General features: G+C 40.1%; 3 protein-coding genes across 3 annotated transcripts; 2 read left to right on the forward strand and 1 right to left on the reverse strand.

Annotated features, from left to right (window-relative positions):
- Positions 1–5,177: 5,177 nt before the first annotated feature.
- On the forward strand, positions 5,178–48,653 carry NUP205 (nucleoporin 205). The gene is given in 45 exon segments (XM_056508116.1): positions 5,178–5,301; positions 8,246–8,388; positions 9,404–9,575; positions 10,076–10,220; positions 11,047–11,206; positions 12,341–12,476; positions 12,479–12,568; positions 12,713–12,877; positions 13,557–13,732; positions 15,665–15,781; positions 16,954–17,091; positions 18,143–18,293; positions 19,050–19,080; positions 19,082–19,253; positions 20,488–20,670; positions 21,275–21,325; positions 21,916–22,125; positions 22,891–22,990; positions 24,440–24,577; positions 24,827–25,016; positions 25,686–25,806; positions 26,311–26,392; positions 26,829–26,993; positions 29,034–29,158; positions 30,070–30,184; positions 30,547–30,696; positions 31,672–31,746; positions 32,444–32,601; positions 33,530–33,610; positions 34,410–34,601; positions 36,201–36,471; positions 36,916–37,014; positions 38,150–38,298; positions 38,930–39,121; positions 39,878–39,999; positions 41,109–41,247; positions 41,469–41,595; positions 42,541–42,617; positions 43,427–43,555; positions 44,097–44,223; positions 44,907–45,073; positions 45,478–45,601; positions 46,387–46,515; positions 47,192–47,265; positions 48,304–48,653. Coding segments are annotated over 45 exon segments (6,039 nt in total). The 5' UTR covers positions 5,178–5,273; the 3' UTR covers positions 48,457–48,653.
- Positions 48,654–49,565: 912 nt separating this feature from the next.
- On the forward strand, positions 49,566–55,693 carry ARL1 (ADP ribosylation factor like GTPase 1). The gene is made up of 6 exons (XM_056508127.1): positions 49,566–49,970; positions 51,708–51,845; positions 53,118–53,199; positions 54,157–54,268; positions 54,946–55,124; positions 55,317–55,693. The coding sequence occupies exons 1-6, from the start codon at positions 49,967–49,969 to the stop codon at positions 55,345–55,347; spliced, it is 546 nt and encodes a 181-aa protein (XP_056364102.1). The 5' UTR covers positions 49,566–49,966; the 3' UTR covers positions 55,348–55,693.
- Positions 55,694–56,229: 536 nt separating this feature from the next.
- On the reverse strand, positions 56,230–119,237 carry UTP20 (UTP20 small subunit processome component). The gene is made up of 62 exons (XM_056508104.1): positions 119,099–119,237; positions 118,505–118,585; positions 117,343–117,409; positions 117,018–117,150; positions 116,374–116,562; positions 115,301–115,382; positions 114,073–114,210; positions 113,521–113,676; positions 111,783–111,929; positions 111,152–111,286; positions 109,636–109,713; positions 108,825–109,003; positions 106,638–106,793; positions 106,030–106,118; positions 100,386–100,491; positions 99,069–99,219; positions 98,619–98,681; positions 98,148–98,306; positions 97,242–97,318; positions 96,316–96,395; positions 95,412–95,655; positions 94,627–94,845; positions 92,813–92,903; positions 91,131–91,216; positions 90,423–90,548; positions 89,721–89,887; positions 88,994–89,202; positions 86,291–86,434; positions 83,900–83,979; positions 82,797–83,023; positions 81,711–81,855; positions 81,212–81,299; positions 79,875–80,018; positions 79,229–79,279; positions 78,988–79,140; positions 78,325–78,480; positions 77,808–77,948; positions 76,833–76,970; positions 75,467–75,606; positions 74,889–74,968; positions 73,813–74,102; positions 73,199–73,338; positions 72,595–72,751; positions 71,725–71,823; positions 70,963–71,130; positions 70,107–70,273; positions 69,085–69,226; positions 68,684–68,800; positions 67,735–67,905; positions 67,130–67,258; positions 66,534–66,644; positions 65,210–65,289; positions 64,404–64,473; positions 63,203–63,385; positions 62,263–62,394; positions 60,997–61,129; positions 59,746–59,945; positions 59,318–59,389; positions 58,673–58,939; positions 57,850–57,976; positions 56,888–57,033; positions 56,230–56,549 (listed from the first exon to the last, which is right to left on the reverse strand). The coding sequence occupies exons 1-62, from the start codon at positions 119,141–119,143 to the stop codon at positions 56,394–56,396; spliced, it is 8,397 nt and encodes a 2,798-aa protein (XP_056364079.1). The 5' UTR covers positions 119,144–119,237; the 3' UTR covers positions 56,230–56,393.
- Positions 119,238–119,532: the final 295 nt, after the last annotated feature.

Consider the following 119,532-nt stretch of genomic DNA (forward strand, 5'->3'; position numbering starts at 1 on the left):
ACCATAACTACTTGTTTCTGCACACAGACTGCTCATTAAAGAGGACTCAGAGTGATGCATACAAAAAACAAAATTATATTGTTAACAGGAAGATGCCTAGGAATGCTGAGTGATGCAAACACAGCAGGAGGGGACTTTAAGACATGTGACTTCCAGTGAAATATTTTGATATCAAAACAATTAATACAATTTCATGTTCCAGAAATTGAATTTGTTCAGTTCATGTCCTTTAGATTCTTGCTCCTGAACATAATTCTTCCCTGATTCTCAGCAAACTTAAATGAAACAAAAAATGGACTGGAGCAGAAAGCAAATCCTTTCTTATGCTACCTATTTAAACAGGGTTTTTTTCAAATAAGTTTTCTCAGAGAAGGGAAAATATTTCAGTAACAAATTGTCAGAAGTGCAGAAGATATATTTTGCATACATCTTTTGTGTACAGGATGCTTCTTGTCTTCTGCCCAGAGAACTCCAAAGAAGTGGACAGTGCTAGGAAGATAATTAACAAAATGGCAGCTTAATTTGTGAAGGAATTTTACATTGCAGTAGAGATGGCATTGCAAGATACCCTTTTCCTAAGGCTCATTGGTTCCTATATCAATTTCACTCCGTTTGTAAGTATAATGATTTATTTCAATTTAGCTTAAACAGACTCCCTCTCCCATTTCTTGCATTATATCTAGTTACAGAAACCCTCTGCTCTACACAGAGCATAGCATAGAGATTTCTGTGCAACTTTACACATCTTCAGTGTTGCCCAAGTGAACTCATTACACTCTCATAGCTTTGCACCTATTCCAACGCACCCATTCTCAGATGGGAACCCAAAAAAAGGAAAGAAGTATATAAGTGAGCTGCAGAATATATAGAGCACACTTTAGAAAGTGCTCAGAGCGAATTACAGGATAAAACCTGAATTTGCAAAACTGGCAACTTGCAAAAAAATCAACTGTCCCTAAATCTGATATATAAATCCCTGAACAGAATGAATATTAACAAGGCATTGATGGGCCAAGACTTCTATTTACTATATCAAATATCTCCACTTTGCTTATGCTTTGTTTTTCCAGCATTTCCTTGGTTGTAGGTTTCTGCCTCTCTTGCTGTCAATTACTAGCAGCTGCATGTTACACTAATCAGATCACCTTCTGGGCGAATAACTGTCTCTTTCCCCTCAGTAGCTGAATGGAGAAATTATTACAAAAAAAAGAAAGGCTATTCTTCATTCCAGAATAGAGAAGAAAGAGAAACAAGACAGACAGCTTTAAGGGTTTTAAAGCTGGAATTAGGGAAAAAATATCTCACAATACATCACAGAGCCAAGAAGAGTTTTCATTTTATCTCTGAAGCCTGAATAAGGATCATAAAGACCCAGCTGACAAGCAGGACATTGCTTATCAAGGCATTCATTTCTGATCAGATGCCTATAGTCATTAATTGTCCTCATCTACACATAAAGGACAGTGCTTGCTGTTGTTCATCTCCCCCTGCTCCCTGACCCCAAGGAAGGTGTTCATACAACTTAAAACATTTAGCTCATTGTTGCTTTTGACTGAAGAAACCACTTACACAGCTAGTGACAACCTCACACAGTTTCTTTGATAAGCTTAGATACCATGGTGACACTAGAAATATCTAGGATGGAAGACAGAGAAATTACAAAGTTATTTCCTTGAGAAATGCTGCAGGGAAAGGTCTCAGACTTTTTTCTAAGATTTGATGCCAGGATAACTATCTCCATGTATAAAGCATGCTTTTTGCAGCAAAGACAGAATTATAGCCAGCTAAGAAGTTTCTAGGAAATTTAGCCAGTGCAGTGAGACAATTCAGGATTTTTTTACTCTGCCACCTAACATAACACAAAAATACATTATTTTTCCCCTCTTCAGATATGGGGCAAGGCTGAGGATCCATTCAGTCAGCATTCCAGGCCTGCTGTGAGATGCTATACCCATTTTTACAGAACAGTAAGCTGAGATGCACAGAGTTAGCGTCAGTCAAAACAAGAGCTCCAGGAAGTTTTATGGTCTAAGCAGTAGACAGAAATGTTTTTGGCTCTTTGGGAAAGAGGCATATTTCACAATGCAAGGACTGGTCTATTTATGTAGATGCACATCTATCCGGCAACTTTTTCAGTTTCAGCTGCAATGCAAAAAAGCCTTTTTTTTTCTCCATCATGTGATGGAGATGTGAAGGATGTGATCTTAATGACACTGAAGATTTAAGGTAGGAAATTAAGCAGGGCCTCTTAGGCATTCGAACAATACTCTTTTTTTGGCTAATAACTATTCTTCCTGGTAATAATAACATGTGAAGAGAGTAAATTATATCATCATCATCTTTATCTTTGTATCTTGATATATGATTTGACTATGAACTACTAAATATAGTACTAATAAAATTAAGCATGTTACACCTGTAGTACATCACAAATCACCTACAAGTTACAAAGAGTAGGTTCCCACTGTGCAGCTCATTTCAATTATTACTAGAGTTATTTCCACCTGTAGAAATTAACCACACAAGCAGAATTCGCTACCCTACAGGCAATTCGGAACCTTCTTTCCCTGGAATCCAGGGGAATTAATATACATCCCAGGTATTTAGTGTCAACCTCCCTTTGATACTTCACAGATTTCTCTCTAGTAATTAAGGATGAAAGACATCAGTGTCCCTTCTTGAACCCACCTGTGTTGCAGAACTTGCTGAGAGCTATTGTTAGGGAGAGGAATGAGATATTCTTTTCCTATAGTGACTTGTCAAAAATAGACTACCAAACCAGCCGGTGATCCTGGGTAAACAATGGAAACCTAAATTAAAGAACAGCAAATAAAGCAAGAATAAGCAAGAATTACTATTCATGGACTTCCCTACTCATTAAAGCATGGATGGATGGAGTTATGCCAATAAAAATATGTTCAGAATGTATGGTATGATGTATCTAGTTGCCTCTCTTACTTCATCCCTACTAGGAGCTGAACTGTCACAACTATTTTGCATTAAAATATCACATTGCTGACAGAGAAAGAATATAATGAATCCTGTGCAGCTGGAGCTAAATGTGGTATTTTTTCTTCTGAAGTTCAGCTGCCCAGTGACCTATCCCTTGCTATCCACTATTTCAGGCTATCTTTTTTTTCTTGTTGCTATGTGGCCCCAGGTCAATTGGCAAGGAGAGGAAAGAATTATCTGGAAATTTAGAATACTAAATCTGCAGTGGTTAGGAAGGATTTTTTTTCTTCAACAGAGTTAAAAAAAAATTGGGTGCAATCTGGCTGTATCTGAATGCCAACAGAAACATGACAGCTCTTAATGCCTGGGAAAGGCTTTTTTTTTTTTTTAAATTCAATTATTTATTTCTCTCTCTTTATTAGAACTTCATGTTTCTTAAAGAAACACAGCTTAGGAAATCACACTGTAAGCCAAACTTTTTCAGAACTTTTGAACCTGTTGCAATTTCTGAATCAATTCCAACTTAATCTGATCAAAGTCTAGAGGGCTCATAAACTTTGTGAAAATCAAGAAATATATAAAAGAAAAAGATCAAAATTAGAATCACTGTGGAAGGAAAGACTGAAACAAAACCTCAAGCTATTCATTACATTTGCTGTGGCCAGGTGATCAGCACATGAATCTTCAAGTTTATGATACCTGCCTTTCATAGTCATGGGTCTTGAGGGGCACATGGGCAGCATGGGAGCAGAACTATGGCTTCACAGGGAAGGATGCACAGGAGAGGATACAGGAATGCCCCACCCAGGTACCAAAACAGAAGGCACAGGAAGGATGCACAGGAGAGGATACAGGAATGCCCCACCCAGGTACCAAGGCTGCTTTAGTCCAGCTGCTTGGGGAATAACTTCACTTATTTTCTGATTTTACCTCTTGCCTGGCATTCTTAATTTCCTAGAATAAAATTAACAAATCACAATCATTCTTATCATTATAGGTCTAGTCTGTTCATGGCTAAGACCAGGAAAAAGTAAATCTCAAAGAAATATTGGGCCTTTGATTAAACCAACAAATTAGGCCAAATTATTGAGAATCGATTCATCTGTTGAACTCTGAGAATTCTCCCCATGTCCATTTCTCTCTCCTCCTGACTAAGTGAACCGTTTTTCTCTTTTCTGTAACGTTTTTCTTACAGCTGCCTTGCCAATTCACTCTCACCCCAGGAACACCCCTCTCTCCCTATTACCTTCGGCCATCCCTTTATAGGGGAGATCTACAGAAGCAAAGATAGTTATTTTGCCAATTTCCCATGGGCCTAGTTCATTGGACTTGGTTTTGCAACCATGAAATACTGGTTTAATAAAGCTCAAGAGGGAAAACTATTGGAACTAAAAATGAGTACTTTTGGTGGAATCTTTTATCCTAAAGGTAATACAGGAGGGAATTTCTTTAAGAATGTTGATTACTACTGGGAGAGAATGGTAAATTGACTTCTAAAATACTGATATTTGTTCCTCAGCTCCAGATATATTAGTGTATAAACATGCTTTTTGTTTTTCTTCAGACTGGTATGGTTTTTTTTTTCCTTTCTTGTACATACTTTGAGTTTAAATGCAGCTTTCTTCACAGGATAACTTCTATCAGAGCAGGCATTTGGGTTTCTCCCCTATACAAGATTGTAAACCCTAGTTCACATTAAAAAATAATTTATTGTCTCTATTTTTTTAAGACTTCAATCAGAAACCAGAGAAGCTGGAGTCATACTGGTGATTCTTTTTTAAGCTAAAAAAAAAAATTAAGATATTATAATAAATGTATCTCCTAGCGCAGTGCTGAATTCAAGTATATAGCCGTATTCAGTGAAAAAGATTCAGTGAAAAAGACTTAGAGGGCAGGGCTTGGAAGGAAAGACTTACTTGAGCGTAGCACGGAAGAGAAAAGGGAAAGAAAAACAGAACGGCGTGGAATGGCTGTGTTGTTTAATTTACATCGGAGGAGCGAAGGCGGGAACGCAGAAACCCAGCGCGAAGCCGACTGCAGGAGGAACCATTAGCTGCAACTACAGCTCCCATCAGCCCGGGCGCGGGGCTGCCCCGCTGCCGCCGGAGCCGCTGGCCCGGCCGGAGCGGAGGCAGCACCGCCGTGCTTATCCCCAGCTGCGCTGTGCCTCAGCAGCGAGGGCGGGGCCCGAGGGACACCCCCTCAGCCCGGCCCGGCCCGGCCCGGCCCGGCCGGCCGGCGCTGCCCCGCGGCCCGGCGGGCGGGCGTTGGCCGGGCCTTCCTCCGGCGCGGGCGCCGCGACGCGCCTCCCTCTCCCCAAGATGGCGGCTCCGTTGGCGGTAAATTCGGGTAAGAACAATCTGAGCGTGGGGCTGCGGCTTCTCCTCCGCCTCTCCCCGCCCGCTGCCGCCCCTGCGCCTCTCCTCCGAGCCCTGGGAAGGCCGGGCGTGGTGAGGCGGCGGGGCGAGGCCCGGGCGGGCGCCCGGTGCGGGCAGGCGCTGGGAGAGCGGCCTCCGTGCGGCGGTGCCGGGCTCGGGCCGCGCGGAGCTGCCGGCGATGGAGCTCCGCGGGCAGAGCTGCCGCCGTGCCTGGCTGGTGCGGGCCGGGAGTCACGTCGGGCAGCCGGGCCTCCTTGTTCAGAGAGCACTGAACAAGGTGACTCGGTGTGCACGTGGTTACGCATCGCTTCGGTGTTTCATTCATCTAATGCTGGGCGGTGTAAGAGGCAAAAGAGAGATACAGCCAGAATTTTGCCGTGCTTTCTATGTGTAGTGCCATTCAGTAGTTAGAGAAAACAAAGCTCCTATCCCTCCGTAGCCTTGTTTTTCTAAGACTGAATCAGGGCAGTTTTTTAAGCCTCTCATTCATCCTGTTCTCTGGCTCGCTGTTTCAGTGTCTAGCACTGAGAAGCCGTAGACACAGTATGGGAGTGAAGGACTCTGAGCTGCCTAAATAATCACTTTTGCATCTAGTGGCTACAGCTGTTAATACAGCCGGCAGCCTGTAGGCAGCCTTTCCTATGGCCGTGTGCTGCTGATTGCTGTTCAGCTTCCTGTCTGCCAGGACTTTTGGGTATTTGTCTGTAAAGCTGCTCTCCAGCAGCTCCCTTGGTCCCCAGCCCGTGCAGTGATTCTGTGCTGGGTGCAGGATGTTGCATTTACTCTTGTTGAGCTTCATTAAGTTAATAGAAGGAGAATGGAGACCCTGTGAAAAACAGTAATTACTGGAATATAGTCTAAAGGTTGGTAAATAAGGTTTTGTATGCTAATAGTGACAGTTAATAGTAATTATTAACTCTAGCTAATAGAATTAAAACCTCCAGTCCTGTGGCAAGCAAGAAACAAATTTTACAGAGAATATTTTTGACCTCACTAGATGGATTGCATCCCTGTAGCCAGAAAAGCAGTAATAAAGAAAAGACTCTTCATAAAAACTGTGGTGTTGTTGAAGTGAAAATTGGAGTAGTTCAAATGAGAGTTACATGGCAAGACAGTCTACAGCCTTATAATTAAAAAAAAAATAGGGAAAGAATGAGTTTTTTACGGGATGTGTGAGAAAAATTTAAAAAAGATGTGGCACTAGAACTGGTGTAGATTTTGCTTTAGGTTATAGTATGTGGTTTGTGGGAACAGACATATCATGATGGAGTCTATCACTTGGCAAAATGTTCAGGCATACAAGCATCAACTGCTGCTGTTGCCAAGGGAAGCAATTCAGCCTGTCCTTCCTTGCTGTCCCTGATGGGATGGTCAACCTTTCTGAAAATAATAATAATAATAATAAAAAAAAAGGTTAACTAGAAAAAAGTCAGCATGGTTGCTGAAGTCCAATCTCTTCCTATCCCAGATGCCTATTATTTTCTCTGCGATAATCCATCTTTGTGCCATTTCAGAGCAAACTGGCTTGTAGATGTGATCCTGCTGAAAATAAATTCCTTTTTGGATTAGATTTTGGTTAGAGAATTTAGATCCTTAATTTGTTCAAATTCCCTACAGTAGATGTGTTTGTGATGGTGCAAAGCAATTACGTGGTAGGAACAACAGCAAACAAAGAGCAACAAGAGAAGTAGTTGAATAGCTTTTGGCAGGCACTGTGGTTTGCTGCTGGTGTTTATTGGACTTGGTAATGTAGTAAGAGTGAAAAGAAAATTTCAAGTGGAAATAAATCTCTGAACTCTGAAGTTATGTGGAGTGGCCAGTTACAGCTGAGTGTGAAATTATGCATCCAGTAGTAGCTATTTCTAGGCAGGGGTAACATTGTATAAGTTAAAACACTGTTACTCAGAAAAGGCAAATTTGTCCCTTTGCGGACACAGCCCTACTGGCACTGCTAAATTTGTTGTCTCAGTTATTTGTAAATCCACATGTAGCTACTCAGCATGAATGGCTTCACCATTTAAGTGTGTAGACTTCACCATTTAAGTATGGCAGTCTTTGATCTGGTGTTCTAGAGATGCTTTGAAGCTTAGGAGAATTGCATTTTGATTGTTGGGAGGGATATCAATTTTACTTTGAGTAATCAAGGGAATTTGTGCTATCTCAACAGAGAATGTTTTTCTCTAATTATTGAGGCAGGATTTTACGCCCCTTGCAGATAACTAGCTCAGAGTACACAGTGGTTCAACTCTTACATTGTAGGAATAGGAAGGGTGATTTAAATAACTTCCTTTTGCTTAAACTGCTTTTTGGGTTTCCCAGCTTACTAACTCAAGTAGTAATCTTTGGAAATGGTTGAAACCATTTTTCTTTAGGCATCTTCTATAAATCAAGAGTATTGTGTACTCTTGATTGATTTGATGCGTTGTTTAGCTAATAGTGAAGGTAGTCCTTTTCTGGAGTGTTCTGTAGAAGTGGTAGAGTGACAGTCCTGGAGGGATTTAAAAGACATGTAGATGTGGCACTTGTGGACATGGTTTAATGGTGAATTTGGCAGTGCCAGATTAATGCTTAAACTCTATCACCTTAAAGGTCTTTTCCAACCTAATACCTGAATTGTAAGTATTCTTGTAAAGTGACTTTCAGCACCAGAATTTATGTGTGTACATCACCTTTTATGGTTCTTTGCTTCCCTAAATGCAGTTAAGTTTTATGTCAGACCATTGCTGGGCATTTTTGGGGGTTTATTTCTGTGCCTTAGGAAAGGAAAATATACTTTTCTTGATGGGTGTAAGAGTATACTGACATGCCAAGAGTAACAGTAAACTAAAAAAAGAGTACTTACTGAAACAAATATATAAACAATTGTTTTTCTTTCTTTCTCTATTTTAAATACACTGTTTTATCTCTTCTTTTAGCTGCAAGCTTGTGGGGTCCATACAAGGACATATGGCAGACTGTAATGAATGCCATTTGGAAAAGGCAACCTGAAGCTGTTCATCGTCTCGATCAAGTTTTAAAGAAGCACAAATCTGACTTCATTTCTCTCTTCAGAAATCCGGTACTGGACTAATGCTCTCTTCTGGAATGAGCTGGAGAGTTGATGATTTACTCTTATATTGTTTCTTACATGCCATTTTAGACCCTGACCATTCTTTACATGTGACATTTTTACAGTACATAACACAGATGTGTTATACCAGTCTTGTTCTGCTGTAAGAATGCAAATAGTATTAAGTGGGAAAAGGTAATACATGTGTATTATTTTTTATCTTCTACAGGATAATTTCATCTATGATGTATTTTTTCTCTCATTATTTGAGTGCTATTTTGAAAGGAATAGTAAAAGTATCTGATGATCCATCAGTCATGTATTAACTTTTTTTTGTTACTTCTGTCAAAAATAAAGCACAAAGCTATTTTGTCCGGTTTTGCTTATGTTTCAGCCAGATTATCAGACACAAAACAGGTGAACACATGAACTTAAAAAATATAATATGTATCTTGTTCGGAATGCCAGATAATATGAAAAAACCACTCGGTTCTTGGCTGGTGGATCATAAGGTAGTAACTAGATATATATCTTCTTTCAGTGATGATATTTCTCCAATAGTAGATGGCTTTTTAAAATTGATAGGTCAGAAGATTTAACAGTCAGCTATAGAGTTTCATCAGTATATTTTAGCATCTTAATGGAAAAAGAATGATGTAGAGAATAGTTGGGAGTAACACAACAGTTCTCAGCAGCAGCCAAGTGTCTTTCTGAGCTGATACCAATTCCTGTTGACGATTGTATCAAAGTTTACTTTCAACCACTAGTATTTTGAGTAAACTAAATATCAGCACTGATTGTATAAGATTATTTTTTACGTTCCCACAAAAAGACCACTGCTGTCCAAGCATGAAGCATTTTTAGGATGCCTTTACTATCTCTATTTAAATATGCTGCCTTTGTTTTTAGGATGGCAACTTAACCTGACAGAACTGTATTTGTGAGGAAGGATTAATGTGTAAATCTTTATTCAGTGCTTGATCTTGCCATTTTGACTAACTTCCAATGCTTGTGTCTCTTGCAGCCAAAAAATGTTCAGCAGCATGAGAAAATTCAGAAAGCAAGCACAGAAGGAGTTGCAATCCAGGGTCAGCAGGGAACTAGGCTTTTGCCAGAGCAGCTCATCAGAGAAGCCTTTATCCTCAGTGACCTCTTTGATATTGGAGAGCTGGCAGCCGTTGAGCTCCTTCTAGCTGGTGAGAAGGGAAAAGATTTAAGATCTTCTGGAGAAATAGGGCCTTCTTATTTAAGTGTATATTTAAGGTGGATGCATGATACAGTGAAGGCCTTAGCTTCCAAACACAGAATGTTCTTAAAAAGAAATTCTCACTGTAATGTCACATAATAGCAGTGTTCTGAACCCTGATGTTTGTACACTCAGGGGTAATATTGCAAAGAGGGTAATATTCTGAGGAGATTTTATGATTTACTTTCTGTATCATTGAATTTAAACATAATTAAAACATGATTGAGAAGTTTTCCATAAAGCAGTGTAATAGATACTGAGTCTTCAAATTAGGTATTATACATTGCTGTATGACTCTGTAATCTCTGTAATCTGATTACTAAGAGAAGTATTCTGGAGAGTGACACATTCTTTGTGTAGAAGATCAGACAGACAAAGATATAGAGCTGTTATCAAGGTGTGGATGTTCAGCTTTCTTTGGCTATATTTCTGTGCATTTTCATTCACTAGGAGAACACCAGCAGCCCCATTTTCCTGGCCTTACAAGAGGTCTAGTGGCAGTTCTGTTGTACTGGGATGGAAAAAGATGCATTGCCAATTCACTGCGAACCCTCATCCAGTCACGCCAAGGCAAGACATGGACATTGGAACTCAGGTCTGTGTCAGGGCGATGAGCTGATCAAAGCTTTGTTTTGAGTGCTTTTAGAACTAATTAATCTAAAGGGAGTATGTATAGTCTTGAATTTGCTTTTTTCTTATAACCTGATGCAGCTGCTTTCAGGTTTAAGCATGATCATATTTTGCACATATTTTTCTTGGATTATAGGGATATCTGTTTTACTTTCATGCTTTTGGCAGTATTTTGCTTCAGACACTCTTCCAGTCATTGTTGCTCTAATTAGTGGTGATTGCTCAGTATTTGAGAACTCTACTGTATTCTGACTTCTGTGTACTGTAAAAGGGAATTGTGCTCCTGCCTTTACTTTTAAAGTAATTTGTCTACTGGTGAACATTATATGCGAGTGTTTTTTGACTTGAAAAAGAAAGGAGTACACTCCGCTTGCTTCCAAGTTGGCTAGAGAAAGATAAAAAAATATATTCTAGTGTAAATATAAATTCTGAGTGCAGTATCTGGACAATTGCATTTACTATTAAGAAAGAGCCTGTGAGCTTGTGAGTTATGTGCATCTTGAATATAATACCTTTTCTTTTTAATAGAAATCTTAGGTAGCTGATCTCTGTTGAATTCTCATATTCTATGTACTTGAACCTAGAGCTACCTAAAGATTATATCCATTCAGCATAATGTTTGAGAGGACACTACTTACTGATTAGTGATGCACATTTAGTTGCTCTTTGCCTATAATTTATTTGTATGTTTTTTTGGTCGTCAAATACATTTTATGAGATTGATTATTTTAGACATGTTTATGACTGGAAAACTATGATTAATTGTTAAATTTATATTCTTTCCGTTATAGTCAAGAGTTAATTTCCATGACAACACGCTTTACAGATGACCTAATGGAGCAGGGTTTGACTCAGAAGATCCTTACACTTGTGTCTCACATTGATTTGAACAATGAATTTGATAAACTCCAGAGAGAGCGAGGATTGGGCAGTGAGAAACATCGCAAAGAGGTAAAATTCACCAAGCATGGATATTCTGTGTTGCTGAACACATTAGGATAGAGTTGGACTGCAAAGAGTCCTTTACCTTTGCACAAAGTCTGCTGCTGTCTGAGATCACAGGTACTGCTCCACAGCTTGTGCAGTATCAGCGTGGGATTCACATTGCTTCCCGCATTTCTGTTTTGCTGTTGCTCCCAGATGCTGGACCATGCCTTATTTTTAGTGAAGAATTGTAACAGTAAAAATCTGAGCCTAATATTTCTTTTTTTTAAATTCAGTAGACTGTCTGTATTTTAAATTATGAGCACCACCATTATCCACACTATTGGCATAAGAAAAGTGAACTAATTCACAGATTATTAAAACAGATTGAAACCATGTTGAGTCAGGTGAATAATTCTCTTAATAACTCAATTTTGTTGATATGAACAAAAGTATTTCTAATAGTCAAGTGAAAATTACTTAAAAGTACATTGTCATCTTTTTAAGTCTTGAACTTAATTGACACTGTGACTAAGTGCAGCATAATTTTTCTAGCAGGGAGATTTTAAACACTGTTTTAAATTTTGAGCTCCTTTCTAAAATCATTCTGTGTAATAATAAATTGATTTATTTTCCACTGAATAAAGAACTGGTCTTACACTTTTGCTATGTATCTAGAAACTACTGAAAGAATATCTTTCTCATTTATTTTAAATTACCTTAATTTACCTTAGTTTCACCTTAAGATTCACTTTTTTGGGGCAAGGGAAGGCTGAATGTATCTGGAGTAACTGCTAGTGCAGTTTGTAATTAGAGACAGGGAATGTGACTTCTGTGTGATACATTTACAGCTATGTAAATTCTATGTATGTTGATGTATCCTATTCTCAACAGGGATGCTGGTTTATGTATAGTCATATTCTCAGGTATCTAGACACACCTCTCATGAAATACATGGAAGTATACATGCAATTAAGAAGCAGAAGTGTCCTTTTGTTGTTTAGCAGGTGAATCAAATATTTTCTGTAGCTGCTGTGTTTAGAGTGATTTTTAGTTTAAGCCAGTTGTCATGATTGACTGAGAAGGACAAATTGAATGTTACCAGAATAGGTATATTCACCAGGTTGTTTTTTGTTGGTTTTTTTTGTTTGTCATGTAAAGGTTTCTGATCTCATTAAAGAATGCCGACAGTCCTTGGCTGAAAGTCTCTTTGTCTGGACCTGTCAGTCACCCCTGAGTAAAGATGACACTCTAATCCTCATAAGTTACCTGGAGAAGGTAACAGTGGAAGCTGATGGCTCTTGGATGGTGTGAACTTGTCTCTTCTCATGGCTCTCCTTTACTGCTTTGATGTCAGCTTTCTGGAGCAAGGGGCAGAAGATCGTGAAGGTAATGCTGGCAGCTTTCCCAGAGGTTACATTGTACAGATGGATAAATTGTTGTTTAAGCAGTTTCGTTATTGATCAGTAATGCATGCATGCGTTTTTTCACATTTGTTTACTGAGCATGGCTTTTGTGTTTTTGTTGTTGAAGACTTGATGCACCGGCTCCCTCTGCTAGCAGAAAGACAGTACATAGCAACAATCCACACTCGGCTTCAGGAGTCTCAGCCCTGGAAATTGCCAGGCCTGCAAGCTACTGTTAGATTAGCCTGGGCACTGACACTGAGAGGAATATCCCAATTCTCTGATGTGACAGGTAAATTACCCTAAAGTTCAGTTGCTGCACATTAGTATTCAGGGCTTGCAAATGGCATAAGTCAAAGGATCTATTGCCTTTCTGAAATGTTATTTACCTTTGTAATAAAATTGCCATTAACACTTCCCTAAAATTTTTTCTATATTAGTTTGGTTGCAGTGAATTGAATTGCTCTGAAATGTACACAGATGTAGAAATAATTATTTACTAGACAGTAATAGTGCCTCCTTGAAGTGAAATAGATTTTAATATACTGGAAAACTCAAGGATTTAATTTTCAACTTTGGTATCCTTTGAATGCTTTAATCCAGAATAGATTCATGATTGTGTTTTTTTACAGACCTCAGTATCTTGAGATGATGAATCTATTCATAATTTTCTTTTTTACTCTCTGAACCTCACAAGCTTTCTAGCTTTCTACTACTTCAAAATTGAGTCTACTCCAAAATATCTAATAAAGAAAATGCAAAGATTATAATGAATGTTGAATTAAGGTTGGTTTGTGATTTTTGGTTGACTGCCTTAGATTTTTTGGGGTAAATGGATATGCATTGTGATATTTATTAAAACAGGAAGTTAGGTCATCATCTGTCATTATTTTACCTTTTTTTCTGAAATATATTTGTTTGATAACAGATTGTTATTTACTTTTTCCCCTCTTGTGAATTTTGTTGCACAGCTCTAGCAGAATTCACTGAGGCAGACGAGGCAATGGCAGAGCTAGCAATTGCTGATTATGTTTTCCTGTTCCTGACTGAATCTGTTGTGGCATCTGAAAATTTCTACCAGGAGGAATTTTACATCCGCAAAATCCATAACCTTGTCACAGACTTCCTTGCACTCATGCCAATGAAAGTAAGTTGTTTGTGTGAATAGCACTTATTGAGAAATGTGGGCATCTCTTCTATGTTTCTGTTATTTGGACAAGGTAGCACAGAGATTCAGACACGATGCTTAGCTTGAGTTCCTGCACTTCAGAAAACTTGTTTGCTTTATAGAAGCCACAATGTTTGAGGTGTGTTTTCTACATTGAAGTAGAATGGTTTTAAAAACACTTCATTGTGGTGACATTTGCAAAACAAGCTTGTATGGTGGTAGTAGTATTTGTTTTATATGATTAAAGTTTAATTGAATGCTGAAATTCCATCTCAAGTGAGATTTGTTTTTGGTTTTTTTGTTTGTTTGTTTGTTTGTTTTTTTTGCTTTGGCTCAGATTTCCAGTTAATATCCAGCTAATGCCTGAAGGTGAAGAGAGATGTTCATTGCAAGCAAGATTTTGTAATACAGAATATAAGATAAAATCAGGCCGTTGACTTGTATTCTAGTTTGATATAGGCCAGTTACTAGTTCTTTCACAGGAAATTGTTAGTAGGCAATTGGCATATAGCCCTACAGGGCAACTTTTTGTCTTAACTGCTGATAGGTAGTGGTTGGCTTATGTCCTGAGCTATTTCTACTGAATCTCAAATTTTAGGTAAAAAGAAGTGTCTGTTTTGCAGGATCTTTGTTTTGCTTTGTGTATCAGTATAACCTTTGTTCACTTTTACTTAAATCTCTAAGTCAGCATTTTAATTAATTCTGCATAGTTTCAGCATTTATACTGCTTGTCAGTGATGATTTAGGTAAATCTTTTGGTTGCCTGCATTATATTAGTTCAGAATTTGATAAGTAGATTTAATACCTCAAATAATTCATTATTTAACTTACCAACATTATTTTTTTTTCTTGTTCAGTTAGTTTACTGATTTAGCTAGTTTGCTTTGACCCTTTCCAGTTGACCTTTGACCCTTGACAGTTGTTTCTAGTTTTAATAATTTTTTTCTTGTTATTATTATTTTTGAACTATTTTTTCATAATGAGACACAATTATTTTGCTGCTCATTCAGTTTTGCACATGGAAATATATTATAGACCTGGCAACATGTTTTATTTTCTTATGTGTTGAATTGGTTACTTGCTTCTGTTTCTTGGTCTTCAATGCCTCCTTAGTGTTTAACAAGGCTTTTAATCTCATGTGTGTTTGCTTTCTGTAAGCCTCTGTTGGGGTCTCATGTCAAAAGCTTTTTGAATTTAAAATTAAATGTCATTGGTTTTAGTTTAGTAATTAGCCTTTTCAACACAAAGAAGTTTAGGATGCTGATTAAATGGCTGTTTTTTAAAAAAATTGCTGCTGTTGCTCTTCTCTCTTGGTTTTCCTTTGGTATTTATTGATACATGCTAATGCTTCTGGCTGAGACAGAGTAACTCCAAACTCAGAGTAACTCTGAGCATCAGCTCAGAACTTTTCAAGTCATAAAGTAGCTGCAAGTGGAAGTAGTCTTTAATGGTGAAGGAAGGTGAGATCTATGTACCGGAATATTTTACATTTATGTTTGCATTTGTGTTAGGTGTTTCTTTTCACTCCTTGTGAATAATGGTCTAGCATTCTTTAAAACTAAGCTGTCTAGCTTTTAAGTTAAAAAGAGGAAAAGGATCCACCTTTTAGAGCAAAACCAAAGTATCTGGTGCAGTCAGTTGGGAAAAACTCCCATGATATAAGTTCAGGGCTTTTGCTATGTACTGAGGGCTTTGGCAGTAAGCAAGTGATTGACTATAACTTTGAGTGCAAGCTCTTGGAGGGGAGAGAGGATTGAAAAAGTAGAAAATGGAATATTCTTGCCGTTCGTGCAAGTACATTTGCTTTCTTAGTTTTAATAGGCCACATGGACAATTCCATTATTTCTGTTCTCTTTCATTCTTAGCTAAATATAGACCACTGTTTCTTTTTCCACCTTGTCAATCCTGTAGGTGAAACAGCTGAGAAATCGTGCTGATGAAGATGCTCGCATGATCCACATGAGTATTCAGATGGGTAATGACCCACCTATTTCCCTTCGGAGAGATCTGGAGCATTTAATGCTTCTAGTAAGTCTTATTTTCATGTAAATTACTGTGACAAATAGTGATTGTGACTTTCATTTATCATCTGAAAACCCGTATCTGAATGATACCACATGGTGCTGGATCTTCCCTTTTGGGATGAATTTTTTTTTTCTTTAAGTACAGACACTTTTCTCTAATTTTTCATATAAAGGAGTTAATTTACTGCCTTGGTTTCTCATGTTAATGTCATGGTTTTTATTGTTTTTTAGTAAGCAAATATTGCATTGCTTCTTACCTTTGAAGGTTTTAGAGGTTTTACCCCACTGTTGACAATTACTCTGATAAATAATTGAAATGTTTAAATAATTCTCATGTGTTGATATATTTGTAATTAGAGTTTTGGAAGACTATTTTGTAAATGCTGTAGAGTAGGCTCAGTAAGGTGACTTCACTAAGGCTGGGGGAATTACAAATTCCCTTATTTCAGTAGAGTTTTGGCCATAACTGTAGATTTTAAAAAGGTTTTCTGTCGTATTTTAAATAAAATAGAATGGAAATAAAAATCATTCTACTTGTTTAAATATTAGCTATTAAGATTACTTACATGCACTTTCAGAAAAATCTGTGTTGAAAAACAGATTTGCATATTTGAACTGAGGGGCTTTATATTTTCTTGTAATTTAAAATCTTGTGTTTCCAGTCTTTTCCAAAGATATTCCTTTAGGTTATAGGACATTAGCAGGAAATTTTGAAGTGAAATGCTTTCTTAAGCAGCTCAGATAGATATAGTTAAATTAAATGAAGAACTAGACATAAAAAATTGTTCTGACAAATTTGTATGTTCAGATAGCAGGTAAGATTTCTAATTATGATACTGGCTAACTGGTAAAATGAATGTATAAAGGTAGGCATATGGTTGTTTAAGGAGAAGTGACATTGGTCTTTTTAGCAATGATTTAATCCATAATAATTACATTGGAAGTTATTAAATTTTCACTGATATGTGCATTTTGAATTTTGCTGGCTGTCACTAGTTTCTATACTGTTCTTTAGAAGCTGTAATTTTCAGAAAGTTGTAAGAACTAGAACACCAGCCCTGCGATGCTTTGCCTCTCAGATGTGTTTAGCTAATCTAGAAGCAGTTCTTATTCTTGAAGTAATTGTTTTTCCTTCCTGGAGTTGATACTTTTCTAGCATCTTCCTTTTTCTGACAGATCGCTGAATTGTACAGGAAAGACCCCTTTAATCTGGAGCTTGCCCATGAGTACTGGTGTCCATCAGAGCCCCTGCAGACATCCACCATCATGGGCTCCTACCTTGGAGTAGCTCACCAGCGACCCCCTCAGCGCCAGGTTATCTATGTTTTCTTTAGTAATTACTACTAACTTGAAACCAAAGTAACAAAAATCTCTCTAGCAACAAATTTTTGGTTATCCTTATTACAGATAGCCTCTAAGAAGACCTTACTGTATTTCAGTGACTCTATGTGTCCTGCTCTGCATGGCATGGTCGTTGTTGCTTGCCCTAAAATGAGCTGCTTCCAGCCATTCATGGTTGTCAATAAATTTAGCAAGAAAGAGTAATAGCAAACCACTGTGAAATGCTCTTTAGGTTTGATTTACTACAGTTGCTGAATGTGCTAAATGGACTCTGATAGCTCTCTTTTGTTTTTGGCTGATGACTTCTACATGCCTTTTTCATGTAACTGAGAAGTTAGATTCCTTAAAAATAAAAAAAACCTATTAACGCATTTGATAGTACTTAGGGGTAAGAAGTCCAAAAATTGTAGTCCATAAGAGACAGAACGACTTAAAATTAGAATGGAGAAACAATCTAAGCAGATAAAGCAGACATTCCTAAAACTCTTCGGATACCTGGGGTGCTGTCAGCCCTCAATGCTTCTTGAAGGACTGTGCAGTGCTAGGCAAAACCTTGTGCAGGCAAATCAGACACATCCCAAGACCCACCCAGAATACTGGCAACTTAAATTAGGGCCAGGTGCAATCTGCAAGCAGCCTAATATGATTCTGAAAGGAACCACTGTGTGTGTGTGTCACTGTTCAGGTCTATGACAAGCACATTGGATTCTTTACTTAACTTGCACTGTGATATATGCTAATAATACTCCTGTGGAACATTTGGGAGCTGAAGTAAATTTTATCGCTAGAAATACAGAATTGGAGGGTCAGCATATTTTGCAGTCACATGAGTTATTTTGTTTAGTTCCTCTTTCAAACATGTCTGACTGAATAGGCCAGTCTACAAAGGAAGTTGTCTACCCCACCCTGATTATGTTGAATCTGTTTTCTGACTTGTATTGCCTTATGTTTTCCTGTAATACTCAGATTTACCTTTTTTTTTTTTTTTTTTTTTTTTTAAAACACTGATCTTTATTTGTTCTAGGTTGTCTTGTCAAAGTTTGTTAGGCAAATGGGAGATCTACTTCCTTCCACAATTTACATCCCATACTTGAAAATGCTGCGGGGACTGGCTAGTGGGCCTCAGTGTGCTCATTACTGCTTTAGTTTGCTAAAAGTCAATGGCAGTAGTCATGGTAAGAGAAGTGACACTTCAGCTCTTTCTCAACTCCTTTTCTTTCAAAGAGTGCAAAGACTCATTTGAGATTAATTGTGGCCTCGTACTTTAAACATTTCATTATTAGTACATAGATGAAATTTGAAGGCTTTATTTGAAACTGTAATCTGAAAAAAAATCTGACAGGTAAGGTAATGAGATGTTTGAGCACCTTAGCAAGCAATTCACCAAGTGAAATAATGTTTTTTTTAAAAAAACTCGTGTCTTAACACCATAAGAAATGCAGAATGTCAGTGTTGCTTATTATAAAATAAAAAATGAGTAATGTCTTAAAGTTAGCTGCATTTACAAAATGTACGAGGTAACTTTCATGAGCTAACTTTATTCAGTTAAAAATTTTTGATACATGTAATATAATAGCACTTTTTCAAAGTAAGAGATGCTGGTCAGTCCTGTGTTTTGCATTCATTTTGCATTGGTCAAATTATAGAAAAAACCCTACTTTGAAAATATAAATATTGCTGCCAAGATTTCAATTTATAAAACAGAAAACTTATTTATACTAGTTCTTTGTATTAGCACCTTTCTGTCTCAAAAAAACCCACAAACAAGCAAAAATCTCCAAACCTGCATGATTAATTTTGGATACAATAACTTTCCTTTGAGCTTTACTTTTTCCTTTAGATAAGAAAATTTTCCTTTTAGTTTTAGCTACCCTGGTTTTCACCCTGTGAAAGAGTAGAAAGAAAATCTTGTCACCTGTTTGTTTTTCTAGCGGAAAACATCCAAGGAGCTGGTGGCAGTCCTGTCCTGGGAGCATTTCTTCCACTCTTTGATGCTTTATCATGAGCACTTAAGGAAAGACTTGCCAAGTGCAGACAGTGTCCAGTACCGTCACCTGCCTCTCCGAGGCATCACACAGAAGGAGCAGGATGGATTAATTGCATTTTTACAGCTGACCACTGTTATAGTCAATTGGGTAAGTAACCTTTTGTTTGGTTTTCCTAGTTAATACTTTTTTTTCCTTGCAAATCATCATCATCATCCTGCTCTAAAGTCCTCCTTGACTAAAAGAGTATGTAAAGAAAATTTAGCTAGTAGTTGTCATTTTATTAGTGAATTCCAAAAGTATGGGAGGCATCAGGAATAATTGTAATGACCAAACACTGAAGGTGTAGGTGAAGCAGAAGGCATGTCTTTTTCTGTGTTTGTTGGTACTGCTGATTTCCTTGCTTCCTTGGCTCTGATGGTAATGGAGATGTCTTTGAGAAGTGAGGTATATTTGCAATAAATCACTAGGGAGTAGAAAAATTCTTTGCCATTATTTATGAGTTTGAAAAAGCAAAAGTAATAGTTGAATTCAAAAGTGGTAGAAATTTGGCAAGGAAGGTGATCAGCTGTGAAATTTGCCTCCAGAGTTATGATTTAAAATGTCCCCAAACCGAAGAGAATTCCAGGAGAATAAAATTGCAGTGCATAATTTTGTATTGTGACTTGTTTGTATAATTCTGAATAGTGTAGAATTTTGCTCTTAAGTACCCACCAGACTTTGCAGTATAAAAGTTCTGTGATATAGTGAGATAGCCTTGGTTTTACTGAGACAAACACGAGACAGATCAGTGAAACTAATTCAATTCATAATCTGGGATAAAGATAAATTTCTTCTAAGGATGCAGGGAATTACCATTTGATGAAGCTAGAGGCTTGTTCCTGTACAGTGGTTCATCTCAGAGTCTGTAGTGAGCTTATGTGAGTGATGATCCTGTTTTTAGACTAAAACAAATTGCTAGAAGTTCTTAGCAAATGTCCAAATGCAGTGAGTCGTAGAAATATATAGAATGTATGTAATAGAAATACTAATAAAAGTCCCTTTACCCATGCTTGAAGAAGCTGCTGGAGTGTAAGTATTTAAAGACTAATTTCATTAATGTGTGTCTGCTTAAAAAAAAAAGTGAGTTGTTAGAAGAAGCTTGTATTATCTAAGTAATTTTTCTTTGTGAATAGGCACAATTCTAGTACTTGTAAGTCTTCATACTTGGCTTTTTGTTTAACTGAAATGGTTTGCTTTGGAATTGTTTACTAAATCTTCTGATATTTTGAGTACCTTCAAGGACAAAGCAGTGTCTTTGGTACTGAACTGTGAATTAGAGATTGTAACACATGAAAAACCTTCAAAATAATAATCTGCAGTTGTGTTTTCTCTTGAACTGTAGAGTGAGAATGCTCGCTTGGCTCTTTGTGAGCACCCTCAGTGGACACCAGTAGTGGTCATCCTGGGACTTCTGCAGTGCAGCATTCCTCCTATTCTGAAAGCCGAGCTGTTGGAAACCCTTACTGCTTTTGGAAGATCTCCTGAAATAGCTGCTTCACTCTGGCAATCTCTGGAATATACACAGGTATCTTAGGATTTTCAGTGCTTAGAACTGTAGCATCCTAGTTTGTTGAAATTGCCAGTAGTATATTCAAAATAGTATATTATTTCTTCCTAAACTTTATTTTTGCCATTGTTGAATATAATTTTTTCATGTAGTTAATGCTTTGGAACGATTTTGAAAATGACAGTCTCGTCTCAGAGATGTCATTGGCTGCTTATTTTTGCGTCAATACAGGTTTCCTAAGAGTCCTGTGTGAACTGTAATTGCCTTATTTTTAGTTGCTAATAAGAGACCCTGACAATACTGACATCTTACCACCTTTGCTTCCTAAGCTATGATATTTCTTAAAATATACTATTGTAAGAGATAATGAAGGAAATGTCTTTCCCCTTCCCAATATAAGTTAAAAATCATTTATGTGAAAACTTTATGCAGATCTTGGAGAATATAAAGCTGGAAGCATACAAGTGTCAAAAGTAATCCACCCTCTCAGACAGAAAAATCTTGGCTTTTAGATCTAAAATGTGATGAGTATCTTTTCTTTGCTCCTGATAAAAATGATGGAGATGCACTTTGATCATGTGAAATGTGTTGGTCTATTTTCATTTCTCTTTCTGTTTTGAAGATATTACAAACTGTGAGAAGTCCAGGGCAGAGACAAGCAATTGGTATTGAGGTAAGAGAGTCTGTACTTAGGCAGCCTCTCTGATCATCTGGGTTTGCATTTGGGAAGCACTTGCAGAGGCTGCCTCTCCTGCTGTGTCCATGGGAAACTTTTCTAATAGATGCTATTGTTGCACTGCTTTGTAATTTGCTTTCAAGCCTGCTTGTAATTTCTGGAAAATTTTAGCCTTTGTAACATCTAGTTCAGCTTCATTTTAGTAACAGAACAGCATCTAAACCCTCAAAGTCCTCATGAGCACTTCTTCCTAAGATTTTCTTAACTTGGACCCTCTTTGGTTACATCTTGGTACAGCTCACTTTGCTTCTAACAACAGTGGTAAATTAAAAGCAAAGAAGGTAAATGTTGAGGCATATCTTCTAGTAGCTGAGAAAGGAGTGAATGTATGTTGCTGAACTGAAATAACAGGAGTGATGCTTTGCTGCTTTTGCTCTGTTTGTGTTGTACTGTAGACAGAAATGCTGCTAAGTTGATTCACTGTGAAGTAATCCACAGATGATGCTAACATATTGTTTCTCACATGTTTCTTCCTCCCCCAAAATCTGTGATTTGTCTCCTCCTCTTTTTGCTGTCCTCCTGGGAAGGTTGAATTGAATGAGATTGAGTCCCGGTGTGAGGAATATCCTTTAACTCGTGCCTTCTGTCGACTCATCAGCACTCTGGTGGAGAGTTCATTCCCAGCTAACTTGGGAGCAGGTCTCCGCCCTCCAGGCTTTGATCCCTATCTCCAGTTCCTCAGGGACTCTGTGTTTCTCCGATTCCGCACCAGAGCTTACCGGAGAGCTGCTGAAAAGGTAATTTTTGTTTGAAAGTATTTTTTTTCTTAGGATATAGTTGTTGATGTGGCTTAGATCTGTTTGAGAAACCTATGCAGGTTTGATGCAGCAAAAGTAACCTAGAGAATTTGATAGTGTTTTGATTCTGTAAACAGGTGATATTTCGATTCATGGGTCAGGATATACTTCAAAGGAGCCTGTATAAAGTATCTTTTTTAAAAAAAGTTTGTATTCCTAAACTTTCATTTGCTGTACAGGATTCTGCAAGTCTACTGAATGGCTAATGACTTCTGAACATGACATGCCCAAATCTACAAGTCAGATTTGTCCTTTTCTCAGTGTTACCTCATTGAGAAAATACTTCTGACTTGATGAACCAAGGAATATGGCTTTGTTTTACAATACTTCTGGATGAAAGCACATGCTAAACTGTATCCTGGAAGCTGGCTATTCTTGATCTATTCTTAGCTATATACTAATAAAAATTATTTGTTGCTTATAGTTACAGTATCCTTATATGTATGTTGTATAATAGAGCCTAAAACAGGTAATAAATCTGTTTCAGTGTTCCCTTTCACTTCAGAAAGAAAGTTTGGGCTTTCGGATGATTTGACATGATGAAGTGTAGTGTTGTTGGCATGTTTGCTACCTAATTTTGAAATACTAGCCATGATTCTGGTCCAGTATATCACTGCACTGTGTGTTGTGTTCTTTATCATCTGGGCCTTGTTGCTTTAGTATCAGTCTTAATCTGTATATTATTTGTGTTCTCATTATCTGCAGTGGGAAGTAGCTGAGGTAGTTCTGGAAGTGTTTTACAAATTATTGCGGGACTACGAACCTCAACTTGAAGACTTTGTGGACCAATATGTGGAGTTACAAGGTTAACTTGTTTATTTGTTCACTGATAAACAGAATAATAGCTTGTTTTGCTCTGTTGCCTCTATCTTGGGATCTTTTTTAATATTACAAATAAGCTGGTGGAAAGCTATATCAAGACTTTAAAATAGGAGCATGTTATAAAACTTTCCATGTATTACCGAGATCTGCATTGCAGTAGGTCTTCACATACACTATTTTCTACTTTTCTATCTCTGCTAGGAGGATAACTTCTGTCTCTTTCATTTCTGATTTGGTTGAAGTGTAACATTTGAAACTTGAGCAGCAACTCAGTTTTGGCTTGTTCCTCTGGACTTCTTTGGTCTATATCTAAATCACCACTATTTGTATGGTTGATTTAAAGGCTTCATTGTATTCAAGATAACCTATATTATTGATATATGAATTACTGAAAGCAGGCAGTAGCAGTGGAATTGTGACCTGAAGCATTTAATTCTAAACACTTATTCTTTAAAAGGCTAATGTAGATTACAGTTGCCTCATTGTAGGAAATCCAAGGCTTATTTGGGCTCTAAATTTTTTTTCTTGAAAGTTTCTTGAAAGTGATGCCTGTGGATTTTCTTGTAGCAGTGCTGTGAGAACCACTTTTTAATTGAAGACAGCTTTAGAGTTGGAAGGCCTCTGTGCCTCGTACTTTGACAAAGAGTACTTGGCAGCATATCTGGCTCAGAATTTGTTAGCTTGTTCCTGTCCTCGGCTAATCCTTCAACTTGTTTGATTATTTGTGAGTTCCACAATATTTTGGAGAAGTGGGTTGATCTAGTTTTGAGTAGATGCATTTTTTGGACAGTTTCAGTGTGTGGCTCCAGTGGCATGGCTTGTCTGTTGGTGTGTGGTGGAGTGGCACACATGGAATGAATGGAAGAAGGGCATTTTTAAAGCTGATGCCAAAAGAAACCATACCCCTGTTGTCACTTGCATGTTATAAATGATTCTTACTGTTTTCCTGCTTTAATCTACCACAATTTATGAAGAGGCATTAGTCTTCTTTTATTTCATATCATGAAGGTCTTTGAATTTTAGGCTAGTAGTTTCATTTTGGCATACATTGTTATAGCAGTCATGGGAGTTTATCCTTATTGTGAGGATCAGGACATTCTCTTTGACTTCTGGAAATGCTTTTTCCCTCATTCAGGGTCTTCATGCAGGTTTGGGGGGGATGTAAACTTTTTCCAGTTTCTTTTTGATCAGATCTTCTTGGGGTTAAATTTTGAAATTGTGCTATTAGATACTGGAAAGTAATGGTAATTGCCTTTACAACTCTTCCCAGACTTCTAAAATTTCCTGAAAGGCTTCTGTATAAAAAAAATCTGTGCAGACTTGTTGCTTAGAACCATGGGGGCTATTACGTTTTGTAGCTTATGCGAACTGGAGTAATAAAAGGGGTTTTCATTAGAGGTTATATTTTTTATTTTACTCCTTCTGTCTTTAGGAGAAGAAATAATAGCATATAAACCACCTGGATTTAATTTGATGTATCATCTGTTGAATGAGTCCCCAATGCTGGAACTTTGCCTTAGTTTGCTAGAAGAAGGGGTTAAGCAGCTTGATACTTATGCTCCATTTCCTGGTATGTACCTAGAATTCATTTTGCATGTGAAGTTAAAATGTATACTAAGTAGGATTTAAAGCTAACACTGCATATCTGTAACTTGATGTTGTATCTCTTGCATATAAAAATCCTATATTGGGGGAAGTTTTCCTACTGGTAAAGAGCTGACAGGTTTTTTTCATTGGTACAAGGCTTGATGAATGACATTTATTAATGTAGTCTATTTATTTGCTCCTTTGTATTTTTCATGTTCTTTGTGCACTGCAGGGAAGAAGCACTTAGAGAAAGCTGTACAGTATTGCCTTGCACTTCTGAACTTAACCCTACAGAAGGAGAATATTTTTATGGATCTGTTGCGGGAGAGCCACCTTTCCCTTATTGTCACACCACTGGAGCAGCTGCTTCAAGGAATCAATCCTCGCACTAAAAAGGCAGACCACGTGGTGAATATTGCTAGGTATGTACAAAATACTAAGAAGGGAGGAGTTTTGGAGGCACAGAAGTGTTTGGATCCTGGATCCTTTCATTGGTTTCACTAGCCAATGCTCCTCTTTATGTAGAGCATCTCATGATTTCTTTTTTTTTTTTGGTGAGGGGAGATTCTTCAGAGGTGGTATGATCTGTGATTGTCTAGTGCAAGATTGGGATCTATATTTATAGTTTTTCTTTCTGAATTTTCCCCCTCTTATGATTTCTTCCTGTCTACCTTATGTTCAATGATTCCCTTGCATATAATTTCATTTTGCCCCAGGCTTTGATTGTCACAGTATGGGAGAGTTAAATGAATTTGATTGTTGGCTGTGTTTTACACGTGCATTATTTACTGTATTAAATGCCTGCGAGCAGTTTTTTTAACTTATGCAGCAGTGTTTAATGTAGATTTTGGATAAAAAGAATGATAAAAATTCCAGGAAAGGTTATTATCCCTACTCAGCCTACTCATCTCTCCCAATGGAGGAGCGTTCAGAGTTTCATATAGAGTGAAATTTTCTTTGAAGCATTAATATTATCTCATGTAATTTGATTTGTAAATGTTTTAGTTCTAAATGTTGTTTAGTTTCTTATCTGTACGTCACCATCTCTAAAAAGTCAACAATTTCATTGCCATAATCTTGTGTCTTTGAAGGTATCTTTACCATGGAAACAGCAATCCTGAACTAGCTTTTGAAAGTGCCAAGATTTTGTGCTGTATTTCTGATAATTCCAACATCCAGATAAAACTAGTTGGTGATTTCACACATGATCAGGTAATATCTGTTTCTTTGAATCTGAAAAGAGAAACTGATGGAAAATACTGGAGCTTCATAATGTTTCTTTAAAGGATAGATTTCTAGGTCAAATACGTTAAAACTATATTTTATTTTTTTTATTTATGCACATATAAAACGTCTTTTACTGTGGCATTAGAAAAACAATTACTTTATTGATTGAAAAAAGCAAAATCATGAATGTTTTCAAGAAGAAAAAGGGCAATGTTCTTTGAGATATGGAGATCTTTTGTGACATTATAGTCTTCAATCTGTGGTAATAGTTGAGCATATGTAACAACAGTAGATTTTTTTTTTTCTGTTCAGTGGCTAATTACTAACCTGTTCTTAAAACAGATGTGACTGTTAACTCTTGCTTATTAAGTAAGTTATATAATTTTTGTCTAGAAGTTCTGTCAACCTATCTGAAGGGAATTATGAAAAGTATTTGGTTTAGTGCTCTTAAAACTGTCTTCATTTCCATCCTTCCATTGTTGAATACAGAGTGTTAGCCAGAAGCTGATGGCTGGATTTGTGGAATGTTTAGATAATGAAGATGCAGAAGAATTAATTAATCCAGATGAGGGTATGTAAAAGGCTTCTTAAAATGGCTTAAACAGTTGTCTTTTGCATGGAATGAAATTAATGAAGGAGGTGTAAAAAGTGCTTATAAGTAAGGAAACAATCTTCCTCTGTTTTCTGTGGAATCGGACCTTTAACAGAACGAAAAACATCTATATTTTATTGAAGTATGTCCACAGTATGGTGACCCAATTCCAAACTGTTTTCAGAAGACAAGTATTTAACATTGCTTTGGATGTATTATTTACTGCTGTATTACCAGTAATTTGGAATTTTGTTCTTGTATCTCTTTGCAGTAATATAAGTTGATCCTTCAACATTCTTGTAATTAACTTGAAGATACTGAAAATTATTCTATTAGATGAATTTTTTACTTCATTATTCACCACATTTGCTTTTTTCTCCTTTTTTTTTTTTTTTTTTTTTTTTTCCTAATCAAGAGCTGGAGCCAGAAAAGAAGCGGGCACAAATCCATCATGAAACAAGGATCCATATTCTGAATCTCCTAATCACCTCTCTTGAGTGCAGTCCTCCCAGCCTAGCTCTGTATCTCTTGGGGTTTGAACTAAAGAAACCTGTCAGCACCACAAATTTGCAAGATCCAGGTATGAAGAGGAGAGGCTGTTAACAATAGTTCTGTTAGCAACACAGAGAATATTTATTGGGAAATTCATGGGGAAAAGCAGTTGCTCTTCAATTTAAGAGTAAAACAACAGGCCTTGTTCAAGTCCTCAAAAGCTACATGGAAAAATGTATTAATACTCAAATGCAGCATTTAAACAAATTTAGTATTTGATTCTTTGTTTACATTGGATTTTGGAACGGACTTGAAATTAGAATTGTGGGGGAAAATGATAATTTAGAAGTGAAATAAAGCATAGCTGTGTCCATGGTACAAAGAAGTTGATTTGATGATGCAAGTAGTACCTACATATGACAACATGTGAACTTACAAAAGAGATTGTCACTTTGAACTAGTTCTATTTCTTGGATATTGTTCTGTCCTTCCTCAAATTCCTGTTTCAAATTATTTATAGGAAAGAAAACCAGTTTTGTTTTTTTAATGTTGTAGAAAAAAGCCTTTTAGAACATGTAAGGTTTCATTCTAGTTCTAGGAATATATAAATATGTTAATTAATTATATATATGTGATAATGCAAACTTTAGAAATATCACTCCTGCTGCTTTAAATTTGAATTGGTGAGAATAATAGCATGTTACTCTGTGTCTTATTTGCTTCCTCAGTTTCTAATTAGTATTTTACAAAACAGACTGAGCAAGTCCAGCAGAGATGGTCAGGGAGCTGGATTATTCAGCCTGTGAGGAGAAGCTGAGGGAAGTCTGGAGAAGAAAAAGGCTTTGAGGGGACCTAATAGAAACCTTTGAACACCTGCAAAGGCATAAATGACAGGATAAAACCAGACTCTTCAGGGCAGTGTGACAGGAAGACGAGAGGCAGCGGGCATAAAATGAAACAAGAGAGGCTCAGTTTGGATATAGGAGAAATTTTTTCACCAGAAGATGGTGAAGCAGGTTGGCTACAGAGGTCATGCAATCGTAATATTTGGAAGTTTTCAAGACCCAACTTCCTAAAACCGTGAACAGTGATCTGATATCATAGCTAGCAGTAGTTTGGTGTTGAGATGTCATGGTATCCCTTCCAGTGTGAAATACAAGGTTGCTTCTCAACTGTTTTATAGGATGCTTTATATAAACAAGCTGAAACAAACATTCAATACTTTTATTTTAGTTTTTTGAGAAGAATATTTCTCATTATCTTTAGGTTTGTATTGGATACTATGGCCTAATAATTTTTAGTTCTTCATAGTTCTAAATGAAGTTTAAATAGGACCTGAATTTTATTTCTTCAGATATTGTGAAATTCAGTAGTTATGCAATACAGGTAACTGATCTGCACCCACACAATTTTACAGGGTGTCATATGTTAGGTCAGTGACGAGGAAATCTGTCTCAAAGGTGTGAGAAACCTTGCCCACGTCTTTCAATTAGCTTGTTAATAATGTGAAGAAATAATGACCGTAGGACATTTATCTCAAGATAATAATTTCCTGCTAAAGCATAAATTATACATGTTCAAACAGAGAAGGTTATTTCCCCTGTAAGAACTCTGGTTATCGATGCTTTTACTGCTTCAGGACCTCTTTCTGGGTCGATTAAAGGACTAATTGGCTAAAGGAAGAATGCAAAAAGACAGGATTTTAACTTCAGTATTAAAATGTATTCCCTATTCCCCTTGGTTGCAGTGTCAGGTGCCTTTAGGAGAATTAGTCATATAATGGCTGTTTTTGTAGAATAAGACAGGATTTTTTTAAAGCTGTTCTTTGAAATTGTCAAATGGCTCTTGGTTTAAAAGTGTAAAAGCAAGAATTCAAGTTGATTCACTAGCATCTCAAAAGCATACAGACTAACTATAAATATTTTCATTAGGTTGTTACTGAAACATGGTTCCTTCTTTGTTTTTAAATAATGGTGATAAAACTTTGCCAGATGATTTTGCTGCAGCTCTGTGGAACAGTAGCACAGGGTATCCAAACAGAGTTTGGGTTCTGTATTTCTGTGTACTTGACCTTTATTGGCTATGGAGGAATGTAAGATCAAGAACATTATTATTTTTCTCTTTTCAGGTGTCCTGGGTTGCCCACGGACTTGCCTTCATGCTATTTTGAACATACTGGAGAAGGGTACTGAAACAAGGAATGGGCCTACAGCAGTTCGGGAGTCTCCCCACCTTGCAGAACTCTGTTACCAGGTATTCAGCGTATTTCCTGTTGGCATATACTGGAAGTAGATTCTAAATAGCATTAGCTACTTCTTGGTTGGTGAACACAGATGGTTGATGACTCTGATAATAGTTTCACTTTTAAAATGAGTATTAGTCAGGTTATTATATACATGGAACTCTTCCTATTTTTTACCTTCTTCTGTTTAAAAAAATATCTTGTAGCATCACAGAAATCAAAGGATCTGCACTCATGTCAGAAACTTGGGATTAGGACATACTTATATGTCCTAATAACTATGCCTAAATATCTTTGGTCAGCCTTTAAGTCCATTCACGCATATGCCAATTTTTTTTTTTTTTTTTTTTTTTTTTTTTGTAGTTTTGGAGATGTAGTATGACAGCCAATAAAATAAAATTACAAGGCAGGGAAATTCTCTGCTTTATTCTGTAGCTCTGTGTGGCTGAGAGGGTCAGGTGGGGGAGACAGCTGAGTTTAGACAGATGTGCAAGGTAGCTGATGCTTCTACTTAAATCATAGAATCGTATAATTACACTTTTGTATCATGTTGAAAATCCATAGAAAGAATTTTAAACATTCCTCAAAGTAAAAGGCAGTTCTGTAGAAGCAGGGAAAACATTTCCTGTCTTGGTGGATGTACAGACAAAAAAAAGTAATTTTTAAGTGAGCTGAACAAACAGGCTCATGTATTGTCATGTTGTGAACAAATAGCCATTGTGGTCATGCACATGATGGTTCTTTAATATCATAGTTCAACATCTGTTACAAATTATATGTTCAACTTTGAAGAAAGCTGATGAAAAACTTCCTGTAAATACTGGTAATATTGTTTGAGCAGTAGAACAGTATTATACTTCTTTTGATTTGGTGGTTGGTTTGTTTTTAAAATACATGGCTATCTACTGTTTTTGATTGTCAGGTGATCTATCAGTTGTGTGCGTGCTCTGACACTTCAGGTCCAACTATGAGATACCTGAGGACCAGTCAGGATTTCTTATTCACTCAGCTCCAGTACTTGCCATTTTCTATCAAAGGTAATTTTTATGCTGTGATAAGGTTGTGCATGCTTAAAATTCGATGGATTTTTGACTCCCTAGGATTGAAAGAAGAAACACAGGTAGCATTATTAAACTGAATTGATTGCAGGCTCTGCTAATTGTTTAATTCTGCAAGAATTGAACTCTGTGTATACGCTTATTGCATATATGTGTATGAGTTGTTTTCAAAATAACCACATGTTCGTTTATTGGCTTTTGTCAGATCTGTCTTTTTGTCTTGTAAGCAAATAATAACTAATGACATCCTCTAAAAGCTTTCTCAAGTGAAAAATGCTTTCCTTGGAGTAAGTAACATTATTTATGCTAAGTTTTATAATTGCTGCTTTATCCCCATCCAGAACATGAGATCTCAACTCTCAACCAAATGTCGTGGCTAATGAAGACTGCAGCTATAGAAATGCGAGTGACGTCGCTGAACCGCCAGCGCTCCCACACACAGAGACTGCTGCACCTGCTGCTCGATGACATGCCTGTGAAACCATACCTGGGTAAGAGGAACTTCTGCTGAGGGTAAATAGGCTGGAATAAAAGGACAATGAGAGACTTCATTTGAATTCTTCATAAGCTTGTGACAGTTCATTTGTGGTATCAGGTGTGGAATTGCCACCGCAGATACGGGAAGAAAGATTATGGTGGTTGTAGACTCCAAAGTGAAAGAAATCAGGGCGTGATTTTGTTCATTGCTGATAGAAAAATTAAAAACAGTTTATGAGGTAGGAAAGGGAATATTAAAAAATAATTAAAATTGTAGAATAATTTATTTTGAGCTGCCGTTTAGAATTGTTACAATATAGAGAAGGTGGAAGATCTTCTATGGTAATCAGTTTTAGACAAAGTTTCTCAGTCTGTCACAAGCTCTCAAATCTCTCTTGCAGAAGATAGTAGCTACTGGTCAATTTTGCTTTTAACATTATAACATCAAAAAAGTGATATTTAATCCCAAAGTGGTATAAAATACAATGTTAAATGAAAAGGCAAGATTTCAGAGTTTTAGAACAGGGTAGAAGTAAATCAAGAAAAATAAACCTAGATGGCAATAAAATCCTTTACATCAAGAAAGTAGAATAAATGGAAGATATTTTAGCAGGCTACTGCAGTATGGTGTTTTCCCTTTTATCAGCCTGAGCACTCTCTTCATCCTTGTGAGGATCTGAGTATGGGTAACTGTGTCCAGATATGCTACTCATTTGATGGTGTCTATCCAACTGCATTATTCATACCAGCATGTGGGATGTCTATTTAGGCATTTCTGGTATTTTCTAATCTATATATAATAATTGGATAGCTTTTGTCAGATTAGTATTGATTTAATTTGATTAACAGTTCAAGGCTGTATTGTATTAGAAGACTTTAATGTGAAAGGTTTATCACTGTGCTCTGTCTTTCACTATTAATAAAGTAGGTCATATTTTCACTTAGATTTGTTTTTTTGTAATTTTTTTATTATGTTTTATTACCTTCAGCTGATGGTGAAGGAGGAATGGAAGATGAAAGTCGATCAGTCAGTGGATTTCTCCATTTTGATACTGCTTCTAAAGGTAACTGTTATGACTGTTGATTATTTATCAGTAAAGTTTATCTGCTCCTGAACAGGCCAGAGGGCCACCTCCAGAAAGGACACTTGGGGAAAGAAAGAGGTGTTCTAAGCAGCAGCAGTACATGAAACAATTTTATTTAGTGTGGAGAAAAAAAATAAATTACAGAACCTTGATACAGATGGCTGGAGTGAGTGAAAATACTGAACTGGAAAGGCAGTTTGAAGGGTTTAAGTATCTGTGCAGGGATGAAATGGGAGAATGGCAGTCTATTAAGGAACAGTGAGGCTGTTGCTAAGGCTGAACATACTTGTATTTTCTCAGCAAAGAATATAAGTCTTAAATAAATAAATTCAGATTCCTTATGGTTCCTCAACAAAAGACTGCATGGTTATAATTGAAAACCAGCCTAGTTTCATTTAGGAGAAAAAATTAGTCTTCTGTTTGTAAATATTGGATGACATGCATGTATAACAGGAGAACTATAAAATATAAGACTATTTAAGAATTGAAGGCCTTAGAAAATGTTTTTAAACCTGTTATATAGATTGATCACACTTCCTGAAGATTTAGTGCTTTCTTTTGAAACTTTACACATTAAGATAAAAATTTAGATTTTCAAAGGTAAATTAGGCTCTTAAATTTTTTTTGTTTCCCCTTAATACTTCTGAATACAACTTGAATTGATTTACATTTGCAGTACGCAGAAAGATCTTAAATATCCTGGATTCAATTGACTTCAGTCAGGACATTCCAGAGCCTTTACAACTGGATTTTTTTGATCGGGCTCAAATTGAGCAAGTCATTGCTAATTGTGAGCACAAGAATGCACGTGGACAAGTGGTCTGCAATGTCAAGGTTAGCATTGGTCTTTGTTTTCAAGTTGCACTTGCTGTTTTGTATCTTAATAAAAAATAAATCATTGTGTTAATAATACTTTGAAACTTACTTTTACATAAAGGGTGTATGTTTCAGATATGTATTTCTTTGGTTGCCAGTACACAACTACCTAGCACTACATTTGTGTACACAATTACATGTGCAGCATTGTTGCGTACTGCAGTAGTTCTTGGAGGCTTTACTTAAGATTGTGTCACATTGTGATGAGTACTTGACAAGTGTATGATAAATAATCCTGAAAAGTTTGTGACCCTAAAAAATTGGGTAAAACTTGTTGGAAGCCCAGTCCATCTGTTGCATCTGTCACAATGTAGCCATCTCCTAGATTCTTTTAGGAAGTACAAATACATCTCCTTTGTCACTTGTCCTAGTTTTGGCTCAAATAGCATTAATTTTCTTCATAGTAGCTGTATAGTATTGTGTTTTGGATTTAGGATGAGAGCAATGTTCCTAACACTTTGATCCTTTAATTGTTCCTAAGCAATATTTACATAATGGAGGACTTTTCATTTTCTCAAACCATCCACCAGTGAGTAGGCTGTGGGTACAGGAAGCTGGGAGGAGACACAGCCAGGACAGCTGAGCCAAAACTCACCAAAGTTCCATGCCCTATGTTATCATGCTCAGTGTATAAGCTAAGGGGAAAGCTGGCTGAGCTGCTGCTCAGGAACTGGCTGGGCAGTGGTTGGCAGGTAGTGAGCAATTGCATTTGTACCTCCCTTGTTTGTATTATTCTACATGATGTATTATTCCCCCCTGCTTTCCTTTTCTGTCCTATTAAACTGTCTTTAACTCAACCCTGGGGCAGAGAGTGAATTGCAGTGTGGTGTTTATCTGCCTGCTAGCTTAAAGCAGATCATCATTAAAGTTTCACTTTTAATTTCAGTATGTTCACAGAGTTCTGGTTGCAGAAGTCAATGCCCTTCAAGGAATGGCAGCAATAGGTCAGAGACCTTTACTTATGGAGGTAAGTACAGAAAAAGTTAACTGCTGTTTGTTGCTCTTGGCGGATTTCATACCCTGTCGAGCAGTAAGCTTTACTATAAAAGATTGTGGATTTGAGTCCTAGTTTAGAGTTAGTAATTCCTGAAGACAAAAATCCCAAAATTGATAAGCTAAGGTCCTTCTTACCGTACTGTTCTCTGAACAGCTGGCCTGGAGTATGTTTTCTTTTTTTCTTTAACCTCTTCCCTCCACATTAGTGTTAACTATTGCAGCTTCCACCCCACCATACAGGAGGCAGTTAGACACTGATAATAAGATTGGCTGTTGACAAGTACGGTGGGTTCATCCTACAGCCAGGATCATTTTGCCTTTCTCTTACAGGGGATGCTGATTTATTTCTCCTTTTTTCTACACAGATACAGTTTCAGTGAACTGGGAGATTAGTTGCTTTCTGAGTTTTCTGCCATCTTTTAAATTAAGTTGAAATTGATTAAATGGATGCAAAGGATAAAGGAGAAACTACTCAGACTAAGTGGGGAAAAAAGGCACAAATAGATTTTTCATAGTTGTTTTTGTTGATTTTAAAGTGTTAGAAAATAATTTTTTTCCTATAAGGTTGAGACATTCAGTTGTCTGCCCTGTGAAAAGCAGCTCAGAAACAGAACGGGCTACCTTGTTAAAGTAGTAATAGCAGCTTGTTTCTAGTAAACTGAAGACTTGAGAACTACTACTAATAGATAAAATTGTCATCTTGAAGTCTGTCTTTGCAATGAATTTCTTGTAGCACATTGTAACTGAGTTTGTTCGTGCTGGGTTCTCAGGAGATCAACACTATCCTGCAGTACGTAGTGGAGCGGAACAAGCTGCTGCAATGCCTCCATGCCAAGAGGCATGCTCTGGAGTCGTGGAGACAGCTGGTGGAAATCATACTCACTGCCTGCCCCCAGGATCTCATACAGGCTGAGGACAGGCAGCTGATTATCCGGGATCTGTTGCAGGATGTGCATGACAAGGTAGTGCTCTGCTGGAAATCAACCCTCTCCTTGAACTTTGTTGCTGCATCTTTTTATGTGGAAGTGCTGCAATTTTGATTGTGATCCAAAAATTTTTTGTCTGCATATAGTATTCTTTTTAGTTTTCTGATTGCTGTTATGCTGAAGTTGAATGCACTTTGGACAAAGGGGATGCTCTGTATTCTTGCAGAGCTACTGTTGAACTGTGTACCATATATGGGGAAATTTCAGAGGCATTTCAGTATCATCCAGCATGGTGGTAGTCTGGAAAAGGTGTGTGAAAAAGAAACAGCCTGCTTTGATGAAAAGCAAAGAAAAACTTACAGAAGGCTGAAGGCAAACTGCTATATTTGTTAATTTACTGCGTTTAGATGATTCAATGCAAATCCTACTGCTGCTGCTTTTGAAAAACTGAAGAGTTGAATGAAGCTTTGTAATAGAAAAGCTAAAGATGGTAAAATCAGAAGGGCTTTTGGAAGTGTGAGGGTTTGTCTTCAAAGTCTAAATGTTTTACTGCTGAGTTATAGTAATAATTTTTGAGACAGACAAGACAGTTATTACTGACCAATCCATTTTAAAAGGCAAAATTTAATGAAGGATTGTTGTACTTTTTAGCCTGCTTGGGAATTATTATTTTTTTGCTTTAGTGCAAGAATTACATGGTTTATAGTTGTGATTAATAGCTTTGTTTTGAGAAATGTATATAAAAATGTTATATTTTTTCAAGGAAGAAAGCAACCTTTTTTGGGTTTTGCTTTTGTTACTTCCATTATTTTCTTCTGTAGGAGTTACCTAAACTATACTTATACTTATACTTCGTGTAATGCTGGTTTTGTTTTTTATTTGAACTAAATTAAAAAAACAGGAAACAAGGAAGGCCTTCACTAGCTGAAGAAATTTCTTTCCTAAAATCTTTACAAAGAGGAAATTCCAGACTCTTAATTTTCTGTAACACCTTGGTGATCACTTCTGTGAGGTAGAGAAAAAGAATTGTTACTGTCTATTGAAAGTAATTGAACTACTGTTCAAAATTAGTGTATAGCTTAAAAGGAAAGCTGCTTCAGTATTAGTGATAAAGGTACCAGATTTACCTTCTAAATAATAGAGTGAATAAAAACAATGCATGCAAACTTCTTGTTAGTGTTTTTCCGCATTATCTTAATGCTTTTTTGATGCTGAGCCCTTTGTGTTTTTTAAGTAGTACCTTCACATTTTTAATGTAATAAAATAGCAAAGAAAGTACCAGCTGTTCTTTCTCTAGCTTAGGTTTAGATATTTTACTATTAAAGCATCTCAAATATTTCTTCTTTTTGCCATCCAGATTTGATTATCAGCCTGCCTGTGATTTATGTAAAAAAACCCAGAAGGCTAGTGGTCTTCTCAATTAAAATATGTTCAGCTCAGGTTTCTAAACAAGTTTCTGACATTACTGGTGATGTATTTTAAATACTGTCATGTAAATGAAGTCCTTATGCATACATAAATTAAATAGTTGTGAGAGGGTAATTTAATTGCTTTAATAACTCATAAAATCAGACACTTTTTTAAACATTTTTTCTTTTTGTCTTTTTTTTTTTTCCTGTCTACTTCTGTGTTAAGATCCTCGATGATGATGCAGCTCAGGAGTTGATGCCAGTGGTGGCAGGGGCTGTGTTCACCCTGACTGCCCACCTGAGCCAGTCTGTGAAAACGGAGCAGAAACAGCCCCTTGCACTCCCTATGGCTGGACAATCCCAATATGTCTTGATGCTGGATGGTTCTTTTACCTCATCACCTGGCTCTGAGAGCATTTCCATGGGTTTTGCTTCCATTGGTGACTCCTCCCTCCACATCATCTTGAAAAAGCTGCTGGATTTCATTTTGAAAACAGGTGTGTTGACTTTTGCAGGGTGTGTACATGAATTCCATCTGCCAAGACTAAAAAGGAGCTGACCTGCTTTCAGACAACTGCAGTGAAGATTTTTGTAAGTCAGTTAGGTGGATCTTACATGATTAGTATAGATGTAAGTGATGTTAATAACAAAAAAAATCAGCAGATACTTTCTAAAAAAAATCTGAACAATAAACAAGAGAGATATGTAAATGACTGTAAAGAGAATTTCATATTGTCATTCTTCTAGAACAGCATAAACTTGTTGAGTTTACTCATAAATGCACTTTCATGCAAACAGTAGAACTTCACCATAAGGAATCTAGTTGTTTTGTTTACTTCTGCCAGCACTGCCATAGGAAAGTTAAATTAAGTGCTAGTGGAAGACGGTGTTATGAAATTTACATTTGTTTGGTTGTAATTGTGAATGTTTCTTCTTAACAGGCGGTGGCTTCCAGAGAGTGAGGACGCACCTTTATGGATCACTGCTTTATTATTTGCAGATTGCCCAGAGACCAGATGAACCAGACACTTTAGAAGCAGGTACGGTCCAACTGTATTTGGAAAAGAGCAAAAAATAAGTTGTTACTAAACCCTGGAGGGTACAGTTTCTGCATGCTGAGTTGTCTTCTGGAAATAGATGAAAAACATCCTGCTCCAAGAGCCTCTGAAATGAATTGCTTATGCCTTCACATCTTTATGTGCACTTCTACCATAGTGGTCCTATTAAAAAAAACTCCAAAACAACAAAACAAATTCTGAAGCAAAAAAAGCACAAAACACCAACCACATAAAAAACCTCGAAACAAGTCCCAAAGATTATTTCATACCATTTCTCTTCCTTTGTCTGAAGATCATCCTAGGGGGCAATCCAACACAAAAGCCTCACACACACCCTACCACCACCTCCTCCCAACAAAATAAGCAAAAAATAAGCCAACCAGAGCTGCTATTTATCTGAGAGTGCTTATGGTAAGTATCACATTCTCTCTGTGAATGGCTAAAATACTTGAATTTTTAGTGTTTCTAATAATTATTTAAAGCTCAGACAAGAATTGAGAAAAAATCTTGGGGCTAGTACCTGCATGCAGACTTTTACTTGGTCTATGTTTTGAGCTGCAGTAGTAAAAGAAAAAAGACAAATTTGCTATGACCCCTTTGAAGTGTATGGCTGACTTCGGTGTTATTTTCTCCCATTTAAGACACCTTGTTAACTTGGATCAGTCTGAATGCTTTGGTCCCAATGAAAGTTCATAGAATCCTAGGATGGTTTGGGTTGGAAGGGACCTTTGAAATTATCTCATTCTAACCCTCTGCCATGGGCAAGAACACCAGACTAGTTGCTCAAAGCCTCATCCAACCTGGCTGTGAACACTTCCAGTTTTAGGCCTATTAGTTTATGCGTGTAACAAGTACTGAACATTTGAATTATTTTAGACTGTTCACAAGGATGATGGATGTAACAAGCCCACACATTTTGCTCTGGCTAATCTGTGTGATATTCAAGGAAGAGTGGATTTGAACATTTGCAGTTAGTACAAAAACTCTTGACCACTGTTTGGAGCACTTCTGTTGCAAGGTGTAGAGAGTGCCCTGAAGGATGTAGCATCAGGTGTGGTTAAGCTAATGATGCCTATCACTGAATATTTTCACTTTTTGTCTTATTTGCTTTTTACAGCTAAAAAAACAATGTGGGAACATTTGACGGCTCCTGAAGATGTGTTTAGTAAATTGCAACGGGAAAACATGGCAACTATTGAGAGTTATGGGGCAGCTCTGATGGAGGTTGTCTGTCGTGATGCTTGTGATGGCCATGAGATAGGCCGGGTAAATGAATCTAATCTTTTAAATCTTTAATCTTTTTTAATCTGTTTCATGTTTCTGTACTCCCACTCATCCTTCAAACTGCTGAAAGGAGAGCCATACATGCATATTTTGTTTTTTCAACAAGGCTACGTGCCTGTTGTTTAAAAATAAGGATAGAAAGCTCTGCTGCAAAAGATGTAGGTAGGGACCTCTTAAACAGTTATTTGTTAGCATTTTTAAGTTATGGACTTAGTCACCTTGGGAAAATGTGACTTCATGATGAAGTAATTTCTAATAGTAGCCAGTAGCTGACAATCTAGTCAGAAGGCAAACTAGTTTTAAGTATTACTTCTGCTTGAGGCAATGCTTCATTAAAATATTTTGCCTTAGTTATTGGTCAACAATATCTGTAATGGTTTTTAAAAGAACAGTAGAGAAAGGTAATTGGCTTATACTATACTAGTGTCAAGAAACCTTAAAATATTTTTCGCATAAATGATTGCAATTGTAGTGAAGAAATGCATTCTGCTTATAAGAAGCTGTTAGAAAAAACTGCTTAGCATTTCAAATTTCTAGGTATTTATTAAAAATATCATTGATCTTATAGGTTTAATTCTGTTTTGATTTGTTTGTTTTTCTTCCCTCATCCCAGATGTTGGCTTTGGCTTTACTGGATCACATTGTTTCAGTAGACAAGCAGCAGCAGTGGCTGTTGTATCTCTCGAATAGTGGCTACCTGAAGGTGCTTGTGCATAGCCTGGCAGATGATGATCTGGCTCTTCAGAGCTTGCTCACACCTCAGCCCCCTCTGCTTAAGGCGCTGTACACCTATGAGTCGAAAATGGTAACAGTACTTAAGAATGGATTTTGTGTTACAGTGTGTATTTTTTAATTTTACTTTTTAGTAAAAGTTGTTTGTCTACACTTTGCACTGATTGTACTCAGAGATATTGTTAAGGAAGCTTTCCTGTCTGACCATTCAAGAGCACCTGAGCACTCATGCTTGCACCACCAGAGACTTTACCTGCTGAGACCAAAGCCTCTTCACAGAGAGTGGCTCCAGTGACTGATAGGTGCCCCACTTGACTCCCTACTCTAACCACACTCACACACCCAGACCAGGTTTCCCTTACTGGTTTGACCCCAGGTTTCCCTGGGCAGTCTCAGATGCCCATCCTTAAAATGACTTAATCATGGTGCAACAACAGAATAAGAGCTTGAGCTGGTGCCTCTGAGGAGGGACCCTGAACAAAAGAACCCCTGGTTTTTATCCCTCAGCAGTCTGTGTAAGTCAGTCTGAGGTCTTCCAGCTGAGTCTTCTGCTGTGTCTCTGAGTGTCTGATCCTCTGGCTGGTGCCTCATGTCCCTCATGCCCTTTGTTTTGCAAAGGGTGGTTCACAGGCTTTTGCCTGGGGCTCCTCCCACCCAGAGCTCAATCTGCAGCTTCACCACAGCTACACACTGAGCTGTCTGCACTGAAGGTATTCCTTAGGGAAATTTTACTGAAATAATATATTTGAAATGATGCTAAAATGAAGTGAGAAATGAGACATAATTAGTATCATTGTGCATCTCCAAAACTTAACCTTCTCTTGTGTAGGCATTCCTCACTCGAGTAGCCAAAAGTCAGCAGGGTGCATTAGAGCTGCTGCGGTCTGGCGTGATTGTGCGGCTGGCGCAGTGCCAGGTGTATGACATGCGACCTGAAACAGACCATCAGGGGTAAGTGTTGCTTCCCTGGCTGATGCTGAAACCATAATGCAGTCTTCCTGGAAGCACATCACATCTTTTTATAGCCTCATGATCTTTGAGTAATGATTTGTGGGTTTATTCTTTGTATGTTTCTTAAACCTATCAGTTCAGTTTAAAGCTACCTTTCATTGAGCGGAAAATTTCAGATGTGGGTGTGAGATTGTAGTTGCATGCTACATACTTAGACTACATAAAAATTGATTTGTTATCTTGGATAAAAATGATTAATGTATTATTATTAAGTAATTTATACTGTAATGTTTTCAGAACAGCTTACACTATAAACTTATTTTGGGGCTTTGCAGTTGAAGTGCAGAGTTTGTCCTCCACTATAAAGCATTGAGAGAGCAGTGAATTAAATGCTATTTCAAGAATATTTTATGGCATGTTTAAAAAAAAAAATCAGTTTGGCAAGTTTCTTGATGTGTTGCCATGTTAGTATTGCAAGGTGATTGAGAGAAGAACTCAGAGACGGAAGTTCCATGTTTAGGGGAAATTGCCTGGGTTGATTTTAAGCCATGGTCCTTGTTTTAAGCTTACAGTTCTTAGTGACACACTGGGAGTTCAAACACTTTGGAAAAATTTAAGACTTAGACCAAGTACACTATTTGAAAGTTCCAATCAGACCTAATAAGACTGTACAAAACCTACAGTATATTTGTGGAGAACTGTATTTAACAGCTGCTTTAGAATTAAGCACAACTCTTCCTAAAATATTTGAGAATACCAAGTCTTGTATATCAGTAAGCAGGTGTTGTATTTCTGCAGCAAAGTTACCCAGTTTAGTGTAGCATAATACAAAGAAGTAATTTTTCCTGCTTAAAGAAAATGTCTGGCAGCAGCTGTGTATCATAAATGTGTTGCTTTTCCAATAAAACTCAATTCAGGTCTAGACCTTTTATTGCAATATGAATGTTTTTAAGTTCTTGAGTAATAACTTAGGTTTAGGCTTGTCACTCAAGATTAGAGTAATCACTCTAGATGTAGGCTGAGACTCTGCCTCACTATTAGACTTCAGTTTTCTTGTACTCTTTATCTCTTTTTTTTTTTTTTACTCCCTTCTTTTTAAACTTCCTAAGAATGTATGCAATGAGAGATCCCCCAGTCTTCATTCCTGCTCCAGTGGAACGTTATCGCCAGATTCTTCTTCCAGCTCTTCAGCTGTGCCAAGTGATCCTCACATCCAGCATGGCACAGCACTTGCAAGCAGCAGGACAGGTAAGTTCCAAAAATGTTCAAGTATCACTACTTTGGCTTATTCAAAGAAATTATATGTGCTTTTTCTCTGATAATAAGTTGTTTTTTTTTTTTTTAAATCCCATCCTCGCTGGTATACAAGGTCTTCTAAAATTCTTCAGAAGCATTGCTTCCTTTCTGTTTGCCATTAAATTTTGAGTCATTCATATTTTCTCTTTTTTTTTTTTTTTCTTGTGGTGCAGGTTTTGCAGTTCCTAATTTCCCATTCAGATACTATCCAGGCAATCCTGAGGTGTCAAGAAATAAGTGTTGGATCTCTCCAGGAGCTGGCCTCCCTGACAGGAATAATCAGCAAGGCAGCATTGCCTGGTAAGAACTGCTGTTTTGAAGTCTCAACCCCATCTGCATGAATCTCAAGCTTTGTTTTCTGTAAGGAAACAGTAAGACAGAAGAGAATATCCATGACAATACAGATTATTTTTTTTTACATTTAGAACTCTGAGAAAAATAAAGAAATGTTAAATAATTTTTCTTGAAGTAAATATGGTGGATTTGCAGTAGACATAGTGATATTGTCCATATGTGTCTGACTTTCCATTTTCTTTTCATCATGCTACCTCACACTAAGTACTTTTTGTCTTGGTGGTGACTTGCAAGTAGAAGTGCTCAAAGTAGCTGTGGTATCTTCAAAAAACAGTGCTTATTCAATAAGTTCTGTAACTGAGGAAATTAAGAGAGAAAATTGTTTGCATATCCATTTTTTTAATTTCTTCACTGTTTTTGTTTATTTAAAATATAAAGTTTCCCAGGGGAAAAGCACTGCAGATTAGCATACTGCCATTTCCATTTGGTGACTTACCTTCACAAAGGGCTAATAATGATTGTAATGGATATATTGGTACTTCTGCATGCTTATCAGTTCAAAATAACTTCTCTATTTTGATTTAATGGTTTTCTTTGTTCAGGAGACATGTCTGGCTACAGCAGAAAGGAGTGAAGAGTTGTAGGTTAAGCCTAGGTGTCTCTTTGCTTACAGTATACAGAGCTTTGCACAACAGCTGTAATTTTCATGCCAGCCTTCCTTCCTCCTTGCCTCCATTTATTACTTAGCAGAACTTTAGGCTGCATGCTCTCATGCTCTCATCCTAGTAGCTGCATTCATACTTGAATGTTTTGCTCAAAAAATATGCAAAATTCAGGTTGAATGTTTGGCTGAAATATTTCTGATCACTGCTTGTATTTAAATTTATATACTGCATAAATCTGTTAAAAATAAAGCCCAAACAGTTATTTAATGGCTGTATCTTTTATCAGGAGTGTTAACTGAGCTGGACATGGATGTTAATGAAGGGACACAGATGGAGCTACAAGGACACATCGGACGATTTCAGGTAATAAAGTCACATACTTAATCCATGTCCTTTTAGAATTGACTATCTAGATGTGATCCTTCCTCTTTTTTTACTTTGAATAGTAGCAATTGGGAAAGAGATGTTTTCCAGCATCCAGAAGAATGTGTGGTAGTTTGAGGGTTCTTTTGTGGAAGTGGGATGGGATTTTGGTAGTCTGTGTTTTGGTGTCTCCCCACACTTCCCTGTCCAGTGGAAGAGATAACATTTGGCAACATTGGGGTAGCATCAGGGACTTTGATTCCCTTCCTGGCTTAGGTTTATGTGAAGAGAAGAATTTGAAACCAACACCAAAGCATGTGAAGTAATGCAGAAACAGTCTGTTACCACTTTGGCCACAAGCATGTCTCCAGCTCAACAATTTGGTATATCAGACATGCTAGTGGTTGATTTATTTGTTACTGAATTAGTTTTTGTACTCTGTCTTTACCAGACTTATCTTCAGATTTTGTTTGTCTATGTAGGTAGAGGTATTTTGGGTGTGGGAATGTGTAAACCTAAAGCCATTGATAGTATTTTGTATAATAGTTTGCAAGAGACACAAGAAAAGCTGTGCACTTGTGAATTGCACTCATTTCTCACTGGCAGTCTTCTAGGATGCCATTAATTTCTAAATTAAATCAAGGTATGTTAAAACACTAAAAACTTAAATTTTGTTTACAAAGGGCTAGAAGTTTTATCTTCATTGCTTTCTTAACACTGTGTTTTAAGGGACATGTATCACTTCAGTGAAAAGAATTGTGCACTTCATTTGTTGAGATGGTAATTGAAGTGTTCATTTCTTATGTCAGCGGCAGTGCTTAGGACTTCTGAGTCGTTTTGGGGGATCAGACAGGCTACGTCAGTTCAAGCTGCAAGATGATAATGCAGCAGGAGACAGAGTGAACAAGAGGGATGAAACTGAGTTGGCTATGCAACAGGTAAGGACACAAGATGCTAGGACCTTCAGCACATTTTACCTGCTGTGCAGATTTGTTTAGTTATCATAATTTTATATGATAGTAGTAATGCTCTACACTGGTTTTAGTATGGTATAGGAGTCCACATTTTATTTAAAGTAACCCTTGAAAATGTTTACTTACATTTGCATTAGAAACCTTTATTATTTTGCATAAAAACTCTGTGAATTTTGAAGACTTAAATTGATCCAAAATTTTCAAAACGAAAGCTTTGTATAGAGGGGCAATGGCTAGCACTAACTTAAAGCCGAAGGGGACTTAAAATTATCCAGAAATTTTAGTTAGCAGGTTTGGGAAAGAGGCAAAGTTGAAAGTCCTAGATTTGCAGTAGAAGAGAGTCTGTAACTGATGAGAAAATAGAATCATCACATTCTGGTGAGAAGAGAGGAGCAAAAGCAAGTTGTTCACTGACATTTGTCCATGTGAAATTTAATGCTCCAAAGCCTGTACATACTGTAATTGACATGCTGTCTTTTTTTTTTTTTTTTTTTTTTCTTGGCAGATCTGTGCAAATGTGATGGAATACTGTGAGTCACTGATGTTGCAAAGTGCCCCCAGTTTCCAGCACACTGTTTGTCTGTTTACTCCCAGCCTGTCAGAGTCAACCAACCGTGATGGGCCTCGGCAGGGTGAGATTTTTGACTTGCTGTTTTATGAACCTGTGACATTTGGACTACTAGAAAATGTTGAACCAGAAGCTGTAGTTTCACATACTCTTTAAGTCACTTTATGCCAGTACTGTAGCTGCTCACTCTCTCATTCTGGAATCCATGCTTGTTCAATCTTGCACTAAGCCAAATCAGGAAACTAGTCCTAGTTAAAACAAACAAATTGTTTTTTCATTCATAGCCTTGGAAATATAAAGAAATATGTGTATGTAAATAAATAGCACAAGACAGGTAGGTCAGGATTTATTTTTTTCAGCATCTATTCTGGGTTACATTATTTTAAACTAGGACCTCATTTATGACATGTAAGATGTGTTTTGATGCACATTGGAACTCTATTACAACACATGGCAAGAGTTTACACTGTGTTATTATGCAGTTGAATGGCTAAAATGTGTGACTAGTAAGTCTTCTAATCTAGTTACATTTCACATTTTGTACTCCGTACTGCACTCGGCTGACTGCCTTTTAGTAGTGCAGTCACAGCTTTTTGTCTAGACTTACATTTATGTTACTTCTGACACAAGTGCAAAACATACCTGCCAGTGCTTTCCTGTCTTTCACTAGGCTCTTGATAGAGAGCATAGCTTATTGATTTCTGGGGTTTTTTAGCTTTGTTTTCTTATCTTCAACATCTTGTCTAGATACACAAACACCAGTGGTCCCATATTGGCACTTGCCTGGCCTGGGCATTATTGTTTACCTGCTGAAACAGAGCACTAGTGATTTCTTCAGTTACTATGACAGCCATCGTCAGAGTGTTAACAAACTGCAAAATGTGGAGCAACTGCCACCAGATGAAATAAAAGAGGTAATTAATTGTTCTTGCAACCCTGTAGTTTCTGTGTAGTAGTAACTTGGACACAGCTGTAACAAAGGATCCAAAGCATCTTTGATAAGCAAGTAGTTCCACTTCTTGAGCATATTCTTTTCTATTGTAGGGGGTCCATAGAATGAGTGATCTAAAACTTTAGGGAAAATATTTGGCTTAATTTTGTAAAAGTTGTTACTTTCATTATAGTTGCTTGGAGATGGGTTTCATTTTCCCATTTTTTGGTCAGCAAGGTTGTGCAAATTCAAAATAGAGAGGAAGGTTTTAAAGAAATAGTAGCTTACAAGAAAGTTCTAGATATTAATAAGTAATCTTATTTGATTGTTTCTCTTGATGTTCTGTGATTTGCTACAGTCTTTCTGCTTTTTCTCTTCCCATCACAGTTGTGTCAATCAGTTATGCCAGCTGGGGTTGACAAGATTTCCACTTCCCAAAAATACGTATTGGCAAGGCGGCGCCTGGTGAAGCTAATAAATAACAGAGCCAAGTTGCTCTCCCTCTGTTCCTGTATCCTTCTAAAATTGACATGACCCTCAAGGTGATGATGCAGAAAAGCAGAGATAGAAACAGGGTTTTTTAAACTGGATTTCTGACCACTGAACAAAAGTTTTTTGCAAAAAGTAAGTGTGAAATACTGACAATTAACTTATGAGGGTATTGCTCATTGCCAGAATGTAAGGATTTTTAAGTTATTAATTCCCATTTTGAAACCTAGCTAGAACTTTCTGCACCATGCTAATAAAGGAATTGTTAGAGCCCAGCTCTTTAAGTTTAGTGTCCAGACCCTATAAACATTCACACATGCCCACGTGTGGTGGAAGCAATACTTTAAAAAATAATTTTGATGATCTTGTCATAATAGGAGTTTCTAGTCTTACAGCATAAACCTAAATCTCATAAACACCAGTAATTCTATGGAAATAACCAGTCATGCGCAAAAGAATTCTCTTCAACAGATCAGAATTTTCCTCTGCAACCTCCCTTGGGAAAGATGTGCTCTTGCACACTTTGCTGTTGTCACCTAAGATGTTACTGCCATCCCTGGTTTTATAACCTCAGCTTTAATTTACTGTGTGCAGCTGAGGTACCTTTACAAACCACATGAGCACTCCATACTCTGCTGTCCTCCTGAGGGCTGGATTGAGGCTCTGCAGGGTGATGGTGTGAGCGATCCATCACAGGTGGTTAAGCTGACATCTTCAGCTGTTTTCAAGTGTGTAAATATGCTCATACAGTAAATGCATAATCCAAAGACAACTACATTGGAGTCCTTCACTGAGATGTGTCTGCAGATATCATAGAAATATGTCTCTTCATTCTTTGGCGCCATCTGGAACACTACCTGCTGCACTGCACACCCACTGACTCCCAAGACCCGCTGCTGTCCTCTAGGATATCATTTAAGAAAGGAAGGCTGCAAGGTAAAATTTCTCAAACATGAAAATGCCTTTGAATAACTTCTGATGGTTAGCTTTAAAACTGATTTCCTACTTTTAATATCTTGCCTTTTATATTTAATAAAAGAGATTTTGTTTGTATTTGGCACACATTTGGATATTCCACTGGAGAATTGACAATACTGATATTGTTTACTCACAGACTTTTGGGAAAGTTAAAGTTAACTGGTTTTTCTTCCTGCTCTTCAAACTAACTAAAGTTCAGCTAATACAATCAGATAAGTGATCCAAAATAGTTTATAGGAAAGTATATCAATATAATCTTAAGATGAAATTAAGAAATAATATTGGTGGTTTAAAAAGTATTTTTATAATTATAGTCACCATTGATTCACCAGAGAATTTTAATTTCATTGAATTTAGTCTTTTCAACAAAGAAAGAAATGGAAGGAAATCAGGGAGATTGGATTTGTGGAAGAGTCTTTTTCTTAAAGTGCCATGTTGTGTGATGAAAATTATTTATGACTCACTCTTTATGCATTTTCTCTAAATCATTTAAGTAAAAAATTAGTGTAATTTCTAATGTGTGGGTTTACTTTTGGAACAAGTTGGAACACTGTTTAAAATTCGTTATATGACTTGATGCAGAGATAGTGTGGAGCAGCCAACATAATTTTAACATCTTGATTTCTATTGCCAGATTCCTTTGGTTCAGAGCCAAGGTTGGATTTCAGTAGTGGACTGAATCGTGTGAGCCAGCACGATATAGAACAGGTGAGATGTGACAGTCGTCTGCAGGGTACAGAATGCTCCTGGCTACCATGCAGCTATTGGGAGCAGGTCTGACTGTTGTTTTCCCACTTCTGAACAACCTGCAGTAACACCAACAGCATAGAACTTAATTTAGGATTAGTGAAGCAATAAAAAATTGCTTTGGAAAATATTGTGCAACAGGTGGCACCTCTGCTGCTGTGCACGTATCTTTGAATCTTAATATGAAGAGTTAAGTAAAAAATGAGCTATACTTACAAAATAGAGTAATCATTCTTTTTCTCTTACCAACCAATCAAACGGTGTTTTTTAATAACAGCTTTCCAAAAACACCAGATATCCTTGAAAGTTTCTCAATTTTATGTGATCCAGCTGTTCACTACAGGTCAGCTTCAGCTAGGCTATAGAGAAATGAGATCAAAGGGGTAACTGAGGAGAAGACTATAAAATGTGAATGGTAGAAGTAATTTCCACTTACACAGAAATTTAATAGTTTGTGTAAATTTGATGCAGAGGTGGCAGGAAAAAAAAAAAAGATATTTGTTAATAAATCCCACTGACATTTCTATGGCTGCAGAAAAAACCTGTTCTTCAAAACTGCAGTCTCAAGTGCCTTTATAAGATCTAGAATTGTAAGCAAAGTTGCTGTGTGTTTTGTGATGAGGCATCTGTCATTTATTTTGTTTGTTCAAAAGTAAAGTGAACAGCAGCATCTTGATAAAATACTTAAAAAGGTAGTTAATTCAGTGATTCTTTACATATGCATTAATGAAAAAATATTGGTGCACATGGACTCTCTAAAGAGTCCTTAAAGGACTAGGAAAATTTTAATTGGAAGACATGTTTGTGTGACTTTGAGTGAAGAAGCTGAATTATAACCAATAATTCCTAAAACAGAATAAGTAATAGTTATTAGAGAAGTCAGAAGAACCCACTCTTTGGAAAGAAGGTCAGAGAATAAATCATACTGAAGGGGTTGATAAGCTGGCATTTCAGGAAAATATTTTGTATTGATGACTGCATCAAATCTCTGTTTCTCAGCTTCAGATTGAAGCCACAAACAGCTTTGGTGAATCTCTGCAGAAGAAGCTCCTGGACATCGAAGGTTTATATTCCAAGGTTCGCTCCCGGTACACCTTTATTCAAGCTCTCGTTAGACGTATCCGTGGGCTCCTAAGGATATCAAGGACCTGAAAGACACTTGGTACAATCTGCTTGCCCAGTGAAGCTGTGTGCTAGGGCAGGCCTTCATTGGATTTTATAGATCAAACATTTTCTAAATACTGTCAAAATTATTTTGTTACTTTTTTTTATCCCTGTGGATGAGTTTTGTGTATTCTTTCCTACTGCTCCCAACTTGACATAAAAAATAAAGGATTCTTTTCAACTGAGTTATGAATAATGTAAATTTCAAGCAAAGAAGAATTCTAATGGAGGACCTCAAGGAAACAGGAAGTGCTGCAGCTGTGATGATACTATATTTGTTGATGCTTTCAGAGAAAACTAAAACATCTTTGTGTTGTTCCTGTTTCACACACAGATTTAATGAAACATAGATTTCACGTTTCATCACTTGCAGACTGATTACTGTGGTGTGCATTTTATATTCATTTTGCACTGTGAACTGCTAATTTCTGCTCCCCCTTGTCCTGCCTTTTTTCAGCTGAAAGAAGTACAAACTGCTTCTCTTTGAATAAGTTTAAATGAGAAAAGTGGTAAAATTCATGAAAGGTAACTGCTATAGGTTTGGTTCTTATGGCTGGGGGAGTAGAGATTTGTGCTTTTCTTGCTGCAACACAAGTATAAGGACAGAATAAAGTGCATGAGAGGAAGCCAGTACTCATGAACGGTAGATTGGTTCTGTAGCTAGATTGTTCTCCTGTGACACATTCGTATATCCTTGTATCTTCAGTAAAAAAGCTATTAAAAAAGGGTAATAATTGATTATTGACATGAGATCTGTTGCACTTCTCCCTTCACTCAGTCTGAGCTTACGGCCCAGTTCATGTGCGCCTTGTACATTGTGTTTCCTGAGTTTTTGTTACATAACGGTTCACATTTTTTATGATCTTATATTTACTTACCTGCCCCACCTAATGACATGAATGACATCATTTTTATGCAGGGATGATGCCAGCGCTGCTGTCAGGTGCGGCCTGTTAGTTAATCCATGGGAGCAGCTTGCTATCAACCTTTTACACAGCTGGACTTTGCTGACTTCCACCAGGGATTTTCTTGTTTCTCCGCTACTGGGAGCAAGCCAAGCCCTAGTCCAAGCAGTGCAGGCACTTTGGCGAGCAGGCGGCGGTTCCGAGCAGTCCGTGGGGCAGCCGCCGGTCCCGTTCTCCGCCGGCTCTCGGTGGAGCGGGCGGCCCGGGCCGGTGACGCCGCCGCGCGCTCCCGCCGCCGCAGATTCGTCACGGGCTGGCCCCGGGGCCGCGGGTTTTATTCTCCGCACCTTTCCGCCCTCTCTGCTTCCCGCCCGGGCGTGCCCAGGGAGGGTCCCGCTCTCGGACCGCTCCCTCCGCGCCGGGGGCGCTGCCGGGCTCGCTGCCGGGCTCCTGTGTCGAAACGGCGGCAGGCGGGCGCGGGCTGTGTTTACTCGCCGCGGCGTTCGACGTGGAGCCGGGCGGCGGCGGCGGCAGGGCCAGCGCGGCGAGGGCAGCGGAGCGGGCGGGCCGGAGCGCCGGCGGAGCGGCTCGACATGGGTGAGGAGCGGGCGGGGAGGCCCGAGCGGGCCCGTCCGTCACGGCCCCTCGCAGGGGCGGCGGGCAGGGCGGCCGGCGCGGTGTGAGCCCTGCCGCGCTGAGGGAGGGTCTCCTGCCCGCCGGCTCGGGCGCTGCCGGCTGCCCTCAGGCCGGGCCCTGCCCGCGGCCTGCAGCTGCCCGGCGGGGGCGAATCGTGCGAGCAGCTCGGTCACAGCCCCAGGCCTCCGTGCTCCTGACACCTGGCAAAAGCGAGCTCCCAATCGGTCTGTGGGGGGCTGCCTGTGAGGAGCGCCTTAGGAGAGGAGGTCTCGCAGACTAGTAAATGAAGCAGAGGGAATAACGAAGAGAGGCCCTGAATCTGAGGGTTGAGTGATAGGTGAACCTATCCTATTGCAGATGGTGTTTGAGCAGTGTTTTAGTGTGGGAAAAACCTGCACAATAGCATATAGATTAAAAGAGGGGGTGAGAGGTGTCTGGCGGCAAGCAGAGGTACTGAGTGAAAGAATTTTCAAATCTTAGGCCTCCATGCAACCAGTGGTAACCTTCTACTTGTGATGTTTCTATTGAAATACCTTTTTCCAGCTCAGTTCTCTTAAGGGTATTTGCCTGTCTGGCAGTAAGAGTTGCCATGAGCAGCACTATGCAGATTGTCCCCTATACCTTCTCCTTGTTTTCCAGGTCTGTAGCATGTATGGCTTCTGTAGCTTAGAAGAAATAAAGCAACCTGAGTTCCTTCTGAAGTATAAGCTTGTTGCTCCCTCCTTTCCCTGGAATAGCAGATGCCTAGGCAGACAAACATAGAAAATATTTTTTATCAAAACATCTTTCAGTAAGATTTTGGTTGCAAATCTTCTTTAATTTGTCTCTGATATATTTATCAGTGTTGTCAGTCATTCTGGCTTGTTGGATGTTTCATGACCTTTTGCAGGCTTTAAGTGTATTTACAAAGTTATGATTTAGCATTAGATATGTTTATTATAAAAATCTTTGGAAAAAATGTAATTGTTACTGGCTTAGAACATTAGTATTCTTTCTATGTTTATTTAAAAAATTAAATATTTATTTCTGTGAAAAATTGTTTCTATGATTAGCCTGGCCACAAGTACTCTTGTAGTCTTGCATGTATTTAGAGAATAAATGAGATGCTGAGACAAGCCAGTTTTGATAAAAAGAACAAGAAGAACATTTAAAATCAGCTCCTAGACTTCTCTGTAGCATTAATGTATTTCATTTGGTGCAGCTTCGCTGTTTGTAATGAGCTGATTTAATATGTGCCCACTGATTTATACCTAATTTTAAGAAAAAAAGAAGTGGGTGGTCCTGTGAAAGACCATAAACGTCTTCTAATGCTGAATTATTTCAGGCTTCTTTTGGTTCTTGTATAGTCTCTGGCTCTGAAAAGGTAGAGTCAGATACAAGTCAAAGAGATGACTCACAGTTTGGCACATGAGAGAAAAGGAAAAAATAAAATTGTAGTAGCAATGAGAAAGCTTGATGCTGCTGCAGTGTGATTTGCTGGAGTGAGCTACCATAAAGTCATAAAATGGCAGCATAAACCAGGAAGACATACTGTTGTTGAGCACACAGCCATCTGGGCAACAACCTGGACTTGTCTTTTTTCACTGGAGAAAAGAAACTTCTTGTAGGCCATAAGAAATGAGGTTGGTCTGTCTGGCTTTGCATATCCTCCAGAGAACTGGCTGACACGAAAACGTCTTTCCCTTCTGGTTTTTGTAGGGGGCTTTTTCTCCACCATCTTTTCCAGTTTGTTTGGAACTCGAGAGATGAGGATTCTCATCCTGGGGCTGGATGGAGCAGGAAAAACAACCATTCTCTACAGACTGCAAGTTGGAGAAGTTGTTACCACCATTCCAAGTAGGTGATCTGCTCTCAGGGAGAATATTTGCTTGTAGCCTGTGATTTGCTTGTAGCTCTGACACAAACTTTGCCAGCTAAACTTACTACGTGCTTCCTTCATAAGCAAAAGGACCTTATGTTGTGGGAGCCTTGCACTGTTGTATCTAAGAATGTTTATTGGATAAAAGTATTACAAAAGAGTATTTTATGCTGCCCTGCAGAATGCAAAAAGCATTTGACCTCAAGATTGTTAGCATGATTTTGCAGGCTATTCGTGATAGGTCAGCGTTCAATAGATGGTAACTGTGGACTGTATAATTCTATTGTTTCCAAATATAGCTACTATGTGAATTTCAGAGGTCATTGTTGCTGTACATAGGATGGTGTACCTTTTTTTTGACAAGGGTTATATAAACACTTTTGTTTAACATGGAGAAGAAGAAATCAGATGGTTTAACTTTACATTCTGTAGAAAGTGTAACAAAACTCAATGTGAGGTTTCAAGGGAGAAGAAGATGCTTGTCCTGGCATTCATGCAGCCGCACCCACCCAGTGTCTGTGCCCAAGTGTTCTGGCCATGATCACTCTGTGTAACATGAAGGACAAGGGATGTTTGACTTTTTTATGTCCCTGTCATGTCTGTTGTGTTCCTCCTGAATCTGACTGTCCAGGCCTCTATTATCTTTTAGAAGCCAAGAGTTTGCTGTGCCATAATCTTTTTGCCTGAGGGTTTTGCTTATTTCAGCCTCCATAAGTTTTAAGCAGCCTGTGCCCACTATTCCCTCCCCTGTGTTTCTCTGGGCTGGCAGAAAAAAGAATGGCATGTGTGATACTGCAGCCTTGTTGCCATCCTCCAGACATTGGTATCGAGCCCTGAGAACCTGGTTCTGCTGTGGCTCTTAAAAGAGAGCAAACCTTGTGTGGACAGGGCACATTCCTTAGTGCTCTCTTGCTGTCAGCTGTGTACTTGGTTATCACAGCAGGCCAGTTCTTTGATCCTTGCTCTGGTTTTTTTGTTGATTTCAGACACACTACTGTTGATTTTTAACAACCAACAACCTTAGTATTTGTTACAAATCTCTACAATATGTTTACAATGTGGTTTTATTAGTTCAAAATAAATATTTCTGCATTCTTTTGAGTCATGTGTGTTGGGGTAGCCTTTCAAAGGGCATGAACTTCATTATGCATTAGCTACTGAGAATTTTCAGGTCTGAAAATCTTAACTGAGTGCTGTGATATTCTTCAGAAAAACAGGAAAATCACCAACAGTGAAATTATTTGTTTCAGCCATTGGCTTCAATGTTGAGACGGTGACCTACAAGAATCTGAAATTTCAAGTCTGGGATTTAGGAGGACAGACAAGCATAAGGTAATAGATTTCTTAAAGTCAATTAACTTTCTCTAAAAAGTGCCAAGTTCTTGGAATTCTCATAGCAGGCACTGCTGAAAATTGGTTAAGTTTTAAAAAGAGCCCGTTCTCAAGAGAGCATTTTCATCTGATGGAGCTCAGTTTATGAAATCTGTGATGCACTACAGATTGGAAAAAAACCAAGCCAGTGTTTTCATTTGTATTCAGTTTTACTTTGAAAAATGAATTTACTAGTGTGGTAGGCAATTGAGTAGAATCCTGAGAAAGTGTGGAGAGGGTCATAAAACCCCAAAAAGATACTTCCTAGCTTTGTATTCTTAAGAATAGTGAAGTTGGATTTAGGTATAGATGGTAATTTTTTATCAAGCTTTACAAGTTTTGTAATTAGTCATTAACAGTACCCCTTGTGTGATCTTCTTGTGATTCCTTTTTCAGTGCTCAGGAGCAAGGTGCAGCATACTTAGCTAGTCAGGAAGGTGCAGTTGTGAGATAAAGGTTCCTTCCCTTTTTAGTTTCAGTGCAGTAATTCTGAAAAAAATGGTTTATGTTAATTTATGTTAATTACTTACCTGTATTCATTAGTCATTTAAGATTTTTCTGATGATCTTTCTTTGGTGACTGTAATGAAGATGCTTATGTTTTTAAACATTCTTTGTTTTCCTGTCCTGCAGTCTGTTTCCCAAATAAATGTCTCCCCAGCACTTCTGTTCTTTCCCTGTTTTCAAGTTGCTTCTTCATTTACTTTGTAATGGGTTGGGGTTTTTTTTTGTTCTGCCTCAGACAGTATGTGTACTGTCTGTTCATTTTTGTAGCTTATTGAAGAAATCTAGTTTCCTGCTGGGGCCTTTCACCCCAGAGACAGGTTTAACTTCCTCTGCCTGATGTGTTTTTAATATCTAGCTAAAAAGAACTGCTAACATGCAAATGACATGACTGGAATTTCTCTCTCCTCTGCAGGCCCTACTGGCGCTGTTACTATTCAAACACAGATGCTGTCATTTATGTAGTGGACAGCTGTGATCGTGACAGAATTGGCACTTCAAAATCAGAGCTTGTTGCTATGTTAGAGGTAAGAAAACAAGAATCACAGTCATTATCAGTAAAACAAACTGAGACATGAATTTTTTTTTTTTTTTTGAGTAAATACGAAATTTGATTCAGTGAACCAAGTGAAGCTCAACTTCACTTGTGAAACTTCAGCCCTCAGCACAGCCCATGCAGCATTTTGACTGAAAAAACACTGAATACTTGCAGGTATTTCATGGGTTTGTGCAGCATTATCTGGACAGTTAATTTCATGTAGCCTTGTGGTCATATGAAAATTTACCTGCCTGCCAGGACAGCTGCTCAGTACTGCAGTGTGGTAAAATCAAGCCCTGAAGGACTGACAGTAATTAGTGTCTTACTATAAGATGAGTTGAGCAACACTTCCTTTCTCTCTCTTGCCTTGCCCCCCAAAATACCTGCAAGCTCATTTAATGTGCCTTGTTAAATCCAACTACGAGCTTGTTTCATAACTTGGACTGGCCGTGTTTTGAAACTGCTCCTATAGGGTATCATACTGGAATGGAAAATAAATACCATTCTTTCACTGAAGAATTTTCTACAGAACAGAAATCAGCAAAAAAAAAAAATTGAGAGCTGCTGAAGTTCTTTTTTATTATATAGGTTTCCTCTCCTTAAATAAATTCTGTAGAAGCTTCTGCAACAACTTCCACGATTTCCTGGTTTTTTTTTTTTTTTTAGGAAGAAGAGCTGAAGAAAGCCATTTTGGTGGTGTTTGCAAATAAACAGGACATGGAACAGGCCATGACTCCCACAGAAATGGCAAATGCCCTTGGCTTACCAGCTTTGAAGGACCGAAAATGGCAGATTTTCAAAACCTCTGCAACTAAAGGCACAGGGCTTGATGAAGCAATGGAATGGTGAGTACCAGTCTAGTTATGCTTCATTCATATCCCTAAGTTTACATATTTGGGGGAGGCTTTTTATGACTGGATTTGTGGATAGTCTGACATAAAAAGAGTCCAAATCAGAAGAATGACTGCTTTTCTGCTCTAAGTATTTCAGCAGAATTGAAATGACTTTTCAGTAAACTGAGTTAACCTTTTTCCTAGGTTGGTGGAGGCCTTGAAGAGCAGGCAGTGATACAAAACTGACCATTGCAAGAAGTGTTCGCTATAGCCAGCATCCTCCTTTCTGCAGTTAAGTATTTTCAGGCCACAGATATTTGTAAATAGGACAGATTTGAATATGACTTCTGTAATGTGGATGCCTCTCTTCAATTGTAAAACTGCAATAAGTGAATGTGTACATTATGATACTCCATTTCTTTCTTTTTGTTTAAAGAATGTACTTACGTTAATTTGTATGAAAGTCTTACTGGCTGAAGAAAGTTGGTGATTTTTTTGTCATCCCCCTTCCTTTGGTGGTTTTGGTGGCTAGCATATTGGTGTAGATAAAACACTAATAAAATCTAGAACTGTCAGCTATACCCAGGGGTGTGTTGCTTGCTAGAGGCTGCTTGCTTGCTTTACAGAAACAAGTCCAAGTGCTGCCAGTTCCAGCAGCCATTAGCTGAACACCTGCAGAGGTTCCCTTAAGCTGGTATTGTTCTACTTGGTAACCCTTCAGTGCAGACACAGTGTTACAGTGAAGTACAGCAAGAGAGCACAAGTAGTGCATCTCTGGCTGCCAACATGGCACTCAGTGGGTGTCTGAAAGGCAAATCAGTGTCTTCAGCACACACTACTGCCCTGATGTGCCAGGGCAGTAACTTCAGTTTAACTTCCACCTGCATAACTGTTGTTCCTGAACTCTCATCTTAGCCTGAAGTGACAGGTGAGTAGCTCAGTATAGCCGCAGAAACTGAAGGCCAAATCAAAGGCAGGAGGCAGACTTTTCTCTCCAGGACCAGTTCACAGGCAGGAATGCAGTCATCACAGAACCCATTACTTACAAATGAAGTAAAATTTAATATAAAATATCATAGCTGTTGCCCATTCAACTGTACATGCTCTGGTAAATATACAGATTTGGAAAAAAATTTAGAAGTTTTTATTTAAGATCCTAGATGAAAAAGGACATAAAAAATAAATACAATTGAAATATGCAAGTACTTTTTAAAACAGTAATTAGTTCTTTAGCTTGGTATTACTTTCCATAAATTAATCCCCCAGGAAGCAAAGTCCTTTTCATTCCACCATTGCCAAATCTTTCAGTGCATTACTTCGATGTCGCTTGGCCTTGTACATGGGGCGCAGGGATTCTATTTTTCTCTTCCTGGTTTCTGCTTTATTCTTATGTCTCTTCAGCTTCCTTCTTGCAGCAATGTCAGGATTTGCTACAGTCTAAGGAAAAACAGTACATTGTTAGTTTATTGACAACTAACAGCAGTCCCTGTGAACATCTTGAACTTCCTAAGAAACTGGTGGCTGCTAGGACAATGCATGGGTGTTGTTGGGTTCCTCAAAACTGAGGGTATTCAGGCTGCTTTGCCCTTCAGGTGTCAGGCAGAACCTGTGTAAGAGGCTGATCATACACAGCTTCTTCCAAGTTTTGTACAGGAACTGATGAAAATGTCCTAATAAAGGATGAAGTTCTTCCTTAAACTCCCCTTCCTGGGCAGCTCTCAAGCCTTTAGAGAAGCCCTATTTCTTTTTTCTCTCAAGAGAAAGTGGAATCTTACCTGCAAAGCCCTCTGCTTTTTCCTCATTGCTCTTTTCTGGTTGGCCTGTTTCTGCACAGAAGAAAAGGCCAGCGAAAAGGCCTCCAGCCCCACTAACTTCTTGAGAAGTTCTATGATTTCTTGGGAAAGGTTCTTCAGTGTTGGATCTATTAAAACAAAACTGACTTAATCTTTTCAGCATATGGAATGAAACCCAAGAGCACAATATGGATTCCTCTTTCTTTAATAAAGGATGGCTGCACCGACAGACCTTGCCTGTACTGGTGCCTGTGAAATCTGCTGGTGCTTTCCTACAGAGAGGCTTTTCAACTAGCAAATGAAAAAAAAAATGCCTCTGAGAAGCAAAAAATTTTTTAGAAGGGCAAGGTCATCTCAAATGTGGCTTTCATAGAGCGACTAGGCTTTGAGTGAAATAGGCTTTGTTGGAAATAAAAATTATTCCAGCCTTGTCAGTCAGCATCCTTGATAAGTAAAACAAAGGCTGGCTTAATTGGAATCACTAGTTAGTGGCAACATATTAAGTACAATCACTGGGAAAAAAAAGATACTGGGGGTGAAAAAAGGGTAAAAAGAAGTGCTAAGGGAAAGTTGAGAGCAGTGCAAATACTTCCCTCAGTCTCTCCAACAGTTCTTCCAAGTTCCTCTCAGCAAGTACTCTGTAAGTCTTTCCACCATGAGCCCACCTTCGAGGACTACACTTTTCCCACTGCAGCACATGCTCAAGCTTTACCCACTTAGTCACAGGTGCATGCCTAACTTCATTCCAGTCTTTGAACATGTAGGCTCCTATTTCAGCTGACATACACTCTCCTTCCTTCCTGGTATTTTGGTTAGACAGCAAGCAAGGGTGAAGTTCACTGATTACAGCATGAATGTTTCAATAGACATAAGGAATGGCAGGTACTGTTTGTACTGGGGCATAGCTGTGATGCACATTCCTCTTTGTGAGGGAAATCTCTTACCTTGCTCTGCATAGGTGCTGTTCAGCTCCCTGTACAGAGGGGTGAGAATTGTTGGAAGGTAGGGCTTGATCCTGTCTTGCCCCAGATCCACTGAGATAGCTCCCAGGAACTTAAAGATGCAGCTTCTCTGAAAAGAAGTGTGTGGGACATGAAGTAAGGAAAGGTAGAAGGAAACTTCCTAACTGAACTGCTACCTGAGGGCCGTGCATCACTGTTCAACACAGCAGGTATTGTTCTAGACACCTGAGTCACAAACTCACTGCCCTTTCAAGGTCTTATTGCATCCAAGTACAGCTTTTAGAGAGACACAAACCCCTGTTGTGTGAACTGTGACTGGGTTGACAGTTGTTGACACTTTGAACAACAGGCCTGTTCTCACTGTCCTCAACTGAGGCAGCTGAAGAAAGCTCAGCCTAGCTCTGTACCATGGGGAACCACAGTACTGTTTGTGATGCTCTCCCACACATCCCCTCCCCTTCTCCTGCAAGTTACTCCAAACTGCCAGTCTCCTGCCTGCATGAGCCTAGCACTCTTGGGCATTCAAAGGCACTGCTCTGTCCCCTTCATCTTGGTGCCTTGGGGTTTTCCACTCTTCCACCATCCCCCAGGAGGCTGGAAGCATCAGCAAGAACCAGACTGGCACAAGCCTTTCCTGAGAACTCCAAAATGAAAGTATTGTTTCTTCAGCACCTACTAATCCTCGCTTCAGTGCCAGCTCATAGCACCCTCTGCACCTTGTCCCCTGAAAGCAAAGAGCCAGAGTAACACTATCCTGTAGAAGTGCCCTCCTCATCAAAAGCAGTGGGACTAATACTGTTCTTACCTTTAAAGGGACCTTAGGGGAATATGCTGCTTCTCTCTTCACCATGACAGAGAGCTTCTTCATTAACCACAGCAGTGTGGCTGGCTGGCCTTTCTCTTGTGTATCCTCTCTTTCTTTCTCTTCTGGAGCAGAAGTATCTCTCTCATCCTCTGAGATCTCCTGCTCTTCCACTTCACACCTCAGTTCTCCATCTGCCTCTTTACCTTCTTCTGAGGCAGGGGCTAGCAAGTAAACAACTTTGGCCACAAAAAGTAAATTCTTTATAACCTGAAGTGTGAAAACAGAGGAGTCAGTCACTGTGGGTTGCCTCTGTTAGCACCAGAGCATATAAGAGCCAAGACTTGATCAGACAGAGGAACTTGCCAACCCAGGAGTCTGCAATGGCAGAGACCCCAGTCCTGCCCTGCATAGTGCTCTGCCTTTCTGTCCCTGCCACCCCTTAGAAGGCTGACACCACAGTGGGGACGTTCTGAGCCCTGAGCTCAGATGCACGGAGCAGAGAGCAGCTGGCCCTGAACTGTGTATCTGCCCTAAGTCACCACCACCAGACAGCAGCAGTGCTGTCCTGACTAGGACACAATATCTCTCATGTGCCAAGGCCTGCTCTGTGCCCTCCTGCAGCCCCAGACAGTCTCCTGCTCTTACCTGCTCACTCAGAGACTCGTCCAGGAACTTGGACTGCAGCTGATGGCAGAATGCAAACGCGAGTTCCTTCATCTGGGAAATGGAAAAGGAAAAAGGAATGACTCCATTGAAGAGAGCTGGTAGCAGAGACTCAAAGCACTATTTTGCAGTCATCAAAGGCAGTTTCCAGGGGAGACCAAAGGATCAGCTCAACATAACTTCTGCCAGCATCTTACAATCTGGAAGGGTATTTTTGTGCTGCTGAGAATAAGACCCCAGGGAAGCCCTCTCCCAGCAGCAGAGACAACTCCTCAAATGCTGTAAGTGATGAGGATTAGACAGCAGACAAGTGACTAAAAGAGATGTGCATGCCAAACTATGAACTATTTTTATGTCCCAGTCAGGGAATGGGCATGAGCAGAGTGAAGGAGTAGTACAGACATCATTACCTTTTTGTCCAGTTCAGCAGTCAAGAAGACTATGGATGCAGACAGCTCTGCTGGTGTCTTTTTTCTCTTCCCTGACTTTCTTTCCTTCCATTTGTTGACAAGATCTTCTGGCTTATAGGATGCAAACAACAAGCCAAAGATCTCAGTGGCTGTCAGCCAGACCCAGCTATGAGGATACCACAGGTGAGACTGGACATGATCTGGGGAAAGGAAAACCTCTTTCAGCAAAGGAGATGTTCCACTGAGAGCAAAAACAGAACCAGGTCACTCCCAACAATTACTACAGCATATGCTGCAATAAAAAGTTGAATTAAATGAACTGTGCTCATCTGCTCAGAACATAATAAATGGCTTTCTAGCAACTCAATCCACCCAAAGCAGAGAGCAGCAAAAACCGACAGGTATCCAAATGTCCCCTCAGTGATCAGGCAAGTCATGTTTCTGCAACAACTATGGTCCCCTCAGGGACTCAGTGCCACAGCTCATCTGCCCATGATGTCTGGGGACTGGCTGCTGTGAGATTTGTGTCAGCTGGTCCTGCTGCTGATGGTAAAATCAAACCCCTGGAGAGAGGCTGAGGATACTTCAGAGAAGAAATGGAGCTGCCATCCTGCCTCACCTCTGTCCAAGCCCATCATCAAAATTCAGGATAACAATGGTTATCTGCTATCACTAAAGGCACCTGGCAGGCTGGACTCTTCAAAGTCACTAACCAGCCACATCAGCTCTTCTGATTGCAGCAAATGAAGCAGTTAAAATAAGGGCAACAAAATGCCACTAAACCAGCCTGATATTGTATAATCTCACACACAGGGAAATTGCTTGAATCAAGTTAACTTCCAGGTTTCCCTGACACGCAGTATTTAGAGCATTATTACTATGTGTCACTATTTTCTGGCTGGTACGTATGATCAAGGAAATCCCATCTTCTCAAGAGAGCTCAATGTTTTCCTCCAAGAGAATGTAATTATGGTGAAACTTGCAATAGTTTCCAACTATTTGCTCTGGGGGTAATAGAAAATACTTCCCAGCAACTGAGACAGAGGGTGTGTTGTTTCCATCAACCATGTAACCTTTTCATTAGCAACTTATCTTTCTTTGCCCAGTAGCTGCTGCATGTTAGCATTTTGCAGAATGGAAAGCTTGTATAATAAAGTTCAGTCATTTACATTAGCGTGTGAAAACCACAAGGCACACAAAGAATCTTTCTTGTAACACAGCCAGCTGTAATAATTCCTTAATGATACTTACCCCAGATACTGCTCACAACATCACTGTTCCTGGTTAATTGAATCAAGTTGCACTCTGTGATTAGCTTTTTTACCAGCACAAGAAAACTGAATAGCAGCCTATCTGCAGCCTTCTCCTCTTCCTCTTCAGTTATCTAATAAAATCAGCAAGTCAAGAAAGATACTTATGAGAACCTGAGGACAGTGCTGATTAATCCTCACTAGATAAATTTCAGATCAACCATTCAAAGAAACAGAAGACTGAATTGTACCCAAATCCCCATATAAACAAAACAGAAGAACCTCCACTGAAGCATTTCCTTTGGAGACAATCTCTGCAGGAGATTGTATCAGAATAATTCTTGTTTTTCTTACAGACATTACTATAACAAACTGCTGGGTTTCTAAATGCAAGCAATTACACGCATTATGTCTATGCATGTATTTGTATGGACTTTATTCTTATCATTAGAGTCCAGCTGAGTGCAGATTTGCCTTTATCACCTAGGAAGCCCTGAGTTGTTATGACAACACTGTGTATGCTGCCTGTGGGCCTCACTCTGCCTGCAACCACCAGCTGGCATGATGCAAATTGTCAGTACATATCACAGCACAGGGTGTCATTACACCAAATTTCTCCTCACTGCAGGTATTTTATTTTCATCTCTTGCCAATTTACAGATCCTGAGGTTCTTTTCTCTCTTGTGCAAGGGCAGCATGCTGAACATTAGTAACATTCATGGCCACTCCCCAGGCACAGTGACTGGGATCCCTTTGGGATTATCACATGCCAGGCAGAATGTGAGGCAGCCTTGTTATTCTGAGTTAATCATGTGCACTAAAAAGATTTTCCATACAACAAAGCCATGGTCCTGAAGTACAGGAAGGGAATCCCTTTGTAAGTTAAAGCTGTAGATAACACTGGACCAAGCAGGCAGTCACAAGCCATGCCCTCCTGATATGCAGTGCTTACACAAATCTCTGCAGCTGGCAGACACGTTTCCCACATTGCAAAGTTACACTGTATGGCTGCAGGCTCAGGCCAGGTGGCTTTGCAAAGTTTCTTTTCCTCTTGTGCAGTGACATATGACATCAAATTTGGGCTTACAGGCAAAAAAATATGGTCCTAGGTCAGTGAGGTCCTCTTCAGAACAAATGTGTGTGATTTGTGTCTTTCCTGAGTCCTGAGCACTAAGTCCAACTGTTAAATCTCTCCTATATTTCTTTCCTTTTTCCATTTTCTTAATTCTCTTTCCTTGAGTTTCATGCATGGCGGAAAGTTACTTACATTTTCAAATCTACTTGGGTTGATTTCTTTTTCAATCAAACTGAGGACTGCTGCAAGCCGCCGTTCAAACATTACTCCGTCCACTTCAACAAACAAACCACATGCCTGGGCAGCCAACCTCCTGTGTGAGCTCTGACACATAAAAAATAATGCCCCTTGTTAACTCTTGTAATCAAATCCTGCAGCTCTCAAGTGCAGGAGCTGGTAGCAACCCTTAGTTTCTGCCTGCAGCAATAGCACCTTAAGAGAAGCTGGTTTTCAGAGTATATTGAAAAAGGAAATGCTGCCAGGGAGGTATAAAAGTGCCTGGCAGCACAAGTTGTCCCTGGGAATGCACCCTAAAACTGAATGCCAGAAGACCTTTTCCAGCTGTAGATATCTGAAGCTACTTTGCAACTCTTCACAACGCCACAGGCAGCTTACAGTTACAAACCAAAACTGAACATATTAGGATGGAAACCAGGAAGTGTTTAGGAATGCTAACTCTACTAGTGTAGAGGGACAGAACCTAGGTTCAACTAGAGGACAGTTTATCACCCAAGTACCCAGATCAAACAGCAGATCTGGAAGACCGGGTTTGCTGCCTTTCAGTTGCCAGCAACAGAATGAAGCATGTCTGAGATAAAGTCAGCACAAAATGCTGGGATCAGAAGGGCTTTAAGGAATTTGCTCAAACCTCTAACCTGAGCAAAGACTACACTGTGAAATACCTGAGCCAAAAGTGGAATGGTTAGCCACAAAATGCAGCTGGGAAGAGTCTGTTGGCTGACCTATAGCATCAGCAGGGCCCTGTATTTGTGCAGCTTTATGAAGCTGTATCATTTCTTGCTCCTAATCTACCAACCCACCAGATCTGGTACTAGCAATCTCTCACTTGCCTTAATCTTACTCGGCCCTCCAACAGAGTTCAGACCTGGTCAGTGAAAAGACCAAAGAGTACCTTTTTGCTGTGAAACCACTCTGTGACCAGAGAAAACATCAGATCTTGTTTTTCATTGCTGATCTTACGGAGAAGAGATTTGCACGTCAAAGCCGCCATCTTTTTGCATTTGGCTGAGTCATCATTTATCATCATCATACAAAGAGAGAGGAAAAACAGCCCACAGTATTTGTGCAGGAGATCCTAGAAAGAAACAACCATTATCAACCACAAATACCCAAGGAGCTTCTGGCATTTAAAGAGGAAAAAAGGGGTATTTGCTGCACTAGATTCAGGAGCAGTGCTAGCCCTGAGTGGGATTCATGTCAAGGCAGCTGAACTGCTAAAATAGGATGACCCTGTTTTTGGGAACATACAGGGAATGTACAGCAGCCCCAGCCCTGCTCTGACTCTGACTTACTACCATATCCCTGGGTTAGCAAAGTGAGTGTGAAACCTTAAAGGGCATTTTCATGCCCAGCTCTCACTGAAACAGGCTTAAGTTCTCAGCATTGCAGCAATCACCCAAATGTCCTTCTCCCACAGATTGCAGCTCTTTGCCACTTTGAAAAGTTCCTAGGAACCAATCTGTTAAATATTAAATCATCAGACAGTCCTGAAGCACAGCTTACTGTGCAGAATTTCTCTTCCTCCCAAATTGCTTGATTGCATTTCTCCCAGTGTCCTGAACGCACAGTTAAGCTCCAGCTGCAGAGCTTCAAGGCAGCTTAGTCTTTAGCATATGTGATCCACAGAGTTATTTTTTAGCTTTCATTTTGATCCACCCCACTGAGAAGCTGTCCTCTCCAGTCAGGCCAACCAAACAGAACATACCAGCTCAGTCAGCAAATCTGTCATGAATATTGAAAAATCCTTACTAGTGAGAAAAGTCTAGACTTCACTTTCTATTCCTACCCCATTTCCTCAACTGTTTGTGTTTCTTCCTGGCATAAATCACAACTGACTTTATCCAAACTCCAGCTAACACAGCTTTATTTTACTTGCAAACAGAGCACATTAGGCAAAGAAACACTGCAGTCTTTCCAGCATGTCATTTCTCTTTTGGAGCAAAGCCAAGCTCTTTGGAGATAAGTGAATGCTCTGCTCATGATAAGAGGTAATAGGAACTAGCAGTGCTTCCAAAATAAACTGCTCAGAAAATGCTGTTACTGCAAATCACAGTAACTGCTTGATTCTTGGAACACCAGGGGGTGCTGGTTACCTGAGGGAACATGTCAAGGAGGTATGCAATCATCTCCAGTGCAGACTCCCTCCCAGTTTCATACTCGTACCTGTGAAGAAACAGGATTAGGGATGAGAAACCCTCCTATGAAGTTGCCAACAATTTACAAGAACAACCAATTCCAGAAACATGCACTGATAGGGATCCTTCCACAACAGCTACCAGATCTGGCCTGATACTGTGGACAAGAGAAGCAATCAGGCCCATCAGCTCTGTCTGTCAGAGAATGAGCACAGGGACACAGAAAGGCCATGAAGGGTTCCAGCCCACTTGAGTCAGCACAGCCACACTGTGCTGGGGAGCCTGGCAAACTGCTGTCACTTTGAGCAAGGGGTGAAGCTTAGGAGGAGGTTGGAGGCACAACACTCCTGTGGAATTGGTACAGTTGTGTTAACTGTGCCTGCAATTGCACTTGAGACACTGCCATGGGATAGCAGTCCCCTAGAAATGCACCTTCCCTTACTCCTCCCGGATATTCCACTTCATCTATGTCCTAAGGTGACTTTATGATGATTCACAACCAGTGGAGGTGGTTAACCACTTAGCAAACAACAGAACCTTTGTTTACAAACAGATAAAGAATGAAATTGGCTGTGAAACAGGCATAAGAAAAAAGGATTTTCTTCATCAAACATCCTGTCTTGGGAAAAATTAAGTGTTTTAGAAGTAGGAAATGAAGACTTCAGCCATGCCTTCTGCTCATTACAAAGAGCTTTTTGGCACCCTAGAGTAATATTTAAAAACAAAACTCTGTTCTCATAGAGAAGTCAGGAATATAAACTCACTCCAGCTGTGCGAGCATGAAATCCAAATTTGGTTTCAGTTTGTCACCAAGGGGGTAATCCAGAATGTATTTTAAGTAAATCTGGAAAGAAAAAACAACAATACAGAAAGGAGTTAAAATAAAATCTCAGGTAAGCTTGTAAAAAGGTTATGAAGAAAATTTAATGATGGAGCAGCAAGCTTATGTGAATCATCCCTTGCATCCTGTTCCTATTACACCAAGTGTCAACAACTGTTGCCAAACTCTGTTCCTAGAACAGGATTTTTACAGTACTACTGTGATTTGCACAGGCATCTGTGAAGAGATTTTGAAGGATGCACTATCCATCTTGTAACTATGAAAGCTGCATTTCATGCTCCGACTCCATCCCAATGCTTGAGACAAAGCAACTAGTTCTGTCTTTTGGGTGGCTTTACCTTGACAAAATGAGGAAGTAGAGGGAAACATGGATTTGTGGCAAATTTACTTACCCTGGGGTTTAATAAAGAGCAAAGCTTAGTTACATAGGCTTTGAAGCCTCCAGAGGAGGAACCATGTCACTGCTGCTAAGCAGCTCTCCTGTACTTGGCACTGGTGAGGTTGCCAAGTACCTCAGGTACTGTGTTCAGTTTTGGGCTTCACACAGCAAGAAAGACATTGAGGTGCTGAACAGCAATGAAGCTGGAGAAGGGGCTGGAGCATAAGCGCTATGAAGAGTGGCTGACTGAACTGGGGTTGTTTGGTCTGGAGAAGAGGAGGCTCAGGGAGACCTTATTCTCTACAACTGTCTAAAAGGTGGCTGTAGCCAGATAGGAGTTTGTCTCTTTTCCCATGTGAAAAGTGACAAGACATGAGGAAATGGCCTCAAGTTGTGCCAGGGGAAGTTTAGATTGGATATTAGGAAAAAATTCTACACTGAAAGGGTGGTCAACACTGGAAATGGCTGCCTTGGGAAGTGGTGGACTATTTAAAAACAGGTTGGAGGCATTTAAAAGAAGCATAGATGTGCCACTCAGGGACACAGCTTAGTGGTGGACAGGGCAGTGCTGGGTTAAGGATTAGATTCAATGACCTTAAAGAAACTTTCCAACCTAAACAATTTTACAGTTCTGTGAAGGCATGCCACAGTCTCACTATAGGCAAGGAATCTGTGACTCTGTTATGCACTAGTCTCAAGAACTGAAGCCAGATAACAAGGGGAATAAAGATCAGTAAAGAAGGGGAAATGGAGTTCAGGGTTCAGCAGGGCCAAGGCACATGTCTGTGAGAGATAAGGATGGCTACACTAAGCCCTCTAGCTTGTTAGACAGCTGTAAATAAAGTGAGAGACTCTTCACTCCACCAACCTGCCTGCACTGGACTCGCACTGGCTCACTCTGACCCGTGATGGCCAGCTGGGCAACCTTCTGCAGCACATCATCAATTTCAGGGACAATCAGCTTCCTGGATAAAATAGCCTGAAAATGTGAAAGTACAGCTGGAGTCACATCATTTTGCTTACACAGTGTGAGATGCAGTACTACGATGAGGACACTGGTATCAGGTGGTATCTTAACACTGACTTTTTCACACACAGACAGAGCAAGTCAAAGGAAAAAAAAAAAAGAATGGATGGCTTACACATCTATATCTGTTTCTCTTGCACAACACAGGGCAATACCTGGTGTAATGATCAGAGATGTAGATTCTTTAGCAAAAACATACTCAGATTTAAATACATCCTCTTGTGCACTGTGTATAAAACAGCCTCCCAAAAAATTTTAAACAGTGACTACAAGTGGAACAGTAAAGCTTTGTTAATTTTTCCTCTCTTAGAACGGAGAGCTTTAACAGAGTTCTGTAGCCTGTTCCTGATGTGAGAATGCACAGACTTTTACCAGGAAGCAGAACCACTGCTATTCCAGTGGCTCACAGAACACCCACGACTGCTACACAAAAATACCTTGAGAAGGCCAAAGGCAGTGGCTTGGCGTGATGAATCATAAATGTCTTCTTCAGCAAAGCCAAGCAACACTTGGAGCTGTTTGCTTGTTATCTGACTCTTTGTATTCTTCACAAGTATTGTGACACACTACAAAATCAAATTGCACATTGTCAATACACATGCAGTGCCATAAAATAAAGGTCCATGCCGAAGTCTGACTTGATTTATACCACTTCAGCTTGAAAAGACAAACTGCTGCTCTGGAACATGTGGCCAACACCTTCCAGATACCAATTTCAAGACAAAAGTAAACAAGTAAATTGCCCCCTTCCCACGTCTCACTTCAGCTACCAGGATTTACTCAGGAAGAAGATATTACTACAATGAAGAAAGAAGGCAATGTGTTTCTATAAAGACATTTCTTCAGATCCAAGCTGTGCATTTTTAGGGAACAACTATCTTTAAGTTTGTGTTGGGAAAGAATCAGCAAGGCCACATATTCCTAACTAGCTTGTGATCTCCAGACTATCTCTCCAGGGACAACTGCAGGAGTGATCTGTAGCTGGAAGAATCTCATTCTACAAAGTTAATCCTAAAGATTAGGATGAGCAGGGCTGACTTACTTTGAAACAGCTCACAACCAGGTGGAAATTCTGGCCTTTGGCTATTCCTGTCTTGGCAAACTCTTTCAGCAAGAGGAAAAGCTGCTTGATCAGTGACTCCATATTTGTACTGATAGATGGCAAAGGGAACTTCAAAATCCATACCAAGGACTGCAGAGCACCAGTTATCACCTGGAAGAAAGAGCCAAAGGACAGCACATGGGTACAGTGAGAGAACTCTTCTCACTCTTTTATGGACATGGTCAGGCTCTGTACAACTGTGGTAAAAGGCAATTAGCTAACCAACCCAACCTCTTTCAAACCATTCATAGGTAACACAAAGGTTTTCTCAGTTCTAAAAGCACTAATTGTGATTCTAACATTTTATAACTTTGATTTTACCAGGTAAAGAAATTAACAGAGAATTGTTTCAGTAGATGGCAAGAATGCTTTCTGAAGCAGAGCTGCCTTCAAGACATGGAAAACCCTGCTCCAAGTATCTGACAGGGTATGAGATATGCCTTCCACTCTTGGGAAACCCAAAGTTTAACAGATTCTCTAGGCTTACTCAAACCAAAGCCTATCCCAAAAAGTGGCTGCCTACAGTGCTAGGAATAAAGACTTTGAAGTTGGATCAAAAGAAACCACAGTTGTGACACTGCTCCCAGCAGCTACAGGATCTCATGAATATCCTCACAGATAGCCTGTAAATTCCTGGTATGAACATTTTCTAGGAGAACTAGCCCGCAGTTAAAGCTGCAACATGGAGCAGAGCATTCAGTCCTCCATCAGCCACAAGTCTCCCTTGGGATTACATGTCCTCAAACAACCTAATCTGCACAGCTGTTAAAGCAGGTTTGAAAAACCAGTGGCTCTCTTCTCTTGCAAGTCAACTGCAAGATGACATTTGTGGGCAGGATTCCTCTTACTATAGCAGACAGAACAGACAGACTTCAGCTCAGAATTGTACCTTAACATCCATAGATTTCAGGCAGTCTATAAGCAGCAGAACAAAAGGATCTAACATTTCCAAAGCATGTTCCTCAGAAGAATTTACTTTGGATCTCTTCAGGCTCATGTGCAGTAGCTGTCATAGAAAAATCAGGATATTCATCTCAAAGTCAGTTAGAACACAAAAGAGTAAAGTAAGGTCCCACCACTGTTTCAGGGTATAGGAGAATTTATGGCATATCCCACCCAAATATTTCAACAGGCTGAGCACTTTTCATATAGCTCTCTAAGAGGCACCACTGGAGTTACAATATACAAAGTGAAGCTAAGGCTAATTAAAACAATACATCCAGAATACTTCCCTTTGCATACTCTTAACAAAATTTTGAATGCAAAGTTTTTTATCTGAGGAGAACTTACCCTAAGTCCTGAATCAACCAGGATATATGTGTTAGTCCTGCTGCTGACACGTGCTTTCTGCCCTCCTCTTGTGGGAGTGGGCTGGAGCAGCAGGCAGCTCTCCGGTTGCAGCCGAGGATCTGGAGGAGGGGTAGCTTTTTTCCTGAAAAGCAGTGTATGTTTGGAAAATATTCAGATATCAACCAAAACAATCCTACTGTTGAGAGTAAAAAGAACTGAACTGTGTTCAGCTGCTTCCCACACAGCAAGCAAAAGCAGGTCACAGATGGATCACAATGAAATAACATCAATTTGAAAGCAGCATGACAGACGGGACTCAGACTGGAGTACTTGAGTACAGTGCCACTATTCCAGAGATAACAAACACATAATCGTTTGTATAGCATCCTCACTTTTTCCTTAGTGGACAGATTAACATTGGAAGTTCCTTCAAGCAAATACGCTTCCTGCCACTGTCCACTGCTCTTCTTAACTGATATTTACTTCCATTACTGATGGCTTAAAAACACTGCTCCAAGAAGTGTGCAAACAGCTGTCAGATCATAGGGAAAGCCAGCGTATGTAACAGTAAATGCAGGACACCCAAACCCAGCTTGGAGCAGTGACACCACCAGATGGAGACAAAATCTGATGGCTCTCCTCATCTTCTGCCCCATCAGCAAAGTGATAATTGAAAGCCCATGTTTTTCTTTTTTCCTGGCCCCATGGAAATGTTTGCAGCCTGCTTATAAACACTGTCCTTTGTCTCTTCATCCTAACATCCAAATGCATGTTATCAACTTATCAGACAGTGAAAAAGCCTTGCTGAAGGTCCTGAGCACTTGCAAGAGTAGATTCTCATGAGTTCAACAAATGCTAACTCTCATTACCTATCTTTCACCTTGCCTTCTGACTGCCCAAATTATTCAGTTACATTAGAAACAAAAGGGGGATGAAAGCAAGGAAACTCTCATGCATTTGATCAGTTGGATTTGAGAACTGCCATTTCTGCAATCAAACCATCTGAACATACTGGAACTCACTTGGCCTTCTCAGTGAGCAGAGGCAAATTTTCACTGATGAGCCCATGACTGAGGAGGAGGAGGGATTCTGCATTCATGTCTGAGTTGAAGATCAGCCCTGCCATGATGTGACGCAGTGCCTCATGCACCTTCCGGACTATCTTCAAGCTTGTAGTGCTCTCCAGAGTCTGCAAAGGTAAAACCATCAGAATTTAAGAGGACAGCCTGATGGCAATTAGCTGTTATCTGTATTCAGAAGTCATGGGAAAAACTAGAGCAATTTTTCTCTCATCATGCTGTCATAGTCCCCAGCTCTTTATGTGAACAGCAACCAATTGCCTCAGCTCTGCACAACATCCCTCCCTTCCTCTCCAGCCTCTTGTCAGCCTCCAGCCAGTTCACCTATTGCCACCAGGACATAAGAGCTAATGAGCAAACCAGGGCTCCATTCCTGTGTGAGCTTGCATTCTGCTAAAAAAATCTGCATTTTTGGAAAGGCAATTACTGTACTGGATAGACCATGGATACATTTTGTTTACATTCCCTTCATGCACAAGAGATTAAACCACAGAGCAGCCCTGTAGGACTTCTAAGCTTCAGAGGAAAAAAGAGTGGGCTGAGAGTGCATGGAGAACTCCAAGTGGGATATTTCCACTGTAGTAGCAGTTAAAAGCTTCCCAGAATGCCACTCCCTGCCCTGGACATCAACAGTACAGCTTCACTTTATGAGTTGGTCTCACACTGCTTTCCCAAAGAAAAATGAGAAGCCAAAGCAATATTCCATAGGTGATTTCAAAGTAGCCACCCAGAAGCTCTAGAATCACCTTATAAAATTGAGAGTGCTCAAAGTTATAAGAGAGACTCTGACTTTTCTTACCTCTTTCAGTGGCAGAATCAGTTTTGTCACCTGGCCCCTTCCTATGAACTTTCCAAGAATTTCATAGGAATCGTAACTTTTGTTTTTGCGTGCTTCCATGATCTTGGAGACAATTCCCTTCACTTCTTTCTCTTCAGCTACATTCCCAAACAACTCTTGGTTGAAAATCTTTGGAAAAAAGGCAAGAAAAGTGAATGAGAGAAGCAGGTTCCTCCAGTAGCAACAGAACAAAACTTTTTCCCCATTCAGGAAAAATATATTCTCCAGGTTTCCTACAAATCACATCTATCTTTCCCTTGTTGACACAGAATATGCTAGTTTAGGCACAGCAGATGAGAACACTGTTCTCACACCCTGCTGTGGTGTTGTGTTACAAGGAATGGGACTGCAGTCAGATCAATAGATCCCAATATACCCCCTCTGTGTGGCCAGCTGAGCTCCTGGGCTCTGTGGGCTGCATTGAGCAGATGTCTGCTGACTTGCTCAGCCATTTAGAGTAAAGCAAAATCCAGTTAGGTGTCTTAATCTTGAATCCATCTCCCTTCAGAATGCAGGGCTCAGGATACAATCCCAGAGATACTTGACTTCTCTCTTCCCTTGATTCCCGTCTACAAGGGGCTCTACTGATGCCTCCTTCCTTGGCAGTACACACACAACTCTCTGGTTTGCCACCAAGTCAGAGACAACCTCCACAAAACCTTCCCCTCCCAGAATATGTCCCAAGCCCTTCATGATGCTTTTTCTTTCTTGAATAGCTTTTACCTCAATCAGGATATCTAAGCAGGGGTCCAAATCACCAGCACTGAGCCTGGCAGTAAGGCCCTTCAGTAACAGGTTCACAGTGAAAGTCAGCACATGGAGCTAGAGAAAAAGAGAACAGATCATGCTTCCAAACTTCTGCGCTGACCTGCTTAATCATACTAGATGGGGACACTCCCATACCAGGGACACCAGAAGTCACACACTCCATTTGAGCTCTCATTATAGGAAAAAAATACTGGGAGGATGAGAATCCATGTAGTGGCAATGGGAAAAGGATCCCTGTCCCACCATGTACTGGCAAGTGGGCTGGAATCTACTGTCTTCCCAGTGCTCTTACTGATATATGTAGGCTGCTCTAATTGGTGCTTTCACTGTTACAGCAGCTAGAAGCTCATGCTACTGCACGGTGGTAATTCACAAGAAAAATGATTCTTAACCCAAAAGAGGAAAGATGAATTAAAAGTCAGAGCCTTGGCTCTGGATCTAGGAAGCAAGCTTTCAATTAGCATCACCACACACTGTCTGTGCACTCTCCGTGGCAACTCCCCTCAAATACTGCTTAGTCCTCATGACCTTACTGAAAGATTTCCTCTAATCTTACTGGAACAAGAAATTCGTCCTTCCCCTTCATACCTCAACTCTTCACTAGGAAAATGCTTAGACTCTCAGTTCTTTGAGGGTACAGACCCTTGACACTTGGCACGGCACAACAAAGACTGATGTAGGCATTAGCAACAGTATTTAGTTGCATTATACCAAGCTATTCTACCAGTGCAAAACAATTTCAATAGCAACTTCCCTTTGGATTCTCCTCGCAACACATGAAAAGAAAGCCTACAGAAAGCAGAAGAGGAAGAATTTCAGAATTACCTGGTACCCATGGATGAGCGCAGACCGCATCTCCTTTAAGATATACAGAAGGTAGTGCACACCCAACACTTCCATGATTTTAATGAGGGTGTTACGGGCAACGTCCCGTATTTCCTGAAATCTGTTTCTCAGAAACGTGCAGACTTTCAGAAGAATGCTGGAAACAAAGACAGACAGCTTTGTTCATCTCCAAGCAGAGCAAAACTAATTACAGTGCCAAGGAGGCTGCTTTTCAGGCCTGTTTCACAACCACAGCTGTACTCACAGCCAGCCTCACTGAGAGGTTTTATAAACATACACACACCTACTGTACTTCAGGATGTTTTACTTATTCTCCTTTCTTATTATTCTTCCCCCAAGACAACCAGCTCTGCCACAGCATCTTGATTCACAGCTCTGCTCTTAGGTAAGGATTTACAGAAGTCAGATGCTGAGGTGCATGTAACTAGGAATAGGAATTTCCAAAAGAAGTATTTAAGGTCTGTTAGGATGTCCTTCTTGACTCTAGCCATGCACGTAACCACAGCTTGAGAAAGGTGCCTGCACTCATTCCCTGCACAATGAACAGCCCCACTGGGATTTAAGGAGCCCCACTGGGATTTACCTTGGTAGGTTAGCTTCCATCACTTCCTGGGGAAGACACTGCATCATTCTGACCATTGCAAAAGCTAATGGAACACGAACTACCTCATCATCATTCACAACATTGGATTTCACAAGCTTGTGCTCCTCATCTCTTTTAACCTTTTTAAGAGAGAAAAGACACAATGCACTTTTAATATACAGAAACAAATCCTGCTTTTTCTCAGCAAACCCTAGAAGAGGCCAGTATGGCAGGCTGCTACCCTCTGATGACTGCAGGAAAAACCCAGACAGCTAAAGGACAGCTGAGATAAATCCCAGTGTTTTCAATACAGAAACTAGGCCGGTGCTAGCAAGTGGCTGAGAACTCTTCAAGAGATTGGACAAAGTGAATCATTTCACTTGTGTAGTCTGAGACAGTTCTCAGCAGGGGTGTTAGGTCACCACTGACCAGAGGGTCTGTCAGTAATCTCCATAACTCAGCAGAGAGCATGAAGCCTTTTTTGTGCTTTCAGATGGTCTCTCTCCAGTTGCATCTATTTTTTTAAATGTGTTGCATTTTCACAGGCTCTGAAGTAGTATCCCAATCCTTAAAGTAGCAGCCTACAAAAGACCTTTCAAATGTCAACTCCTCACCTTTGCAACAATACACCTGTGCAATTTAGGCAAGATGTTGACTGTAACTGTTTCTTGAATGTGTTTGATCAGACACTGAAGCTCCTCTTTATTTCGGGGTAAGAACGAAACAGGTTTGGGCACTTGTTCAGCATTTTCAGATGGCTCAGCTGCTTGCTCAGGTTCTACTGATTTCTCAGAGAGATTCTTCCCATTCTTTTCTTCAACTTTCTCCTCTTCCCCTTCACTCTGCTCCAGCTCCATGGCTTCTTCAGCCTCCACCACTGGCTCAAGGTCCACAGCAGCTGCTTCTATCAAGTAATTGCCAAAAGTACAGGTAAATACAGAAGAACACAAAACTTGAACCCTTAATTGAGACTCTAGTGACAGTTTGGCTCTAGAAAATGCTCCTACCTATCACCAGTCACAGCAAATCACCAAAAAGCGTCAGGCTTCTTCTACTGGATAAAGAAGCTTTGGCTTGCTGATTTCTGATAACCACCTCTCAGGGCCAGATTTAAAGCAAAGACTATGTTCCCTGACCCCTGTATTCAGCTTAGCAAATGTCAATGTGCCTGAACTGTAGAGAATCGCCATTCACTTAAAATTAAGAATTTCACAAGGCAAGAGGTACTGACTAGCACAGCTGTGAGATCTCCTTCACCCAAAGGTCCCAGCATAGGTAACCACAACAGTGAAGAAGCTGAAGATATGACTTGGCCCCGTGAAATGGCAAGGGAAGCAAGGTGAGGATATCTCAGCCACAGATAACCATGACAGTAGCCAACATCAAAGATAAAAAACTCAGGTGTGTCAGCAGCCACATGGCTGGATGCAGACCTTAAGAACCACACAGGTTCTGAGCTGTTTTGATGGAGTGGTAATGTGGAGATAATTCCCTATACCTCTCCTGACTTTGTCAACACACAGGAGGAAAATTTGCACTTTTCCTGAGGAGGCAAGTCAACACTAGTTTCCAGGATGCCCTTTTTAAAAAGAGAGAAGTAGCTGATATCAAGAGTAAAATACAAAACTTTGACTAGCAGTATTTGAGTAGTTTGAGGTAGCATTTTTACAAGCAAACACAAAAAGTTCACCTTGGCTGTCAATAGTCAGAAGCTGCTTTTCAAGCGTTTTATGGTCAAAGTGAAAGGCTTCCAGCACTGTCTCTAATAAGCTGCAGAAGGAAAACATGAAGAAAGATCAGCCCTCTGCACAAAAAGAAGAGGATGCATATACAAACACAACAGAAAAATCTTACAAGCCCTTTCTAGAAAGCATCAGATTTAGTGACATTGCACCGTAAGGAGTTTTATCCTGAAAAACCCCAGAAAATAAAAACTGGTTACTTTTTAACTACCTGCATTCTGTGACCTAGCTCACTGCGAAACCTCACAGAGTGCTACTGGAGCAATGGAGGTGTCCCAGGAGCAGGGACAGCCTGACAGAACTGCTGCCAAGCATTCAATGACACATGGTGTAAGAAAGTAACAACCTGTTAAAACTTCATAGTAGCAGGCAGCAAGCTATGCCCACCTTCACTTGCTTAAATCCACCTCAAAACCAGCAATCATCTCAGGGAAGAGTCTAAAATCCATGTGATGCTCCTAAAACACTGAATTGTGCCTAAGCAGTCTTTGGAGAAACCCAGAGCAGCTCTGCTCATGGTACCCACCTGACTCCCAGCTTCGTACCGATCTGTCCTGTTTGCAAGACATGGATGAAATGCTTTAAGTGGTACAAATATGCTGACCATGAAAGGTGTCGGCAGACAGCTCCAACAACTTCAACTGAGGCTGTTACCATATTTTCATGCTGCTCAGAAGAGAGAAATTCAGTTGCTGTTAGCATTCACAATGGTTGTGTGTCTAAAACATCTTTTACTCAAAGAAGTAATGTCTGCCTAGTGGGGATGCTTTGGATTCAGTATTTTCAGATCTCCTCCTGAGCACCAAGTTAGAACAAAAAATAAATCACAGTCCATCAAGCAGATCTCCAGACCCACTTCCTCCAAAGTTTTCTGCACACATTTAACTTTTCTCACATACTGAAACCTATGGGCTCACTTGTGTTAAGAACTAAGAACAAGAACAGTCAAGGCACCCAACAACAAACACATGGCACATTGCTGGGCTATGCTGATCAACTACAAACTCGTTTAAGATGTGAAATAACATTTGTCTATTTCTTCACCAAAGTTTCAATCAACTCATTTTACTGCCCTCTGGTCAAAGAGCTACTCAATCACTCTACTGAAGGGCACAGCCTGCACTGCTGCAGGGGCTGGGTCCTGTGCTTGAGCTCTAATTGTTTCAGCTTCAGAAGAATATTTCTGGCAGTAAGCAAATTAGACATTTACTTGGTTTGACAGAAGCAGGTCTGCTGTTCTCCTGGTGGTGTGGTGTGCAGAGAACTACAGAAGTGTGAAACCTTGCTTTTCAAAGCTGCAGGTGGAAAGTCTATCCACACTGACATTGCAAGTAATTTCACTGAAAGTGAAAGGGACTAACAAAATGTCACCCTTTAAATTTTAATTACAAAGCTGCTACTGATTTCAGATGTTTCCAGCCAATTCCAGCAGTTTCCCTCTAAATCCTGAGAAATCTGTATTTATTCCCACCTCTGTTACTAGGCACAGACTATATTCCCACAGTCTACTGTCAAACAGTAACTAATCTCACAACTAGACAGGAAGACAGAAGTTTGGAGGCAGAGGGAAAACAATAAGAAGCTGATTACAAAAAAAATAAAGATAAATAAAACCCCAAGCAAAAAACTAAAACAAAACAAAAAACCCTAAGCCAAGAGATCAAACTTTGAGAAGCAGGACAAGTTTAGCAGATATAGGATTGGGCTCAGACTGCACCTGCACTTTCCAAACTCTCTTTCTGCCAACAAAACCAGCACAGCACTCTTGTCTACAGTGGAGATACTAACTTCACAAATATACCAGCTGTCTAAAGCAGTTAGGTTTTCAAGGGAATTGGTTTATAAGAAAGGTGAAAATAATCAAGTGGATGCACTAAATTAAAAAAGCCTACCTTAAGCATTTTTTCACTGAAAATGGCAGTTGTAGCATAAGGCATGATGTAGTTCTGAAGGGATTTAGAAGACAGCACAAGCTTTTCCTCAGTGAGCTGCTTTGCCAGTTTCCTCAGAGCTCGTGCCCTCCTGTGGATCTGAGTCAGACATGGGAGACAGTGAGTGAGGTGTTGCTTCAGTCACAGCTAGCACGAGAGAGCACCTACATCCAGCAGTTCTGAAAAAGTCCCAGCTTTAGGTAATGGCATAAACATATTACAGTAATTTCAAGTCATGCTTTTTCCTTAAACCTCTGGGCTTTCACTAGCCTTCTGCCTCAACAGTCATTCCAAGTCAATAGCATTATAGATTCACAATCATAAGACTGTGCTATCTTCAGGTGTAGACAAGGGAGGCAACTGCAAACAGCAGCTGCTGCAATGAGATGCAAAGACCAGAGAAAATTACAAGTTAAAAACTTACAACTTTGCATATAACTACAGATACAGCAAAGACTCTCTCAGATTACATATCTGAAAGCAGAAGAAATGTATTTTCATACTGCAAGAAAAAACAGGAGACCGGGCTTTGTGTAACATTTATATTGCAAAGGTTTGTGAATGGAAAGGGGCTGCAGAGCCTCCAGACTGAGAGCAGCAGGGAACAGGCCAGAAAAAGAGAGACCCATTTCATGCCTGTGTCAGTAGTATCCCTCTGACTGTGGGCCATCATAAATCCAAGACATTTCTAGATAGAAACTTGACTTTGATTCCCACTCACTCCTGATGATGTCCACATCCCTGTTTTTATATATAATAACAGTATCTAATGTATAATAACAGTATCTAATGTTTTATATAAGAACAGTATCTAACGACACAGGTCCAACTTCTCTGCAGACAACACACAGATGCTTTGCAAAACATAACCCCACAGTAAGGTGCTTTTACTTGGCAGGGTGGGAGAGGCACTAAGAAATGCCTGCTGTCTTTTACCTGCATGTGTTTCATGTTCTCAAAGAAGTCCATGTCAGGATCATGGCGGTTTGTCAGCTGGACCAAATCCTGGAATTCAGGATTTGTTGGGAATGTCTGAATGAGGCAGGAAAGCAGTGATGTGTAGTCCTGCTGGATGCTCTACAAATAGCAAGCAATGAATGTTAAGTATCCCTTGGCGAGGCTGCTACACACTCCTGAAGACAGCAGTTCTGTCATTTACAAGTGTTTCAATCAAACATCCTAATTCTTGGTAACAACAAGTGCACCAATTATGGACTACATATAAATTACAGCCTCCCCTCCAAAGAATGAGTTACAGCTAAGAAAGGCTGAACAACAGCAGAGAAACACTGTTACTTTCTATAATTTTTTAGAATTTTATAAAATGAAGGCTACGTTAATAGTGGGTACCTGCACTTCCTATCCCAGTAGAGGACTTTGAGAACTCATCCAAAAAATGTCTCATTAACCCTGAAGATAGCTGGAAATGTTTGATCAGATTCCATTGCCTTACCTCAGTCTTACTCTTCAGACCCCTTCTCACAGACTCCAGGAGAGTGTGCTGGATTAGCTCCTTGTACTCATCTTCTGTGTGGCTGATTTCTGCCAGTCGGTGGATCAAACTGGTCAAGCAAAGGCTTGCGTTGTCACTAAGAGCCATATCCCCGAGCTGAGTGGATGAAGAAATGAGTCTGGTATGACACCTTTTTCTTCCCAAAAGCCTGGACAGAACAGTAGCACTGGACACAACATAATGAGTCCTGCAGAGACTCAGAAAGTCTTGAGAGCTTTCCCATAGAAGTTCTAGTCACAAATTAATGCCCCCCTACACATCAGGAAAAATCTTTTAGATTTACCAGCAGGCCCACACAACCAGAACATGCTGCAACAAATAGAAAATCAGTCTTTCATGCCTGTAATGTGCCTTTTAGCCAGTATAAATGACCAAACAGTTCCAGGGTTCACTGACAGAAAGTTATGCTGTATTGCATTTTCCTTTTGGGACACACAGATGAAAAAGTAAACAGACAAAACTTCAAAAAGATGTTTGTTAGAATACCTAAAGATACTTTCTGAATGTTATGTGGTGCCAAAAACAGCCAATGGAAGTAAATTGAAAGTTAGATTCATCATGGACATATGGTGCATATAGCAAGAGAAGGAATATTCAACCAACCTGGATGGTATAGAAGCAGTTGTGCATAACAGGGATGAGGAAGTCAGTATCCACTGTTTGCATTTCCTTAATGTGGGCTGTGATTGACTGAAATGCTGACAGACGCACATCAAAGTCGATATCATCCAGATGCCGCTGATCAAAGGCATTCAGCTAAGACAGAGCAACAAAGTGTTAATGAAAAATGCAGAAACCTGATCATACCATATTAGGGAGAAAAGGGACCAAAGAAACTGCATACCTTAACAATATCAGTAATATACTTCAACTCAGTGTCCAAGTCAGATAGAGTCTAAAAAGAAATAGTAAAACCCAGTTAACTCATAGTTGTTAAGAATTTGGATAACTCAAGACTTTATCACTTGAGACAAAAAAAAAAGTAAAGCAGCAGCATTAGTCTTTCTCCTATTAGAACCTCCATAAGAGCCTTTCTTATGTAAGTTGAAGGATACGTGTTTTAAGTTCCTAAGTTTTTAAATATGTACACTGAATATTTCCTGTGTTTTACTGCTAAGAAGTCATGTAAGTCACTTCAAAGTAATACAGAACAGCCTATTATAAACTGAGAGAAGAATACAAATAATACTGAAATCCATTCTTATTTCATCAACTTGCAGGATTTGTTGCAATTCAAGTGCTTTACTTGGCTTCTCTTACACTAAAGATCCCAGTGAGGCTCACATCAACCAGGCTATAAGCCAAAACTTTTACAAATCTTTGTGCAGCTCATTCATTCTTACCACATAAATTTTTTTATTTTCACTTCACACAAGTAGAGTAAAAAGGTTTTTAAAGTCATGTACGAAGATAAATACTGCTATTACTTTGTTTTTGATCTCTTAGAACAAATTTAAAAAAAACCATAGAAAGATGTAGAAATACAATACCTGGAATACCAAGCACAACTTATTTCGAGCCAGTTTGTTCTGGATGACAGAAAAAAGCTTTGCCAGTGGTTTGAGAAAGCTTGCAGGGTTTGAGCAATGCTTCAGCAAGTTCTGAACTGTCTCCAAAATGTCAATTTGTGTACCCTGAAAGAGACACATAACTTTCAATAAGTATTGAAACTTCACAAGATTACTTAATTTCCTTGGGACATATTTCAAGGCACAAAGTGAACATGGCTGTACTTTATTCAGATCAGAGATACTGAATGAGAAAGAAGAATTAGAAGGACACAATGCAATCATCAAATCTCTCAAAGTACTTGCAACCTTTCAATTAGAAACAATACAGTGTTAAGAGATGACTGCCAGCATGATAAAGACTTCTTTTATGTGTCTTTCCCCATGACTCAAAGGTCAGGAGAACTAATAGAGCTTTAAAAAGTAGTGCTTCTTGAACGTGTGAGATTCACAGAATTCACAGAACAACTAGGTTGGAAGAGACCTTCAAGATCAAGTCCAACCCATGCCCTAACACCTCAACTAGACCATGGCACCAAGTGCCACATCCAGATGAACATTAACAGCACCATATACTTCACAGAATGGGTCAGGTTGGAAAGGACCACGGGAGGTCAATTTGGTCCAAGCTCCCTGCCCAAGCAGGGTGATCCCAGAGCACACAGCACAGGATTGCATCCAGACAAATCTTGAGTATTTCCAATGAGGGAAACTCCACAGACTCTCTGGGCAATGTGTTCCAGTGCCCAGTCACAGCACAGTAAAGAAGCTCTTGCATGATCTCCCTCAACAGAAATCACATGAGGTCCCCTAATGACTGACAGATTTAAAATCCCAAAATAGTACTGTATATGGTTTGCCTTTCAGCCTGCAGCAGACTAATGCAGCACTGCCCAGTACACCAGACATGCTACGTATTCAACCACATGTATTCACACTGCTGTACAGATGCTGTGGCTTTGGGGTGCATAAAATCCACGGTGAAGAAGAGCAATTATTTCAAACACTGCAAGCCATTTGTTGGATTGACTACAGTGACAAAGAAAGTAAAAACTGCATTGTAACTTCTGCAGACCTTCCCCATGAAAAGGGGGAACAGAATCAGTCTGGGCCCTGGCACCTCTGGGTGAGTAGTGCACATCAACACAAGTGGCACCGCGTTCTAAGCAGACTACAAACACATGAAGACTTGACTGTGGCTAATTATGAGAAACAGCATGTAATCTGTAAGACTTTTAACTATATCTTAAGCAAACAAATCTACTTTATTAAAAGAGAAACATGTGTTTAGTAGTGGGGAGGAAATAATTTTCGCCTACCTGCTCCATGTTACTCTGATAAAGGAAAGGGATGAGAAGGCTCACAAGCACTGAATTCTGGCTCTTTTCTTGAATAAATTTGCTGATCCTGCAAAATTGGACAAGGTAATTTACTCTTTTATATAATTTCAACTACCAGAGAGCAAAGAAGTCTGTCAGCACTACTGTCATTTCACAAGGCTTTGTCAGCCTATCTAAGCTAACAGAGCATACTTATCAAATACACAGTCCCAGCCTAAGCATTCAGCTGACTTCAGGCATTTCTGCACCTTTTCCATCCTCAAGACACATTAGGTTTGAGTACCAGCAACAAAACCAGCTAGATAAACTTCTGAAAACATATCACCTCAGTAAACAGCAACTGGCAAAGTCAATGACAGATCCAGATATTTACAGCTGTTGTAAATTTAGGAAGCTTGAGACACTGCTTTTTAATTTGGGAACTATTACAAGCCTCTTTCCAGCTTTTTAACTGTTTCAGGTTCTAAGAATCACTTACTTGGAAAGTATACTCAGCTCTTTGCTGACTTGAGCTCTGTACTTCTTCTTTTTCACCTTCTCCACATTTAACATTGTTTTGCTGAAGTACTGAAGTATAGCAGGAACATGAGGCAGGACCAACCGGCAACCTAGGCTGAGGGGCTCTGTAAGAGATACAACAGTCAGCAACACCCAAGAAACTCTGCTGCAAAAAACAGAAGGGACACCCAACCATATACAAAGGGGAAATTAGGATAACGGAGGCTTCATTAGTGGAAGAATAAGTAAATGGGAGCTATGAATGTGCAGGGCATCAGCATGAGCAGAAGCATGAGCACTTGCTGAGACCACTTCTAACATGACTGAGATAGGATCAAAGAAAGCACACACCACTCTTCTCACAGATTTCAGTAACAGCCTCGTAAATGTAGGCTTATCAGAAGGTACCAAGGACATTCCTCAACAGTAGTAACTTCTGAAATTACTGAAGCATTTGCAGATGTGGTTTTCTTTATTCCACCACTGACCTCTTGTGTAAAATCAAAGCTGCCATAAAGAGCACACGCTCCTTTCCACTAGCTTTGAGTGTTGCAGGTGAAAGATGTCTCCACAACATCAAGCACAGCACACTACTGTTCTGTCTACTAACTCTCAAAGACACCAGGTCTTTGCTGTCAGGGAGCACAGACTAAATATCAAAGTGATACAGGATCATGTGCATATACAAAGGCTGTATTTTTTATATAAAGCACATACATGGGCTTTACATAAAACGTGGTGTTAGGGGCAGAGCCAAGTCAGAAATGCACTTCTTCAACTTGTCAGCCAAAGCTTCACATACAGAATAGGTCAACATTTCCCTCTTCATAAGGAATCTATCAATGCTCAGAACCCTGACACCCAAATGTGGATCTCATCAGTCATCAAACAAGCAGGACTTTACAGTTCTTGAGCACAACAAGACAAATTTGTACACTGATGTTTCCATCTCTGCCAAGAGATCCTCTTCCCCAGTATTCTTAGCCAGCACAGACAACCTCACTATAATCTAACACCTCCATCTAAAGCACCCAACAGGCCTCTCAGACCTCACAGGCAGGCATACCTTCTGTCACATCTCCAGTGGCCATGACAACACAGTCAGTCACGCTCAAACTGGAAACCTGCTCTGTGGGTACAAAATCTGGGCTGTTGAGAAGGCTGTCAGCGATGTCCATCACAAGGCTGGATGTGGCCTCAGACAGATTCTTGGCTGACAGCACAGCAAACACATTTGTCAGTACATCACTCTCTGGATGATCTGGCTTCTGCTTGGCCAGCAAAGGGAAATACCTGGGAGATAGATAATAAAAAGATTCATTGAAAATTAGGTTCAGAATTTTCAGCTTATAATTCTTTTGTGTGAGAAGTCACACAAAAAATAATTACTGTCTTCTTCTTCAACCAAGAACAAAGTGCACAAAAACTAGAACAACAGTGTCATGAAAAACACAACGAATGGAGGTTGAGAGGTTATCAAGTCCCTTTTCTAATCCTTTCTCTAAAGCCTGAGTCTCCTCTTAGTTTGCTCCTCACCTAGTGATCCAACACCATTTTTAACAGAAGTTTGCATATAAGGTCTTCATGCCTACCAATAAGGTGTCTCAAAAGGAACAACAGGTACTTCAGCAAAGGAAAAACAATGAGTCAGTGGAAAAGGCAAAAATCACTCAAGACAGTTGACTTGGAACCTCTCACAGTGTCTGAATCAAAAAAAGCTCTTTTACAACTTCCAGTAATAGACTGTCAGTCACAGATTCTATGCTGAACTTGCCCATACTCTTTCATATAATAGAAAGAAATGGAGACTCACAAAAACACCAGTGAAATTATTATTGTAAAACTGACTTCCCACTTCACAAGACTAAGAAGTCATTGGTCAGGACAGACATATCCTAAAAAGTCAGACCTCCTCCCCACCTGTAAGTTAGGTTTGGGCTGCATATGTGCTTAGTTATTAACATATGGAAAAGGCAGCCTATAAAAAGTGAGTTCTTGCATAAACTGGAAAGCTTCCCAGCTGCTTTGACTGTTGCCAAAAGAATAACAGTCTAACGGAAAAAGAAAATATGGTTTTGGACACAGTTATTCACAGCCTGTTGGTGTGCTCCTTCCTTGTGTTTTAGGTATTCAGCAGTACTTAGGCTTCTTTACCAGAAGAACACTTACCTGGGGTTTTTACTCCAGGTGTGAATGAGTTTGAGCAGAAAAGTTGGAGAATACTGACTCTCTGAAGCCAACCTGCAGACCTAAAGGAGAGAAACATCAGATACCAATGCAATACAAGTAAGCAAAGCCACTTAAAAACATCATCTCTAACAAAGACCTCACATTCTATAGTTTACCTTTTTAATCAAGTAATTTCAACCTTTTATAAAGTAATTTCCCAACTTCCTCAGTATTTGTCAAATGACTCTTAAATCATCTCAGTCCTTTTTACACAGTATTTCAGCTGCCATTTTTGCCCTCCCCTTGAAACTAGATTCTCATGGCACCTCACATTTGCCACAGAGACTTAGCAACCTCTCCTAGACATACCTATGAAATCTCAAGCACAGCACCCAAAACTCACTGCAGCATCTGATCTGTATCTCCATGGCCTCACTGGAGAGGAACACTGTACTGCATCCCATGAATGGGATCTCCTAACAGGGTTCTGTGTCCAAAACAACCCCACCTCAGAGATGCCCAGCCAGAGTCACACAGAATAACTGCCGCTCCTTCCTGACTGGACACAGGCTATGGTGACCTAGTGCATCCTCCTCTCTGCCATTCCATGAGCCAACAGGCTCCACCCAAGTCACACAGGTGGGTTTCCACCTGACCCATGGCTGGACTGTTGGTGGGGCACCACTAGTGAACACACAGGCAGAGAGCAGGCTCCAGAGCATTCAGAGGCAGTAGGCAGAATGTGCATGTGGGGTTTGGACTAGCTCAGTTTGCTCAAGACTTGAGTATAACTGAAAAGAAGGCAGGTCTGACCATCACAGCCAAGATCTTAGAAATTATCTTCTCCTGTCCCAAAAGCAGGTAATATTATTGCCCTGCATAAAACAGGGATTTCCTGAATTATATACAATGGAGAGCAAACCATTAATCCAATCCTGCAGGAATGCTGCTGTGCAGGCTAACAAGCCTCTGCAGCAAAATCCTGGACTATGAACAACAGCAAACTCCAACTGCAGGTTCAACAGGCTAAAAACAATTTGCTCTCTCCATGAGTTTTTACACACCTCAGTTCTATAGTTTCAAAAAGGAAAGCACTCAAGTCAAAATTATTCTTTTGCCAAAATCAAATCTTCATGCACCAGAAAAGACTCCAGAGGGAGCTTCTGGATTATACTACCATCCAAGCTTCAAAACCATCTGTCTTTGTGACATTTGTAAGGACAAGAGGCATTCTAACTATTTAATAACAACAGTACATCTTGTTCAGAGTTACTCAGAATTTGCAAACATCGTGCTCCCTGAAAGCTTTAAGTGCTTTGCTGACTTAAAGCCTGAACTGCTCTGGAACTGCAATAAATGTTTTCACTGCTTTTCCCTTGTAGCACCTGGCTGTAAGAAGACTCCATGAACAAACCAGGAACATGCACTTCCCTATTGCTCAGCCCAGTGCAATACAGAGCTATATGCACTGGTACTATTTTATCTACTGTTTGTCTATATAACCATACTACACATCACATATTGTTACTGGTAGAGCAGAGTAACAGTGTAGGAGTGAACAAGCACAACGCCTAGAGAAGCAGCTCTGTGGTTTCACAGACTACACCAGTGCCCTTTAACAGGCTTTCCTGCTGCAAGGAAGTTGGACATTTGGATACCTCAAAAGTCTCTGTGGAAGAGCACTCTTGGAGTCAGTCCCTCTTACTCAGTTAACCTTTTCATGAACACAACTGCTTTTAAAGCAGAGACAACCCAGCAGCTGGTACAGGCACTCCCTGACAGCCCCAGAGACACTGCACCGACAGAGACAGGACAATTTAATTTTAAATTCTATGTTCTCTCTCCATCTCACAGCAGTGCATTTTCCAAGCTCAGAGGTGATCTGAATTTCTCTGATAAAAGCCACAAGCCTGTGCTTTGTCACTGTGCTCACGTGGAACTCTCGGCAGGCAGGCATAAGACCACATAGCCCACTGACAGCCCCTGCTGGGTCCTTCCTTTGCTGCAGCAGCATTTGTTCCTGCAGTCCCCTGCACAACAACTGCCACACAGAAAAAGAGGAAAGTGCACCTGGAAATGACTTGTGTTATTTATCTTCCCTGACCATCTAGGGAAGAAGTCTGCTTCTGTGGTTAAAGAACAAGTAAATGACATCCATTTTATTCAGATGAATTAATTTGTACTTTAATCTGTGCCTTGATTATTCCAGGACTAATAAGACATGAGCTAAGAAAATGGCCTTGAACAGACACAATGGGATACCAGAATCTGTCTAAGGCCACATCCAATCTAGCAATGGACATAGCTGACATGATGGACTCCAGTACAGCTGGAGTTTTCTGCATGGTAAATGTTTCAAACAAGTTATTTGGAAAAACAAGAAATACTTACCTGAGGCCATATGACAGCATGGAAAACTGCATCAATCTCTTCCACACTAAAGCTGTAGGTCTCATAATCAGAAAAAAACTCTACCACAAGCTTGAGACCAAGACGTCTCAAATTCTTCAGTGGATTAATCAACCTAGGTTGGACCTGTAAAAAAAAAAAAAAAAACCATACAAAAAACCCAACCCAGTAAGACCTTTGCAGAACTAACTACTTGCTCTGAAATTAAATCCAGCAATTGATTGACCACATCCAGATACATCCTTTGCAGAAACTTGTTTTCTCTTGTAACTTGTTCACAGTAGCAATCTACATCTCAGAGTCGATCTAAATTTCTCTAAAAGGGACCTGCCTGTTCCTGCATTGAGTCAGTTACACAGGACTCCTTCAGCTCATAAAAAAATCCATGCTGACAGGTTTAACCCAGTAGCATCTGCCCCTTTTGGACACAATGCAGAAAGCTACACCTCAACTAATTAGACTTCCAGCCTTGACACTTAAACAATTCTGTTTTACACTTGAAAGGACCCAAATCAGCTCCCCAAAGTGAAGTTATACTTTGCACATTGAGATCTTCTGGGAAGAAAAGAAATCAACAGATGAAGAGAAGGGGGGAGGAACAGAGAAGGGAAGAATGTGAATTATGTCTTCCAGCAGAGTAGGGTGGGGGCTATAGCATTTGGTTACAGGTGCTTCCTGTACCCATTTAGTGGTTATATTCCATAGCCTTTCTTGAGAAAAAACATTTCAGTAAGGAAATTCATGCACTATTCTGACTGTCCTCCCTGAGAGGAGTCTTGATTTGAGTAACCTAAATTATTTCCATACTAAAAAGACAGAGAAGATAGTGGAAAAAGAACTGATCAAGCTCTTGCAACAGAATCTCCCAAGCTATGCTGAATGTGTACTAATGGAGCGCATTCCACTTCCAGGTGGCAAATGACCTGTTTGAAAGCCCAAGGATAGCACAAACCAGGATACTATTTCTAATGGTGACCTCCAAGTGAAGTAATTTTGGGTTTCCACTGTACAATCACCATAAGAGTTCTTTGAGATGAAGCCTTTGAGAGGACAGAGAAACACAATAGTGAACACAATCAGTAGGAAATGGTAAATTAATAACTTGTCTCTAAGTAGTCAAAGTTGATGTTCAACTCCCCAGGCAGTATCAGTCTGCAATGAATTACTCTCAAACTCCAAGAATGTCTTCTAATTATTAGTCAAGATAAACAGATTTCTCACACTCTTCCTTGAGTTTTTAACAGCCCCTGGGCTAATGAAGTGCTAAATTAAATTCAGACAAACAACAGACTGTCACTCCTGACATTACACAACCATGACAGGATTACTGTAGCAACTCTGGCAAAATGCAGGTTTCCCAGCAGTTAATGAAGCAGCTTTTAGAACTCCTGTCTCCTGTCTTCACTGAAGCACTGCTGAAGTCAGACTGTGGGATGCTGATGTTCTCAAATTTGCTCATCCTCTTCATAAATTAAGACAGTTACAAGGCTCTGTGCAGCTCACAGGCAACTATGAGACCTTGGATACTGTCTATTGCAAGGACTTGCTTTGTTTGATGGATTTTTTTTCAAAGCAAATTTTAAACTCAAATGCTAACAGCTGGGTCTTGGCAAGAACACATTCATGGTGACAAAACATTCATTCCCATTTGCTCAGTCCATCATCTCGTAATTGCTTTCAAAACCACAGTGATGATAATGACTGTAGAGTTTGCTTGTTTCCCACCTAATATATGAGCAGGCTCTGCACCAGGAAGACAGAAAAGCCTGGCTCAGTGCTACAGTTTCTGAGCAGCTGGCAATAGACCCCAAGTAGCCAGATAAGAGCTCAGGGATGCCTGTGCTGCTCCCTTGTGTAAACAGCAGCAATAAACCAACATGCTCCACCTTTAGGTGCAATCAATCTTTAACGGGATGTTTTCCTCACCTGACCCCTTCTGCATGTACAGCCGTTGCTCAGCAAGGGAAAAAACATTTGCAGTGCTCTGCAGATACCTGGCTAAGACTCAAATTGTAACACTGGATTAAGTATGACTACTCCTGATACAGAGCTGAAGATGATTCTGTGTGCTGAAAGCATGGCTGGTAGCCATGTCCTTCCTGTGTCCCATGACAGGAGACACTCAGGGAAGATAATCACTGTGATCATCCACAATTCTGAGCTCCCCTGAGGTCTAGCACTGCAACAAAACACCTTATGGACAAGGTTTGCTCTAAGGTCTTCAGGCAAGGAACTTTAAACCTCTCCTTCCCCTGGCTCAAGTGTTTTATCCTTGCAGCCAAGAAATTCCATCTTTAAGGCAAATTTCAACTTCCAGCCATAAAATCTTGTTACATGTTTACAACAGAACATTTCTCTCTCTCTCATGCCCATCTCTCCACAAAATAGGTAGGAACAATGCACAGAGATCACCTCCAATTCTCTCTTCAGTAACTCAAACAAAAACACAGTTCGAATCAGTTTTCTAAATACATTAACTCTGCCTGCCCTGCTTGAGTCCTGTAGCACTTTCAGACAAGCACCACGGCCTCTGCTTTGACAGACTTCTAATTGCTAAGCTTCACTCCACAATGGCATTCAACTTATCTTTATCTAAATCAGTAAAGCTCTGTTCATATGTGTAAGCTCAGAGAAGGAGGAGAGAAAGAAACTTAATTTACATGTTTGTATATTGTTTGCATATACCTTCTCTCTTTGCTGGAGGATGCAGGATACCACAGCAGTCATGCAGAGCAGAATCTGTAGAATTTCAGGCAGGTACTGCTGGATCAAATGCCCCATGTTTTTCAACACAACTTCAAGACCATTGTAGAGGCTATGCTGACGCCCAAGAGGTAGGACTTTAGCTAAATCCAGATCTGACATACTTTGAAGAACTGCAGTCTGGCAAGGCCCTGTGATAGGCAAAGGAATAGCAAATTATCTAGGGAGGCACTATGAAGACACTCACTACGAAGAATATTTTTTTCAGTGAAAAATAGTGGAATTTAGTCCTAAATTACAGACCCTCACTGTCAGATTTTTAAATAAGTATAGCTCTGTGTTTCCATCCCTCTGACACTCAGATGTCTCCCACTGCTACAGAACCAGAGCACGTTATAAGCTCTCTTTATTGCCATGATACTCAGGCTAGCCTATGATGCCAGCCACTACCCACTCCTGGCCTGCTACAGCTTACTTGAACAGCTGTGCAAGTTGTTCAGTTTCTGACCTTGGACATGTAAAACACAGCAATTGTGCTTTGTAAGGAAAAATTCAGAGGAAACCTAGTCCTTACCAAGGGTCTACTTCCATCCTTTCAAGGCATGGTTAAGAGATGAACTGAAGCACATAACAGTACTAAGCATATTTATCCTCCCACACCTCTGCAGGTCAGGAAATACCACATCCTCAGTTTCTATGGCCTACCTACCATTACTGAATTGCTTCACAGCTTCAAAGAGTAGATCCAAGAACATCCGTATCTCTTCAGGCAGTGAGCCGGCCAGAAATCGAAGAACAATTGACATGCGAGTGCTCGCTGAAGACTTGCCCTGTGTTTTGCTCCCTGTTTTGTTTCTCATTCTGCCATAGAGAATTCTTCAAGAACCAAAAAGAGATTGCATTAGCTGTCAGCATGCTATCTGCTTTCCAGCCTCTTATTCTGCACGAGAAACTCCATTCAAAAATATTCTCTAGTGAAAGTTCTCCCTTCAGGGTCTCCACTGAACTACTACATATTGTCCAAAAACATCTTAGTGAAAGGTCACCTTCTGCTACTCCAATGGAAGCTCTGCTGGAAACTTCAGACATAAAACTGGTTACCTTGCAGGACAATTCACATCACTGCAAACAGCTGGCAATACTCAGTGAACTGAAACGTCCTCACAGCTCTCTGTAATCCTTAGTAGAAACAGTATGTACCAAAATGCTGTTTTTAAAGAAAACACCATTTGCATAACACATTACATAAATGTGTTAATAAGAAAACTATAGAGAATATCACAAACTAAGTCATCAAACTATACCATTAACCATGAGTTTATGTCAACAGTCCAAAATGAGACACAGCACTACATCTCTCTGCTCATGATACACTGTCATGAAGCTTTTGAATTCACACTTCAGAACACACCTCATAAGAACAGGGATGAGATCTGGTCGATGCTCTGTTTTTACTACTGTGGTCTCCTCAGAAATACTGAAATGAACTATCTCTTCTTTAAAGCTCTTGTCTTCCAGTAGCCTTTGCAAGTTCTCCCTGAGAATAATAAACATTATTTGAGGGCAGGTAGGGTTATGAAAGTAGACAGAGACACAGATGCATCTAATTATCTATTACACACTAGTTATCTATTACATAGATGCATTATAATTACCTTGCTGTACACAAAATATTAAAGTACTATTTTCTCACCCTTTAATAAAAAATATTTTAAAAGCCAGCAAGTTCAAGCTAATTATGTAGACAAGTAAGACCTGCACATATTCCAAAGAAATTATTTAACCACAAACTACAGTTTTATGCTGTCACTTTCTTTGGGTGGTTATAAATCATCAGTACAAAAGACACATTTGAAAATTATGGAACTACTAACAATACTGACACTATTCTGGACAGAATGGAAGTGTTGCTATTTTTTTCTAAACAAAAAAAGAGACACTGATCAACCTCAAGATCTTATCCCCTCTCTTAGATACAAAACATACAGCTAGCTAAAATTAAACTTTACATATATGTCTTCAACAAATACAGGACCCCAGATGAAACTAACCCTGAAGCAGGCTTCTGATATGACAGCAGGCTCATTCACCAATGTTAAAATAATATAAAAGCTTTTACCTGTATGGGAGTAGATGAGGATGCTTGTATGTCATTATACAGTCAAGAGCTATTCTCTGTACATTCTGGTCTTGATGAGTGAGTAACTGCAAACAACAAAAGAAAGAAAATGAGTCCTTATCTAGGACGCAGTAATGCTCACCGAAAAGAGTGAAACAACCCAAAGGCCACAAGCTCAAGCAGGTTTTGCTTAACTAACGTATTCAAATGGAAGCAGAATGTATGTGTTGCCACTATAAAGCCAAGATGTACATGCCCCTCATAAAAAGGTGCATGATAGCTCATATACTTTTCCTTCCTATCTACATAGGACAGTTATAATACTTGTTTTTACATAGTTGTCTTTTGGACCACTATGAGTTTGCATTTATCATCAAAACCAGTTATCAGCTGTGTATCTAAGAAGACTGGATTAAAAAGCAGACTACCCAAACCATTCCAAGAAAATTGTATTTCTTTCTTGTGATAAACACAAACTACTCAGAAGACTTGGTATACAAATTCTCACTGAGATTTGTTCTCTCTTGAAGATGATTCCTCATAACCTAGGCACTAAACAACACCAAGTAGTGGTCACAGCACTGAAAATATCTGAGTTTAAGAAGAGTCTGCACAATGCACTCAGGTACATGGTTTGTTTCTTGGGGTGTCCTGTGCAGGACCAGGAACTGGACTCGATAATCCTGATGGGTCTTTTCCAACAGCATATTCTATGATTCTGAGATTCATTAGGACAGGGAAAAGAAGTTGAGAATTACAGATCATTTCCCTACACAGCATCTTTATCAGCTCCTCAGTCTCCTACCAAATAGCACAGGCAAGTGTCATGAAAGGTCACTTAGCCATGATGTCCCTATGCCAGATGGACACACCAGCCATGACAATGCATACACTAAGACATGGAAATGCAAACAGTAAGTGATGACGTAATCTTTCTTCTTGTGCCAAACTGTTCTCACAGTGATTTGACCTTTACACGATTGTCCAATATTTTGCTAAGGACATAGGCAAGCAAACACATGGATCAACTGTTTTTCTAAGCAATACATTGAGATAGACTGAAACAGAGTGGATGTCTGCCGGGAACTAACACAACCTTGTAAAAAAACAAAACTGTTTCCAGGATTGTAAAATAAAGACTTAGAATCCCTCTTTGAAGTCATACTTTCAACAACTCTTTCAGGGAAATCCCTCAGAAGAGAATCAAGCAAACTGAATATTCTTCAAGAAGAAATTCCTTTCTTGATGCTTGATGATCTCTTATATGTACTAGCCATACTCTCAGTACACCAAACATCCCAGGACAAAGACAAATCTCCTTAGATCATACCTAAGCTTTGGATTCTAAATCCTCCTCTAGATCCTGCAGGAAGTGTAAGTGAAAAAAATATCCTCTGCAGCCACTCTTCCACCTTGCCAAAGACTACTACTTCTCTGCTGTCAGATCTGTTTGCAAGTGCCACTCTTGGTAAACTAAGCCAGGTATCTTAAGCAGGTCTTTTTTGTCTAAGGGGCTCATTTCAAGTGAAGCCTGTTAGAAAGTCCTCCCAAGGACAGCTCCTTTTTCAGCAATCACTGCTGAGTTCAGAAAATGACAGCTTTCCTCAGTATTAGACACTGCACTCAAATAAGAAAGAGTTAATTTACTAGTAGCAATTCTAAAAGTAAGCAAATAGCCTCACCTGGGTATACAAGGCATTCAACTTCTGCTCCAGATACAATGCACGAGGATTTGAGAATTTTGAGAAAACTTGTAAGTGGGCTATTAGTTGCCTGCAAAACAAAACAATTATTTTTTTAAATATCCAGGAGACAAGCAGGGAACTTAAATTAAAATTCATTAACAAGAAAGAAAACAAAAAAACAACACAAGAGGATGTCACGTTTTCAGCACTATTTCAGACATAGCAAGAGGTGTCCTGTTCCCTAAGCAGCTCCTTCCAGCTCTCACTTCATTGCACAGGGAATACTTTTACATCAGTAGCACTGGGAAGGCTCAGTTCTTTTCCTGAGAAAGGGGTACATTCAGGATGCAGCTTACTTCTCTTTGGCAGCTCAGCCTAGAATACGAAAATTCTGTATTTATGTCTTTGTTTATTCACTTGTCCATAACTGGTGCCCATGCTGCTCCCACCAATGTGATGGGCTGCATTCAGCCACAGACTGCACTGGATTTAACACTGGGCTGCAAGGACAGATGGGAGGCAGTTCCTCTAGCGCTGGCAGGGTCACCTCACATCTGCCCCACCGCCCCTTCATGGAAAGGGACAGAGATGACCAGGCTAAGGAAGGTGTGAGATCTCCTCTACCATGTGTGCTGTGGTACTGGTAGAAGTGGTCCTCATTCAGCTGCTCCCCTGCTAATTTACACTGAACTCTCCAGACACTTGAGCTGGGCCACCCTCCTCCATAGCTGGGCACAGACAAAGGATGAGTAGGATGCCTCCCAGGAACCCCACAGGGAGCCTGGTGCAGGTGTGCACTCTCCTGCTTCAGCAGGCCCCTGGGACAGAGAGTGCAGCCCTGCGAGGGAGTTCTCCCTGGCACAGGTGTGACCTGGGAAGAAAGGTCACCCCATAACTCATTAACACACCCCTGGTAATCCTTTATGCCTTTGCTACAGCTGAGAGCTAATGTTTCCACTTCACTGCATGGATGACTAGAGATGGAGGTTGGGAAAACAACAAAATATCTTGGACTGTCACTGTATTTTAATTGCTGATAACTTGCAGATACAAGCCAGAATCTGGGGAAAAAATGAAACACCCATAGGGCACCTGGGATGAAATGACACTTTAGGTCACATATCAAATACTCGTCTTGTTCCAACATATAAGGTGACATTTTGAAATTCTCTGTCATTACAAGGCCATCCTTTGCAAAGGAAGTGTCAGAATATAAATCTTTGTGCTGTATTTGTAAGGGATATTTGACAGAGGTCATCACTGGGGAGAATTAATAGAAAGAGCAATTTTCTTCATGTTTTCAGCACTGCAACAATGATATTCAGCAACATACAGCTTCAGTCTACCACATAAAAACCTTGGTCCCTACCTAAGAAGTCAAGATTTGTAATGGGCAGGAAATGGCAGAATCCCAATATTAGGATACTTAAACAAATAGTCTAATTTTTTGAAGTGTTTGGCAATCCCACAGTTTCAAAGACTAACAGATATACACAAAAAAGCCAGGGAATTCAGGGACAAGAGTCTCTGAAAACTTCAGAATAGCTTCAGAATACTACACATTTTTTGCTTAAAGTAAAACAAACCACAGACTGGTCATCAAGTAACAAGATAACGATAAAACCTGGCCAATGTATTTGGATTTTTAGTGCTGTACAGGCAGAATTTCTGACTTGTAATCCACTGAGAAATGATTAAGCACAAACTAAGGAAGAAAAAGTAATATATACAAAAACACAGCTTGTATCTCAATGTGAGCTGCTGAATCTGCCTTTCCATGGAAGCTCTAAGGGAAAGCTAAAAATACTTACTTAGCAGCAGCTCTTCTTGTTTTCTTTTTCGGTACTCCTACATTAATTGGTTCCCCTTCTTCAGTTTTTTCTTCTTCTTCTTCCTCCTCCTCCTCCTCCTCCATAGCAACATCATTCACCTCTTCAGCAGGTATTTGTTTTGCTGCTATGGTACCACTAATTTTCCTTCTGAGATCCTGAGATGGAGCCACTAAGGAATCTGCTGGGTAGTACTCATTTCTGTGTTTAAAAAAAAAAGAAGGAAGGAATTAAGAAGCATAACAATTTTCAAGGTTTCAGGGCAACAACAGCAACTAAAAACCTCACCATTCTTATTATAACATTTTATTATGTCCATCATACTGTCTGATATATGCACACATATGCAAGCACACCACTGCCCTCCCTCCAGGGGCAGGAATTTGAATTAACCTCTAACAAAATCAGTATTTTCCCCATCCTGGGGGAAAACACTTTGGTATTCTGTGATTCCAAATTAAAGCGTTTTTATTAAAGAGGAACTTTATTTCCACTGAAATCACTCCATAACTGAGTAACCAGACTGTGACAATGGCAAGTCAATGAATGAGAGGATGAGCAGCAGAGACCTACTGTAAGTTTCATTTCAGCCTGCCTCGTTTCTAACAAAATCCACATTCCAATTAGAAGGTTATCTCAACTGGAAACAGACATGCCATCAGCCATGCATTCAAGAAATAAAGTCTGTAATGGGGTAGCCAATCTTAAAGCTCAGCAACACATCGAAAGCAATGTGCCCACTCAACTGAAAAATAAATCTTACTTACCGAATGAATCTCAAAAGAAGTGGGGAAAGTTCCCTTGATCGAGGCTCCACTCTGTCTGGAAACTTCTCCAGTGCTTTCCACAGTAGGAAACGGTAATTTGTGTGGTCCAGCCGTTCACTGCAATCTGTTCTACTCCTCAGCTGCTCCAGAAAGACAGTCCCCACCTCTCCTTCTGGCATCTTCTCACTTTCTGTTTCAGCAATGCTCTCCTCCTGTTCATCTAGCTCATTTTGTAGCTCCATTTCTACAGAAAAGAAAATCTTTTCAGCTTACTTCATAATCACCAGTAGCAAGGAATCCATCCCCCATTACAAAAGTAATACATTTGGTGACATGTACCTGTTTAGATGCAGTTTATTTAACACTGACCTGAAAGACACGCATTTCTTAGAAAGCGTTCTAGGACGCCTTGCAACCCTGGCACTTCTCAATTGGGCTCAGTTCCCTTGAATAACAGGGAAGTTCACAAATGGCTGCATACTTCTGACTCTGTATTGAAATATTAGACTGCATATGCCCACAGGTAAACCTCAAGAGCACACGCAAGGACTGTCTGCACAAATTCCAGGAGCAGGAAGATGGTCTGCATCATTACACAAGTTCTGCCACTGCTCCTGACCAGTCTGAGCAGCGCCAGCCTTAAGCAAAGATGAAACTGCTGCATGGTTTCCCACAACCTCTAACTCCCTCCTGTAAAGCAGGTGGCCTTTTAAATCTACTGCTTGGTGCTTAGGACAGGAGACAAAGCTTGCTCCCAAGCCTCTCCAAGCATACCCTGGATATGACAGTTGTACTGGTTCTGAATTCCCCCACCACAAATAAATTTGGGGCACATGAAAAACAGCCACATAATCTACCATCATCTGGGTTACTAAGATAACCACGCTTAGGAAAGGTGACGTACCAGCAAAGGTAGCAGCCCTCTCCAAATGTTCATACAGGACCTTCCAGAACTGTTTATTCTCCATTTCCTTTGCATGAGAACTAACAAAGCAGAATACAGCATGAAATTAGAAGATAAGAAAACGGAAGCGTCACTCAGCTAGTTAACAACTACCACAATCAAAGGCTTTGATCACTGCTTTAATGTGGCTGTCCAGAGACAGGACATCTGCACAATGCAGCTGTAGCACTTCCTTGCCTTTTCTCATGGATCTCAAATGTCAACTGTTATTAAAATAATCTGCTTGTATCCTATGACTTCAAATGAACTCATATTGAGTAAAAATGCTCTCAAGCTTTCTACTGACTACTATACAGCAAATCATATAGGATCAAAGGAAGAATTACTATGGATATATCTTTTGAAGAGCTGGTTTAATTTTTTTTAATTAATTCACTGGTTTGAAGAGGAAAATCCCATTCTTTTTAATCACACAACAGAGGGAGGGGAAAAAATAGAAGATAAAGTCATGCTGAAAGAAGTCTCTCATTTTTTCACCATGTAAGACTTTTGTACTCTTTACTAGGATTTAGAGGTTTTCCAGTAAGGACAGAAAAGTAAGGGCAGATAAGGAAACTGAGAGAGACTTCTTGTTCCTTTAAGCATTTGTCAAACGTAAATCAAATCCTGCTACCTCTGACTAAAAACTCTGATGCTATTTGACTGTATTTGTTGCAAGTTCCCTTTAAAGTAAGAAAAATCAGGAAGTAAGTTGAAGAGTCTACACAGGTTGAGATTTGAGAGATCAAAGTAATTTCAGAAGATCTTACATGAAGGTTCTCATTCACAAATCTCTCCATTTTTACCTTAGCTTCTGTTCACAGAAAAATGAAAGGAACATCCCATAATACAACAACAGATTACAGCATCCAACTGCATATACTCACGTTATAAGCTCAATTACAGGATCCCAGAGAGGGCTGAAGTTAATATAAAGCATTCCTAGTAAATACCGAAGAGGCACCTAGAATGAAATACAACACCATCTTGCTGAGATGCAAAAAACAGTAGTTAAAGACCAACTAAGCTCCTCTAACCCTTCTTCCTCTCAAAGAGGAAACTTTAATCAAAGAAGTTCTCAGGAGTGCTACAAGAGATGAAGGACGTCACATATATAATCATTCCTTGTCTCATAGCTTCATGTGGAAATCTAGAACACACTTACTGTAAGCTACACTGAGATCACTGAGATCTCATAACTATACCAAAATAACTTGAATATGGAAAAAACCAGTCCACCACAGATGATCTGGACTGTCTCCTGCCTCTCAAGGACTGACTCCTTGCTGAGCTACATGGAGGACGAGTGACCAACAATCCTTCCTCATGGATGCGAGGCCCCCTTTAGCTCAGCAGCAGAGGAGATTCAAGAGCCACAGGCATAAAAGGTTTTCCTGCTGAAGCAAGATCCAGAAGTGAGGTCACCAACAGCCAGTGGGAGTCCCACCAATGCTCAACCACACTGAGGACATGGCAAGGTCATGAGTTTAAATCTGCTCACAACTCGCTTCTCCCTGGAATCATTTGCCTTCCTTTCCATCACACCAAACCCAGATTAATCTGACTGTGGGCCATTTATCCAGATACCACTGTTGTTCTACTAAACACAGTACCCCTGAGGAAAATGGGAGCTGTGATCCCCACTAATAAGTAAGTTTTCTAAAACCTAATCTGGGAGTTAATTGAATTTTTGATGCACTGTCATTAAAAACTCTGCAACCCATGTGATGGAATAAGAACATTCTCTTGGAATAAAGGAATGTGACAACTGCTTTTTGACAATAAATCCTTACCTCCTGCAAAGATCCACTTGGTATTGCAGGCTGCACTATGTCACATCTTAGTTTCCTCAAATGGAGAAGTTTCTCTCTGTAATCATTCACTGTTGCTGGCACAAGTTCTGCTTGGAGCAATATGGCAAATACTGGCTGGAATTCCCCTGTGCCATCACCCTGAACAAACAAGTGACATGAATTCTGTTAGAATTCTTTATCTCATTGAAAAATACTTCAAAAAAATCTATGCAGACTCACGGCCATTCTAGACAAAAGAACAAAGTCAAAGGACTTGCTCTGGTTTCCACCATTTAGGCTCACATCTGAAAACACCAGGAGGTGGGGGACAAAGAAATAAAACTGGAGTGTGAAAGCACAAAAGCCCCATCTCTATCAGATACATTTTGTTTCTGCAAAGTGAGTAACATTTCCCACAAAACATGCAACACAGACAGCTTTGAAATGTTAAATGAGAAGCTTTAGCATTACCCCAATCTGTGCAGAAGGTGGATAATCAAAATGGTTTAGAATTCGAACCGTCAACAGCCGGACCTATTCCAAGCAGAAGCATATGTCAGGCAGTATGAACTGACACGTACACACCTACAGAGTGGTTAATGTCTGGTACAGCACACTGAATTCACTAGGTTCATCTTGGAGCTAAGGAACAGATAAATTCATGTAGACTAGTAGGCAATCTGAAGTGAATGCATTATGCTCCTGCCCTGATTTACCTCTAGGGAAGAGGCAAGGCTGACAGGGCTAACAGTTAACCTCTGTTAACTCATGCCTCATTGAAACAGCTCTAAGCAGACACTATGGAAGTAATAGCTTTACACAGCTCTAAATGCTTCTCCCTTCAGACTTTATCATTTAACTAACTTATATTTTATTGTTAAAATACAAATTTATTCACATGTGCTCAAAACAGCAGATTACCTTGGAAACACCAGTTGAAATATTAGGATGCAACTTCTCAAACAAGTCCATTAGGTTCCCTTGGGAAAGGGGCTCCTGGCAGCCACATAATGCCAACCTTGTGTAATAGAGATCGGCCAACAGCAACGCAGAGGGGTCTGAAGGGAAAGTGCTAAAACAATGGATGGTTTTATCAGCATACAGAAAGCACTGCAACAGCATTGGTATTTAAAAATAAGGCAGTAGTAACAACTACAACATTAAGGGAAAACACCACTATTTCAGACTCTGCTTGCATCAGCAGGCCAGTGAAGTCAGACTTCACCAGCACAATGCTGTAAAACCCATGACAGTCCAAGAGGCATGACATTCCCCCTTTGTTAATCAGGCTTGTTAAACTGAGACTTGCATGCTGGACACACAGCTGCAGAAAATAAACTTGCATAGATCACACAGGGCTTCTGCTACTCCCCAGTCAATCAGTGATCAACTTCAACAGAATAATTTAGGCTTAGGTGACACCCCAGGAATCCTGTCTGCTCACACAGAAACTTCCTTCTGCTACCTTACATCCCTTGCTCCAAAGAGTTGGAGCAACTCCTGCCCAGAGCTAGCAGGAAAGCATGAGGCTAAAGTTCACTGCCAATAATTCCTGCCTGATCTGGGCAACTTGTTTTATCTCCATCATGCCTCAGACATAAGCACCATAACTTCCTAAATGAACAGGATGTTTTGAAGCTCAAGCCACCAAAGACTTGGAGATACTAGAGAGAGATTAATGGTCTTCCTAAATCCCTGCAGCCAGACAGTTTTTCTGTGTTAATTTTAAGTTAAATAGAGTCAAAATAAATAAAATGGAGTATACAAAGTCTCCTCCCAATGTGGAGCAACACAAACATGGATATGGAAGGACATGGTGGAATCCCAACACCAGAAACAAACTCAGGCTGCTGACACAGCTTAGAAAGTGCTGTTCCAGTCTCTTTTATCGTTATAATGTAACACAGAATTACTAAGTGTAGCATTACAAAGTAAAACCAGAATCAATGTAGCACTCCAATGTAAAACTAGAACCAACTTACCTGACATACTAGCCAGCAGCTAAGAAAGCATCAGTTTGCAGAGAAAATGAACAGGAACTACATCTACCTGGTTCTCCAAAAAAGTGCCTACAACTTTGCTCCATTACATAACCACAATACTGAAGCAATGCACCAGCACAACAGAATGGGCAGATGCAAAGAACCATTTAACCAGCTCCTATATAAAGGGAAAGTAAAATTTTTGCCCTACCAAGGAAAACCATGAAGAACCATAGAACAGGCAGAGTTTACTTACGTCACCAAGCTCTTGACACGCTCCACAGGTAACAAATGGAGTACCTCAGCAGACTCCACCAAACTAAGTAGAGTACTTACAGCTTGGCAGGCCACAAACAGGTTTCCTGGAGCAGAAAAAGAACAAGAACATCTTGTAAATTTACTCAGCTCTCAGTGACTTGTGCTTGTATGGTGCTTGCCCACCCTGAAAAGGCTGGAGTCAGAGAAATAAGGTAGAATATGGACTGCAGAACTAGCATGTGTATTTTCTAACCATAACACACAATCATAACACACAAAAGAAGTGCTTTACTGGCTATCAAAGTAAGTGCCTCCTTCAGCAAGCCAGCACTGAAAGCTGTGACAGCTCCCAGTTTGCATGTTTCCATCACAACCACGTGTGCAGAAAGCAGGGATCTAGAGCTAAGCACTGTGGCAGGAGTCATAGCACTCTGCAAAAAGAAAGAAATGCTGCCAAATCGATATGAATGTAGCAAAAACAAAGCAAAAATACAGATACTACCACCACACAGGTGCCTATAAACTGGAACTTTGGCTGTGTAAGATCTTCAATGCTTCCCATGTACCTAAAGACTGAGTATGTATTAGTGAATGGCAGGTGGGTTTGCTGAATTTTATCTCCTTCCTAAACCTCTGAGACTCCTTTAAGGATACAGAGTTTCCCAGAAGCACGTGATAGCCAATGCCCTGCCAGGCAAAAAAGTGCAATTCCTTTCCCCTCACACTTTTAAGTTAGCAAATAGATTGCTTAAAAAAAAAAAATCCCCTCCTTTGTTTTTTCCCAGGCTGAAGAAATACTCTTCCTAAACCAGGCAAATTAAAGAAAGTTTTCAAAAGATACAACTGTCTTATATGCTGCTGATGGAAAAGAAAGGGAAGTGAGCGTTCATATCCTATTTATTCCTCTGAAAATGTTCCTCTATTCTAAGCTGCTAAATTCTCCAGGTATGTGCCAGACCCTGCTAACCATTAACCTCTATAAGGAGCTCCTCAAAGACAGAAGAAACTTCAAGTACTATCAGGAGGAAACTTTCAGTATCTATAGTGCAAGGACAGTTCCCAAACTGCACTCTCCATGCTCTTTGGTAGCAGTGTGCCCATGCTGGACAAAGGTAACAGCTTCCTCCTCACGACAGACACACCTGTGTGATCAATAAGGGAACCACTTTCATTCTGGCTCTGAAGAGCTGCCAGAAATAACTTGCTCTGACCCAGTTTTCAAACCCATTTCCTGGCACTCCACAGCAACCAGAACACCAAAAACACCCAGTTCTGGAACTTGCACTTTGCCTCAGGGCTCAGAGGCCAGGAAGGTCAAATGGAGCACAGGGCTGGGAGCCTTGCATAGGCAGTAAGAGGAGACTGGAGTCCCAGCAGAAGGTGAAGGAATTTCAGGAATCATGAAGGTGGAAAAACATGCCAGAGGATGAAAAAAAAGCATCCAGGAAACCTAGTTTGGGAGAATGGTGAAGAAAACCAAGTAAATAAGTGTAATATGGGATAATATGAGGCGTGAGTATAGGAGTGAGGATGCATTTATTTTCTTTTCCCTTAACAACAAAGATGTAGCAATGTGCCTCTGGCACGCACAAAGAGCCTGAGCAGAGCTGCTACCACTGCCAGCAAAGATGAGACCCAAGAAAAGAAATTTTAGATATTCCTTTTTTAGGCTAAGTACATTACCAATAAAACAATCATGACAGCATGAAAGACCTAAATCAAAATGGGCCACACTTGAAAAAGCTTCTTTAAAGAAGAAAAAGTAACAGAGCTGATTGGTGGATACGTTTAGGAATATTAACAAAGATATTATAAATGGAAAATGACAGACAGCCCTTACAAACAGAGGAACAATGAACACTCAACCTGGGGCATCCCACAAGGCCAAATACTTTCTAGCTCTCCAAGTAACAACTCAGAGCCTTGTTCTATCCAGGCTCAGGTAATTTCTTTTCTTCTGGCCAGAGAGGGAAGATCGATAGTGACCATCTATTCCTGGAGAAAAGATGCAGCATCTAGAATTGGTGGTATCACCTGAGTCAGAGATGGTGTGCTGGTTTTGGCTGGGATAGAAGCAATTTTCTTCACAGTAGCTAGTATGGATCTCTGTTTTGGATTTGTGCTGGAAACTGCTGGTAACAGAAGGATGTTTCTCTTACTGATGAGCAGCACACACACAGCACCAAGGGCTTTCCTTCTTCTCACCCCATTCCACCAGTGAGGAGGCTGGGGGTACACAAGGAGTTGGGTGCTGTTGTTTAAACTCCAGAAAACCAACAAGCCCCCTGCAGCTGCTTGCACACTCCCTCACCAGCAGAATTAGGGAGAGAATCAGAACTTGTGGATTGAGATAAAGCAAAAAAGCCATGCACACAAGCAAAACAGAACAAGGACCTACTTCCCATGAGCAAGCACATATTCATCCACCTCCAGGACAGCAGGGCCCCATCACACATAGTAATGACTTGGGAAGACAAATGCCATCATTTTAAATGTCCTCTTCCTTCCTCCTTCTTCCCCACAATTTATATACTGAGAATGAAGTAATAGGGTCTGAAACATCCCTTTGGTCTGCTGGGGTCACCTGTCCTGACTGCTTCTCCTCCCAGCCTGCTATGTACCCTTAGCCTCCTTGCCAGTGTGGCAGCATGAAAAGCAGAAAAGGCCTTGCAGCAGCAGTAGGCTGAGTAGTAACAGAAACATTTCTGTATTATCAACCCTATATTCAGCACAAATCCAGAACACAGCCTCATAACTAGCTACCATGATGAAAACTAACTCTACCCCACCAAAACCAGCGGAACATAGCTGGGACAGCTGAACCACTGACCAAAGAGATATCCCCTATCATATGGCACCATGCTCAGCATTTAAGACAGGGGGAAGAAGAAGGAATGGCATTTGTCTCTCCAAGTAACTGCTATGAGTGATGGAACCCTGTTTTCCTGGGGATAGCTGAACATGTGCCTGCCCCTGGGAAGTGGTGAATGAATTCCTTGTTTTGCTTCACTTGCAGTCATGGCTTTTGCTTTACCTGTAAAACTACCTGTATCCCAACCCAAGAGTTTTCTCCCCTTTACCCTTCTGATGCTCTCCCCTCATCCTTGCTGAGTAAGCAAGCAGCTGTGTGGGGCTTACTTGCTGGCTGAGGTTGATACAACAGCCCTTTCTGGCACCCAACATGTGGCTTTCAAGGTTGGAGATAATGACAGATTTGACTGCAATGTGCTAGATTGAACCCCAACTGATAGCTGTTACTGCTGTTTAGCTATTAATTGGCAAGCTTCTGTGCCTGCCATAGGGCTTGCTTGTATTACTGTATATTAGCAGCCACTGGCCATCAGTGACTGCTTTTTGCTTCCACAGATGTAAGTGCTGTACTGCTTATCATCCTGCTCTGCTGTACCTGGGAACATTTTGATAACAACCATGGCACTGCACCCAGATGGGCAGGTGGCCAGGGTAGTGCTGCTATTTTTGTGCTGCTGTACCAGCCAAGCTGGAACTCCAGTGCAAACTTGAGTCAATCTGACTGTGACCTATGGACGAATCCACACAGGAGCAGGACACCCCAAAGCATCTGTGGCTGTGGTTAAGGCCATGCCAAAGCAGCATGAACTCTCAAAGCTTTAGTCATATCTATGCTGCAGCACGTGTACCTCTGAAGGAATTGTGACACAAAGGTAGGTCCATGCTGGAGAAAGTACACCTGAAGCATCTGTGCCTGTGGGTAAGTCCATGCTGCAGCAGGAGCACTGTGAAGTATCACCAGCTATGCACGAGGTCCTGCTGGAGCACCTAAAAGTGTGTGGCTGCAGACAAGCCCACGACAGAGCAGGTACACTCCTGAGGGAAAGCAGCCATGGGTAAGGCCACACTTGGAGCAGGCATATCTCTGAAGGCACTGTGGTGCATGGATAACGCTGCCCTAGAACAGGTGCACCCCAAAGCACCTGTGGTGATGGGGAAGTCTACCACAGCAGGTATACCCCAGGAGAAACTGGGACTCATAGGTAAGAGTCCACTTAGAGCAGCTACTCCCCTAATGAGACTGTGGGAAGTCCAAACTCAGGCAGGGGCAAGGGGAAGAGAGTTCATTGCAATGCTAAGCTGTGTGGCCTGGCCCAAAGGGACTGGGGTGGAGACTATAACACATATAACTTTAAATTGTTGTAACCCATTTCACCTGCATGTTGTAGGTTTAAGTTGCATATTGTAGGAATTACTATAGCAGGAACCACAGAAAGCTGGTGGAGGACAAACTTTACAAGAAGCAGTGCAAGTGCAGCAGTGAATTAACACGAGCTGACTCGGGTGGCAAACAATTCCACACAAGACACCAGCTCTCCTGCCCTGAATTACCATTGTAACAGATGGAGCTCAGATTTATGGACTAAATGAACTCAGTGGATATTCTGTGAACATTTCACAGGGGTGGTCCACAGACTAAGAGAATGCTATTATATCAAAGGACAGAAGGGGAAGGGGTGGACAATAAGGTTGTATTGGATAGTGTGCTACCTGATCATGACATAAATGGAATTGATTAATTGATTATTGATTAAGGCAGAGAATATGCTGGCTTTGGCTGGGATAGAGCTGAGTTTCTGCATAGGATCTGGTAGGAGGCTCTGGCTTGAATTTATGCTGAAAATAGCCTTGACAACACAGGGATTTTTTCGTTATCAGCACGCACAAAGCATCACAGTCTTTTCTGCTTTTCACACCAGCCCACTAGTGAGTGGGCGGGGGGTGCACAAGGAGTTGGGAGGGAACACATCCAGGACAGCTGACCCCAACTGACCAAAAGGATATTTCAGACCACATGGTCATGCTCAGCAGATAAAGTGGGGAATGTTCAGAGCAATAATGTTTGTCTTCCCAAGTCACCATTATGCATGGCAGAGTCCTACTTCCCTGGAGGTTTCCTGCCCACCCATGGGAAATGGTAAATGAATTCCTTGTTTTGCTTTGCTCCAATGTATGGCTCTTGCTTTACCTATTGAGTTGCCTTTATCTCAGTCCACAAATTCTCCCACTTTTACTATTCTGGTTCTCTGCTCCATCCCACTGGGCAAGTATGAGCAGGTAAGCAGCTGTGTGGGGCTTAGCTGCCAGCTGGGGTTAAACTACAACAGTCTTTTTGGCACCCAACATGGAGCTCAAAAAGGTTTGAGATAATGGCATTTAATTGGAGTGTGCTAGATTGAATTTATAGCTGTTATTGATGTGTGGCTATTAATTGACAGATAGTAATGTCCTAAACTTTGCACTATAGGTTTGAATTGGAGCTTATGAGTCAAGAGTCTCTCCTTCACTTGACAGCTTCAGCCTGGATTTGGTTCAGATATATTTCCTTCCTCTTTCTTTCTCACTTTCTTCTTTTCCTTCCCAATTACCTCTGTCTTCCACAATGCAGGACATCTATCATCCCACTATTATTATGAACTGCAAATGCAGAATTGTTTCCCGGATCTTGTTTCCTCCCAGGCTTTGCTCTTCTAATTTTAGTCAAGCTAGTAAGCAATTTTGGATACAATGCTATCACTATTGATTTTCATTCTTTTTGCAATCAGAAAATCTGCTCTTATTTTTTTATGTATCAACAAAAAGCAAATAAAAAGGAAGTAACTATAACTGACCTTTGCAGAGGCTTCCTTTGTCAATGGCTGTGAAGAGAGAGTCTATAAAACTTGTCACACGAGGCAGAATGTGGTCTTTGTTCATTGGCCTGTTCAAAATAAATGAGAAGACTTTTATTTCTGTTACACTGACACCTGTGTATAAAAGCTTTCTATCACATTTATCTCTATTAGATTACAGGTAGCTCATTCCAAGTTTGAAACCAGCACCAAAACATTTCTGCTATTTTTGCATCACAATTTAAATTGTAGCATTCACTCATCTTCTAACTAGTCCTTCAATACTTACTGAAAAATACTGTTGAGAGAGGATAATGCTTAAAACAGACAAAATGAAATGTGTCAAGAACATCTCTATATACCAAAGCACCAAATTTAATGAGTAGGCAATCAAGAAGCTGATATTCTATTCCTGTCTTTACTGTTCATTCATGGTATTTCCACGCAGCACTTGTTTTCTTCTAACCCTGGTTTCCTGAGCCTAGCACTAGCAATTATTGTCCTTTACTTACTGAAGTGATTTCTTACAGAGAAACAGGTAACAGACAGTAAGAAAGTAGACAGTATTACAGAAATATATGACAACAGTACCTTAGAATACCCCTTACCTAATATGTGGTAGTACAACCAAGGCAACCCAAGGCTGTGAAAGGTCACTAATGTCTTTCTCCTCTGGCAAATGCATTAAAGACAGTACATGATCCAACACTGGTACTTCTGCCTTTTCTCCTTGTCTTTTACTCGTTTGTTGCCTTGTATTAGAGCTAAAAATAAAACCAAACATTTTAGTAATCCACCAATGCATATCAGATCAGTTCCTTTTGCTCCTATGATACTCAAAACTATGTAGCCTATTTCAAGCAGAACAGACTTGCACAACACAAGGGATCTTTTGCTCCTCAATGACCTCTACTGCAGAAAACATCATCTAGTCATGCTGAAGAGCACAAAACATGGCCCACAGCTCTTTATTTCAAGTTCAAATAGCATTTCTAGAAGAAAAGACACTGGTTCTCAGTTGGACACCCTCACAGCTGGGACATATAGACTCTAGGAACACCTGAGAGTCATCTCTACAACTGTTGCTAATAAACTATAACACTGACATAGATGGATGACAGAAAACAATCAGTGAGGTAAAAGTTTTGGGACTTAAATGGAATCACAAGGTGAACCCAAAGCAACAAGCCTATTTGCAGGCAGAAAGGGTTGACACCCTTTCTGCATAGTAACTGGTATGAGGCTCTGGCTTGGATTTGTGCTGAACATATATGACATATCCTGAACAGGAGTCCTTCACACTCCATGTGCAGCAATCTTTTCACCCAGTGTTTGCAAGATCACAGTTAAAAGGCTGCATAGGCTTCACCCTTCAAGAAATAGAGAAGCTCATAAAAAGCCAACAGTAAGAACCATTAAAGGCTTAAGAAAAAACATTTATGAGATAAATCTCAAGGAATTATGATTGCTGGTCCAGAGAAAGAAGATCTCAGACATGTCTGATGATGAAAGCCTGCTATTTGTAAAAGCTTGATGCAAAGAGTAAGAAATATTCTGCTCTTTATGCTTCCAGCAGATAAGAGAAGCAGCAAGGGATTTAAACTGCTGTAAAGAAGGTGTAAGTTAAACACCGAGGACTGGGAAAAAAACCCCTAACAACCCCAAAAAAAATCCAAAAGCCAAAAAGCCTGAATAAATCAAAAACCACCCAAATAAATCAAATCAAATTAAAAGCCCAAATAAATCAAAAGTATAAAGACATCAAAGCACTGGCACAGATTGCCAGAGGCAGCTCAGAAACCTCCAGAACTGGAATATTTAAAAACTAGGTAGGAAACGGGGTATGCAACTCTTGAGATGTCTCCTGGCTGTAATTTACACCACTGACATTGCAAGAGCACAAAAAAAAGTCCAAGCAAGACCAAGATCTTGCAGCTCTTAACTCAAAATCACTGGAAAAATAGAGAGATCAAGAAACAGAGAAAACCAAAGGGAAAGAAAATCAAATTTAATCATTTTGACTTGGCCTTCTGCTCCCGAAACCTCAATGCTTCCACTATTATTAAATAAAAATAGGAAAAAAATCACACGGAGTAGACTGCTTAAGGGAAAAATATCACCTTACATAAAAGGCAATACAAAGTCAGAAGTTTTTAATTAGCTGAGTTAGAATTACTGGAAAAATCACTATCATTAGATAAGCAATGGTCATTCTGTGCTTCAGTGGTTACCCCTGATTTTTCCAAAGAGGCTCCAGGGAAAGCAACTATTTCATTGCAACCAAGCTAGGTTTGTAACTAAAAGTAGTCAAACTGTGCCAGCATCGTACTGCTTCTGGATTAATTACATGTCCTTTGACATCCAGCTGTGCTCTATGGCAAGACTTCAGTACTGCTGCCAAGAAAGATCCTGGACAAGACATATGCACACAGGGAAAAAAGCTGGTGCACAGGCAGGAGGTTAGTAATGATGAGAAGCTGAACTGCTGCACTCACTACAAAGATGAACTGTCAAGGCATGCAGTTTGCATGATGGTGTAACAGATCCCCATCATACATGTATCACAACACTGTTTGTATCAGTGACCACCTTTCCAAAGTGGCATCTCTTCTCATATAATTTCAAAAAGGAAAGTGATACCCTACTATATCACTTGGTTTGCAAATCTGCCAGCAATGCTGCCATTTACACAACTCCAGCAAATACTGGAGGGCAACTTTTATGAGCTCTGTACTGCCTTCAGGCCTAGAGCCACACAGACACATCTAGTGTTAGCTAAACTTGAGAAGTCTCACCTGACAGATGCTTCAGTGAAAACAAGAGGATACTTTTCAAATGCCATTGAACCAATGGTAGGAGGCTCTGCTTTCACCAAAATGAGTTTAGCCAGAATTGCCACAGCCTCGTCCTTTGCGATGGCATCTGTGCCAGAGAAGCAATGTTCAATGTATTCTAGAAAGTATGGGAGAAAATGCTAAAGAGACAAAAAAAAAAAAAAAAAAAAGGTAAAAAGTCAAAGATTGGCAAGTCTCTTTAATCATCATCAAATCCACAAAAAAACCTACGACACCAGCCACAGGGAAATCCAAATGCTCACACATCAGCCAGTGAATCATTGGACTTACCAGTTCTGGTGCTCCTAGACATCAACACACAGACATCTTCCTATCTCAGCAGGGATGGTAATTTAATGAAAAACTCATTCTGTACCAAACTCAGTTTTATCAGGACATTCCAGATCCTTGTCTTGGCTTTCACCTCCCACTCCATTTAACTAATTTGGGCTTATTCTTCATTTCCACTTTGTTTCTCCAGAACTCTTTCTCTTCCATCCATAATACACTCACCGCCTTAAGCCCCCAGAGACAAGCTTCTTTTTGTGAACAGACACCTGTCACCTTCTCCAACTCTGAGAACCCTTACACAACTTTAACACAATAGCACAAGTAACCTCTTTCCTTCTTATCAGATCATGCCAGAAGTTTAAATAAACATCATGTCAATACACAATCCTTCAGCATACAAGGCAGGCAGATATACTGTGGATTGTCCAGTTGTTCCCTCTGGCAACAAAAATAAACATAATGCACAATCACTTCCACCTACCCTCTCAAATTGCTTCATTGTGAACATTGCTTCAGAGAAGTCCATAAGAAATTGACGCTCTAATCCACTTGCAAATACCTGCAAGATTCAAGTGAAAGGTTCCAGAATGAGAGACATTTCATAGTCAGTTCTTCACTACCCATGGGACATCTTTTCTGGTATACAAATCAAGCATGCTTTGAACTCTGAGATACTCTGCCTGGCTCTCTTATAATTCCAGGACACAGTGCAGCATTGTTTCCAAGTGACAATTCAGGTACATAAATACACAGTCCTTAACAAACCCTACTGACACAACCCTTTTTGACAAACCCTGCTGGATCCTACAGTCTCTGTGCAAAGACAGCTGAGCTCTCTCTTCAGTGTGATATGGAAACCATAAGCTCAAAATTTTAGGACTGCAGCACAGACACACTAACTCTTAGGAAAAAACTTAGGCCCAGAACTATTTCAACTCAGCATTTTTTCTGTGTAGCAGGCTGCAGAAAGTTTACTACCTCATGGGCAGAGTAAACCTCTGTGCTTTTGAAGGATCCAAAACAGGAACAGTCCTGGTACCCAGGTATCTAGGATCAGTACTCCTCAATGCCAAGACAAAATACACACCCAGATCTCTCTCTTTCCCAGACCCTTCAATACACAAGTACAGCTTTAAGCCTCCTCCAGTTTAACAGAAGCCCACATAAATATCCTCTAATGTTTGAAGAAGTCTCCTGAGCAAAACTGGCCTCATGCCACAGGCAGAATCAATCTTACTTCAACACAAATGAACAGTGAAGACCAGATGAAATTTGATCTTTTTTAAACGACTGCCAGTCTTGCTTCCATATTGTAAATCGCGTGGCATTTTTATTTCAAATATTTTTTTCACACACACTACAACTATGGTCCACATTGTTAATTGCAAAATTATAATGTACTGTAGCAGGAAAACTAAAGAATCAGATTCCATAGTATAATCTCCTGTTAATCTTTGCAACGCTACATTTGATAGGAATGTATGCAGCTAATCATGTCAATGTTCCAGGAGCAAAGGTAGTACTGAAATATGCTTACCCCTGTACTTTCTAAATCAAAACTGCACTTGTGTGAACCCTGTTCACAAGGCTAAGACATGCTCATTAAATGCTTGGAAACAATGAAAAACTTTTTTTTTTTTTTCACTAAGTTTGACTCAATGATCTGCTTTATTACCATAGGCAGGATGTATTTCTTCACTGTTCTCCTTCCTTTCTCTGCAGAGGCTGTAGGTGTTTAATCAGAGCCTGGATTTCACTGCAATGATGTCTGCCATGGTGGCATTGCTATACTGACAGCCTGCGTAAGACTGTCAAGAAATCTCAAGATGTCATCAAACTTTATTTAAGGTATTGGGCAGCTTGTCCATAATCTGTGCAAAAAGGCTAAAGGGAACCTTACAGCATATTTCCCAGCCTGAAACAGAATGCCCAGAAATCACCCTGCTCTAGGGAATTTGAAGTCTGGGATTTCTAGCATAAGCAGCAATCCTTGTTACCTTCTGAACAGATTCCTTGATCAAAGAATCTGGCAACAAAACATTTTCAGCCAGCAGGAATGCAGAAATGGTGTTCAGCAGCATCTTGCAGCAAGATGATGAGAGATATGGTGTTTGTAACATTTTTATTAAAATCTGAAATGAAAAAGAGAGAACTCATACTCGTCCATGAAGATAATGACTATCTGGTCTGAATGGCCTGGACAGACCCTGGACCAGGAAGGCACAGAGTTCTAAGCTTCAGCGCACAGAAATGAATCCTAATAGTCCCACTGAAGTTTGAAGGCCCTAAATCTACCCTAAAGGGTTAAAACATATGTAAATCTGGCAGAACTGCCCTATACCACTGATATGGGGGGTGTCTCCTCCACAGTGGCAGGAACAGACTCTAGAAACAGTAGCCCATTTTTCCCCATTGCTCATTTACAGTTGGGCTACACTAGCATTACAACACAGAGGTAAAATCTCACAGGATCAGAGAGAGCAATACTCAAAATATGTCTCTGTTCACTCTGCTCAAATCCTAAGTTAGGTGATGTATCAGAAATGTGTACAAATGCTTTGGCTGAACACACCTCTTCCATATTCAACCAATACTTCTCTGACACATCTTAGTGACGGTCTGACCTACCTGACAGACATCTTCAGGCAGTGAGATTTTAGATCCATTTGCATGTTCCACTAAGATCAGATAAGCCTGCAGAATCCTTTCCATCTGCTCTGAAGCCACAGAGCAGTTGACCTCAGTTATTTTCTTCTGCAAATCTAAGAGTGATTCCTGTTTAAATAAAATAGGGAAATGAAATGTTTCAGATAAATGAACAGACTCCGTTCCACTGCTATTTGAAGAACATTTTAAAGAATCAGTATCTCAGCTGCCCAACAAACTATTGTTGGGTCTCTCATACATATTCCACAAATTAAACCTTGCACCTTAAACTGTGAAATTTCCCTTACATAAAAACACATCGCAGATTCCTTGGACAGAAACTACTGGAACTTCTAAAACGAGGGTCTCCAAAAAGGCCAACACTTGACATACAAAATAGGAAAGAGAAATACTGGGCTCCAAACCCACAATGGTTTGGAAGCACCCAGCTTTCACTGGAATTATCAGAATTTAGGTACTTTTATACTTTATGCATCATTTGCTAATGTGGATGCTGAGAGATTACTCATAAAATGCACATTCTACATCAGTGCCTCTTTCTGCCCAGAAGATACAAATTCCTATCCTTAATCCAACAAATTTAGACAGCTGTCAAAGGCTGCATTAATATTTCCCTCTAAGCAAGATATCCCCATGCATCCACCGGTTCCCAGAGTAAAAGAAAAAGCCTATAAAAGGAAGTATGTCACAGATTTCCAAGATTTCATAACAACTGTAGATGCTGAGTCAGGGAAACCTCAAGGATGCAAAACATTCAGTGATAAACAAATCTGTAGCTAATGACAGTCAGGTAAAATCTGTCATATTGGGTGAGACCAGAGACCAGAGAAACAGGATGGGATTTTCTAGGAAACTGGTTAGTCACAGGAAATCAATCTCAAGAAGGAACCAACAGGAATTATTTACCCATGCTGGAAGGACTACCCTGAGAAAGCTCATGTGAACTATTTCCTGTACTTTTCCATTTCATCCCTCTAAGGAGCACAACTGACACAGTCTGTTGTCAGTTGTAAGAGGCTTCAACCCCCTTAGCAAATCCCCACACCACATGTATTCAAACCTTTAGATATTGGTCAGGTAAGTAAAACACACTGCCAGGCTGTGTCATTGCTGATTATTCTACATCACCCTGATCCAACACAGCACAGCCCACAGTACTTAGCTGTGCTCCTTCAAACCAGAGTGTAACCCCCAAGCAGCAACACAGGAACACCCAGAATGAAAACATTCTGATTTTCAGTACTTGCCTGCAAGGTTCAAACTTGGATTTCCAGGTTTAACCCAACCCTTTGCTTTAAAATTATCTGTAGGGCAAAAAGTTTCCCTTTTACCATCATAAATTGGTTTTTAAGCACCAACAGTTCAGCAACACAAAACAAGCACTGCATTCCAGCAAGGGTTCTGCAATATGTGCAAAAGCAGACTGTATGAACCATCCTTGCCCAGCCACAGGACTGAGTTCTGAGTCTCACCTACAGTAGTTCCTTTCACATTCACAAAACAACCACCAGGGTAGCTGTGAACTTAGGAAAGAAGGGTGGAATTTTTCCCCATGACTTCGCATTTTATGTTTCCAAAGCAGAAAAAATCCCACTTCTGGTCCAATAAAACAAAAATAATTTCCTCAGTAAGTGCAGAATTTTTGCTCAGTCACTCATGAATAAAAAAATAACAGTAAGAAGAAGAAAAATCAGAGTACCTCCAGGCACTTGAAGACAATGTCAAAATGCTCCTTATGGATATGAACTGCAGCTGATCTAATCATTTGCTCGAAGGCTTCTCCAACAGCCACCCATGGTAGCTCAATTTCTTTTTCAGTCATAGGCCCCAGCTTCAACAGAATTAATTTCACAGCCTGCATAGGAAAACAGTATATCATATTCTTACACTTAGAAAATAAATCTAGCAATCCTAAAATTAATTAGTGCAATGTATTGCTAAAATACTCCGGTGATCTCAATCCTTTCTAGAATGACTACAGGGAATAAAAAAAGGCTATCACCTAAAATCTGATATATCAGCAAAAAGTATGATTTCAGCACACACACGATTTCATATTTCAAAAAAATTATTTAAAACAACCTTCCTGTCTCAAAAAATATTTTAGAAGGCTTTCAGATCCTACCAAGTAATTACCAACATGCTTATCACCAAGGATCCACTGAGATGAATGAGAAAACACTGGATGATTTCAGTGAGCACTGCCTAAGGCCCATTACAGTAACAGTTAAAGCAGCAATTTTGTCATTACCGTCTCTGCACAAGAGTGGAACATGTTTCTAACTCCCTTGCACATCTCAAAAAGCAGTTGTCCCACACCTTCCACCTTTTTGGGGTGCTCTCCCAGGTCACGGAGCATTAAATTGAAGAGTTCATTTTTATCAGAAACCTACAAAACATAAGGAGAAAAAAAAAAAAAGTTATCTTCTACTCAGATCTGCCAGGTGGATAGAGGCAACCAAAAGGCCCCACAGCACCACATTGTTCTCCTAGTCCTGCCTTCCCACAACAGCTCAAACTCTGTGACCACACAAGGAAATTCAATGAAGAAATTTGATCAGTCACTACAGGTCCCAAAGCCCCAGAATGTGCATAGGTCTGCTGAGGTCACTCAGCAGCTGAAAGATATGGGTTTGATTCTTCTCATGATTTTAAATACATGTACAGATGCGCTGTTAAACTGGTCACAACTGAAACAAAAAAGTCCTTGTCCTGATGAGAAAGAGACATATCAGCTGAACACAGAATCCAGTCATCCTAAACTAGAACCACACTTGAGAATACTGCAGGGACTTCTGGCCCAATATTTTAACCTCAGTTTCTGAGGACTTGACTTAAAGTTCAGAAATTTCCAAAAATAAATCAATCAAATGAACATGCTTTATTAAGGTCTCTCAAATTAGGAGAAAAATGAGGATACTCAAACTTGTTAGCCAGTCTAAGGAATCCTGGCTTTTGTATATTTTGACTAAAGAAAACCCAACAATTACCACTCTCTTTCCTTACTTCATGAAAGGCTGCTGTCTGATCTTGGCTGATATGCCTGCAAATGTTACATACAGTGATGCAAAAACTTCAAATTTCTACAAAGAAATTTTACAAAGTTCTACAAAGGTCTTTAAGTATTCTTGAAAAAGTCAGTGGGCAAATGTGCATATACAAATTCAAGCCTCCCTTCTGCAGAATTACATGACTATTTCTAGTCATTTTAGATAAACAAATCCCAGACATTTAGTTTTATATCCGTAAAGAGAAAGTGCTAAGGCCTCTATTTGCCACTACTGACATAGATGGCATGACATTCTCAGTATGACAGAAAAAATCACCAACAAAATGACAAAAAAAATGACAACTCAGGACATGCTGTATGCTAGCTCAGGCCTTGTTAACCTCTCTCTGGAGAAAACCTAATATTGCGCATTGAATCCAAAAACCACCTCAAAATGAATATAGCACCAAAGTACAAACAACCCACTTACCTTTCTCATTAGAAAGACAAAACTTTCAGCAGCAAAGTTTCTGATGTGGAGTTTGTGGTGAGCCAGCAGGGTGCTGTACAAGCTACAAAGACACAAAATAATCATTTGTCTTAGGGGAAATAGAAGAATTGCCATCAGCTGGTTACAAAAATTGTTTCCTGTTTACATTACCACTTTTTACAAACACTAAGAACCTGTCCTTCTAGAGAGGGCCAATACCTTCCCTCATCTAGATTCCTGTCCACTCTCCCTGTATAAAGAACAAGAGTTTTGCAAAGAAGGCCAAATGACAGTGCTGGGAAAATCCAGTTACTATCAGAACTACCTTTCAAATCTGCAGATCCACATAGATTCAATTGCACATCAAGATTTTCAAGAGATAAGCAATAAGATAAATGAAAGTTGATTTACGTGCCAGATTTCTATTTCAGTTGAGCCAACAGGCTCTCCTGTACACTTAAAAGTTTTGAAAGCTTCAGTTTGCAAGGCTGATAAATATTTGCATTTTGCTGGTATCAGTAACAGTGGCAGTTGGCTCATCACAAGTTCATTGCAGAGGGAGTGATGCCTCAGATTCTCTCAAACTGAACAGATAATTTTTCAATATGTTCAACACCTTAGCCTGGGCTGGGGAGGAAATCTGTAACAAGTTTTTTGCTCCATCTGTTCCAAACTGAAATTAGGAGGAAGAAACATGGAACCACTGCCTATGTCAAAAGGAAGAGCCGAGCTACATCAGTAACATAAGACTGAACAATTCACACTGGGTCACACTGGGTCATGCCACATGCTCAGTCAGTCTACAGCAGCTGCCAAAAGCAGATACCTGGGAAAGGTTTAAAAACACAGCAAGCACATACAAAATCAGCCTTCGAGCACCTACAGATCACTCCCCAAGCCCAGAAGTCCCTGCATTTGGTAATTCCCTGGAGTTGGCCAGTTTCTCTCTAAGAAAAGCTGAGAAAGCATGTAAAAAGTATACTGAAGCATTAAGCCATGTATCCATGTGGCACTTACATTTCTAGAGCATCTAATAACTGCTGATCAAGACAGACATTAAATACAGTTTTTACCTGTAAATGTTGTGTATGTCCTTCACCATCAATCTCCACAAATACTTGTAGAGATAGGAAAGAGAAGTAAAAGCCCATTCTAGCAGCTCTGTGTCCTGCGTATCCAATAATTTGGTGATGGCCAGGAAAAAGTCATGAAAGTGAGGATAGAAGTCAGCCTGAAGATCTCGAGCCAGCTGCACCACCAGACTGTGTTACAGAAAATGTGCCAGTGTTAGTGCACTTCAAAAATAAACCAAAAAAAACCTAGTCAATCCAACACAGTCTCTTTGGAAAGAAAGGCAGCATCACTTTTAGTTTTCACTTTTTGAAAAAAAACACCTATTAGGCGATATTTTGTGGACAGCAAGAATCTTAAGATTTTCAAAAAATCAGCCAGACAGCAGTAAACAAGAAAACAAATTATTAACATCAAACAAAGCACATTAACATAATGTCTGACATTCAGTAAGCACTCCAGCTAATTTGTTTGCCTTGTCACAACTATATTTTTTTAAGACTTAGAACCATAAAGCTCTATCAGGGAAACATGAACACTTTGGGCATCACATTGCTTATTTTCTTCAGGAACCCTTATAACAGGACTCATACTTACTTACTAATACCATCATGGCTTATGACTACTTTTTGTGACATATACTTACTTTAATAGGGGTTGGTAAGCAAGACTGCCTTCAACTTGCAAATGTGTCTTCAAGCTCTGCACAACAGCATTTTGGTAATAAACCAGCTGGTTGAAGGACTGGCATTTGTTGGCCACCTCTTTGTAGAATTGCACTGTTCAAACAACAAAAGAGAAGCCCTGAAAACCAGCCCAGTCCTTGGTAAACATGTAGGGTGTTAAAGAACAACAGTGCTCCAGAGCCCAGTCCAAAAACCAGACCATAATCTCCCATTGGGCTCTGGATGAAGAAAAGACATATTTTAGCAGTCTGAGGAAAGCAGGAATCATGACTATAAATGACATACCAAAGTGCTGAGTGAGGTTCAGTTCCTTCCATTTCCGCAGTCCTTCGAAAAAGTAGGTTTCAACCTCCTGCCAAAACAAAGATGAAGAATAGCTACCAACCCTAATGAATGTGTCCTGTAAAGATGAGGGGTTCAAATGAAGACAACTGTCAAGTGCCTTAAACATTTAAAGAATATTCTAAGAAATCTCAATGACTAATTTCAACAGTAGTTTCCATGAAAATAAGTCTTTCTTTCAATACTCAAAACACATTTGAGAATATAGGATAGGACTTATTTACATAATTGCTCTTTACACCTCTGTTTCTTAGCCTTGATAATCTAAGATGCTGTGCCATAGTTCACCCAGCACAATGCCTTGGGATTTCTCTTGGCATCCTCAGAGCTATTGAGTGGGAAGTTCAGAAGAACAACCCAGCAGGCCAGGTGGCAATAAATCTACAGAGCACTATAATCATAATGATGATTTATGTGACACACAGAAATGACCCTTGTGATCCATAAAGATACATGCTCATGCTTTATTCACATGCTGCCAGTATGTGAGTGTTGATCTTTTCTCCCAGGTAATGAGTGATAGGACAAAAGGAATGGCCTGAAGTTGTGCTAGAGGAGGTTTAGATTGGATCAGAGAACATTTCTTCACTGAAAGGGTGGTCAAGGATTAGAATGGGCTGCCCAAAGAAGTGGTTGAGTAATCATCCCTGGAAATATTTAAAAGTAGATGTGGCACTTAGGGACATGGTTTAATTATGAACTTGACAGTGTTAGATTAACAGTTGGACTCAATAATCTCAGAGGCCTTTTCCAACTTATGATTTTCAAACTTATGATCCTATTGCAACTACACAGCACCTGCAAGTCTTTCCAAATCTGGTCCTAGGACTGCTAAATGAAACAGCAGCATCTTTCATGTTCAGAAACAGGCCCACCAGCCACATGGATGACATTAAGGTGGTACTGTCAAAGTGCCTTTATAGAAATACTGCAAACCAGGTAAAAAGTAAGAGGGAGCAAAGCATGAAATGAGGCTTCAGAAAAATTAGTTCTTGCAGGAGCTTCTTTCCAGTTTCCTCCTAAAAAAAATTCTTAAGTGACTCTTTCATGAAGTACATCTACCTGCAATGTGATTTCAGAAAACAATCACAATTGCTGCTCTCACCTCAGTGTAGCTCCCAGTTCTGTCAATCCGATGAATAATATCAATATTAATGTTGCTCAGGCGCTCTGAAAAGGTAAGAAACTGCAAAAAAAAAAGAAAAAAAAAAAGAAAAAAACAAGATGTTTCTTGCTCGATTCTGAGCACAGCCCTTATAAATGTCTCTCCATAGCACACACACTGCAAACAAACCACACTTCTAAAGGCAGGTTGTCAGATAATACCCCTCAATATCAGCCCTACAAGAAGATCAAGGCAAAACGCCCAGGAGCAGGACTGACCCTCTCTCCCCACTACCCCTACCGGCAAAACCGAGGCTCGCAGCCCACACGTCTACACTACCTACATTTCAGCAAGCTGCCCCTATCTCAGCCTTCCCGAATCCTTACTGGTTATTTCACGGAATGGTGTCAGTACCCTGCACTAGGGCTCGGCCCAGCAGCCGCTCGCCGGGCCCCTGGCAGGGCTGAGCGCACCCGCCGCCCTCACGCCTCCCGCCTCCCGCCGCGGTGCCGCTCCGACCCCTGCGCTAACACCGACGGCGGAAGGCTGAGCTCCCTTCCCCCGCCCAGCAGCCGCGTCCGGGCGGGCGCTCACCCGGTGCGTGTTGCCCGACTTGTGGGCCGAGGGCTTGCTCTTCATGGTGGCGGCGGCGGTCCCGCAGCGAGTCCCACACGTGCGGCCCTAAGCGCCGGGCGCCGCCATGCCGGGCACGGGCTGCCGGGAGCAGGGCGGGACCGCCGGCGGAAGGGGCGGGCGGTGCGGGGCGGGAGCCGTGCCCGGAGAGGGGAATGCTGGCCCTTGGCAGCGAGACGAGGTTTCCTGCGAGCTCTGGGCAGAGCGGCCCCGCTCCGCTGTTTTCCGTGCGTTTTCTGTAGGGCGGCGGGCTGGGGCACCTCGGTACCAGGGGGAGGCCGCGACGGTGCTCAGGGAACACCAGTGCAGCCCACAGCGCAGCATTGATGGCTCGTCCCGAAACAGCCGCTGCCCACTGATCTTGGTAGTGATATTTGACCTCAACAATCTAAACA

The sequence above is a fragment of the Oenanthe melanoleuca genome, chromosome 1A (genome assembly GCF_029582105.1).
Source record: "Oenanthe melanoleuca isolate GR-GAL-2019-014 chromosome 1A, OMel1.0, whole genome shotgun sequence".
Lineage (NCBI taxonomy): Eukaryota > Metazoa > Chordata > Aves > Passeriformes > Muscicapidae > Oenanthe > Oenanthe melanoleuca.

Coding starts and splice junctions, on each gene's coding strand:
- ARL1 (XM_056508127.1), top strand. Junction 51,846..53,117: donor AGTTGTTACCACCATTCCAA/GTAGGTGATCTG, acceptor TATTTGTTTCAG/CCATTGGCTTCAATGTTGAG. Junction 53,200..54,156: donor GGAGGACAGACAAGCATAAG/GTAATAGATTTC, acceptor TCTCCTCTGCAG/GCCCTACTGGCGCTGTTACT.
- UTP20 (XM_056508104.1), bottom strand. CDS start 119,143: ATGAAGAGCAAGCCCTCGGCCCACAAGTCGGGCAACACGCACCGG. Junction 71,824..72,594: donor CGCTCATCCATGGGTACCAG/GTAATTCTGAAA, acceptor CTTTTTCTCTAG/CTCCATGTGCTGACTTTCAC. Junction 59,390..59,745: donor CTGCTGAACTGGACAAAAAG/GTAATGATGTCT, acceptor TCCATTTCCCAG/ATGAAGGAACTCGCGTTTGC.